The 135,291-nt window shown below is 41.4% G+C and overlaps 4 protein-coding genes across 17 annotated transcripts; 1 reads left to right on the forward strand and 3 right to left on the reverse strand.

The window, feature by feature from the left end:
- Nucleotides 1-22,232: 22,232 nt before the first annotated feature.
- On the forward strand, nucleotides 22,233-30,854 carry irf1a (interferon regulatory factor 1a). Of its 2 annotated transcripts, XM_079855466.1 has the most exons (10): nucleotides 22,233-22,265; nucleotides 22,345-22,466; nucleotides 22,562-22,729; nucleotides 23,625-23,724; nucleotides 25,253-25,432; nucleotides 26,964-27,047; nucleotides 27,131-27,244; nucleotides 27,323-27,375; nucleotides 29,263-29,356; nucleotides 29,488-30,854. In XM_079855466.1, the coding sequence occupies exons 3-10, from the start codon at nucleotides 22,643-22,645 to the stop codon at nucleotides 29,565-29,567; spliced, it is 792 nt and encodes a 263-aa protein (XP_079711592.1). In that variant the 5' UTR covers nucleotides 22,233-22,265; nucleotides 22,345-22,466; nucleotides 22,562-22,642; the 3' UTR covers nucleotides 29,568-30,854. The 2 variants fall into 2 exon arrangements, with proteins under 2 accessions (XP_079711592.1, XP_079711591.1); XM_079855465.1 differs by lacking the exons at nucleotides 22,233-22,265; nucleotides 22,345-22,466 and having other exon boundaries at nucleotides 22,482-22,729.
- On the reverse strand, nucleotides 30,752-57,986 carry ddx21 (DEAD (Asp-Glu-Ala-Asp) box helicase 21). 4 transcript variants are annotated; one of them, XM_079855456.1, is made up of 16 exons: nucleotides 57,805-57,986; nucleotides 53,892-54,032; nucleotides 52,582-52,722; nucleotides 51,026-51,098; nucleotides 50,536-50,714; nucleotides 48,145-48,262; nucleotides 47,836-48,021; nucleotides 46,345-46,490; nucleotides 44,867-45,016; nucleotides 43,437-43,598; nucleotides 42,785-42,904; nucleotides 39,501-39,574; nucleotides 38,153-38,312; nucleotides 37,512-37,646; nucleotides 33,396-33,440; nucleotides 30,752-31,184 (listed from the first exon to the last, which is right to left on the reverse strand). In XM_079855456.1, the coding sequence occupies exons 1-16, from the start codon at nucleotides 57,907-57,909 to the stop codon at nucleotides 30,918-30,920; spliced, it is 2,202 nt and encodes a 733-aa protein (XP_079711582.1). In that variant the 5' UTR covers nucleotides 57,910-57,986; the 3' UTR covers nucleotides 30,752-30,917. The 4 variants fall into 4 exon arrangements, with proteins under 4 accessions (XP_079711582.1, XP_079711585.1, XP_079711584.1 ...); XM_079855459.1 differs by having other exon boundaries at nucleotides 52,582-52,707; nucleotides 57,805-57,958; XM_079855458.1 differs by having other exon boundaries at nucleotides 52,582-52,710; nucleotides 57,805-57,958.
- Nucleotides 57,987-60,641: 2,655 nt separating this feature from the next.
- Nucleotides 60,642-80,232, reverse strand: LOC307149242 (uncharacterized protein). Its single transcript, XM_079855449.1, has 7 exons — nucleotides 80,170-80,232; nucleotides 71,878-71,987; nucleotides 70,011-70,124; nucleotides 69,266-69,322; nucleotides 68,947-69,105; nucleotides 63,851-63,964; nucleotides 60,642-62,102 (listed from the first exon to the last, which is right to left on the reverse strand). Exons 2-7 carry the CDS (start codon nucleotides 71,983-71,985, stop codon nucleotides 62,064-62,066), a joined length of 591 nt encoding a protein of 196 aa, XP_079711575.1. The 5' UTR covers nucleotides 71,986-71,987; nucleotides 80,170-80,232; the 3' UTR covers nucleotides 60,642-62,063.
- An 11,069-nt stretch (nucleotides 80,233-91,301) lies between these two features.
- Nucleotides 91,302-128,108, reverse strand: vit (vitrin). Of its 10 annotated transcripts, XM_079854517.1 has the most exons (23): nucleotides 128,033-128,105; nucleotides 117,006-117,096; nucleotides 114,908-114,967; nucleotides 114,511-114,667; nucleotides 112,876-113,009; nucleotides 112,626-112,703; nucleotides 112,201-112,380; nucleotides 111,932-111,964; nucleotides 110,585-110,623; nucleotides 110,447-110,500; nucleotides 109,038-109,100; nucleotides 108,860-108,919; nucleotides 105,451-105,525; nucleotides 105,196-105,261; nucleotides 104,652-104,711; nucleotides 103,612-103,662; nucleotides 102,764-102,796; nucleotides 101,786-101,860; nucleotides 101,549-101,696; nucleotides 99,686-99,789; nucleotides 98,243-98,469; nucleotides 96,390-96,903; nucleotides 91,302-92,408 (listed from the first exon to the last, which is right to left on the reverse strand). In XM_079854517.1, the coding sequence occupies exons 2-23, from the start codon at nucleotides 117,037-117,039 to the stop codon at nucleotides 92,230-92,232; spliced, it is 2,424 nt and encodes an 807-aa protein (XP_079710643.1). In that variant the 5' UTR covers nucleotides 117,040-117,096; nucleotides 128,033-128,105; the 3' UTR covers nucleotides 91,302-92,229. The 10 variants fall into 10 exon arrangements, with proteins under 10 accessions (XP_079710643.1, XP_079710645.1, XP_079710646.1 ...); XM_079854519.1 differs by lacking the exon at nucleotides 110,447-110,500; XM_079854520.1 differs by lacking the exon at nucleotides 104,652-104,711.
- Between the last annotated feature and the right edge of the window lie 7,183 nt (nucleotides 128,109-135,291).

Genomic DNA, 135,291 nt, shown 5'->3' on the forward strand with positions numbered 1-135,291 from the left:
AAGTGGGCATCGGAACTTGCCGCAAGCCTCCATCCTTCTTTGCCAGAAAGAAAAAGCTTGAAGCAGCAGGGGAAGTGGAAGGGCAGATGTAACCCTGTTGGAGAGCCTCTTCAACGCACTCCTCCATGGCCTTCTGTTCTGGAAGAGATAAGGGGTATATTTTACCGTGGGGCACTGGCTCATCCGGAAGACGGTCGATGGCGCAGTCCCATGGCCGGTGTGGACGAACAACGATGCCCGTTTGGGACAGAACACGTCACTGAAGGCTGGAATGTCGATAAACTGCTGTTCTACACGGCTCTCGATGGAGGTGGAGTTGATTGGAAGGGGAATCACAGGTTGAGGAAGATGTGGAAAGCAGCTATCGCCCCACTTCAGGACTTCTGCCATTATCCAGGAGAGAACGGGATCGTGTTGCACTAACCACAAGCGGCCTAAGATGATACCAGCGGTGGAATTCTCCAGAACCAGGAAAGAGAAGGATTCGGTGTGTAACTGTCCCACTTGCATTTGGATAGGTTCCACAGAGAATCACACATTCTTCTTGTTGAGAGGTTTGCCAATTATCGAGTGGACTTGATAATAGGTCTCGGTGGGCCTCTTCTTGAGTTGAGCTGGCGGCAGAGGAAATCGGAGATGACGTTGAGGAGGGCCTGTACTGACAGTGGAACAGTGGAGCCCAGTGGAGCCCTCTCCCCGTCAGCAGGGAGGCGATGTGACTGCATCTCCAGGGCCAGCGAACACTGAGGAAGAAACCCGTCGCAATCCTCCGCCGAACCAGAGCACGAGACTGGTGGCCACTGGCGGTGAAGTGATGATGACGGGTGATGCGGACGTGGATCCTGAAGGTGCTCGTGTGGGTCTGGTCTTCTGTTACGGAATAGAGACTCACAACAAGATTGACATTTTTTTTATATCAGGAGGTTGTGAGCACCAGCGGATGCAGGTAAATGAGAATGTCTTTGAGAAATGGTAAATGGAGATACTGACAGTTCTCTCCGCTGCAGATGGTTGAGGAGATTGCGGATGACCAGGAGGTGAATGGCGGAAGCACACACCGATGCTGGAAGAGAGGCGAGTAGAGGCTGGACGAGGGAGACCAGGAAGACAATGGAGACTTGGAGAAACTGGATAGGAGACGAATAGACGTTGCATACACTTCTTAGGAGGTAAGTGCAGACAGGTAGGTGAGTCTTTACTCATGAACGAGACCAGACAAAGTGCTAGAGTGAGGTGTGTGCTTATATGTGTTTGTGATGATGAGCAGATGAAGTGCAGGTAATTAATACTCAGGTGACAGCGATCTTTGTGATTGAGTGGTGATGGAGCCTGGCTGATCCCTGACAGCTACTAGTTATTCTTAGATTCTGGATGAGTGAGATTGGCCTGTGTTGTTATTGCCGGAGTTTCTGAAGCTCGCGTAAAGGCTCCGCCCTCTTCTGAACAAGGGGTGGAGCTGCAGCTCATTTGCATTTAAAGGGACAAACACAAAAATGCGTTTTTTTTGCTCAAACCTGAAAAATGTCCATTTTAACCTGCTGTAAAAAATGATCTGTGGAGTATTTTGAGCTGAAATTTCACAGACACATTCTGGAGACATCAGAGATTTATGTTACATCTTGTGAAAAGGGGCATCATTTGTCACCTTTAAAGGTTCTTCATGGAACCATCAATGCCAATAAAGAAGCTTTATTTTTGAGAGAGTTCCTCTAGAAAACCTCTACAGAATCTACAGTGGCCGAGAAGTTAAAAACACATTAATTCTTTCACAGCCAGCGTTGTTGATAATTTTCACAAAAGCTCCATGGCCCCCAGAATAAGTTGAATGAATATCTGAATATGCGATACATATCAAAAAAAGAACAGAGCCTCTGCTTTTAAACAAAAACACACGTTAGCTTCATGCATTCTTTTTTATCAACACTTGAATGTGGGGAAGTTTCATTGAACAAGCAACATTTTGAGTAAAAAGCTGATAAAATAACATTTTGGTCAAAGACTACATCCAGATCAGATTCAGAACGATGATCAAACTCAGATGGAGTGGATCAAGTCCATCAACACCTCAAAGCTTCACAGTCCTGCAGCTCGTCCTGGGGCGACATTTTATTCAGTAACATTAGACAGTTTTGATTTATATGCTGTTTAATGTTGTGTTATAATTTACATGTGCGTCAGCAATGCTTCAATTGCTTGTTTTTGCTTCTTCTTCTCCTGTGTTTTGATCAGGAGATTCAGTACTCTTCCAGTAGATGTGTAACAGTGAAAAGCCGGAAAATTCTGTCAATGGCAGGGAAAGGGGTAAATATGGGGAGAACGTGGTGTAATACACATCAGAATAGCTGCTATTATTATGATAAATCTACACAGCCCTATTAGAAATTTTCATGGAAAATGTAAAAGTCTATTAAGTTTGGTTACACTTTATTTCGATGCTCTACTTTAGACTAAAAACTGCATTAACTTTTGCAACAACATCTCCACTAACTCTCGTTAGATTATTAGTAGACTGCTGGGTTCGGGTTAGTAGAATAAGTTAACATGTCGTTGTAAAGTTACTTATAGTCAGTAAAATGTCTAAAGGGGACCATCAAAATAAAGTCTCACCAAAAGTATGTAGAATTAAGATTTTTGTTCGAGCTGCTTGATTGAAACATTCTTACAAAATGAAAACACTGTAAAAAGCCAAAGAGTAACAGTTTCAATTCTACTCCACATCAAGCCTCATATAACGGTGTTCAATCCAAATGTGTTGTATTAAAAAAATCCTTTTTTATAGAGTCCATGACCGCTCTCTATTGTAATTCTGATCACATTTCCAAGCAAATGTTTCCTGTTTCCTGAGTATAATAATAATTTTCAGGTGTAATTGTTGATGGGAAACACATACTCATATTGAGTAGGAAATCCACGGCCAAGTGTTGACATGAAATCTTCAGATCGCTAATGGACACAAAACACACGTTAGTCATTTTTCATTGCATCTCTTCAACTGTAAAAAGAATAATGAAAAACATAACTTCCTATAAGCAGTTATGCACACTGTGTAGTTTTATCTGTGTTTATGAACTTATAAAACCCGTGCATCGACACTCATACTTACACTGGATTATAAGGCCAATAAAACATTAAGTTATGTATCACTGATACTGTATATGCACTTCTTCTCAGAGTCCGTTTCCATGGAGACTCCATGGACTCCTCGCTGTTTGTTGTGTTATTTTGGGCTGTGTGTGTGTGTGTGTGTGTGTGTGTGTGAGAGAGAGAGAGAGAGAGAGAGAGAGAGAGAGAGAGAGAGAGAGAGAGAGAGAGAGAGAGAGAGAGAGAGAGAGTGAGTGAGTGAGTGAGTGTGTGTGTGTGTGTGTGTGTGTGTGTGAGAGAGAGAGAGAGAGAGAGAGAGTGTGAGTGAGTGAGTGAGTGCGTGTGTGTGAGTGCGCGTGTGTGTGTGTGTGTGTGTGTGTGTGAGAGAGAGAGAGAGAGAGAGAGAGAGAGAGAGAGAGAGAGAGAGAGAGAGAGAGAGTGAGTGAGTGAGTGAGTGAGTGAGTGCGTGCGTGCGTGCGTGTGTGTGTGAGAGAGAGAGAGAGAGAGAGAGAGAGAGAGAGAGTGAGTGAGTGAGTGAGTGAGTGAGTGAGAGAGTGAGTGCGTGCGTGCGTGCGTGCGTGCGTGCGTGTGTGTGTTTGCAACATCTAAACAAAATCCAGGGCCCGGTTTTTCAAAAGGTTTAATCCGGATAAAATTGATCCGGATTTAGTAATCCTTTTTTTTGCGATCCGTGATCACGTAATCCATCTTACTTTTGAGCCAGTTTTTCAAAGCAACATCGGATTGGATCAATCTGATCCGGATAGGAACTTTTCAGGATCACCAAATCCTGTTTACTAGAGCCTTTAATGGAACCAACAGTGTAGCCTACTGGCTTAGCAAAGAACAACAGTTGGCAAAATACTGTGGCCACAAATAACCATTGTTTATTTTTAATTTTAAGAAACAGAAACACTGTAATAAACAGAAACATTTTACTTTCCTTATTTTGTTATAATGTTAAATTGCAGATTTAGTTGTTTTACCATATCTCATTAGATGTGACATGCTTCTTATATGCTTCAAATATGAAGAAATGTATATATCATCAGTAAACATTGATTTTGTGATCATTCACTTAAAAAAAAAACCTCTCTGGTTTTATTTGGTTCGAAAAATCACAACTGAATCCACCCTTCTGATGGGATCAGGATAATCCTGTTTTTTTGGATCAAATAGATCCCAAACCGAATTCAAAGTTCTGAAAAACCCAAAGGGCAGGTTTGATCCAGATCAAATTTAAGATCGGATTACATGATCTGATCTTAGTTCAGAATCCCTCTTTTGCTTTTGAAAAACCCATTTCCAAGATTTGATCCAATCCGTGATCCGAAATCCCACTGGATTACTTTTGAAAAACTGGGCCCAGCAGTCAGTGCAACTGTTTATGTGAGAACTGAGAGTCATTCCAGAGGTTAGATGAGGTTAGATCCGTGTTGATCAGATGATCCACTGAATAAGACAGCAGTGACACTCGAGGATCCTGAACCGGACAGAACAAAGTCCAACACACAGGCAGAGGTCAGCAGAAGCAAACAAACAAACAAACAAACATTAACCACAAGATGATGAGGGGAAAGAAATGTTTAAAGGAACACGCCACCGTTTTTTGAAATAGGGGTTATTCACCGTCTCCTCTACAGTAGATCGGTGGGCAAACGCATTTTTGTCTCAGTGTATGCATTAGTCTGGCAGCGCCGCCGCTAGCTTAGCTTAGTTAATGGAATCCTCTGTTGCCAGATAGCATGTCGTGAGTAAAAGTGAAAAAAATTTAAATAGATTTTACTTCTTGTGGCCTGCGTATTCACAACGAGTACAAATAGCGATGCAGATTAAGACTGGGCGATTTCCCAGGCAGATATTGACTTGGGACTATATTGGGGTGAAGCAGAGACAGCGGATTTCAAATATATATATACAGCGGGGGAAATAAGTATTGAACACGTCACCATTTTTCTCAGTAAATATATTTCCAAAGGTGCTATTGACATGAAATCTTCACCAGATGTTGGTAACAACCCAAGGAATCAGTACATACAAAGAAACCAAAACAAATAAGCTCAGAAATTAAGTTATGTGTAATAATGTGAAATGACACAGGGAAAAAGTACTGAACACATGAAGAAAGGGAGGTGCAAAAAGGCATGAAAAGCCAAGACAACAGCTTAAAACTATTAGTAATTAAAAAGCAATCCAGCCCCCTGTCCGTGGAAATTAATAACAGCTGGTTCAGTCCCAACGGATGGCCTACAAAAAGGTCTCATTGCCAAGGTGTCACACAAGACACATCTCATGATGGGTAAAAGCAAAGAGCTGTCTCAAGACCTTCACAACACATAATGATGGCATTGGTTATAGGCGCCATTCTAAGCTTCTGAATGTTCCAGTGAGCACTGTTGGGGCCATAATACGGAAGTGGAAAGACAACCATTTCACCATAAATTTGCCTCGACCAGTGCTCCTCGCAAGATTTCTGACAGAGGAGTGAAAAGAATAATCAGAAGAGTTGTAAACGGCGACGCACGGTTAGGGTCTGGACGTACGGACAACCTTAAAGGGGACCTATTATGCCCCTTTTCACAAGATGTAAAATAATTCTCTGATGTCCCCAGAGTGTGTATGTGAAGTTTTAGCTCAAAATACCCAACAGAATTTTATTTACAGCACGTTTGAATCATCATTTTTTGGGTCTGTGAAAAACGCACTGTTTTAGTGCTTCTCCTTTAAATGCTAATGAGCTGCTGGTTCACGGCACAGGGGGCGGAGCCTAAGCAGCCGCGATCAGAGCCAGAACAGGGAAGATGATAATAATAAAACAGACAGTCACAGTAATGGTGTTCATTTCGACCATAAAAATGCCTACAGAGTCAGAGAATATATGCTGTATGGAGTTGGAAAAGGTATAGTTTAGTTTAATTACGATTATAACCTATTTGGCATTGCTTGTATACACTATTAATGCAAGCCTGCTGTAGGACTCCGTCTGACGATCTAATTGTCTGAATGATGACACAAAATATACTGATAAGTTTAATAAAGTTTACTGTATGTCACACAAAAGATGAAGCATCAGTTTTTCTTCAGAAAATCACTGTTAGAGCTGAGTAAACAGTATAAGAAGTGCATATGTAACTTACATAAATTTCTGTTGAGTTGAGGGAGGATTTTCTTTGAAAACAAAATGAATCCACCTCGTCTTCAGTGGCTAGCAGATTTCAAGAGTAAATAGAGAGAGCTATGTGAATGAATACATCCAGCTACAACACCTTCAACGCTTGGGAGATGCTTCGACGCTTCTCGTGAGTGCATTGCTGCAGCAATGGCTGATGTGTAAACTCGCAGTGAACTCGATCAGGGCGGGTCTAAGTTATAACGGCAGTGTCAGTCAACACTCGGGGGCGGGGCCTGTGGCTTTAGTGATGTCACTAAAGCCACATTCTGAAAACAGGTCGTTTGGAGAGACTGCTTATGATTTATGGGGATTAAAAAAAAAGGAGTGAGTGTATTTTTATCACTGTAGGGTGGTTGTGTACACACACTGCCAACACACATTTATGTCCAAAATAGGTCCCCTTTAAGACGCAATATGCGTCATTTCCGATTCTTCTTCCTGTATCCAAAGACAACAACAACAACAGCAGCAGCACGCGGATAATGAATAGTTCGGGGCAGATAGCGATCGCCTTTGTTTGCGCTTTCCTCCTCGCTCCAAAAGTGTGGTGCTGTGCTGCGTCTCGCCATGTTTACCTCTACTTCTTGTTTACTTCCGGTATACTGCACGCGGGTTTCTGTGTGCGCCGTCTCTACTCAAAAGACCAAGATTCCTTGCGAATAGAACATGCGCAGAACACAAATCAATGTTCCTTTTGATGGGGATATGCTGATACACATTTACATGACCAAATATTCGGGTTAGAAAAGGGGTACCCCAGGGATCATATCCGGGTTTTTAAAATGTCCTGGTTTTCATTATTTTTCATTGGGCCATTAAGCTTGTACTTTAAATACATGCTTGCCTTTGCTCTCAAAACATATGAAACCGGCTTCGGCTTCGCCCCGTCTTGTTATAATCAGCGCGTTCCTCAATCCGCAGCGGCAAGCAGAGCACGTCAGAATACAGAGGCCTGTGTGTGTGTGTGTGTGTGTGTGTGTGTGTGTGTGTCTTCATCTCAGCCTCATTGGTCTGTCACTACTCGTCAATCTCAGGTATTTTGAAATGACCAATCAAATCAAAGTAGGCGGACTTTATGTTCACAGAATTTTAGCAGCGTGACTCGACGGCGCTTCAGTTTCCCCTTCAGTTTACGGTCAAGTGCGAGATAAGATGTAAGTAGCTAACAGCGTAAAAAAACAATCAAATGTAGAAAAGAGTTAAACAGAGAGAGAGTTAAACAGAGAGAGTTAAACAGAGAGAGTTAAACAGAGAGAGAGTTAACAGAGAGAGTTAAACAGAGAGAGAGTTAACAGAGAGAGTTAAACTGAGAGAGTTAAACTGAGAGAGTTAAACTGAGAGAGTTAAACAGAGAGAGAGTTAAACAGAGAGAGTTAAACTGAGAGAGTTAAACAGAGAGAGAGTTAAACTGAGAGAGTTAAACAGAGAGAGAGAGTTAAACTGAGAGAGTTAAACAGAGAGAGAGTTAAACTGAGAGAGAGTTAAACAGAGAGAGTTAAACAGAGAGAGTTAAACAGAGAGAGTTAAACAGAGAGAGAGTTAACAGAGAGAGTTAAACAGAGAGAGAGTTAACAGAGAGAGTTAAACTGAGAGAGTTAAACTGAGAGAGTTAAACAGAGAGAGTTAAACAGAGAGAGTTAAACAGAGAGAGAGTTAACAGAGAGAGTTAAACAGAGAGAGAGTTAACAGAGAGAGTTAAACTGAGAGAGTTAAACTGAGAGAGTTAAACAGAGAGAGAGTTAAACAGAGAGAGAGTTAAACTGAGAGAGTTAAACAGAGAGAGAGAGTTAAACTGAGAGAGTTAAACAGAGAGAGAGTTAAACTGAGAGAGAGTTAAACAGAGAGAGTTAAACAGAGAGAGTTAAACAGAGAGAGTTAAACAGAGAGAGAGTTAACAGAGAGAGTTAAACAGAGAGAGAGTTAACAGAGAGAGTTAAACTGAGAGAGTTAAACTGAGAGAGTTAAACTGAGAGAGTTAAACAGAGAGAGAGTTAAACAGAGAGAGTTAAACTGAGAGAGTTAAACAGAGAGAGAGTTAAACTGAGAGAGTTAAACAGAGAGAGAGTTAAACAGAGAGAGTTAAACAGAGAGAGTTAAACAGAGAGAGAGTTAACAGAGAGAGTTAAACAGAGAGAGAGTTAACAGAGAGAGTTAAACTGAGAGAGTTAAACTGAGAGAGTTAAACAGAGAGAGTTAAACTGAGAGAGTTAAACTGAGAGAGTTAAACAGAGAGAGTTAAACTGAGAGAGTTAAACTGAGAGAGTTAAACTGAGAGAGAGTTAAACTGAGAGAGTTAAACAGAGAGAGAGTTAAACAGAGAGAGAGTTAAACAGAGAGAGAGTTAAACAGAGAGAGAGTTAACAGAGAGAGTTAAACTGAGAGAGTTAAACTGAGAGAGTTAAACTGAGAGAGTTAAACTGAGAGAGAGTTAAACTGAGAGAGTTAAACAGAGAGAGAGTTAAACAGAGAGAGAGTTAAACAGAGAGAGAGTTAAACAGAGAGAGAGTTAACAGAGAGAGTTAAACAGAGAGAGAGTTAACAGAGAGAGTTAAACTGAGAGAGTTAAACTGAGAGAGTTAAACAGAGAGAGTTAAACTGAGAGAGTTAAACTGAGAGAGTTAAACAGAGAGAGTTAAACTGAGAGAGTTAAACTGAGAGAGTTAAACAGAGAGAGAGTTAAACTGAGAGAGTTAAACAGAGAGAGAGTTAAACAGAGAGAGTTAAACTGAGAGAGTTAAACTGAGAGAGTTAAACAGAGAGAGTTAAACTGAGAGAGTTAAACTGAGAGAGTTAAACAGAGAGAGAGTTAAACTGAGAGAGTTAAACAGAGAGAGTTAAACTGAGAGAGTTAAACAGAGAGAGTTAAACTGAGAGAGTTAAACTGAGAGAGAGTTAAACAGAGAGAGAGTTAAACAGAGAGAGAGTTAACAGAGAGAGTTAAACAGAGAGAGTTAAACAGAGAGAGAGTTAAACAGAGAGAGAGTTAAACAGAGAGAGAGTTAAACTGAGAGAGTTAAACAGAGAGAGTTAAACTGAGAGAGTTAAACAGAGAGAGTTAAACAGAGAGAGTTAAACTGAGAGAGTTAAACTGAGAGAGAGTTAAACAGAGAGAGAGTTAAACAGAGAGAGAGTTAACAGAGAGAGTTAAACAGAGAGAGTTAAACAGAGAGAGAGTTAAACAGAGAGAGAGTTAAACAGAGAGTTAAACAGAGAGAGAGAGTTAAACAGAGAGTTAAACAGAGAGAGAGAGTTAAACAGAGAGAGTTAAACAGAGAGAGAGTTAAACAGAGAGAGAGTTAAACAGAGAGTTAAACAGAGAGAGAGAGTTAAACAGAGAGTTAAACAGAGAGAGAGAGTTAAACAGAGAGAGTTAAACAGAGAGAGAGTTAAACAGAGAGAGAGTTAAACAGAGAGTTAAACAGAGAGAGAGTTAAACAGAGAGTTAAACAGAGAGAGAGAGTTAAACAGAGAGAGTTAAACAGAGAGAGTTAAACAGAGAGAGAAATCTGTCAAATCAAAAACACAGAGATCCTGACAATGAAGAACTCCGCCATCAATACCATGAAGCTCTTAGACTATACAAACAAACTCTAAGAGTAAAAAAGGAAAAACACACAGATCAATTATTTCAAGAAATGGAGGAGTCAATAAATACCAGTAACTTCTGGAACAACTGGAACACTCTCTACAGACCACAGCAGGAAGAACTGGCCATTCAAAACGGGGACATATGGAGGACACACTTTGAAAATCTGTACAAAACAACTGAAACAAATCCGGCTCGAAATGAATTAAAAACCAAATTAGAAATCCTGAAAGAAAAAATTAGACAACCAGAACCCCCTAGATTTCCCAATCACTGTAGATGAGCTTACAGAGAGACTACATGCTTTAAAACCCAACAAGGCATGTGGCATTGATGGAATATTAAATGAAATGATCAAATACACCAACGACAAATTCAAAACGGCAATAATCAAATTATTCAACATTGTTTTGAGTGTAGGATATTTCCCCGACTCCTGGAACCAAGGCCTGATTACACCGATCTTTAAACAAGGAGACAAATATGAGCCAAACAATTACAGAGGCATATGTGTCAATAGCAACCTGGGGAAAATATTCTGTTCAATTATTAATGTAAGATTGCAGAACTTTCTCAAAACCCACAAAATTCTGGACAAAAGTCAGATTGGTTTTCTGCCCAAACACAGAACATCTGACCACATCTACACCCTCCACACCATCATTGATAAACATGTTTACCAGAATAAATCTAAAGTCTTTGCTTGCTTTATTGACTTTGAGAAGGCTTTCGACTCGATCTGGCACGAAGGACTCTTCCTAAAACTACTGGAAAATGGGATTGGAGGGAAAACATTTGATCTGATAAACACCATGTATAAAAACAACACATGTGCTGTAAAAATAGGGAACAGTCGAACAGAATTTTTCCCCCAACATCAAGGAGTCAGACAAGGTTGCCCATTGAGCCCCACTCTATTTAACATCTATATAAACGAATTAGCCAAAGCCTTAAATAACTCCACTGCCCCCGGCCCAACCCTGACGGACTCAGAGGTCAGATGTCTCCTCTTTGCTGATGATTTAGTCATTCTGTCAGAAACAAAAGAGGGACTACAACAGCTCCTCGACGTCGTAGAGACATTCAGTCTAACGTGGGCTCTCAAAATTAACTTAGCTAAAACAAAAATAATGATTTTTCAAAATAGATCCAGGTGTAGGGAAAATAAATATGTCTTCAGAGCAGGAAACCAAGTCCTCCAACACACCCACGAATACACATATCTGGGACTAAAGCTGAGTTCAACAGGGAACTTTAATCTGGCTGTGAATGAACTGAAAGCAAAAGCAATGAGAGTCTTCTACATGATTAAAAACACTATTCGACATGAAATTCCAATTCAAACCTGGCTAAAAATCCTAAAAGCAATAATTGAACCCATTGCTCTGTATGGCAGCGAGATATGGGGACCTCTCAAAACCCAAGATTTCTCAAAATGGGAAAAAGAGGAAATCGAAACTCTGCATACCCAAATTTGTAAAAGCATCCTAAAAGTAAACAGAGCAACACCAAACAACTCGTGCAGAGCTGAATTAGGACAATACCCCCTGCTGATCACTATCCAGAAAAGAGCTGTGAAGTTCTACCAGCACCTAAAGCGCAGTGACCCGAGCTCATACCAGGCTGAGGCCCTGCGGTGTCAGGAGCAGAACCGGCACCGGAGCGCAGTGACCCGAGCTCATACCAGGCTGAGGCCCTGCGGTGTCAGGAGCAGAACCGGCACCGGAGCGCAGTGACCCGAGCTCATACCAGCTGAAGCCCTGCGGTGTCAGGAGCAGAACCGGCACCGGAGCGCAGTGACCCGAGCTCATACCAGGCTGAGGCCCTGCGGTGTCAGGAGCAGAACCGGCACCGGAGCGCAGTGACCCGAGCTCATACCAGCTGAAGCCCTGCGGTGTCAGGAGCAGAACCGGCACCGGAGCGCAGTGACCCGAGCTCATACCAGCTGAAGCCCTGCGGTGTCAGGAGCAGAACCGGCACCGGAGCGCAGTGACCCGAGCTCATACCAGCTGAGGCCCTGCGGTGTCAGGAGCAGAACCGGCACCGGAGCGCAGTGACCCGAGCTCATACCAGGCTGAGGCCCTGCGGTGTCAGGAGCAGAACCGGCACCGGAGCGCAGTGACCCGAGCTCATACCAGCTGAAGCCCTGCGGTGTCAGGAGCAGAACCGGCACCGGAGCGCAGTGACCCGAGCTCATACCAGCTGAGGCCCTGCGGTGTCAGGAGCAGAACCGGCACCGGAGCGCAGTGACCCGAGCTCATACCAGGCTGAGGCCCTGCGGTGTCAGGAGCAGAACCGGCACCGGAGCGCAGTGACCCGAGCTCATACCAGGCTGAGGCCCTGCGGTGTCAGGAGCAGAACCGGCACCGGAGCGCAGTGACCCGAGCTCATACCAGGCTGAGGCCCTGCGGTGTCAGGAGCAGAACCGGCACCGGAGCGCAGTGACCCGAGCTCATACCAGCTGAGGCCCTGCGGTGTCAGGAGCAGAACCGGCACCGGAGCGCAGTGACCCGAGCTCATACCAGCTGAGGCCCTGCGGTGTCAGGAGCAGAACCGGCACCGGAGCGCAGTGACCCGAGCTCATACCAGGCTGAGGCCCTGCGGTGTCAGGAGCAGAACCGGCACCGGAGCGCACTCTCACAGCTGATGCTGAAACTACAGCCAGACCAGCACAGCACTATCTGGCCCAACCAAATTATTAAATTACAAAAACAAAATTACATTAACTATTGGAAAGATGCTACTAAAGCACAAAACAAGATGGAACTCTATTTACACCTGAAAAGAGACTATACACCAGCAGAATACCTGAGCTGTGTGAAAGAGCATAAAGTGAGAAAGACCCTGACCAAGTACAGGCTGAGTGACCACAGTCTGGCTGTAGAGAGAGGTGTGTGTGTGTGTGTGTGTGTGTGTGTGTGTGTGTGTGTGTGTGTGTGTGTGTGAGTGACCACAGTCTGGCTGTAGAGAGAGGCCGGCACAGGCAGAGATGGCAGCCGAGAGAGCAGAGACTGTGTTCACTGTGCTCTCAGAAAGAGGTGGAGACAGAGGAACACTTCCTGATACACTGTGATCACTATTACAGCATTAGATCAGACTATTTCACTAGATTCCAACAAATAGAACCAAATTTTATGGCACTACCAAATTCAGAAAAATTAAAGCATATTCTGGGAGAGAACTCCAGCTCAATCACAACAGCAGCAAAATATGTGACAGCCTGCCACAAACTACGAGAGTCAGCCAGTGGACAAAACTAAAGTCAGAATCATCCTCATCTTGTCTGAATGTTGGTACTAATGTACATAGGTGTTTTTTTTTTTGTTTTTTTTATATATATAAATGTATTCATGCATTTATTTACTGATTGATTTATTGAATTTATTGATTATTTGTGTATGTAATGTCCATTTATGTAATGGCCAATGCTTTGGCAATACTGTACAAGTCATGCCAATAAAGCTCATTTGAATTTGAATTTGAGAGAGTTAAACAGAGAGAGAGTTAACAGAGAGAGTTAAACAGAGAGAGTTAAACAGAGAGAGTTAAACAGAGAGAGAGTTAACAGAGAGAGTTAAACAGAGAGAGAGTTAAACAGAGAGAGTTAAACAGAGAGAGTTAAACAGAGAGAGAGTTAAACAGAGAGAGTTAAACAGAGAGAGTTAAACAGAGAGAGAGTTAAACAGAGAGAGAGTTAAACAGAGAGAGTTGAACAGAGAGAGTTAAACAGAGAGAGAGTTAAACAGAGAGAGTTAAACAGAGAGAGTTAAACAGAGAGAGAGTTAAACAGAGAGAGAGTTAAACAGAGAGTTGAACAGAGAGAGTTAAACAGAGAGAGAGTTAAACAGAGAGAGAGTTAAACTGAGAGAGTTAAACAGAGAGAGAGTTAACAGAGAGAGTTAAACAGAGAGAGAGTTAAACAGAGAGAGAGAGTTAAACAGAGAGAGTTAAACAGAGAGAGAGTTAAACAGAGAGAGAGTTAAACTGAGAGCGTTAAACAGAGAGAGAGTTAAACTGAGAGAGTTGAACAGAGAGAGTTAAACAGAGAGAGAGAGTTAAACAGAGAGAGTTAAACAGAGAGAGTTAAACAGAGAGAGAGTTAAACAGAGAGAGAGTTAAACAGAGAGAGAGTTAAACAGAGAGAGAGTTAAACAGAGAGAGTTAAACAGAGAGAGAGTTAAACAGAGAGAGTTAAACAGAGAGAGTTAAACAGAGAGAGAGTTAAACAGAGAGAGTTAAACAGAGAGAGAGTTAACAGAGAGAGTTAAACAGAGAGAGAGTTAAACAGAGAGAGTTAAACAGAGAGAGTTAAACAGAGAGAGAGAGTTAAACAGAGAGAGTTAAACAGAGAGAGTTAAACTGAGGGCCTCTGGTGGCCGACAGGGGAACTACACCAGCAGAGCGCGGACAGGGAAAGTGTTGTAGGCGGCGAGCTACATAGGCCTACCGTGCACCCCCCCCACCTCCCAACAAAACCATACTTTTTTGAAAGGTCTGGATGTGTAGAATATGAATCTGAATGTTAACATTGAAAATTTTGGGTTGCACTACCTGTTTTAGCCCTGTGAATAGGGAAACCCTAAAAAACGATTTTAAGCGATTTTAACACATCGAGATTGTCCTAGTCAATCAGAACAGCTTTTAGGTGACCCAATACACACTCAAACTTAACATATGATGACTTAGGTCAAATACCTACCATGCTGCTTATTGGTAGGTGTCTAAAATTAACATAGGTAAGGCTTTATGTCGATATAATGAGCCCATTTCAAGGCCACGACCTAGATTCGCCTATCATGCACCCCAACCCCCTCCCCTTAAAAAAAATCATGCTTTTCTGAAAGGTCTGTATGTGTAGAATATGAATCTGAATGTTAACATTGACATTGTTGGGATACACTAACTGTTTTAGCCCTGTGAATAGGGAAACCCTAATAAACGATTTTAACACGTCGAGATTGGCCTAGTCAATCAGAGCAGCTTTTAGGTGACCCAATACTCTTACTACACTAAATTGATAATTACTTTAAATAGTTGTTTTTAATTATTTTTAATTTAATATAGTTAAGGCCTTGTATGGATATAATCGATCAAGGACCATTTCCATAGCATCAGTTAATATGCTAACGTGCTAACATTCCAACATCCCAACATTCAAACTCCTCACCCTCCCCATCTTTATTTAATATAATTGACCCCTCTTACTACATTGATAGTTACTTTAAATAGTTGTTTTTAATTATTTTTAATTTAATATAGTTAAGGCCTTGTATGGATATAAAATAATATCCTTTATAAAATATATTATGGATATAATGCAAGATTAGCCAGAATGAAAGAAATACGTGACAAGAGATTAACTGAACCACTGGAATCTGCTCACAGAATGAATGTAACCTGTGAACTTATACCAGACACCATTACAGAAGGTGATGGATATCACAGAGAATGCTACCAAATATTTGATACAGAAAATAAATACAGTGGGGCAAAAAAGTAATTAGTCAGCCACCAATTGTGCAAGTTCTCCCACTTAAAAAGATGAGAGAGGCATGTAATTTTCATCATAGATACACTTCAACTATGAGAGACAAAATGAGAGAAAAAAAGTCCAGAAAATCACATTGTAGGATTTTTAAAGAATTTATTTGCAAATTATGGTGGAAAATAAGTATTTGGTCAATAACAAAAGTTAATCTCAATACTTTGTTATATACCCTTTGTTGGCAATGACAGAGGTCAAACGTTTTCTGTAAGTCTTCACAAGGTTTTCACACACTGTTGCTGGTATTTTGGCCCATTTCTCCATACAGATCTCCTCAGCAGTGATGTTTTGGGGCAGTCTCTGGGCAACACGGACTTTCAACTCCCTCCAAAGATTTTTTTATGGGGTTGAGATCTGGAGACTGGCTAGGCCACTCCAGGACCTTTAAATGCTTCTTACAAAACCACTCCTTTGTTGCCCGGGCGGTGTGTTTGGGATCATTGTCTTGCTGAAAGACCCAGCCACGTTTCATCTTCAATGCCCTTGATGATGGAAGGATGTTTTCACTCAAAATCTCACGATACATGGCCCCATTCATTCTTTCCTTTACATGGATCAGTCGTCCTGGTACCTTTGCAGAAAAACAGCCCCAAAGCATGATGTTTCCACCCCCATGCTTCACAGTAGGTATGGTGTTCTTTCTCCTCCAAACACGACTTGAGTTTTTACCAAAAAGTTCTATTTTGGTTTCATCTGACCATATGACATTCTCTCAATCCTCTTCTGGATCATCCAAATGCTCTCTAGCAAACTTCAGACTGGCCTGGACATGTACTGGCTTAAGCAGGGGGACACGTCTGGCACTGCAGGATTTGAGTCCCTGGCGGCGTAGTGTGTTACTGATGGTAGCCTTTGTTACTTTGGTCCCAGCTCTCTGCAGGTCATTCACTAGGTCCCCCCGTGTGGTTCTGGAATTTTTGCTCACCGTTCTTGTGATAATTTTGACCCCACGGGGTGAGATCTTGCGTGGAGCCCCAGATCGAGGGAGATTATCAGTGGTCTTGTATGTCTTCCATTTTCTAATATTTGCTCCCACAGTTGATTTCTTCACACCAAGCTGCTTACCTATTGCAGATTCCGTCTTCCCAGCCTGGTGCAGGTCTACAATTTTGTTTCTGGTGTCCTTTGACAGCTCTTTGGTCTTGGCCATAGTGGAGTTTGGAGTGTGACTGTTTGAGGTTGTGGACAGGTGTCTTTTATACTGATAACAAGTTCAAACAGGTGCCATTAATACAGGTAACGAGTGGAGGACAGAGGAGCCTCTTAAAGAAGAAGTTACAGGTCTGTGAGAACCAGAAATCTTGCTTGTTTGTAGGTGACCAAATACTTATTTTACAGAGGAATTTACCAATTAATTCATTAAAAATCCTACTATGTGATTTTCTGGATTTTTTTTCTCATTTTGTCTCTCATAGTTGAAGTGTACCTATGATGAAAATTACAGGCCTCTCTCATCTTTTTAAGTGGGAGAACTTGGACAATTGGTGGCTGACTAAATACTTTTTTGCCCCACTGTACCACAAATCCTGTAGAGTCCAATATACACAAAATTTAGAAAAATTGAGAAGTGCAAGCACAGAAAACAAGGCCAAACAAATCCAAATAGTAGAAGCTCACGGTGAGACATTTGGTGCTGTATCTCGAGTTATTGACAAGGAAATCATCGGCAGCAACAAAATGATGAAATTGACTGATCTGACCAAAATCTACATAGCTCATCTAGGATGCACAAACTTGCCTCAGCACCAAATGCCTCACCGTGAGCTTCTACTAGTTGGATTTGTTTGCTTGCACTTCTCCATTTTTCTAAATTTTGTGTATATTGGACTCTACAGGATTTGTGGTATTTAGCTTCTGTAGCAAATAGATCCTTTCCTCTAATTCTGCGAAGCAAATTTTCATCAAATTTTTGTTCTGCAACTTTGAGGACTGTTCTCCACCCATCACACTCAAACTCTCTTAACCCCTCATTCGTCCATATCCCTTTCTTTTGTACCTTCTTCCGTGTAATTGAGTTGCAGAATATACAGTCAGGTGTGAAGAGCACCTTGTCACCAGTTGAGGCCCTCTGACTTTGCCTTGAACTTGCTGCTAATAGTTCAGGCTTCTGGTCGAGTCTTTTGAGATTCATGGTGAATCTTTGGTAGCATTCTCTGTGATATCCATCACCTTCTGTAATAGTGTCTGGTATAAGTTCACAGGTTACAGTCATTCTGTGAGCAGATTCCAGTGGTTCAGCTAATCTCTTGTCACGTATTTCTTTCATTCTGGCTAATCTTGCATCAGAATCTACGTTTGCCCATAATTGCAAGAGTGGTCTATATACAAGACCAGGGACATGCACAATGCATCTGGACTTTGGTTTTGTCCCATGACATACCCTATGCCTTGAAGGACCTGCAGTCACTTGGCCCACTGACTCATGTCTTTACTCAGGCATAACTGAGCAGTTCAACTATGTTGAAGAAACCAACTACATAACCGACTAGATTATCTATGTGTGTGAGGTGTGTGTGTGTGTGTGTGTGTGTGTGTGTGTGTGTGTGTGTGTGTGTGTGTGTGTATAAGCTACTGGACGTCTAAAATTTCCCTTTGGGATGAATAAAGTATATATCTATCAATCTATCAAATGTAATCTAAAATAATTAAAAACAAATATTTAAAGTAAGCATCAATGTAGTGTAGTAAGAGGGGTCAATTATATTAAATTGTAAACTAAAATATTCAAACATCGAGCAATTCAGTGAAACAAATTTCTTGCTGTATAGGCAGAGGATGCAGACTTGGGGTATCTGTCTGTGTGAGTAAGAACAGTCTTTCAGGACAGTCTGCCTGACACAGAGGAAACTGTTAATGAAAATTAAAAAAATATCTTATTTTGTCATTGGATGAACAACCCAGACAGGTTTCTGATTTGTCAATGAAATTACTTCGATGGAAAGGGTAATGAGGGTTGGAATGTTAGCACGTTAGCATATTAACTGATGCTATGGAAATGGTCCTTGATTGATTATATCCATACAAGGCCTTAACCATATTAAATTAAAAATAATTAAAAACAACTATTTAAAGTAATTATCAATTTAGTGTAGTAAGAGTATTGGGTCACCTAAAAGCTGTTCTGATTGACTAGGCCAATCTCGACGTGTTAAAATCGTTTATTAGGGTTTCCCTATTCACAGGGCTAAAACAGTTAGTGTATCCCAACAATGTCAATGTTAACATTCAGATTCATATTCTACACATACAGACCTTTCAGAAAAGCATGATTTTTTTTCAGGGGAGGGGGTTGGGGTGCATGATAGGCGAATCTAGGTCGTGGCCTTGAAATGGGCTCATTATATCGACATAAAGCCTTACCTATGTTAATTTTAGACACCTACCAATAAGCAGCATGGTAGGTATTTGACCTAAGTCATCATATGTTAAGTTTGAGTGTGTATTGGGTCACCTAAAAGCTGTTCTGATTGACTAGGACAATCTCGATGTGTTAAAATTGCTTAAAATCGTTTTTTTAGGGTTTCCCTATTCACAGGGCTAAAACAGGTAGTGCAACCCAAAATTTTCAATGTTAACATTCAGATTCATATTCTACACATCCAGACCTTTTAAAAAAGTATGGTTTTGTTGGGAGGTGGGGGGGGTGCACGGTAGGCCTATGTAGCTCGCCGCCTATTGTATCTTACATTAGTACTAATAAAAGTAATGCATGCTGTAGCTCAACACTCCAGGATAATAGCGACCCCTAGTGGCAGAGCATTTCTTTCTTTCCTTTTTTATTAACAAGACATAGTTGCATACACAAAGAAATAGACAAATGACATATACACACAAGTACACATAGAGGGGAGAAAGGAGAATAAGAAGAAAAAAACAGCAATATATAGATGTATCTAGTATATACAGGTACAGTAATACTTTTAATGAATAGGTTATTCCAGTGTGATATAACAACATTTTTGATTTTTTTTTTTTTTTTGTGATTAATAAATATCTAGACAATTTGAAACAATAATAATAATAATAATAATAATATTTGTAGTAACAGTAGTAATAATAATAATGAAGTGTAGCATCAGTTCTGGCAGGTCATGTTACTCGAGCTCTCATCAGTGACTCTCAGCTGATCCTCTACATACAGGAATACGTTATGTGACGATAGTGGTTCTGACAGAAGTGGCAGTAGTAGTATAGCAGCAGTAATATTAACAATACTAATGGGCCGGATCTGGGCCGACACTATGTTGCTGTTTGGGATATATAAATTATTATTTTTTTTTTTTAAACTGGACGTTTCAAACATTTAAAGAACTTTCCATAATAACGTTTTGATAACTTAATATGAACATAAGTAAAACATTCTTGGAATTACTGTCACATTAGGCTATGTCTTCTGGGACTTTTAGTTTACTTTGTTCCTATTGATGTGTTTACTTTCTGTGTTTGTTTCCTTGGTTACCCATTAGTTTCACCTGTGTCTGGTTTCATTTGTTTTCATCTTGTGTGTATAAAATCTGTGATTTCTTTAGTTGTTTCTCAGTTATTGTCCTGGCATGTTCTGCAGCTGTTTCCCTATAGGATTACATGTTTATCACTCGTTTAGTAGGGATGAAGCCTTGTGTTTAATGATGCAGGTCTGAGTAAGCATAAGCTGACACGGATGAATGATGTCATTCCAAACCAGATTTACACTGAAGTAATGGCGAAGGCTGAAGGTTGAGATATTCTACCCGAGCTGCAGAAAACACTCAAACGTTTCTGTTTTTGAACACTGGAAATGTTCCAAAAGCTGATATTATAATGTTCAATGTTGGGAAATATGGTCAAATGTGTGTATGTGTTGGCATATAAACCCTTGGATCAGACTCGTATCTGTTTCTGTTATTATTAGGCCATTTCAGTGCAGATATACATTCAGGTGTTCGCTTGATACACACACTCACGGCCACGTTATTAGGTACACCTTGCTAGTTCCAGGTTGGACCCCCGTTTATACCAAATTCCAACCACTGTCGAGCACCCTAGCAACCACTGCCGAGCACCCTAACAACCCAAATCCAAAAGGGAATATCTTAAAATCTGAACGTCATAGAGGAGTTGCGGTTGATTTATATCATTCATACTGACAAGCAGACTTTGGAGTAACATCATCACTGTCAGTTACCAAGCCACTCCCTAGCAACTAAACCGAGAACCCTAGCAACCATCCAGGAAGACCTATATCTCTGCATCAGAACATCGTATAGAGATGGGGGCTGGCTCTTTTGACTCATTCTAGCAAACTGGACTTCCAACATGCTACACATGCTAGCAGTGATTAGCTAAGTGTTAAATCAGGCTAAGAACATGCTAAAAACTCTATAAAAACTCCAAAGTAACCATCTGTGACAACTACCAACTGCCTAGCAACACCATTGCAACCACGCAGAACACCCTAGCAACTGCTTAGCAATGCCCCAGCAACCACCTAGAATACCTTAGCAACGGTCAAACAACACCCTAGCAACCACCTAGAACATCTTAGCAACACCCTAGCAACCACCAGGTTACCATAGCAACCACCCAGGATATCCTAATAACCACTTAGCAACACCATAGAAACTGCCTAGCAAGGCCCCAGCAACCACCCAAAATACCTTAGTAGCCACCAAACAACCACCCAGAACACCTTTGAAACCACCAAGCAACACCCTAGGAACCACCCAGGATATCCTAGCAACCACTAACCAAGACCATAGCAACCACCTAGAACATCTTAGCAACTGCTTAACAACACCCTAGTAACCACCCATGTTACCATAGCAAACCACCTAGCAACACCCTAGGAACCACCCAGGATATCCTAGCAACCACTAACCAAGACCATAGCAACCACCCAGAACATATTAGCATCCACCTAGCAACACCCTAACAACCACCCAGAATACCATAGTAACTGCCTAGCAACCACGCCAAGTACTGTATCAACCGCATAGCAACACCTTAGCAACACCCTAACAACCAACTCGCAACACCTTAGCAACCATCCAGTATACCCTAGCAACAGCCTAGAAACACCCTAGCAACCGAGTTCTGAGTTTTGCAACTCCAAGCACAACTTACATTTTCTTCAGGCAATGAACGTTCTAGTTTGAGTTACTGTTGCCTTTCTATCAGCTGAGCCAGTCTGTTCATTCTCCTCTGCCCTCTGGCATCAACAAGGCATTTTCTCCCTCTAGATATTTCCTCTTTCTCTCAGACCATTCTCAACACTAGAGACGGTTGTGCCTGAAAGTCCCAGTAGATCTTTCTACTTGTTTCTGAAACACTTTAGAATGTGCCACGTTCCATATGCCACGTTCGGTCACTTATATCACATTTCTTCCTCATTCTGATGCTCAGTTGATCATGCCTACATACCTAAGTGCATTGAGTTGCTGCCCTGTGGCTGGCTGATTAGAGAGTTGCATTAACCAGCAGTTGAACAGGTGTACCTAATAAAGTGGCCGGTGAGAGAATATGTGAGCTAATCTCATCATTGACCTGTATTATCAAACGGCTAATCAGAGCTGGTCCAGATTCACAATGCCTTTAACCTTTAAAGATTTTTACCTTTAATCTGCTACAAAACTACAGCCTTCTGATTGGTTGAAGAAAAGCTGTTTGTTTGTTTTCTGGAAGTTTGGATGAACAAAAACCTTTGCACATGACAAGAGCGAGACCAATGATTGTTTCATTGGAAAATACCTGAGATGCATGAAGTTCACAGGAAATGAGGCAAAGCAAAGAATGACTCACCAACATTAATGAGACTGACTGATAAGCATCTAACGTGCGACTCTTATGCAAATTATGCCATTATATAAGAAATCTCAGAGTATTGAGCTGCACAAAGATGCTAGGTTAGTTCTTCTGCAGTGCTTTTGTTAAGTTGTTTGTCCCTGCAGTAATAACTCTGTGACTAATACTGGTGTATAGCAGGTTTCAGTGGAGTAACTGACATCAGGAGCGTCAGATCGACGAGGCGTGACTGTGTTTGGCCCCTCAATACCACAGAAATCATCCTGCGGTTGGAAGGAAACCCTCCAAACCGGTTTGTGCAGGTACGAGGACGCTGAGATTTCACTTGTGACTCCAGCAGAGCGAGTCAGGTGTGATGTTTCCTGTTGCTAGTGTGACTGTCAGTGATGTGTTTCAGTGAGCTGTGTGCTGCTCATGACTGCACTGAGTGGACATCTGGGAGACTCAGGAGTGAAGCACGTTGACGCCAGAACTGAAGATGCACCAGGGACGCCTGCGCTTGCGGCCATGGCTGGAGGAACAGATCGACTCGGGCAGATATCCTGGAGTCGTGTGGCTGGACGAGGTCAGATCTGATGCTTGACACTGATAGGGTTTGATTCATATCACTGTAAAACAATTATCGTGATTTTAACGGTAAAAGACTGTTAATTGGTTAACAAAAAGTTTTTGTACAATATACGGTGAATAACTGTGATAGATCTAAACGTACATTTAAAGTAATTTTACAGTAAAACACCGGGAAGTGGAAGTGAAAAAGAACAAGTCATTGATTTATTTACAGTGAAAAAAAGTAAATTGACATTCCTACAATTCCCTGCGTGACACTTCACATTTTTAATGTTTTTTTGTTGTTGAAATAACTAAATTTCTTCTAAGTTTTTTCTTATCAGTTATGTACATTAGGGTTTATGTTACATTTAATGTTGTCAAATGAATGTTTATTGCATTTTTTAAATGTCATTGTGTGTTACCGTGATGGTGTTTAGTGTGTGTGTGTGTGTGTGTGAATGACACTCTGCAGCTTCTGTATATCAGCATTAACTCTCTTGTGGAAAAGCTGTTTGATGAGCTTTGATTCATAACGTGACTCTCATCACCGCTGTGATTGGTGGTTGTGGCTGTCAGTGTATTACAATTGTTGTGTGTTGGTACAAAACAAATATTAATACTTCAATAGGTTGGTAAATTAACATTATATCAGATAATTAAATACGGTTTACTGCAAATTTAAGTTAACTCTGTAAAACCTAAAATGTTGCTACCGTATTTTTTACAGTAAATTCCTAGCGACCACAGCTGACGTTTATTTTACAGTAAATTTAACGGAAAGATTTGAACCAAATCACATACCCTTCTATACAGATCTGAAGAAAAGGCTTGATAAAGTTCTATAGGGCTCTATAATCTCTTTGTTTGTCTAAGAGTGTGGATATTTCTGTGCTCTCTTTACACCGCAGTCGGCCAGAGTTTTCCAGATTCCCTGGAAACATGCGGCCCGGCACGGCTGGAACATCGAGAAGGACGCGACTCTGTTCCGAAACTGGGCGATGCACACAGGTAAAGCGACGGATGTCTCCGATTACAGCACATGTTAGAATAATCAACAGTCTGACTCTGTAGCTTCATTAAAACAAATGTTTCATATCATGTTGATATCTGTGAAAAATTCAGCCTAATCTTTCATCAACAAGATTTTCTTCTTCAAATATCCTTTTTTTTTGTTTGTTTGTTTACATTTTAATTCAGTTGTGACACTCTTTTATTGGATATTTGGTGGTTCCATTGAGATAATTTATTATCAATAGAGCTTTTCTTTACACTTTTAAGGTTCCAGAAGATGGTTTTCATTTGCCAAGAACCATTTTTGGTTCCCCAAAAATCATTTCAGTGATCAGTTCCTAAAATAACTTGAGAAGTTTATTGTATGAAGAAAGTTTAATAATCTAAAGAACCTTTTGTGGAATGGAAAGATTACATGGATGTTAAAGGTTCTTCATGGAACCATCAATGCCAGGAAAGAATCTTTAATTTTAAAAGTGTACAGTGGACACAGTTTTTTTTCGATGGTCCACTTAAGTATGGTTAATTAGTATAATGTCTAAAGTGGACCATCAAAATAAAGTGTAATATATATATATATAAAAAAGATTCTATTGCGTTGCTACAAAAACCCTCTTTTGGAAACTTTATTTTTAGTGTACTTGCAAATTGCCGAAAATGTATCAGAATAATAGTTACACATTTTGAAGAATAATAATGCTTTCTGTTAACAATCTGCTATTTACATGCATATTAGCATATTCATTGAACATTAGTAACCAAATGACACCAGCTGTGTTAAATTTGTCCAGGTTTTAACCGAGTGACTGCAGATTTGCTGTAGGGTCATTTCTCACTTGATGTTTCGAGTCTACTAGAAACTCATCCACAATATCTGATTCCAGACACAGCTGCCCCCAAAAGCATTTGGACACTAAAGTGGCACTAAAAAGTGTCTTTTCATTAGATACAAAATATCCAACCAAGTGGCACCAGAGCTTTTCTCAGAATTAACTTCACTTTTCCGAGTCACTTTTAACCAGCTGATCTCGATGTGAAGAGAATCATAATAACTATTATCATGTTCAACATGTTATCAAAGACTTTTTGTCCTCTTTTTATTGACCAATATATCTATTGCTTGATGTTTTAATAAGCTAACACACTTTATGTTGTGAAATGCTTGACTAAAAAGGTGCTGTATTTAAAATTAATGCTATACATTTTTAATTGCTATACATGTCTGAATACTTTCTGTGGTCACCTCTCATCAGCTTCTCAGACTGTTAACATTGAGATGAGAACAGGTGAACCTTCAAGATCAGCTCATTTAATGCCAACGTATGCAACAATGTAAACTGCATGCATTTTCACCAAACACTCTGCAAATATTGGTTCTTTTCTCAAAATATTCTTAGAGAAGTTAAATAATGCAAGCAATAATCAACTTGGCCAGGAATACAACTAAATTGTTCAGAAACTAGTACTGTAGATCCTGACAGCCTGATGCCAATCATGCAAACAGCTCTCCTTTCGTGGATTTTAGGGAGATACAAACCTGGCATAGACAAACCCGATCCCAAGACATGGAAAGCAAACTTCCGATGCGCTCTCAATTCCCTGACGGACGTCAAAGAGCTTCAAGACAAAAGCATCAAGAAAGGCCACAATGCTTTCAGAGTTTATATTCTCCTTCCACACAGCAAAACAATAAAGAGACGCAAAGGTATTTGCTCATATAAACTTTCTGGATAACTATTTAATATTTCTAGTTTAAACAAACATATAGTGACAGAAAAAATGCAACTGTATACGTATTTACATTTATTGATTTATCCAAATATTATAGAAGCTTGTTTCCGTCACGGAATAAAAAGGAGGAAAAAGTCAGAATTGCGAGTTATAAACTTGCAATTGTAAGAAAGTCAGAACTGCGAGATAAACTTGCAATTGCGAGGAAAAAGTCAGAAAGTCGCAATTCTGACTTTATAACGCAATTCTGAGATCAAAAAGTCACAACTGCGAGATATAAGCTTACAATTGTGAGGAAAAAGTCTGAATTCCGTTGCGATAAAAAAGTCAGAATTGCGAGATATAAAAAGTCAGAATTGTGAGATATGAACTTGCAATTGTTAAAGTCAGAATTGCGAGATAAATTTGCAATTGCGAGGAAAAAGTGAGCATTGCGAGATATAAGCTTGCAATTGCGAGGAAATAGTCAGAATTGCGAGGTATAAACTTGCAAATGCGATAAAGTCTGAATTCAATTGCGATAAAAAGGTCAGAATTGCGAGATATAAACTTGCAATTGTTAAAGTCAGAATTACGAGATAAATTTGCAATTGCGAGGAAAAAGTGAGCATTGCGAGATATAAACTTGAAATTCTAAGAAAGTCAGAATTGCAAGATAGAAAAAGTCAGAATTGCGAGATATAAACTTGCAAATGCGATAAAAAAGTCTGAATTCAATTGCGATAAAAAAGTCAGAATTGCGAGATATAAAAAGTCACAATTGTGAGATATAAACTTGCAAATGCGATAAAAAAGTCTGAATTCAATTGCGATAAAAAGGTCAGAATTGCGAGATATAAGCTTGCAATTGTGAGAAAGTCAGAATTGCGATATAAACTTGCAATTGCAAGGAAAAAGTCAGAATTGCAAGATATAAACTTGCAATTGCGAGGAAATATTTAGAATTGCGAGATATAAACTTAAAATTCTGAGAAAGTCAGAATTGCGAGATATAAACTTGCAATTGCGAGGAAAAAGTCAGAATTGCGAGATATAAACTTGCAATTGCGAGGAAATATTTAGAATTGCGAGATATAAACTTGCAATTGCGAGGAAAAAGTCAGAATTGCGAGATATAAAAAGTCAGAATTGCGAGATATAAAAAGTCAGAATTGCGAGATATAAACTTGCAAATGCGATAAAACAGTCTGAATTCAATTGCGATAAAAAAGTCAGAATTGCGAGATATGAACCTGCAGTTGCGAGTAAAAGTCAGAATTGCGAGATATAAACTTGCAATTGCCAGAAAAAACTCACAATTTCGAGAAAAAAGTCGAAAATAATTTTTTATTCCGTGTTGGAAACAAGCTTCTCTACAAAGTGACTTTCAAAAGCAATTTGTCAAATATAGCCAACAATGCATTTACTACCAATATTGATTTGCATGAAATGTTCCTAAATGTGATTTGGATCAGTTTTACTAATGCATAAATAAGACTCATGTGATGTAACGTGTTTCTCTTCAGCATTACGGTGTTTGGAAACCGATAGTAAAGCAGCGTCGCCTCCACCACCGACACAAAGGAGCTTACCGCTGGAGAGATTTACAGGTACTTACCAATGACAGCTGGCAAACTCAAACACCAACCTCCGTCCACAGTAATCTGAACACATCTTTCCCGTGTGTCTTCAGAGGCCTTCTGGAAGTTCTCCGACGATCGAGGCGGTTCCACAGCAGAAGCGCTGAGAAAAGAGGATCTTCCCAAGGGATTTGAAGAGGAGAGACCGGCCATCTACTGCTCACAGGGTACAGTACTGATCTAAACTCTTGTCCACAGTCGAGGACGGGACAGTAAAGGGTTAAAATGACTGACTGCCTCCGCAGGACTGCAGATGAACAGAACAGAGGAGCACGAGCAGACAGAAGCAGTGCTGAAGGTAAGATGGACTATAATAAACACTAACAAACAAAAGTATAAATTAATGTCTTCATGGGCCATTTTCACAGGCAGTGATGAGATGTTTCCACTGTAAAAACATTTGCACTTTCATAAAAAAAAAAATAAAAAAAAATCTTATGCACATTTAATATACTTTGTGTTTTATTAGCCTGGCATTAAATTTGTCATCTTTCTCTCTTCTGACCAACGTAATCAATCTCTCAATACTTTTTCCTCTTTTGGAAAGTCATGAAACTAGGAAAGCTTGTTTCCGCCACAGAATAAAACATTTGAAAAGATTTTGCTAATTTTTATCTCAGAAATTGCAAGATATAAAGTCAATTGCCTTTTTTAAAAATGTTTATACTGTGGCAGAAACAAGCTTCCATATTTAATGGCTCGGTTTTTTATTTTGCTATTGGAACAAATGGAAAAGCAAAAATAATGGGCCTCATTTATAAAACTATTTGAAGTGGAAAGAAGGAGAACTGCAGGTTTTTGGAAATCTCGCCACTCTCAAGTAAAGGATTTGGATGTTGATTGCTGCTCTTTTATATGTTAATGACATTAATTACAAGAGGAAAATCTAAAACCATTCAGCTGTCAGTCTCAGGATCATTTCTAGGACGGTTTCTACAGAGCATTTTATAAACGAGGTCCTGTATTCGTCGTAGTTTCGGTTCATCACTATTGAAGTTTATGACAACTTTTCAGTGCCTGTATTCTATGCAAGCTTAATTGTTTCCGCCACAGAATAAAACAATTTTAAAAGATAATTGCGACTTTTTATCTCTATATAGAAATATAGGGGAGACCATGGACAGTTGTAACACTTTTTGTCATTTTAGCAATACATCAAAAACCATTTATACTGGAATAACCAATTTGTTATATTATAAACTTCAATCTGTCAACTTCTGAAACAATGTATTTAAGTTGTTTTATGAAATATGTACAGGTTGCAAAATTGATTTTAATACAGTCTCTCCACTGTTACAACCGTCCCAGTGTACAGGGACGGTTGTAACGTCTAAAATATACATAATTAATCAATCATATACTCAAAATGGAAAATATTATTTATCAGTCATGTTATTGTGACTATTCATTTAATGTTTTTAAGGAATGATTACCTTTTTTTCATACTACATGACAAAAAAGAGGTGAAACTGTCAAATTATAATACAAGAAATTTATTTAATGGGTAGAACACCTCAAAAAAGTTTAAACATGAACTCAAACATTTTAATTTGCACATTAAAGCTAAACTATGCAGGTTTTTTTAGCTTGATTAGTTTTTACAATATAAATGAAACTTGGTTGGTGATACTGGGACGGTTGTAACGCCTAAGTATCACCAACCATGTTTTGATCTCATGTGAGCTAGCTTGACTGCTAGTTTGACACTTGTTAGCCATTTCTATTTGTAGTTTACAAAACAGTGATTCTAATAATACTTGTTTGAATTCATAGACATTTGATCCTATAACAGCATCCAAAAAAGTACATCAGAAAAAAAAGTATTTTTTTTTTTACCTCAAATCAACCTTTTTTTATATAACTCCGTCAAGAAGTTTCAGATGTGGCTCCCTTTTAGCAAGAATGGAGGGAAACTAACGGAGCATGAGCACAGTGAGTGACATCACTGTAGGTTATTTCTGATTGTTGGAATTCAAAGTGTTACAACTGTCCCTGGTCTCCCAGCAAACAACCATCTTTTTACCAAGCCAGTACATCTCTCATAATGCTGTATCATCATATTAGACAATCTTTTTGTCAGCTCGTTTTCTGTCAACATGCACAGGTTGTGTATTTCTTCTTGGGTCTGGATAGTAGACCTCATTAGCTCAGTGTTTGAGTGAGACCGTGTGCTTTTCTCCTGCAGATTGTGGATCACCTGAAGAACTTGGATCACTGGAGTCCGTCGTACGAGAGCGACCGAGGCTGGAGACCCAACTCCATGTGGATGGGGTGCCTGTGTAAGAGAACATCTGCACATCCTAAACTTGTGCACTGGAGAACTCAATGATCACACCAAACAAACCATGTGCTCATTCTCATTAGGTAATGTAGATGTGCCACTGAAATCTGTGAACGCCTCTGCTTTCAGGTGAGACGATGGAGTTTTCCGGCTACTCCTTCCAGACAGACTGCAACATTCACAACACCTCATCCGGCCAGTACGACTGATCAACACAAGCTTCACACTTCACCACTTGCTCTATCAACGGAAGGAAACGCACATTCATTAATGGACACGAGATGCTTCCTGAATGATACTGAGTTTACAGTTGGGTCACTGATCATAGTGACACGAGGTTCCCAGAGAAGATATTAGCCATTTTATTTTCCAAGTCATTAAATAAAGTTCATTTTGTGGATTCATTTGCGTGTCGCCCTCATTCCCAAATGAACACGAAGGACAAAAATGTGATGAAAGGTTGAGAACCGCAGGAACGCTCGATCCTGCCCTGCAGCGTCTGGTGGCCAATCCTGAAGACCTTGATTAGCTGGTTAAGCGAAACTGAATGAAAGCTCGTTTCCATTATGAACTTTAAATGTGGTGTTTTTAATGTGCTTTAAGACAAAGCATGTGTAAGTTCATAAGTCGACAGCATTGCTGAGTATTTCCTCCTTAAAACTGCAGTGAACCAAAGACAGTCTCAAAAACACGCTTTGAAATCGCTGGTGTTTCTGACGTCACAAACTACCTTGTAACCAATCAGATCAACGTGTGATCGTCAACCAGTGGATCTCTGAGCTGAGTGAGTGAGTGGAGGCGGGGCTCATTTGCATATTCATAGAACCGCGCATACTAAATGAGGCGAGGGTGTCGAGTTACACTCAAGATATTATAAGGCAAGACGACATTATTTTCAAGGAAAAAACATTTAAATATGTAATTTTGGTGATTAAAGATGAGTTTAAAGGGATACAAATTTACTAAAAGGGGACTTTAACAAAAACTGACCTTTAATCTCAAAATGCTGACTTTACATTCCTCAGGATTGAGACAATTCTGACTTTTTCCTCTGTTTTTTTAGTTTGTGACAAACTCGTAATTGCGAGTAAAAAGGTTAGAATTAGAAGTTATGAAACTCGGAATTGCGAGAAGAAATAAGGATTTTTAATTTCATTCCCATGGTGGAAACAAGCTTGCATAGGATTAACTGTAAAATAAGGCTTTTCTCTTTTTCTGTTATGATTCAGTCTCTGCAGTTTTGAATCATGTTAGAGTATAATTTGATTATTTTCTAGTAAAATGAAAGAAAAAAAATGGTTTGCAATGTCACACTTCATTCAAGCCCATGTAAGAATACGAGGCAGAGAATCTGACCACCTTGAGCAAAACAAAGAAAAAGCAACAGTCGCGGTGTAGTTTCAACCACTTTAATATCAGTGGAGTTCATCATATAAATAGCACAACTGCAAGTAAAAGCAATCAGCCTATTTAATGGGTCGTAACACTCCAGTAAAGAGTGAATATGAATGAAAGGGTAGTAAAAACACGACAGTCCGTCAGACCATCACAGTCGTCCATCAGTAATCAAACGCCCGACTGAAGCTTCGCTTCTGAGCGCCTCCTCTTCCCCGTTTCCCACCGGAGCCGTTGTTGCCCTTGAAGCCGAAGGATCGTCCTCTTCCTCCTCCTCCTCTTCCTCCTCCTCGTCCTCGTCCTCCTCCTCGTCCACCGAATCCCCCGAAGCCTCCAGGTGTGCGTTCGCCGGTGAGACGTGTGTTCTGCTCCATCTCGGGGAGCTCTGTGGCGACGACGAGCTGCCAGCGCCGGCCGTCCTGCCATTTATCCTGCAGACACACACAAAACAGCGTTCACTTCCTTGACCAATCATTTTTGCCATTTTTTCACAGATGAAAACAAAACAAAAACTAAATAAAAAACAGTTTTGAATGACAATAACTATGACGAAAATCTGTTGACATTTTCGTCAACGAATAAAAACTAGGAGAAAATGTTCGGCAGGGAGGATTTGGGAATAGATTCAGTCAGAACTGATGTTAAAGGTGCAGTGTGTAAGTTCTAGCAGCATCTAGTGGTGAGGTTGTGAACTGTGGCCGACAGGAAGTGATGTCGTCGTCTGAGACAGCAGAGAGTAGCCAGTTAAACAATGAGGTTTCTTTACAAAGATAAATTAAGAAATGATGTTTAATTAATTATTCAGTGAAACGATATGTTATTGTGAATATTATTGTCACTTGTTCATCATTGTGTCAGTGTTTTCTTCGCTGACGTTAGCTCGCTTCTTTACACGAAGAACAACATAGTGACGAAACGCGTTTGTCCGTTCAGGGCCACCGTAGAAACATGTAAGCGGACCCGCGGTGTGTGTAGAGAGAAACGACTCATTCTTAGGTAATAAAACCATAACGGTTCATTATGTGAGGTCTTTATACACCACTGAAAACATCGTTATGTTTATATTGCATTTCTGTCAACAGATCCTCCTAAATATTACACACTGCACCTTTAATTTCATTATTTTCATCAACGAAATTTCAGACGAAAACGAGACAGGAGTGAGCATGCGCTGGATACACGTCTCGTTCCAAACGTTCAAACATGTAAACGTCTGGGAGAAAGAGAAGAGCAGACGTATCGCTAGATCTGAAGAAGCGTGACGCAAACAAACTCTATTCGGTACGGTTTTCACACACACACACACACACACACACACACACACACACACACACACACACACACACACACACACACACACAGAGCGTGCAGCCATGCACAGAGAAAACTACACAGCGCGCGCGAGTCCTGAATGAGCTCTTTCGCGTCTGAATGGACAAAAACACAGTTACGTCTAAATGTCCGTCTTGGAGAGTCTTCACGTTAACAGTCGGTTATGTCTTTACAGAACGTAAACCGTTGCGAGAATAATATCGGATGTGCATTTGGTGCAACTGGATCCGCACATTTGGTCAAAATGATTTCATCGACTAAAACAATTCAGATGACTAAAATATGACAAACTCTTATAAGTACATTTATAACAATATACTCTGTTTTATTAGCTTGGTATTAAATGTGTCATCTTTCTCTCTTCTGACCAACGTAATCAATCTCTCTGTATTTTATTCCTCTTTTGGAAAGTCATGAAAGTAGGGAAGCTTGTTTACGCCACAGAATAAAACATTTTAAAAGATTTTGCGAATTTTTATGTCAGAAATTGCGAGATATAAAAGTCAATTGCCTTTTTAAATTTTTTTATTCTGTGGCGTAAACAAGCTTCCATATGAAACTCTGTTTTTAATTTTGCTATTGGAACAAATGGAAAAGCAAAAATAATGGACCTCATTTATAAAACGTCCATATTTATAAAAACTGTATTTGAAGTGGAAAGCAGGAGAACTGCAGCTTTTCTAAAGGATTTGGATGTTGATTGCTGCTCTTTTATATGTTAATGACATTAATTACAAGGGGAAACTCTAAAACCATTCAGCTGTCAGTCTCAGGATCATTTCTAGGACGGTTTCTACAGAGCCTTTTATAAACGAGGTCCTGTATTCGTCATAGTTTCGGTTCATCACTATTGAAGTTTATGACAACTCTTCAATGCCTGTATTCTATGGAAGCTTAATTGTTTCCGCCACAGAATATTTTACATTTGAAAAGATAATTGTGACTTTTTATCTCACAATTGTGAGTTTATATCTCAATTCTGACTTTATAACACGCAATTCTGACTTTATAACACGCAATTCTTAAATAAAAAGTCAGAATTGTTAGAAAATGGCATTTTAGTCAAAAGACTATGGCTAAAACTAACTCAAAGTTTGCTGTCAAATGAACACTGACAGAAACAAGCCGAGTCAGCAAGCAAACACAAACACACACACACACACACACACACACACACACACACACGTGTCTGTTGACAAGCCTGTGCTGGTGAAACCAGAGCGAGTGGCTTGGGGAACGGGAATCAGCTGGACGTTTGTACAGACACGTCCCCCGAGTCTCGCTTTACAAACGACTCCAAACACACATACCTGGATCTCTTTCAGTTTAGCGGCTGGGACGTCGAAACACACACCCTGAGAGAAACACAAACACAGGACACGTTACAAACGGCATCTTTCCCATACAGAAAATCAAGACCATTTCCACGCAAACTCTTCAGAACAGAAGCAGAACGTTGAGTCTCACTGCTAATTTAGTTAGTTTACATTCTAGCGTGATGTAGAAGTATTTCACAGTGATCATCAGTATATCGTGGGTGTTAAATTACATTTTTTATACTTTATATTTTAAAATAATGTAATATATCAACAACAACATAGGTCTGCAGCAAGTCCTTGATAAACCGATCATAGATGATTGATTAGTCAGGTCTGTGCAAGGAGAAAAAAGGTGCACAAGAAAGCTTTGCATTCAAAAGCTTTAACATACTTTTATTTGAACGCTTGTAAGATTTTCACCAAATTCGAGCCGGATCATCTTCAGCCCATGCCAGCAAAAAGTTTTTGATTTCGCATTGATAGACAAAATCATTTTTGTATACCGCATAAAAAATGTAATAGCATGATGCCAATCAGCATCTGAGGCTGTATCACAGAGATTCGACACTGTAGGAGCTTTCACACCGGATATAGGAACTCAGTTACAGGAATGAGCCACCAGGGTGTTTCCCCGAGAGCTAATGTTCCCTTAGGAACGTTTTCCCGTTGCGTTCGCACCGCCAGCAGGAACTCTGAAGTGACGTGAGACGCGCTTCTTGTTGTGACTTATTCTGACAGCGCGGCGGACCTTTATTTTGAGAACGCCAGAGTCTGAGCAAACAAACAGCGCTCGCATTCTCCGTGTTCATTAGTTTACGGTAATGGGATTATAATTAATTTCCTACATTTATAAATGACAATAACAGGTTTCTGTGTTCAGAGGAATGTGTGTGTGTTCCTACAGACTAGAGATGTGACGGTGATAATATTCTCCCACCGGTTAATCGACTTGTGACAACACCGGTATTACCGGTTTCATCGTGGGGGTGGGGGGTATAGAGTGATGTTTTTTTATTTTTTTACATGGCGTCAATTCATCATTCGTATTGAGTTTGATTGACATGCGATCTGACCAATCAAATTCCACCATTTTTGTGCGATAAAGCAGTCAGAAGAGTTATTGATAAACTTCGGTGTATTTGAACTTGGCTTTAACTGAGGCAATCTGTCACGACACATTAAAGAGCCAAAAAACGGTAGGCCTATTTTATTTTTGTTTGACTGACCAAATTCGAAAGTTGAGACTTTGTTTCATATTAAATATTACCTGCTCGGTCCTGTCTTTCAGCGCGTTGTCCGTGTCCTCTATTTTTCACTGCTTGAGATTATGTTGAGAACAATAACGCCCTATTTGAGTGTATAGGGCGCGATTTCGGATTCAACCACAGTGTTTGAATGGTGGGTTCGTTATTATTCATGAAAAACGCATGTTATTATTTCAGCACTTCGCGAATGGACAGCGACTCTTAAGTATCACGAATGCGTTCTCGCGCATTCATGTTAAGTGCATTTTTTGGAAACGCGCGTGGAATTGCGGCGTGTGACGAGCGTAACCTTGCACATAGAGAACGCTCTTAAGATCCAAGATGCATCGTTATCGGGAAACCCGGCCCTGGTCTCCGCACTAGCCTAACTGAAAACTATGAAAGCCGTGTGGCCAACCGGTAAAAAAAAAACTAAAAGAAAAAAATACATTAAAGAAACTATTCCCTCTGATTTTGTTTCATTAATAAAGTTTGACTAATCGCAGCAGTCTCACATTCGTTTAGAGCTCGTGTGAATTGCACGTATAAAATGAAGTTAACGAACAACCTCGTTCCATCAGGAAACGCCACATGAATTTCACTGCGCTTTATGAAGAGTTTTTATTTTGCGTAAAGAAGCCGTTCGCCGGAGATGTGTTAAAAGATTCATTCATGCACACAAGAGAGTGTATTCATGATTATTAGGCTACCGGTATACTAATTCTCCTGGCGCCGGGTCTGAGTGAGTAATTTACTCTCTTACATTTGTTCTTTGATTAACATTAATGACACTCCATCTGACACGCGTCCCATTTTCTCACAAATCTCTACATTCATTTATGATATTATTTAAATCATTTGCTCTTATGAGAACACTCGACAAAACGGACATTTTGGCATAATTTGTGTGTGTTATGTTTTGTTCAAGGCCGAAAAGAGAACTCGATACTGACGCGCGTCTTTTCCGTGTGTGCGTGTGTGCGTGTGTGTGTAATAGGCAGGACTTACAGCGCGGTCTCTTGTTTTGTCGCGCTGGAATGGTTGAGCGTGATCATACAACGCTAGTCAACTGGTGACAGAAAATACGGATACTGCGTAATTGCTTTAATTTTTTTTTTTTTTTTTTTTTTTTTGCGGTGCTGCGGTGGTTAAGTGATGCAACCGGTGTTGCGACTGAACACCGTGTAACACCGGTAACACCGACTATCGCGCCAAGCCTACTACAGACCAGTTTGTACTTGTTTCATTTTATTTTTTATAATAAGGTTCATTAGTTGACATTAGTTTACTACCTTAGTTAACATGAACTAAGAGTGAACAACACTTCATAATTTATTAATCTTAGCTAATAATCATTTAAACATTTACTAATACATTATTGAAATCAAAGTTTGTATTTGTTAACATTAGTTAATGCACTGTGACCTAACACAAACATTGAACAGCTGGATTTGTATTAACTAACATTAACAAAATATGATAAATACTGTAACAAATGCATTGCTCATTATATGTTCATGTTAGTTAATATATTAATAACTAATGTTAACTAATGAACCTTTACTGTAAAGTGTTACCATTTTTATGCAGATTCGGTGAGAAGCAATATTCATAATGTGTAGTTTAACTTACATTGGTAAATTATCAAGCATGAAATTAAGTGTGTGTAAAGCATGAGAAGAGTGTGTGAAGAGTGTGTAAAGAGTGTGAAGAGTGTGTGAAGAGTGTGAAGAGTGTGTAAAGAGTGTGAAGAGTGTGAAGAGTGTGTGTAAGCATGAGAAGAGTGTGAGAAGAGAGTGTAAAGAGTGTGTGAAGAGTGTAAAGAGTGTGTGAAGAGTGTGTAAAGAGTGTGTAAAGAGTGAGAAGAGTGTGTGAACAGTGTAGAGTGTGTGAAGAGTGTGTAAAGAGTGAGAAGAGTGTGTGAAGAGTGTGTAAAGAGTGAGAAGAGTGTGTGAATAGTAAGCATGAGAAGAGTGTGTAAAGAGAGTGTAAAGAGTGTGTGTAAGCATGAGAAGAGTGTGTGAAGAGTGTGTGAATGAGAAGAATGTGTGAAGAGTGTGAGAAGAGAGTGTGAAGAGTGTGTGAAGTGTGAGAAGAGTATGTGAAGCATGAGAAGAGTGTGTGAAGAGTGTGTGAAGAGTGTGTGAAGAGTGTGTGAAGAGTGTGTGAAGAGTGTGTGAAGAGTGTGTGAAGAGTGTGTGAAGAGTGTGTGAAGAGAGTGTGAAGAGTGTGAAGAGTGTGTGAAGAGTGTGTAAAGAGTGTGTGAAGAGAGTGTGAAGAGTGTGTGAAGTGTGAGAAGAGTATGTGAAGCATGAGAAGAGTGTGTGAAGAGTGTGTGAAGAGTGTGTGAAGAGTGTGTGAAGAGTGTGTGAAGAGTGTGTAAAGAGTGTGTAAAGAGTGTGTGAAGAGTGTGTGAAGAGTGTGTGAAGAGTGTGTGAAGAGTGTGTGAATGAGAAGAGTGTGTGAAGAGTGTGTGAAGAGTGTGTGAAGAGTGTGTGAATGAGAAGAGTGTGTGAAGAGTGTGAGAAGAGAGTGTGAAGAGTGTGTGAAGTGTGAGAAGAGTGTGTGAAGCATGAGAAGAGTGTGTGAAGAGTGTGTGAAGAGTGTGTGATGAGTGTGTAAAGAGTGTGTAAAGAGTGTGTGAAGAGTGTGTAAAGAGTGTGTGAAGAGTGTGTAAAGAGTGTGTAAAGAGTGTGTGAAGAGTGTGTGAAGAGTGTGTGAAGAGTGTGTGAAGAGTGTGTGTAAGCGTGTGAAGAGTGTGTGAAGAGTGTGTGAAGAGTGTGTGATGAGTGTGTGAAGAGTGTGTTAAGCATGAGAAGAGTGTGTGAAGAGTGTGTGAAGAGTGTGTGAAGAGCGCGAGCACCTTCTTGCCCTTGAGGAAGGTCATCCGCCGGATGTGTTCGTCGATCTCCTCTCCGAGCTGCTCCTTCAGCCCTCGCCAGGCGAAGCCGATGTTGTGCATCTCCTGAGAGCAGTTCAGTGTCATGGTGACGAATCCCTGAGAGAACAGCAGACCGGTCACAACCATTCAGAGATCAGATTCCCATCACTGGGAGAACTCTCACACTCACTCTCACTCAACTCACTCACTCACACACTCACTATCACTCTCTCACACACACACACTCTCTCACACTCTCTCAACTCACTCTCTCACTCTCTCACTCTCTCACACTCTCACACACTCTCACACACTCTCACACACTCTCACACACTCTCACACACTCTCACACACTCTCACACACTCTCACACACTCTCACACACTCTCACACACTCTCACACACTCTCACACACTCTCACACACTCTCACACACTCTCACACACTCTCTCTCTCTCTCTCACACTCTCTCACACTCTCTCACACTCTCTCACACACTCTCTCCCCCGTGACACTGAAGACTGGAGTAATGATACTAAAAATTCAGCTTTGATCACAGGAATAATAGTGTGTGGCGTTATTATATGGTGTGTGATATAGTGTTGGGATAGTGTGTGTGACGTACAGCGTCGGAGCTGATGAGAGATCTCTGCTCGAGACTCGTGGCTCCTGAGATGTGAGCTAGCGCTGCTGCTAGCGCCTCCACCGCCCCGCGCGCCTCGATTAGCTCATGAGCCGCAGCGCGGAAATGCTCCACCGCAGACGCTGGAACCGAGTCCAGGAACCTGAGCGATAAACACACACACACACGTACATGAGGCGGCTCATCCGAGCGATAAACACACACACACCAGCGTACATGAGGCGGCTCATCCGAGCGATAAACACACACACACAAGCGTACATGAGGCGGCTCATCCATGCGATAAACACACACCAGCGTACATGAGGCGGCTCATCCGAGTGATAAACACACACACACACACCAGCGTACATGAGGCGGCTCATCCGAGTGATAAACACACACACACACACCAGCGTACATGAGGCGGCTCATCCGAGCGATAAACACACACACACCAGCGTACATGAGGCGGCTCATCCGAGCGATAAACACACACACACCAGCGTACATGAGGCGGCTCATCCGAGCGATAAACACACACACACCAGCGTACATGAGGCGGCTCATCCGAGCGATAAACACACACACACAAGCGTACATGAGGCGGCTCATCCGAGTGATAAACACACACACACACACACGTACATGAGGCGGCTCATCCGAGCGATAAACACACACACACCAGCGTACATGAGGCGGCTCATCCGAGCGATAAACACACACACACAAGCGTACATGAGGCGGCTCATCCGAGTGATAAACACACACACACACACACGTACATGAGGCGGCTCATCCGAGCGATAAACACACACACACCAGCGTACATGAGGCGGCTCATCCATGCGATAAACACACAGACACACACCATTTATACAAAACTGATTGGGACACTTTGAGCTGATCATGTTCTGCTGAAGTGTGTTTTCTTTAATTGCTAATGCTCTTTTTACACACAGACTGAACACAATGAAGCATTGCTTGGTGATTGGTTGAGCTAAACTGGTATTATCTAATTGTGTAGTTAAATTTAACAGCTGACAGATATTCAACATAATTCATGTGTGAGACAGTCTAACAGAAGGACGGACAAAACCAGTCAAATATCAACTGAGTTCTGCTCATATTATATTACCATTTTCTAAACTATAGCGAATAAACTGATAATGTGAGAAATGTTGAAGGAGTCTGAATACATTTTGGTTTGACCATTTCATAGCATTTAACATGATATATTTTGAATTAGCATCAGCATTGCCCTGTTCAAAGCAAGTGTCAGAACATCGAAGACTAATGAGCATCATATTAATGTGAGACTAATGTGCATCTCATTAGTTTGGTCTCTGACCTGACGGCGTCTTTACTGGAGGACTGGACGATCTCGGTGGCTGTCGGGACCCCGACCCGTTTAAAGGTGATTCCCTGAAGGAGGTGAACAAGATTTAACGATTAAAAGAACATAATTTGTTAGACTGACACCATATTAAGAGTCTTTGACTACTATGTACTAACATTTAAATTAATAATTTGATCCAGTGCACATTGTGTACATTCATGTTTTTACATCGTACTTACATTAAAAAAAAATACTTGCAGCTGTGATTAATTTCTCTAATGACATCTAAAATTAAACTGCTAACCCCTTACACACACATAACCAGCAAACCAGTCCTAGCCTGACCCGTATCCACCTCGAAATCAGCATACGCGTTTTACAACACAACATCAACACAATAAGAACATTGTGCATAACTAACTCTGATGCAAGTACATAGTAGTTAAAGGTTATATCAGCGATTTCAGGCCCAAACATAAATGATCACATTCATCTAATCTTTCCTAACGATCCGCTGGCTGCCCGCCCATAAGCAGGCCGTCAAAAAACGCGTCAGCGGAGCGTTAGGAAAGATTAGATGAATGTGATCATTTATGTTTGGGCCTTTTTTGGCCCTGAAATCACTGATACAACCTTTAAAGACATCTAATATAAAGTGAGACCATTTATTTACACCTCACAACTTTAGGAAGGCTTGTCATAAACACTGTTATATTAAAACAAACAAAATAATTCGATTTAAAACTTGCGGAGGGTCTGTGGGAAATTAAGCATTTAGAATTATTTCTTCACTGTTTTTAAAATTCAGAAAGTTAAAGCTGCAGTCCGTAGTTTTTCCTCTTTGTCGCCATCTCTGTTCGCAATCTGCAATTGCAGTTATTCGCGGAATGATCAGCTTGACGTGGGTTGTGCCTCGGCACAGCGCGGATGAATCCGATGTTTTGAGGAGAGTGTGCGGCTGTCAGTCGCCGCCGGTGTGGATCCTGGCATTCACAATCACAGATTCTACTTTATGGAAGTATGACCAGCATAAGAATTTTCACCGGAAAATCTGAAAATCTGAACAAGTAACATCCAGTTTTGTTCTGACCAACTAAGGGGAAAAAGCATTGCAGTAAATCGCACTGATTAAATCTAACGATCGCTTATATCATGTCAAACCGTGCAAATTATACTTTGATCTCAAATTGTTAATGTTAACAACATCAGCATTGTGTGACTACATTTAATGCCTCCCGATATTATCCTTGTTTTCACATGAGCCGGTTGCAGTCTCTTTATTTCTGTAGCCACTCCGAAGTCTGATGTCACTGGAGATTGTCGTTTGAACCTTTCTGGATCCGCCTTCAAATTTATAAGTTTAATTATATCAAGTGCTGTGAGAAAAGGCTACAAATCTCCAACATCCTCACACTCATCGCCTACTAGCCGAGACTCTTCTTTATGAGTACAGATGTGACTTTATGTGGACAGATGTGACTGTATGTGGACAGATGTGACTGTATGTGGACAGATGTGACTGTATGTGGACAGATGTGACTGTATGTGGACAGATGTGACTGTATGTGGACAGATGTGACTGTATGTGGACAGATGTGACTTTATGTGGACAGATGTGACTGTATGTGGACAGATGTGACTGTATGTGGACAGATGTGACTGTATGTGGACAGATGTGACTGTATGTGGACAGATGTGACTGTATGTGGACAGATGTGACTGTATGTGGACAGATGTGACTGTATGTGGACAGATGTGACTGTATGTGACTGTATGTGGACAGATGTGACTGTATGTGGACAGATGTGACTGTATGTGGACAGATGTGACTGTATGTGGACAGATGTGACTATGTGGACAGATGTGACTATGTGGACAGATGTGACTATGTGGACAGATGTGACTGTATGTGGACAGATGTGACTGTATGTGGACAGATGTGACTGTATGTGGACAGATGTGACTGTATGTGGACAGATGTGACTGTATGTGGACAGATGTGACTGTATGTGGACAGATGTGACTGTATGTGGACAGATGTGACTGTATGTGGACAGATGTGACTGTATGTGGACAGATGTGACTGTATGTGGACAGATGTGACTGTATGTGGACAGATGTGACTGTATGTGGACAGATGTGACTGTATGTGGACAGATGTGACTGTATGTGGACAGATGTGACTGTATGTGGACAGATGTGACTGTATGTGGACAGATGTGACTTTATGTGGACAGATGTGACTGTATGTGGACAGATGTGACTGTATGTGGACAGATGTGACTGTATGTGGACAGATGTGACTTTATGTGGACAGATGTGACTTTATGTGGACAGATGTGACTGTATGTGGACAGATGTGACGTTATGTGGACAGATGTGACTGTATGTGGACAGATGTGACTGTATGTGGACAGATGTGACTTTATGTGGACAGATGTGACTGTATGTGGACAGATGTGACTGTATGTGGACAGATGTGACTGTATGTGGACAGATGTGACTTTATGTGGACAGATGTGACTTTATGTGGACAGATGTGACTGTATGTGGACAGATGTGACTATGTGGACAGATGTGACTATGTGGACAGATGTGACTGTATGTGGACAGATGTGACTGTATGTGGACAGATGTGACTGTATGTGGACAGATGTGACTGTATGTGGACAGATGTGACTTTATGTGGACAGATGTGACTGTATGTGGACAGATGTGACTGTATGTGGACAGATGTGACTATGTGGACAGATGTGACTTTATGTGGACAGATGTGACTATGTGGACAGATGTGACTATGTGGACAGATGTGACTATGTGGACAGATGTGACTGTATGTGGACAGATGTGACTATGTGGACAGATGTGACTATGTGGACAGATGTGACTATGTGGACAGATGTGACTATGTGGACAGATGTGACTATGTGGACAGATGTGACTGTATGTGGACAGATGTGACGTAAAGACATTTCTCGCAAAGACTCGAATTTCCAGCGGAAATACAGCAGTACAACTGGAGTTAAAAACATTATTACAAGCTTACCGTTTTGAATCGAGCTACGGTAAGCAGAGAGTTTTGAACACTGGCTGGTTATGTACTTGCTCTAAAATTTATTTTGAATAATTTTCAACCGAAAAAAGTTACGGACTGCAGCTTTAAAAAAAAGAAAGAAAAAAAAAAGTTAAATTTTCATGCCTGTCTGATCACAAATTACATTAACTGGTTAATGTGGGTTAACCAACAAACAAATTCATGTAGAGGATTAGCGCCTCTAATAGTGTTGTGGTCTCACCGCTTTCTGCTCCACGTACAGGAGCTGGTTCTCCTCCTTGCGCTGGTAGAAGCAGATGCACACGCCCGTTCTCCCGGCTCTGCCAGTGCGGCCCGACCGGTGGATATACGACTCCACGTCCTGCGTGTGCAGATCACGCTCGTTACAACAGGAGAATTAAATACTAAACACATCATTACAAACTACAGAGCAAAGAATCCATCAACAGGGTCTACTGATGGCAGCGGGTAACGAAACAAGTAAACGTGCGCTGAAATACGAAAGAAAAAAACAAACATCCAAAAGCATTAAAAGATCCAACGCAGCTTACAGGCCCGTTCTAGACAACAACAACAACAACTATAAAGACAATTAAAACTATAAACAATAGTGCTGTTTATTATAAGTTTTGTTTTCAGTTTTGTCATGTGTCTCATTAAAGCAGGATGGATTATGATTCTATTATTCACCAGCTAAAAAAAAAACTAAAATCATGCTTAAGATTCCGAGGACATCATTCCTCTGTGCCGTTATCATTGTGGTGTGGGCTGATTAAAAAAACTATAACTATTATTTTTAGAATGATCATTTATAGTATGATCGGGCCTTAAAGATATGAAGTATATTTCTGCACTATAAACTGAAGTGATGTTGAACAGAACGGCTGGCGTACGTTTGGCGGCGAGCACTGGATGACCAGGTCCACCTCGGGGATGTCCAGGCCGCGCGCCGCCACATTGGTGGCCACCAGCACCTCGAACGTGCCGCTCCTGAAGCCCTTCAGCGTGATCTCCCTCTGCTTCTGGGCGATGTCTCCGTGCAGCGTCTGCGCACTCTGAAACACACAACCCAGAGTCACACACCAGCAGATGCAGGCGCACAGGTGTGTGTCAGGTGTGCTGTTACAGGTGTGTGTCAGGTCAGGGGTGCTGTTACAGGTGTGTCGTTACAAGTGTGTGTCAGGTCAGGGGTGCTGTTACAGGTGTGTCGTTACAAGTGTGTGTCAGGTGTGTCGTTACAGGTGTGCTGTTACGTGTGTGCTGTTACGTGTGCGTCAGGTGTGTCGTTACAGGTGTGCTGTTACGTGTGTGCTGTTACGTGTGCGTCAGGTGTGTCGTTACAGGTGTGCTGTTACGTGTGTGCTGTTACGTGTGCGTCAGGTGTGTCGTTACAGGTGTGTGTCAGGGGTGCTGTTACAGGTGTGGCGTTACAAGTGTGTGTCAGGTGTGTCGTTACAGGTGTGCTGTTACGTGTGTGCTGTTACGTGTGCGTCAGGTGTGTCGTTACAGGTGTGTGTCAGGGGTGCTGTTACAGGTGTGTCGTTACAAGTGTGTGTCAGGTGTGCTGTTACGTGTGCGTCAGGTGTGTCATTATGAGTGTGTGTCGGGTGTGTCGTTACAGGTGTGTGTCAGGTGTGTTGTTATGAGTGTGTGTCGGGTGTGCTGTTACAGGTGTGTCGTTACAAGTGTGTGTCTGGTGTGCTGTTACGTGTGCGTCAGAGGTGTCGTTACAAGTGTGTGTCGGGTGTGTCGTTACAGGTGTGTCAGGTGTCGTTACAGGTGTGTGTCAGGTGTGTCATTATGAGTGTGTGTCGTTACAGGTGTGTGTCAGGTGTGCTGTTACGTGTGCGTCAGAGGTGTCGTTACAAGTGTGTCAGGTGTCGTTACAAGTGTGTCGTTACAGGTGTGTTATAGGTGTGTTGTTACAAGTGTGTGTCAGGTGTGCTGTTACGTGTGCGTCAGAGGTGTCGTTACAGGTGTGTCAGGTGTCCTTACAGGTGTGTGTCAGGTGTGTCATTATGAGTGTGTGTCGTTACAGGTGTGTGTCAGGTGTGCTGTTACGTGTGCGTCAGAGGTGTCGTTACAAGTGTGTCAGGTGTCGTTACAAGTGTGTCGTTACAGGTGTGTTATAGGTGTGTTGTTACAAGTGTGTGTCAGGTGTTTCACTGGTGTTTTACATGCGTCTCACAGGTGTGTTATAAGTGTTACAGGTTTGTCAGATGTGTTATAGGCGTGTTACAGATTTGTCATTAGTGTGTTACAGATTTGTCAGTGTGTTACCGGCGTGTCACAGTTGTGTTAGCGTTCTGTGCTGCGGGCGCACCTGTTTGATGGACGTGCTCATGGAGAGCTCGGTGGCCTCTCTCTTGGTCTCACAGAAGACGATGGTTCGGCCGTGGCTGCCGCTGTACACCTGGATGACATCACCGATGACCGACGCCCGCTGAGACCAGTGACACGCGATCGCCAGGTGCTGCGCGACAGACAACAAGTGCTTTAAACAGCAGATATGGGGGACTTGACTTTTAAAAACAATTATGCTTTTTCAGATATTTCCTTCTGTCTAGTGTGTAATAAAGCTGTTTGTGAATGTAAAAAGTATGGTCTCAAAGTTTCAGAGATCAAAGTGCAGATAAATGGAGTGAAAGAATCGATTCTGAACTGAAACGAGTAGTCAGTAATGCAGTCTAACTTCCTGCTGAACCAGTGTATGTTTGTAGCTAATTTGCATAATGCCAGCCTCTGGTATTGATTGGCTGATAGAGGTTACGACAGAGAGGTTACTTCGTCTCAAAATTACAAATTGAAACTTTTGTTATTTTCCAAACATTACTTTAAAACCTACGGAGCCCCTAAAGGGACCTTTGCAAAAATACAAACATACAGACTTTCACGTGCTCATGCGGTAGTTTCTCTTAAGCACGTGAAAGTCTGTATATTTGTATTTTTGCAAAGGTCCCTTTAGGGGCTCCGTAAAAACCAATGACCTTCGCACACCTAAAAATATACAAGTAGGTGCATAAGACAAAGGTTGATATATACATTTATTTATATATACACATTATATATTTATGTATATACAGTATAATAAAATAAATTTCACTTTCACTTATTCTCCTCCTAAAAACACTGGTGCATCTTTTAAAATCCGGTCAAGGAAAATATTGAATTTAAATGTGCAGAAAATAAAAGATCACAATGTTCTTCATGCTCAGTCTCACAGTGAGAAAGACATTATTGCAACACCAAGTGTTAATTATCATTCTGGCAACAGCTTCATTCGTCCTGTGAGCACTGCACCCTTTTCTGCTGGAAAAACATCAGACGAGAGAGAAAGAGTGACTGTTGCAGTTTCACACCGTCCCATCAGAGTGTGTGTGTGTGTGTGTGTGTGTGTGTGTGTGTGTGTGTGTGTGTGTGTGTGTGTGTGTGTGTGTGTTTAACGCCACCTAGAGGAGGAAACCTGCACTGACTTTACAGAGCGCAAGTCTTCAGGGTTTACACTCTTCAAATCTCATTACAAATGTTGCGACAGATTTAAAGCATCAGTGTTTTTAGGCATTAATAAAATTAAGTGTTTTTTATAGCAGCTCCATGTTTTCTCTCTATATAGGTTTTGATTTCAGAATTATCTTTGTATCTGACGTTGTTTACCTAATAAATACTGACATTTGGTCACATCATTGTCAAAAGCTGTTTTGACAAAATATGTCCCAGATTTTCCTTTAAAATCCTCCCGAGAAACTCCCACATTCTGACCAAAGAGCTCACGATGAGCGGAGATCATGTGTTCACGGTTACCTCGACTGTGGTGGCGGCTTTCTGGGTCTTCTTCCCGATGAGATCCACATGGATGAACTGGGAGCGCATGTATTTCTTGGCCACGTCGTAAACCCACGAGGGACACGTGGCTGAGAACAGCAGCGTCTGCGGTTTCTCCTCCGCATCTGAGAGGAAAAGTCCAGAAATACTGTTTACAAATGCAAAGCCACTTTCTGAAACGTTCAGTCATAAGAGGCTTTGGCACCGGATAGCTCTAGGAACTCAGTTACAGGAACGAGCCACCAGGGTGTTCAAAACCGATTATGTTTATCAGTGGCTGTGTATCAAGCAGGGACAGATTTGAGTGAATTTTTGTTTTGTGATTTCACCGGAACGAATAGAGTCTCCTCAATGGATTGAAGCGCGTGTCCGAGTGAAGACTGTGTGCGAGCCACAAAAGAACAGTATCCGCTGATCGCAGCGGCAACGAGCACTTTGATCACTTGATTAAAACAACACATTTCAGCGCTAGATCGCCTCTTATTTAACAAACGAACGAAACAAATACTTTGCTAGTTAACTGGAGATGTTTTATTTAATTGTATTGGTACATTCATGCCGCGAGATGTTTCAAAAGTGGTGGGGACATCATGTCCCACCCGCAGATTACGCCTGTGATGACGAGACACGAGGAGAACTGGACGAAGAACTGTCCGACACGCGCAGCTCTCACTGCAGATGATGGACCCCAGGGCCACTGAAAGCTCCTCACGGGGACCGCTCTCTCACTGTATTACTGCGGAACGGGAAATGAGAAGCTGCGTTTTGCAAACACGCCCCATTTATGAAATAAATAAAATTGATAATGAGATAATTAAGCTATATATCATATGCTGGAGTATTTTTGGAGTTTAAGATTAAAAGAAAAAATAACAAGAACCGTGCAGAACCGAAAACCCTGATACGAACCGAACCGTGGGTTTCGTGAACCATGCCACCCCTAATTTTGACACACTGATACGTTATTATACAGAACTATTATGCATAAAAGTAGACAGTAATGAAGAGTTATTAGCGTATGCCGTGTGTTTGATGTCCAGTGTTGCTGAGCAGAAACACAATCATGTTTCTCTTGGTCTCCTCAAAGATGTGTTGGATTTTCTCCTCAGCGTAAAGATTAAGAGCTTCATCTATCACGGTTTCACATGTTCATAGAGTTAGTTTCTGGAGTAAATATAGGCTATAATCTGTGTTTAGCTTTTTTAAAATGGCGGTGCTGGTGTTTCACGTGCGTTCGGCCAATCAGCGAACACTAACGTCACGGATAGTTCCTATAGCGCTGGTTTAGACCGACTCTGGAGGAGGAGTCAATTAGTTCCTCCTAAAGAGCTCCTAGAACTAAAATCGTTCCTAGATCCTGCGGTGCGAACACGCCGACATCCGGGAACTTCCGGCAATAGTTCTAGGAAGGATGAAGAGGTTCCTCCGGTGCGAGAGCTCCTATAAATCAGTCTGAGGTCTAACCCTTACCTTTGTTATAGGAGGCAGACAGGATCTCCTCGACCTGCTCAGCGAAGCCCATGTCCAGCATCTGGTCCACCTCGTCCAGAACCACGTGTCTGAGCTGAGACAGGTCCAGCTTGTTGTTCTGCAGATGGTCTTTGATCCGGCCCGGCGTTCCCACCAGTATGTCGATGCCGTTGCGGATCGCTTCCACTGAGGCACCACAATTCAGTTATTAAATGAGCCAACTGAGCCATGTACACCTCAACTATACATGTCTCCTTCATTGGTCATGCAGTTGCAGTCACTAGTGTGTTATGATGATCAGACTCCTACCTTGCGGGTTGTAAGAGCTTCCTCCGTAGAAACACGTAACAGACAGTTTCCTCGTGACGTCCTTGAAGTCTTTGGTCACTTGAATGGCGAGCTCTCGAGTCGGTGCGAGAACCAGAACCTGCCGAGACACATTCATCCGGTCACAACTCTCTCTCAGCAGAACCAAACCTCCCGATCCGAAGGCTTTGGCTTAAACACGCGAGCAATCGTTTTGTAGAAAAACAAACCGTACCAAAATACGGAAGCTTGTCTCCGCCACACAGCGAAAAATAAAAAACGTAATTGCAACTTTTTCTCACAATTGCGAGTTAAGTCAGAATTGTGAGATATAAACTTTTTCTCAGAATTGCATGTTTATATCAAGCAATTCTGACTTTATAACACGCAATTGTGATATAAAAAGTTGCAATTATCTTTTAAAATGTTTTATTCTGCGGCGGAAACAAGCCTCCATACCTAACAAACATCTGAATGAACATTAAACAGGCAGGAAAGATAAGTGCAAACAGCATTTGAAAATCCCACAATGCACCACATGAGGTCAGAATGCGACCAAGGTTTAAACTGGTAATGTAAAAATCAGGATTTTAAAGATGGAATGAACACAAATCTAAACGTGTCAATAAATCAGAGTTTGACTTGAGCAATGATACTGAGAAACCTGTGACTCTGCACTCTCTTTATGTGACTAATCAAAAGTAAACAAGCGTGATCATGTGATCATCTCAGATCCTGCCGGAAAACATCATTAGTTCATGTAGCTCCAATAATTTTATTTTTTTGTTACAGAATATTTTATATGAAAGAAAAGTTGGCCTAATTCGACGATTTAAGGAATCTTTAACTGGTTCCAAGTAGAGGCTACATTTAGTAAACGATTTTGAGAAAAGTGCTATCCTTGTTTTCTGCAGTTAAAGTAAAAATAAAGCAGTTGTCCACAGTAGGGCTGCACGATATTGGAAAACAAATTACATTGTGATATTTTTTCCCCAACGATATATATTGCGATATTGCGTGCCATCAATCCAGGCTAAAGTCAATAATTAGCCTACCATTCCATGATATTAATAATTTCACTAAGCAAGCTTCATTACAAGTGACAAAAAGGCCACTTAATATTTTATTCCAAAATTAGAACATATTTCTGTCAGAATTCGAAAAAAATATTTCTGTCAAAAAATCGTATTCTCTCTCTCTCTGTGTCTCTATGTTTTCGGTGCTGATGCAGTGACGCGTTCATGTAAACGGCACTTAAAAGCTGTCACAAAGAAACAGCAAAAGTAATGATTATGAATATGTAAAATATTACAATGAGACATTTTAATTGTTTATTAATAAAAAAGTGTTTTCTGTAAAGATTGAAGTTGACGATCTTCATCTTCGGAGAGAAATGCACTTTTCATACGGATTACATTATTTTGTTTTGAATGGTTCTGTTTAAAAGTAGAGATTTCTCTAGATAATAGATATATTTATATATTTTTTTAGGTGTGTGAGGCGAGTAGGCTACCTTATACGCTGAGTTTCGGTTCACGGATTCTGGCGCTGGCGCCTCCGTGTCGTGATTATGTCTGCTATATTTACTTTTTATTTATTAAATCCAGGAAACTGGATGATGAAACACTGATCAAAAATAAGATACAATTAATACAAAACGAAATTCGCTTTAAAGAAAGGCTTTGTGCTTTCTGTTTGAGGTCTCTGTGAAAGTTTTAAAGCAGTCTTTTAGTGCCACTTTCATAACGGTCGTGTCCGTAATGGAGAACTGTCACGTAACATTGTTTTTTCCTCATAAATGCGAACACGAAAAATAAAATACTTTTTAAAAAAGACTTTATAACACTCCAGCAAAGTACCTCTTTTTGGTCAACATCCTCCTTTTTGTAGACGAAATAAGTCCCAAATAGCTGATTTTGACTTTCTTTTTGGTGCGAAATAATTGTATTTTTTTTGTGGCGGATCCTCTTCGTCGCCCATTTTTAGCTATAGGATGCCAGTGAGTGTTGGCTGTGAGCGGTGAGCAGCGGCACAGCGAACCAATCACTGTGCAAGCACGCGAAACGTGCAAGTCACCCCAGCAAAAAGCCATACAACAAACTCATGTTTACTGTGTGCTACCCTGGTGCTACCGTTCTCTTAATACACCATGAGTGCTACTACCCTTCACATTGCATGTTCCGGCAATGTGACTATTGCTCATTCGCACATCGCGATGTCGATGTTAAAACAGAATATCGTTCAGCCCTAGTCCACAGTGTTTGTATTTGTAATCAGACAGAGATAATCAGCCAATATGTGTCCGGCACAGTGTATTTCATGGCATGTACAGCCCTCGTTTGCAGCAGGACCCATAATGCACTGCTGTGCTGCTGTGTGTGGTGTGAGCGAGACCTTGGGCGCTCGGCCTCTCCGGCGGTCCTCCATGTCAGACTGCAGCTTCTCCACCAGAGGAACCGCGAACGAGAAGGTCTTCCCGGTGCCGGTCCTGGCCTGGCCGATCAGATCCTTCCCATCATACACGGAGTTGAAGGTCTTCACCTGGATGTCGAACAGGTATGAGACTCCGCGCGCTGAAGGAAACACACACACACACATATACATCACCACATCTTCAGTGTATTCAGTGTTACATCGCTGATGCTGGAAGATAAGCTGATTATAATGCAGTCAAGCTCGTTTCAGACACTCACTCAGCATTAATGCTAACATCACACGCGTGTCTCTCAGAAGCTGCTGGAGCTGGAAGTGGACATCCATTTACTTTACACAGAAACATCCTCACTTTAATAGGGGGAAATTAAATATACGCTGGTGTGCGCTGTGAGTGTGTGAGTGTGTGATTAGCGTTACGCTGTGAGTGTGTGATTAGCATTAGCGTTACCCTGCAGCAGTTTGATGGTGTTGGGAGAGATCCTGAAGTTGGAAAAAGCTCCTTCTTTCTGCTCTGGGGTTTCCTGAGGAAACAAGCACATCCGTCAGCAAACACACACACACTCAGCATCACCACACACACACACTGAGCATCAGCAGACACACACACACTCAGCATCAGCAGACACACACACTGAGCATCAGCAGACACACACACTGAGCATCACCACACACACACACACTGAGCATCAGCAGACACACACACACTGAGCATCACCACACACACACACACACACACACACACACACTGAGCATCAGCAGACACACACACACACTGAGCATCACCACACACATACACACACACTGAGCATCAGCAGACACACACACACTGAGCATCACCACACACACACACACACACACACACACACACAGAGCATCACCACACACACACACACACTGAGTATCACCTCACACACACACAGCACATCAGCAGAGACACACACACACACACTGAGCATCAGCAAACAGACGCGCGCACACACAGACACTCAGCATCACCACACACACACACACCAGGGATGGAAATTAGCACCCGCCACCAGCCAAATGCGGGTGATTGTGTTGTGGCGGGTAAACTCGCTTCACCTACCGGCCACCGTGGCGGGTAAATAAAGATAGCATACTGTTTCACACGGACACTTTTAGAGGAGGCACGCCTTCATAAAAAAATGTGGCGTTACATCACAGGCGTTAAGAGCTGGTTAAGAGGTCTGCAGAGAAAACATCTTTGCATTGACTTAACATTGAAATCTCTCGTGCCTGACGCGCTATTCGCCTCCGGTGTGAACGCACCATTAGACGGTGGAGGGTTTTTAAGATTTCCACTCTGGAGGGTGGTTTCACTTTTTTGCGTTTTTAAGCCCCAAAAACGCCGTCGCCGTCTAAACGAAAGGCACATCTGATAAAATATTTGTACGTTTTCACCCGCGAGCGTTCTCGTGTAAACACTAAACAGGGCCTAAAACTGGAAGCCATAAAAGACCACGAATCATCCAAATGCCACATCCAGGTAAAAAAGAGAAATATATATATATAAGAGAGGAAGAGAAAATGTCATTATTTCATTGAGACTTGAGATTAAATAAACTGCTTAAGTATTATAGATCTTGTAGTATTAATTTTCACATGCAGTTACACATTGTCGGTTAAACAAAATCACTCCAAACATTGAGTGGCTGGTAGATTTTGAAATCCACCAGCCACTGAAAAAAAGTTAATTTCCATCCCTGACACACACACACACACTGAGCATCAGCAGACACACACACACACACTGAGCATCAGCAGACACACACACACACACACTGAGCATCAGCAGACACACACACACACACCAAGCATCACCACACACACACTGAGCATCAGCAGACACACACACACACACACACACACACACCAAGCATCACCACACACACACTGAGCATCACCACACACACACACAGCACATCAGCAGAGACACACACACACACACACAGAGCATCAGCGGAGTAGTAGCCGTGAACGCACTGTGTCGCGGTCGCTGTCCGAGTCCTCGCTGGACGGTGTGTGTATGTGTGCTGGATCTGCCGGTGTCTCGGGCGTGTGTGTGTTCGTCAGGGTCTCGGTCGCTGCGCTGCCGTTCTCTGCTTTCGCCTTCTTCTTCTTCTTCTGTGGAGATTAACACACGTCAGCCAGAGACATTTATTACACAGTATAAACACACAAAGAAGGACATCGCCACTCTCTCACAATCCACACCTTATAACTCACAACAGAGTTTATATCTGACAGATCTGAGATAAACAAAAGTCTGAATTGTGAGATATAAACTCATAAATTGCAAGAATTCAGAATTGCAAAAATTGAGAAAAGACAGAATTACGAGAAAAATGGTCAGAATTGTGAGAAACAACTGCAAGAAAAGTCAAAATTGCGAGAAAAGGTGAGAATTGCGAGAAAAGTGAGAATTGCGAGAAAAGTGAGAATTGCGAGAAAAAGTGAGAATTGCGAAAAAAAGTCAGAATTGTGGAAAAATTGAGAATTGCGAGAAAAAGTGAGAATTGCGAGAAATTGAGAATTGCGAGAAAAAGTGAGAATTGCGAAAAAAAGTGAGAATTGCGAGAAATTGAGAATTGCGAGAAAAAGTGAGAATTGCGGAAAAAAGTGAGAATTGCGAAAAAAAGTGAGAATTGCGAGAAAAAGTGAGAATTTCGAAAAAGTGAGAATTGCGAGAAAAAGTGAGAATTGCGAGAAAAAGTGAGAATTGCGGAAAAAAGTGAGAATTGCGAGAAAAAGTGAGAATTGCGGAAAAAAGTGAGAATTGCGAGAAAAAGTGAGAATTGCGAGAAAGTGAGAATTGCGAGAAAGTGAGAATTGCGAGAAAAAGTGAGAATTGCGAAAAAATTGAGAATTGCGAGAAAAAGTGAGAATTGCGAGAAAAAGTGAGAATTGCGGAAAAAAGTGAGAATTGCGAGAAAAAGTGAGAATTGCGAGAAAGTGAGAATTGCGAGAAAAAGTGAGAATTGCGAAAAAAATTGAGAATTGCGAGAAAAAGTGAGAATTGCGAGAAAAAGTGAGAATTTCGAAAAAGTGAGAATTGCGAGAAAAAGTGAGAATTGCGAGAAATTGAGAATTGCGAGAAAAAGTGAGAATTGCGGAAAAAAGTGAGAATTGCGAGAAAGTGAGAATTGCGAGAAAAAGTGAGAATTGCGAGAAAAAGTCAGAATTGCGAGAAAAAGTCAGAATTACTAGAGAACCTCAAAATTGTAAGCAACTCAACGGCGAGAAAAAGTGCGAATTGCGATGAAAAGTGAGAATATGGATGAACTGAACGCTACCTTGATGTGGAGTGTGTCCGCGTTCCCGTTCTCATCCGGAGTCTCCGTGACACTCTTCTCAGACTTCCTCTTTTTAGGAGCCGGTGACTCGCACTCTTCTGCCTCTGCCAACACCTTCTCTTTCATCTTCTTCTTCTTCTTCTGGAGAGAGATAAAGAAAGTGACTGAGGCTCCTCTCGTCTTTATGATAAAGCTCATCTAAACACCTTTTTATTAGCTTTCTTTCCTTTTATACATTACGCTTGCAAACTGTACAGAGATGACATTAATGATAAACAACTGTATACAGGGCTCGACATTAACGCTTGTCCGGGACAAGTGGATTTTTTGAAGGGACAAGTAAAAGAGAATTGTACTTGACCGGACAAGTAGCCTGATTAAACGTCAATAACAAAAAAAATAACTAGGGAATCACTAAAATGAGAGAATGATTCTGATTGTATTATATTTATTGTAAGTTGCGATGGATAGTGGATAATAAATGTATTACTGACGGTAACAAGGTTGCGCTGTTGAGGCTCGCGCAGCCCCTCGAGGAGAAACCCAAACAAATGTAAACTCAGTTTAAACTCAGTTAACAACACACTGCCAGTGCCAACATTCAGAATGTGTTTTAATATTTTTAACATGATACAGTTTAGCAACCTCACACGACGAGTGCTGTTTTCTTGAGTACCATCACGACTGAAAATGTGGCACTGCTTTTGATACAACAGTTCAATAAACAGTTCAAATTAAGTCACTTACATTTTAGACACAATATTGACTGATTTTGTTCTGTTTCAGCCGCGAAAATAGTTCCAAACAAAGATCACAGCAGAACCGTAACGCATCTCACAGCAACACTTACTGTGTTTTCATTACTGAATGATTCAGCGTTTTAAACAAATTGGCCGAGTCAAAGATTCAATGACCCATTCATAAACATCTGTCTCATTCTTGAATGAATCAGCCTTTTGAACGAATCATTTGAATGAATGACTCAATGACTCGCTCATTAAGACGGTCGCCTGGCGCCTCCTACTGGCGGTTTACTTTCATGTTTAAAAGTATCATTCTTTCCAGCGTTACTTATTTGTATATTCAAAAATATTTAAAACAATCTCATAACATTTAACACTAGAACTCCCAAGGCGGTCATTTTGACCGTTTTTAAATTTTACAATGTAATAACTTTGTTAAAATAAAATAAATGTGGCTGTAGGACTCTGACTTTTCCTAAACATGTGTATATTTTATTCTGACACTGTTATTTTATTAAAATCATAAAACACACAACAGTTCTGACTATTTCTACCTAGAACAACCATAACGGTCATTTTGACCGCACGCGTTATAGATATCATAAGTCCGCTACATTGCAAGTTTCGCGGAGGGACTTCATCATACGACTGGCGAGTGAACTTCACTCCGACCACATGGAATCAAAAGCCATACAACTGGAGGAACTGCAGACAAAATAAAACCAAGGAGATGTATCAAATGTCACAACGTGTGTGGGAGCTGCACGAGAAAGGCGGTGTTTACCTGTGTGGTATGTGCGTAAGCGTCAGGTATGTTTGCGCCGTTCAAATGGGCAGTTAACCTGATTTTGTTCGTTAATATTTTTTGTTCACTGAAACTAATCGTTCTGAAGCAGTTTGTTTTCTTGTTTAGCTAATGTTCATGTTTTTTTCTTAGCCTGTTTGTGTGTGTAGGCTACATTTTCACATTCAATTAAAATTGTGTGTCCTGTTTATCATTACCTATCATTGTAGATCCATTTATTTTTAGATTTTGTATTGATTATTGAACTTATTTACAAACAGAGCTGTACTAACTTTATGAAGCTTTGACGTTTCCTAACTTTACGTGTCTATTCACGTGGTGAGTGCGGTGAAAAAAAATATTATTTTGATGCAAAATGTTCCTCAAATAGAGGCAGCACCTGTCGGGGCAATCTTTCTTTTGTGCTTGTTTTAAGGGCTATGACGACAGGAATTAAAAGCTTCATTGGAAAAGAGAAGGTTAACATGTACAATAGATATTACATGACGAAAATGACGTTCAGTACGGCCATATGAACGTCAAAGTATGAACGGTCAGAATGACCGCTATGGTCGTTCTAGTAGTTATGGAATTCCGGTAGTTCTAGTGTTAATGCAGTTGTACATTTTCAGGGTAAATGATTTAATTTAACAACAGCCCTATATTATCTTATTAGGAATTCTAATTTAATTTATTTATCAAATTAAAAAATAAAATTTATAATAAAATTAAAAAAAAATTAATTAAAACGAAAGATGAAGCATACATTTAATAAGATTAGGGGGGGAAATGCTCTTTAAAGGTGCAGATATGACAATATGCAGATTTAAATATATCAGAGCTGATAGAACACAGATGAGGATATTTCTTCAGAATAAATTATATTTACAACACACACACGCACACACACACACACAAAAATTCCGGACAAGCAACTTTTTTACTTGGACAAGTGAATGACAGATTTACTTGTCCAAAGGACAAGCACATGAAAAGGCTTAATGTCGAGCCCTGGTATACAATACACACAATATATATGAACAATATGTTCAATGTCATACAGGAGAAGAAAAGAAAAAGTTAACAATGATTTGTTAAAAAAAAAAAAACGAAGGAAAAATAGGAGAAGACAGAAAAAAAAGTGCAAGATATTATTTTGTTCATCAGTTAGTGTACAAATTAAAGAAATTACAAATTGAGGTTGTTTTACTTGCTGTCTTATTTACTGAAGATGAAATATTGTTACGGTACATTTTAAATTCTTTTTAAAAAAACAAGAAAAACTGGTTTGATGTTGATGAAGTCACATTTATGAATATACAATCTGCCAATAAAATAAATTACATTTATCACAAAGCAAGCTTTTGTTTTTAGTGGGTCAAAATCAAAGTATCCAAAAAATAATGTCTTTAAAAGTTCATTATTAAAAAAAAGTTAATTATAAAAGTTCAAAAAATGTCTTTAAAAAATAATGTCTTTAAAAAATGATTTTATATTTAATCATAAAATATTTAACAGGGTAAAATGTATTTATTATTATGAAAGACACTTCCTTTACTTTCTTAGTGAGAAAACGTTTTTGTACTTTTTTTTTTAATTATTCCAGTAAAATATTGCAGGAGATACAGAAATAATATCTTCAAGACAAAGCTGTCTAACTTTATTATTTCCACCTGTGTTTTCTGAAGAGTTCCTCTTGGTTCAGGAAGAGTAGTGGTTGCAGTAGAAGGGTGAATGCACTTTTAAAAGCATACAGATTTCTGTTTTTATCGCTCCCATAACTCTGACAAACTCTTTTATGGAAACTGGCATACTGTATCCTGTGTGCACGTCACATGATGCGCGAGGACGAACCTGATTGGCTCTCGTGTCTGATGCTCTCACATCTTCACCGCACTGTGTCTGATGTGCTTCATGTACATTCACTGATCAATGTTTACATGCGAATAAAAGCCTAAATTAAGACTTGGGTTAAACCTCTCCATTCACGTGGATTTATTTAACCATCTCCTTATGAAAGATATTTGAACGTAGATCTAATTCATATCTGATTCTGTCGGAATCGCCAGATGTGTCGTTAGCATGTCGGCTCACTAGCAAAACACACACACGTGTTACTCATGTTCCTGATGCTCACACGTGATCAGTGCCGCACGTCACAGCACTTTAACACACGTGAGCCCACATGTACACTGTCTGGATCGGAATAAGACACTTTAACACTACAGTAGCAGTAACAGGACTGCTGTGATCTAACGAGAGGTTGTCAGTCCGGTGATGAAGTGATGTGAACGCGCGTTTGTTTGCGTCATCAGCATCCGCGCGAGTCTCTCAGTTAAAGCGCGCGAGTGTGAGATTATCTGGAGATTACACGTGTCTAACTGACCTTCAGCAGCAGCAGGCCGTTCTCCACCTCCTCCATCTGTGTGCAGGGCTCGGCTTCAGGCAGGGTCTGCGACGGCATCTCCGGTGTTGAGGCGCAGATGGACATGTGCGACCGGACTCAATCACACACGCGAAAGGGAAGGAACCGGAAGCGACACGCGCGCATGCGCAGAGAGGACGTGCGCATCGACATGCGGAACTCGAGTGGGCGGGGCTGGGTTTACAGGGAACAGCATGTGATGCCTAGTAATGAGAGGAACTTATTAAATGTGCGTATGGAAGTAAAATAGAATAGCCGCTGATGAAAATGATTAAAAGTAAAACCGCAAACGACTGAGGCGATCGGTAGAAAAAAGGCGATGACCAATCAGAAGACACTTCCGCGGTGTATTTGACCTATCAGAAGGAGGCTTAGTGACAGGCCCCGCCCTCGGCAGATTAAGCTTGTTCATTTCTTGTCTAGAGTTTTAATGCGAGGCTTTAACAGTGCCACGCTGTACGGAGCGCCAGACGCGTCAAAACTCAAACGTTGCATTTTAAATTAAATTGTTAAGAGCACAACCCGCCGTAGCACACTTCTAAAATACACTTCTACAATAAAATCTAATATAGAAATATTTATAAATCTTATATACAATCTCTTCAAAATCTTATGTGTGTATCTGTGTGTGTATATACATTAAAAAACTGGTTATTTTTTACCCCAACAATTGGGTTACACATAGCTATTGGGTCACTATGTTGGGTTATTTTTAACCCAACATTATTAAGCAAGTAGATAGAGATAGATAGATAGATAGATAGATAGATAGATAGATAGATAGATAGATATACACACACACACAAATATTATATAAACACAAACTTTTATGTTAGATGTGCTTAATCAATTTGACAGCACTATTTAAATTACACAAAATATTGGTTTGCTTTCCACCAAACCCTATTATAACATGTGGACTATACGGGACGTGTCGCATCGGATCATTCTGTGACACTTTTGCATCTTTTTAAAGCTTGATGCCAGTCGCTATTCACTGCCATTATACGGTTTAGGGTTAAAAATCGTTAAGGTGAAAAAGAAAGATGTGCATTAGAACCAGGGTGAGTAAACGATGACCCGAACGCCACGTCGAGCTCGAAGCGGTTAAAGACGTCCGTCCAGCGAGTGTTTACATTGGAAAAAAAATGGAAAAGTAGTGCAATGGAAAAACACGTTCTGTGTGAACCGCTTAAACTGCAAGGGGAAAAGAAAGATTAATGTGATTGTGACAGATGTGAATTTATATGTGCGTCAGGTTTTTCCCCAAGAAACACTTCCGTACAGTATTGTCCTGTGCGTCCAAAGGTTACGAACACATATATATATAACATCTCACTCCAACCCATAATGCTCCGTGTCAACGGTGGCTTCGGCCAGGTGGTGTTTATAGCAGAGGGGGCGGAGCTTCAGATTCTAGAGCATCTGATTGGACAGAAGATGTGATGAGAAGCTGAAGTCACGGTGATGTCATAAAAATTCCTGATCCTTTTAGCGGAAGTGAGAGACTGTAAGTTTTGAATGCTTGTATCTCATTAATGCGGATTTCGTCATTGTTTTGGAGCACACCAGTTCATTAATAACCTTAAAGCGCAACTCTCGCCAAAATGCAACCTGGGCTCTTTTTGTTAATCTACCCGAGGCAAACTTTCGTTTAAAAGCATAATTAGAATGGAAACGCCACTTTTAAGTTTGACCATATTTTTGTTTTAGGTTAAATGCCTTGTGAATGGGAGTGAATGGGGCACGACTATGATAGCATCAAAAATGGCTATTTTAAAACACTAATGCGGCTCGACACAACATGAACCTGTGCTGAAGTGTCACCAGCGGCTCTACACATGAACTCCAGCACTGAGAACAGTGTGTGTGTACACAGAGTTTACTAAAGAGAAAGATTTTGATCAGCTCACTGTGTTTCCGTCCGCCGGCATTTCATCAGTCAAAACTAGTCGATCTCCGTAACGGAGGAGAGTAAAGATGGAAAGCTCCTAAAGCTTAGTTCAATATAAATTCACGGATAATTTGTTGTTTTCTCGTTAGTGAAAATTAATATTGACCTTGTATTTGAAAAAGGATCCTCATATAAGAAACAATACTAAAATTCAGAGTCAGTTCATTCGCATTCAGAAATCGACTATTTTTGACTGACAAAATGCCGGCGGACGGAAACACAGTGAGTTCTCTTTAGTAAACTCTGTGCACACACACACTGTTCTCAGTGCTGGAGTTCATGTGTAGAGCCGCTGGTGACACTTCAGCACAGTTTCATGTTGTGTCGAGCCGCATTAGTGTTTAAAAATAGCGATTTTTGATGCTATCATAGTCGTGCCCCATTCACTCCCATTCACAAGGCATTAACCTAAAACAAAAATATGGTCAAACTTAAAAGTGGCGTTTCCATTCTAATTATGCTTTTACACGACAGTTTGCCTCGGGTAGATTAACAAAAAGAGCCTAGGTTGCATTTGGCGAGAGTTGCCATTTAAGGCTATAACAGATTCATACTAAAAAACTTACATTTTGATTTCAGGAGGCCTTAAAGCAGGTCTTTCCTACATCTAGGATCATTGTTGGGGAAACAGTCTTTGTGGGAACTACGTTTTCCACGTTGTGATATTGTAGTGTTTGTGTCAGTTGAATCCAGAAGTAGAGAATATATTTTTAAGTGTCTGTGTATTTGTTTTAGTTTTTTATTTGTTTTTATTTATTTTCTATTTGTTTGATCCTTGTAGCACTTTGAGATTTGATGTCAAATGTATAGTGCACTATAAATAAAATTCATCATCATCATCATATATTGCCATGCCTGATTATTTAATCAAGTGCACAAACTAAATACAAAATGACAAATGTGAAAATAAAAATCACCTTAAATACACATAAAAAACAAGTATATTAAAGTCAAAGATTTCTGGGACAGAATATAGTGCTTTGATCAAGTGTGAAGATATATATGATGATAATGTGGAGATTCAGATGTTTCTGCGGATTATATATATATAATATATCTATATATATCTTGTAATCATTACAAGCACAAGTTGTAATTGCAACATATTCGCTGTGTCTGTTTAACTGAATACATGACATTAACAAACCACATAACGTGTGTTATATCATATCTGCACATCACTGCACACGCTCATCTCTGACTGATAACACAACACTCGATTATAACATTGAAACAAGCATTTTCTGTAAAGCTGCTTTAAACTATATGTATTGTGAAAAGTGTTATACTTAAACTGAATTAATATGGACTGGATCACAAAACTTTTTTATCTGTATTTAGCACTTATGATCAGATCACAGAGACCGATGTTACGTTTAAATATGCATTATCACTGTAAGATTGGTGTTTTCATTTGGAATATGTATTTGCAGTGTGTGTCAGACGTTTAGGAAATGTTTATGATGTGAGTCGTGTATATCTGCCAATATAAAGATGTATATGAGACCGTATATGAGCGGTTGACCTTAATAAGTGGCATAATAAGTATAATAAGTTCAACGAGTGATAAATGTCTTCACAGTAAATAGCCAAGATTCAGTGTGTGTTTCTGAGTTAATGTGAATTGAAAAATAGTAAATTGCTTTGCTTTTTTTACACTGCAAACAAATAGGTTTACATTATTTTAAATCAAGATAAGCAAAATTACTTCAGATATTAAAGGGAATCGGAGTAGAATTAGCCTAGGGTCCTTTGCACCATGACCTCGAGCCGAACACCCCCCAGAAGCCTTTTCCCCTTGGCTGAACATTATTAAAGTTAGAGCTTATCTAGAGAGATCAGCCGATGGTTTAGTGCAGGCGCTAAGGTCATGGTGCAAAGGACCCTAGGCTGATTTTACTCCGAACCATCCCTTTAAATCTTGTTTTATGAAAAATGTATCAAAATTTAGTTTAAACTTAAAACAAGAACAAATATCTGCCAATGAATTTAATTCAAAGGGAAACCATTTTGTTTCTTGAATAAATGTATCCTGATTTAAAAATGTTTAGATATTTGTACTGGAAAACAAGAACACTGATGGCTGTTTTATATTGTAAGTCTCAGAACAAAACAATGGCATTAGTAACACTAAAAAGAGACACTACATTCTAATGCCCGTTACCATATACTCTATGCAATTCTGAAGATCACAGTGGATTATCAGTGAAATACGCCGGCTCCTTCTTCACGGACATGAGGTGATGTTCAGATGATCTGCGTTTGCTCACTCCGCTGACGGAAGGTTCCTCATGACCACAACGGCCTGCAGAGACCAGGAAATCATCCATAAACATTATCAAATGATGAATAGTGTCAGGAAAAAGTTCAGCCAGCCGGTCATTATGGCAAAATAAATCCTGACAGTGTGATTATGATGCACAGGGCCCTATCTCGCACCCAGCGCAACTGACTTTGTACAGCGACGCATGTTTCATTCCTATTTTGCACCCGCGCACAGCGGACTTTTCCCTCCACAGACGCACGTCGGTAAATTAGGGAATGAACTTGCGCTCCCGGGGGCGGTTCAGCGAAAAGAGGAGGCGTGTTCCGGCGCAAACGTTCCCTGGTGCTATTTTGCAGTTTCAGAAAACAATTCCGCCACTGACCAGGAGAAACCTCGTCTAAAGTCAGCGGCTATTTTAAGGGCGCATGCTTGGCCATAATGTAGCGTGTGCACAACACACACACACTTTGCTTTTCTCATCTACACAGACACAGCAGTTCTCATTTTTAGAAAACCATACATTATTACAAGGAAAAATATTAACACACGAGGGAAATCATTGTTGTGTCCATGAAGATGTGAAAAATAGGCATAAATCTAGCTTACACATTTACCCAAATTATCATACGCCTGTTTAACCGAAGCTAATCTGGGTGTGTTTCTCCATCCCCAATGTCACTTCTCTGTGTTTTACGGCCCTGACGAGAACGTCGGTCTCCTCGGCTGTGAACCGCTCCTGGCAAATCCACCGTTATAATAGCAATCCACCATGGAACAAGCGCGCCTGCTCTTAAAGGGAATGTGAGATGACGCTCTGATTGGTTTATTTCACGTTACGCCCAAACCACACCTATGAGTAATGAAGCGTCTTCAGACCATTTGCGTCGGGCGCAAGAGTCGTTTCAGATCGTTAAAATAGGGCCCATTATCTTATGCTTAGCAAAAAAAATAAATAAATTGGATATGAAATATTGATTCGAGTTTAAATGATTTTACTAGTTTTAGTTTACTTGAAGAGACTATGTTGGAAACAAAGGTTTCCCAGCTGAGCTATTGTTGAATTATTGATGAATACTGTGATTCAAATATTCCAGAGTTGTGTATTGTATTATAAAGTACACATTGCATTAATGTAAAGAAAAGGAATGTTGATTTACACTCTGGTTCACCTCTTAATGCAGTCTTTGTAAATTAACTAAATTAACTTATGGTAACACTTTACAATAAGATTTGATATAATAACATTAGTTATCAAATGCTGCAAAAAAAAAATATTGCTCATTATTAGTCCATTGTTAGTTAATGCATTAACTAATGTTAGGAAATTAAACCATCATTAAAGTCTTACCCTTTTCATGATTATTAAATGCACAACATTGGTAATTGTACTTTTGTCATTTTCTTTCTTTCTTTCTTTCTTTCTTTCTTTCTTTCTTTCTTTCTTTCTTTCTTTCTCCAGCTTTCCACGACCCAATCAGAAAAGAGCACTCAGTTTTAAAGAACACTTTATGCCAAAAAGATTCTATATACAGAGAAATGTCTTAAATTATTGCATAATTCTTTTTATGTTTAACAGGTTATTTAAATTTTTCCAGAAATAAAGTATGTTTACGAGCTGTTTAATTCATAAAATGTAATTAAAAAATAAAATTGAATTAAAACAAAATTAATGAATTAAAACTAAATCCATAAAGGAATCCCTAAAAGATGATATATATGAAGCGCCTGACAGAACCGTCGATATAGAAGCGTTTCTTCTGAGAGTTTGACAGAGGAACTGAGGTTACCTGAGTCCTGCTGGATCGCAGCGCTGCCCGGGCGAAGAACGTCATGGTAATGAGCAGACTCCCTCCTATCAAGCTGTGACAGAAGAACACTCGCTCTATCTTTTCGACGGCCATCTGTGAAAAAGAAACGAGAGTTTCTGTTCATATAGTGGAATGGAATGGAATTTGTTTTATTTGAAACAGGGACAATGCACAAATAAACATTAAACTTGTTAAACAAGAGAATATGTCTTGGGCCAGGTTATAGCAACAATTGCTAATTTCCACCTGTAGTCCCTGGGCAGGAAATAAAATAAAATAAAATAAAACGATTTTAAAATAGAACTTTCACAGGATTATGGATAAAGTGATGTCCATTGTAATTACAAACAAACAGGTTTGCAAAAAACAGAAACAGGGAGGCCATCAGCCCATTTACCTCCCTCTCCAGCAAACACACTTACACAGTTCAGTAGCATCTTAGGCACATTAGAGTACAATCCAACTCTAGACACTCATTCACGTACGCGCTACACTCCCGCCTTGTGACACTTCTAGTTGTTCGCACTGTTTTTTCGGAGCAGAGTGTAGTAACTTTTTTAAATTTATTAAAACTGCACATGCATAAAAATAAAGGTTGCAAAAGGGAGTTTTCACAGCAATGCAATAGAAGTATAAAACCTCGGCGGACTTAATTAATAACATCTGCCTCATTCTGTATACTCACTCAATGCACTCTTAAAAATAAAGGGGGTTTTCACGGCAATGCAATAAAATAACCACTTCTGGTTCCACAAAGAATGTTTCAGTGATCAGTTCTTAAAAGAAACAGCTTTTTCTTAGTGTGACCATCAATGCCATTAAAGCACCTTTATTTGTAAGAGTGTGGTTGAACATACACACCTCTATCACTGGGTTTGCGTAGGCAGACGACAGTCCGTGACGTCACATGTGGAGAGCCCGCGAGTACAAAAGGCTGGCTTAGTTACACGTAATCAACTCTTTTGTCTAAAGAAGACTTGCAGACAAGCCCAAGGGAGACGTTCCCTTTCGAAGTGTAACTTCGATGCTGTGTCATAGAGTTGATGCTATGGGGAACCAATTCCCACTACGCCGTGCTGAAGAAGTGCTGCTTCACTAAGCTGTGATGCACATACCTTGTGGCCATAGCATAAATTGACTCTACGGATACTCATCCAGAGTCAGAAGCACTTCAACCCCATGGGCGCATCCCATGAATCTCGTATAGTGGCACTACTTCCTAAGCCAATATCCCAAGATACTAGGAGAAAATCCCCAAGCTTCTATTCTCTATAGTCAGGGAATTCCCAGCTGTTATACCTCCCTCCCGCCCTTGTGGGACAGACCTCAGCCTTATGAGACCCCAGGAGCAGAGCTCTAAGGGAAAAATACCCAACATAGCCTCAGCTATGCTCTGTATATCTCACCAGTACTTCGACAGGGCTCTTAGGGAGCATTCCCAACTACATATATCTTCAGTATTACCACTCATTCAAGGGGGAGCATACAACCGTTCGCTTTTGAGGAAGGAGGCAAACAAGAGAAGGCATATAATAATTTGCCCAAAACTCTTGTCACCCAAACTTAAAACCGCAAGGAAACCACGGGGAAGATTCTGCTCTAGTTGAAGACCCTAGTATAAATAGGGGAGAGCAGCTCATACCCTGACTTGAGTAAAGGATCTTCTCCAGGACCCACTATTGTTAATGGCTAAACTCTAGAATGCAACAATAACAACGAGGGACACCCTGGGTAATCTATCTCTACTCGATTTTTGAACACTGATCATACTGAGGAGACCTATAGAAGCACCCAACCAAAGGTGAGCTTGCATCCCTCCTTCAAGACCCAAAAGCAGTTGGGGAGGGAGGTCAACAAGAAAGAGGGACCCTTGTGAACTACCGTTCCGTCCGCCCTGCTCTCTCTCTTGAGCGGCCTACCGAAGGGAGCATGCGAGGTGATAAAAACCTCAGTATAGACAAAAAGTGGGTAACCACTTATATTCCTGCCCAAGCTAAAATCTTCGGTATTGCCACTCATCCAAGGGGGAACATACATCCTTACCCTTATTCAGGAAAGTGAGGCAAACAAGAACACAACATAATGCCGTTTACCCGATACCTCTCCTCACCCAGGCTCTAAACCACAGGGTTGGATGTGTATGAGCTGCTCTCCCCCAGTTACATCACAAATGAGTCGCAGAAGAGCTTCGGCCCTACTTAAATAGCCCAATGTAACTGGGGGAGAGCAGCTCATACACATCCAAAGGTAGCATGTCTCCCTACTTGAATGAATGAATGAATGAATGAGGCATTTATATAGTGCTTTCATATGTACTACTGTACACCCAATGCACTTTACAATCATATCAGGGAATCTCTCCTCAACCACCACCAGTGTTACCCCTTTTCCACCAAAAAAGAACTGGTTCGGAACTGGTGCTGGTTCAAAGTTGGTTCAACTTGCGAACCTTTTAAAGAACCTGTTTGTTTTTCCACTGACTAGAGAGCCCAGCGAACGACGTCGTTACGTCACTGTGTACGTTGCCATACGTCTTAGCTTTCGCCAACTTCAAGCATAACAATTACAATGGCGGACTACATCGTCTTTCTTCAAATGTTTCTCTTGGCTTTGCGATCCTATATCGGGGTCAGAAGAAGACGTGTAGAACACATTTGTGCTGCTCGTCTGGATTACTATAGACGGAGGTTACGTTCGAGAGGAAGTTCGACAGTACCCCCGCCCCCCGCCCCCGACGTCAGCATGACGTGGTAAAAGAGCGGCTCTAGTCCAGCAAAGAGTTGGTGCCGCTTTTCCTGGCCGAGAACCGGTTCTCTGTCGAAACACAAAGAACTGGTTCGCGAGTAGGCACCGGCTACGAACCGGCACCAGCACTGCCTTGGTGGAAAAGTTCAATTCAATGGAAGGATTATTAGGAGTCCATGATTAGAAAGGGCCATTGGAGGGAATGTGGCCAGGACACCGGGGTTACACCCCTACTCTTTACGAGAAGTGCCATGGGATTTTTAATGACCACAGAGAGTCAGGACCTCGGTTTAACATCTCATCTGAAGGACGGTGCTCTTTGACAGTATAGTGTCCCCGTCACTATGGGGCGTTAGGACCCACACAGACCACAGGGTGTGCAGCTTTCTTTCCCACTAATTTCATTTACCCAGCATCAACCCTTAGGGCCACCCAAAGGGGGAATATGTCTTTAGTACTATTCAGAAAGGGAGACAAACAAAAGAAAGGTAGGCTGCAGTTTGCCAATAACTCAATCACCATTCTCCAAACCCAAGGAGGCCGCAGGGGAGCTTATGCTCTACTTACAAACCCAAATACACTGTGGGAGGGCAGCTCAACCCTGATTTAAACATAGGCACTTCTCCATGACCAACTATAGCTAGTGGTTTACTCCAGCGCTAACTAAGAGATAACAAGGAGGGATACACACTCAGGTCATGCTATAGAGGCCTATAGAGCACCCATCCAAAGGGGAGCATACATCCCTACTTCAAGACAGAACAGTAGTTGGGGAGGGAAACTAAGAAGAGGGAATCTATACAATACCTACAATTCTACTTCAAATCCTAACATAGGGGAGAATATAGCTCAACCTTGGAAAAAGATAATTTCAGGATATCCGATCAGAGAAAGAGAGACGGTAAACCTCCGTTCACAGCCACTGACCAACGCCACTCACCTTGGGGGCCAGGAGAAGGGGGTCCTCAGACATATGCCGATCCTACAACCTAATCTGAAGGAATCTTTACTGGAAACGCGCCGGCATGCCTGTTTGTCTCGACAGAGCACCACCCTCCGGCAGCACTGCTGAGCAGAGACTTCAGGGGTTTTAGAGCTGTCACTTTACGTTCGAACATCGATTGCACAATCAATCAGACCAACCAACACAAGTTTCGAAAACGAAAATAGGGAATCGATTTTAACGGCCTTCTCTCGGAGCACGTCCAGCTCGTCACGATACGCCCGCAGCGAACGCGCGTCACACAGCAACTGCAGGCTCTGACACACACACACATAACAGCAGATTATACTTCTGTGTCTCTTTTTACCACAAAAAATGTGAATTCTGCCAGTATTCAGACAGTCTCAGATTCAGATTCAGGCTATGATCTACAATTGCCTACGTAGGCGAAATTTGTTTGACATTTCAGCCATGTTGAAGACTGCAGTAATGTTTCTCATTTATATTATGGCTTATTGTTTTTCGAGAATGCTGCACTCCTGTTTGTCATTGTGCACGAAACTTCACGCCAAAAATCATCAGAAATATTGCTTGTGTGCGTCTCCAGCGCCCTCTTTACGTTCGTCCTAATGCCTGTTAGTTGTCCGTGGATTTGCCTAAATTTGGCGTTTAAAATGGAAACATCTTTAGACATGGAAAATCGATTTTACAATCTATTCAATGAACACTTATGTCTCAAAAATCGAACAGATTTTTTCACAAAAGTGACAGCCCTAATGGGTTTCGTGGTGTGCCGGGACACACAGGCCTGTCTTGCCTTCACATATGCCTTGCCAAGAGCCGTAAGGTGCTAAACAGAGACGGCGGGCGTAATTGTAAATAATAGATGTCTTCCTCTACTCTGCGCACCGGCAACCCACAATCAAAGCTGCCGTCCTGCTTCAGCAGACTCTGGCCTGAACTTTCATCACACTAGATAAAAAGTCAAGTGGTTTTTGTACAGTTTTGGATAGTAATGGCTCCTGACAGATTTGGTAATACTTGGGTCATTACTAGTGGGTTACCATGATCTTCACTTTAGAATAGTGTTCCAAATAATTAGTAATTCCTTCCGAAGGATTTGGTTATCCTTGACTAATTACTCTTAGGTTAGCATGACTTTACTTTAGAATTAATTATACATTGTGCATTACTCTCATTAATTATGAACCTGTACATAGTACTTCTTTGTAATCTTAGAGGTATGAATTATTATTATTATTTTTTAACTGAGTGCTATTACTTACAAGTTCTTTAATCAGAGTGTTGTCAATATGGTGTTAATCATTTGTTCCTGTGTAGTTATTCATTAATGACAGAGCAGTATTAAATCAATGAAGACCCTCACATAATGTTGTTCGAGATGTTGTCGCTCCTCCTCTGTTTGATTTTCACTCAAATGATGCCAATATGTGTGATGGATCCCAGCGATGGATTTGATGAAGTCCACGCAAGCCCAGAACACTCCAATGGTTGAGATGATACTCAGAGCAAGGATGGCTGTGATCTGAGAGCAATCAGTTCAGAATACAAACAAAACATCAAACACATTTAAGAATATTAATATTACACTTTAAATAGAGAAAATTGTGTAGTTTGGACACAAGCATTCTCAAAATTATTCATGAGTACAAACAGTGAAACACAAAGGTTAAACAGACACTTACAATCTTTTTGGAGGGGTTGCGTTCACCCAGTATATACAAAACGCCACAGATAAAGAGCTGCAAAAAAAAAAGGTAAGACATTTAGTATTCAACTATTGCTAAATACTATTATAATACACACAGATTCAAACAGTTCATCTCTTAATTTGAACGAATTACTTAAAGTGCATGAAGCATGAATTCAAAACAGTAACATATAAAATGTAGTTAACATTATTATATTCAGGTTTACACATTTTGTATTTGAATTTGATAAATTGTTTAGATGTTTGATGTACGATGCATACCCATTTTAATTAATGTTTAGAATTTTCTTTTAAATTGGTTAACGTTTGTGTTAAATGACTGACATCTTTTTGCATTTACACATTGTTGTGAGTGAAATGTTTTTTTACTAAAGTGAAATGATATACCATTTCAGTTAAATTGTAAAATGAACTAAAATGAAATGCAAGCAATGCAAGTTGTACCTGATGTAGCAGATTTGCATTTGGTCAGTTGTAAAAGTAACATTACGATTAGAACATTTTTGACTTTTATGAGTGGAATAATCTCATGTTTAATCTGTAGACCAGTGATTTTCAAATGTGGGGATCCAATCCAATGATTTTGTTTTGCAACATAAGGCTAGTTTTGTAGAGGTGTAGTTCATTAGTGTAGTTGGTTGTGGCCTTAGAAGTTTTCTTAGAAGTAATGAAAGATCTTTCAAGGCAAAGCATGCTAATATAGTCAGAAGAGAACATACCAGGATCCCGAGCCAGAAGGGGGTGTACATGTCTGCCGAGGTCATCGCATCGGACTGCACATTCATGGTGATTGCAAACATGATCATGGATACGGCCATCATCACCAGCACAGTCTTACACCGGACACATGGAAAAGGACAATCACATGTGAAACGTCTCTTAGAATTCTGCTTCTCAGTAATATTGCTCATCTTCATCAGTAATATTGCTCATCTTCATCAGTAATATTGCTCATCAGTAATATTGCTCATCTTCATCAGTAATATTGCTCATCTTCATCAGTAATATTGCTCATCTTTATCAGTAATATTGCTCATCTTCATCAGTAATATTGCTCATCTTCATCAGTAATGGAAGGGAAACAGCAGTGGACAAATAGTTGAAAAAAAAAAATGGTCTTGCATGCAGATGTTATCACAAGGTCATGCTACCTTGTTCCATGTTTGCTATTTCATTGTTTTGCGTTTAATAAATGTTATGAATCTGTGTTACTTTTGCACATTTGTGTAATGCAATCAGATAATATTCATTTTAAAAAGAGATACATTGTGGAAGAAGATATCCTTATAAGTGCCAATAATCAGGTTTCCATTGTGAAGACTCGCACATCCTGCTGCTATTATAATAGCACTGTGAGTTCAATTAATATGTTTGATTACACTTTATATTAGGTGTCTTTAACTACTATGTACTTACATAAAAAAAAAAAAATTATTAGTGAATCAGTGAAATTGGTAACACTTTATTTAGATGGTCCACTTTGAACATTCTGTTGATTATAAGTAACTTTGCAACTTCATGTGAACTAACTCTCATAGAGTATTAGTAGACTGCCTGCTTAAAGAAGTAGTTCACTTCAGAATTAATATTTCCTGATAATTTACATCTTGGTCATCCAAGATGTTCATATCTTTCTTTCTTTAGACGAAAAGAAATGAAGGTTTTTGAGGAAAACACTCCAGGATGTTCCTCCATATAGTGTCTTCAATGGGGTCCAACGGGTCGAAGGTCCAGATGTGAGTTTCAGTGCAGCTTCAAAGTCTCGACACGATCCAGCCGAGGAATAAGAGTCTCATCTAGACAAACCAGCGGACATTTTATAACAAAATAAACATTATATACTTTTAACCACAAATGCTGGTCTTGCACTAGCTGTGATGCGACACATTAAAAGTATTTAATGTTTATTTTTGTTATAAAATGTCCGATGGTTTGTCTAGATAAGACTCTTATTCCTTGGCTGGATCGTGTCGAGACTTTGAAGCAGCACTGAAACTCACATCTGGACCTTCAAACCCGTTGGAACCCATTGAAGTCACTATATGGAGAACAATCCTGGAATGTTTTCCTTAAAATTGTAATAATTTTTTTAAATAATTTTTATTTATTTAATTTCCTTAATTTGGTTTCGACTGAAGTTAGAAAAACATGGACATCTTGGATGACGAGGGGGAGAGTAAATCATCAGGAAATTTTAATTCTGAAGTGAACTAATCCTTTAATATCTGCTAACTCTTTATTATGATGTTCCTCCTACAGACATTCTACTGACTATAAGCAACTTTGCAACTACATGTCAACTTATTCTACTAACCCCCAGTCTACTAACACTCTAATGAGAGTCAGTAGACATGTAGGCGCAACTTTACTTATAGTCAACAGAATGTGTTAAAGGGACCATCAAAATAAAGTGAAACCGTGAAATTTAGTGAGTATTTGCTTAAAACAAGGAAACATATCTGCGAGTGGAGTCATAAAAATAATCTTGTTTCCCCTTTGAATTAGGTTTATTTATTTGGATGATTCCTGATTGATCTGTGCTTGAATAGTTTTCTTCATCTGAAAGGATGGTGTTGTGTGTCTCACTCCAATACACTTGGGTTGTCCTTTGAGGAAGCGGTGCACAGGTTTACTGCCGCCCGTCACCATGCTGATCGGCTCCGGCGCTCCTGTGGCTGCTGGACCCTCCACCATCACTGCAGCACAGTTACAACAACAGCTTTACTCAAGCCTTTCCACAACTGGACCCTCCACCATCACTGCAGCACAGTTACAACAACAGCTTTACTCAAGCCTTTCCACAACTGGACCCTCCACCATCACTGCAGCACAGTTACAACAACAGCTTTACTCAAGCCTTTCCACAACTGGACCCTCCACCATCACTGCAGCACAGTTATAACAACAGCTTTACTCAAGCCTTTCCACAAGCTCTAATTGGGGAAAATATTAGGCATTATCTCAACACATCTCATACTAACTCTAACACTCTAAAGCAAGCTGTTTGAAGCCAGTCTTAGTGTGCTATTCCTCTTGTCCACATGCCCTAGTAACCACCTAGAACGTCTACGGTTACGTATGTAACCCTCGTTCTCTGAGTAGGGAACGGAGACGTTACGTCGGATGACGACAAATGGGGTTTCGCTTAGAAAGCCTATCACCTTCGAGTATATAAAACGAGCCAATGGCAATGAAATGCCATGGGTCTGCGGAATTTGCATAGCGTAACTCCGCCCCACCCTGGGGGTATATAAGGAAGTGCGCTGGCAACATGCAGATATGTCTTCGCTGAGGAGCCGAGACTGAACTCAAGCGTTCCAGCGGTACAGCGGAAGTGGCAGGGAGACGTAACGTCTCCGTTCCCTACTCAGGGAACCAGGGTTACATACGTAACCGTAGACGTTCCCTTTCGTAGTCACTCCGAGTTACGTCGGATGATGACGAATGGGGTTCCCAGTCTAATCACGCCACCTCTCGACTGTCTTCCAGTGCCCTGCGTAAGTCTGAACTCCCTGTCGTGAGACTGGCACGGATGAAGGACTCCTACTTAACACAGGAATACCAAGGTACACTGGGAAGCATATCTCAGTGGAAATATGCAATTATGCCCAGCCCGAAGGGGGGGACTTGGAATACACATATGACCCCGGGGGGCTGCATATGGAGAATCACTGGGGTGTCCAGCCGCAGGTGGAATATTTCAACCCCAGGGGTGGCAAGGTGGCTTGCCAAGGGAAAGACACATGCTCAGAGAGGCTTACAGTGGAATACACATGTGGGGGTCACCCAGAGGGGGGACCATGCACATGGAGGCACCTAGTCAAGCGCGAAAGCTGCCGGTGGCATAACTCTGGCATTGACGTCGTCAGCGCTGGAGGAGACTCAGGGCTTATTAGGCTCACCTGAGGAGAATATCGCACGTATCCAGTCCGTGGAGAGGAATGGCGAGCAAGCGAAGACACCTGAGCAGAATCTAGTACCGGCTAGTTGAAGCGAGTATATGAGAAGAAACTGGCTCCACTCGGAGATTGTAGAATCTCGCGAATGTGTTAGGTGTCGCCCAGCCTGCAGCTCTGCAGATGTCTGTTAGCGAGGCGCCATGCGCTAGAGCCCAAGAGGATGCCACACTCCGTGTGGAGTGGGCCGTCACACCAAGGGGGCATGGTCGACCTTGCTGCTGGTATGCCAAAGCAATGGCGTCCACTATCCAGTGAGACAACCTTTGCTTGGAGAGAGCCTTTCCCTTCAGCTTCCCACCATGACAGACTAAGAGCTGGTCTGAGGTCCTGAAACACTGCGTTCTGTCGAAGTAGGCACGGAGTGCGCGTACTGGACAGAGCAGTGCCAAGGCTGGGTCTGCCTCCTCCGAGGGCAGCGCTTGCAGGTTCACCACCTGGTCTCGAAAGGGTGTGGTGGGAACCTTGGGCACATATCCAGCCCGGTGTCTCAGGATCACGTGAGAGTTAGCCGGCCCGAATTCCAGGCACGCTTCGTCAACCGAAAATGCCTGCAGGTCCCCTACCCTCTTGATGGAGGCCAAAGCAACCAGGAGCGCTGTCTTCATTGACAGGAACTTAAGCTCCACTGATTGCAGAGGCTCAAAGGGAGCACTCTGCAGGGCAGTTAAAACCACTGAGAGGTCCCAAGAGGGTACGAGGGGAGGACGAGGAGGATTCAGTCTCCTCGCTCCCCTCAGGAACCTGACGACCAGGTCGTGCTTTCCCAAGGACTTACCATCAACTGCATCGTGATGTGCGGCAATGGCGACAACATACACTTTCAGGGTGGAGGGAGACAGCCTTCACTCCAACCCTTCTTGCAGGAAGGAAAGCACGACACTGATCGGGCATTTCGTGGGTTCTAGATGTTTAGAAGAACACCAGTTGACGAAGAGGTTCCACTTCAACGCATAGGCATGTCTCGTGGACGATGCTCTAGCGGAAGTGATGGTAGCCACCACCGCTGGTACTCAAACCTACCTCGTCCCGTCCAGGAGCCACACGTGGAGGTTCCAAAGATCGGGACGAGGGTGCCATAAGGTGCCCCGTCCCTGAGAAAGCAGGTCCTTCCTCAGAGGAATTGGCCAGGGAGGTGCTGTCGCGAGGAGTACTAGTTCTGGGAACCAGGTGCGGTTGTGCCAATACGGGGCAACCAAAATGACCTGCTCCTCGTCCTCCCTGATCTTGCGCAAAGTCTGCGCAAGAAGGCTCACTGGGGGAAACGCATACTTGCGGAGGCCCCGCGGCCAGCTGTGTGCCAGTGCATCCGTGCCGAGCGTGCCCTTGGTCAGGGAATAAAACAGGTCGCAGTGGGACGAGTCGTGGGAGGCAAACAGGTCTACCTGTGCGTCCCCGAACTGATCCCAAATCAGCTGAACCATCTGGGGATGGAGTCTCCATTCTCCAGCGAGAGGCCGAAGCCGAGACAGCTCGTCGGCCGCCTGGTTCAGGTCTCCCGGGATATAAATGGCTCGAAGCGACCTCAGATGCTTCTGACTCCATATGAGGAGGTGGCGAGCGAGTTGTGACATACGGCGGGAGCGCAGACCACCTTGACGGTTGATGTACGCTACAGTCGCGGTATTGTCTGATCGGACTAATACGTGTTGACCCCTGAGCAACGCATGGAAGCGGTGCAGGGCAAGGCGTACAGCCAACAACTCGAGGCAATTGACATGCCAAAGGCGCTGGGGTCCTGTCCAGGAGCCCGCGGCAGCATGTCCATTGCTCATGGCACCCCAGCCCATGGTGGAGGCATCGGTTGATACAACAACATGCCGGGAAACTCGTTCTAAGGGCACTCCGGCCCGTAGAAAACTGAGGTTCGTCCACGGGGTGAAGGTCTGACGGCAGGCTGGAGTCATTGGGACTTGGAGCGTGCCGTGTTGCCATGCCCACCTCGGGACTCGATCGTGAAGCCAAAGCTGAAGCGGTCTCATATGAAGTAACCTGAGCGGCGTTACTGCGGCTGCGGATGCCATATGCCCCAGGAGCCTCTGAAATAATTTCAGTGGAACCGCACTCTTGTCGTCGAATTGACGAAGACAAGTTAGCAGTGACTGCGCGCGCTCGCTCGTAAGCTGCGCGCACATGGCGACCAAGTCGATTTCCATACCGAGAAAAGAGATCCTCTGCACGGGGCAGAGTTTGCTCTTCTCCCAGTTGACCCGAAGGCCCAGACGAGCTAGGTGCCGGAGCACTAAGTCCCTGTGTTCGCAAACCTGGTCTCGAGAGTGAGCTAGTTACAGCCAGTCGAGATAATTCAGGATGCGAACCCCGTGTTCCCGTAGGGGAACAAGGGCTGCCTCGACGACCTTCGTGAAGATGCGAGGAGACAGGGCTAGCCCGAAAGGGAGAACCGCGTACTGGTATGCCTGCCCCTCGAAAGCAAACCGAAGAAAAGGTCTGTGTCGAGGAAGAATGGAGACATGGAAGTAGGCGTCCTTCAGGTCGATCGCTGCAAACCAATCCTGCGGCCGCACGCATTCGAAAAGGCGTTTGGCCGTGAGCATCTTGAACGGCAGCCTGTGAAGGGAGCGGTTCAGGACCCGCAGGTCCAGGATAGGTCGTAATCCACCGGATTTCTTCGGTACAATGAAGTAGGGGCTGTAGAAGCCGGACTTCATTTCGGCTGGAGGGACAGTCTCGATCGCACCCTTCACCAGTAGGGTGGCGACCTCCGCTCTCATGACAGGGGCATTACCACTGACCATAGTGAAGCGGACTCCCCTGAAGCAGGGAGGAGGCCGCGCGAACTGAATCGCGTAGCCGAGCCTGATGGTCCTCTCGACCCAGCGGGACAGTCTGGGAAGCTCTAACCAGGCTCCCAAAAACTGTACCAACGGGGTCATACGGACCACAGACGTACCCTCGGTGGTGCAGCGAGGCGGAATGACCGGCCCAGGCGTGGGTGGCATAGCGGCCCGGTGCGGGGGCATGGTCATTAGCCGCGTCCTGCCAGAGGAGGCCAGGGGAGGACCAGCGTCCCACGGGGGCGTGCTCTGGCAGGGGTCTGGCGACAGAGGGGGACGAGAGTGGCGAGGCTCGTGGGCGGCGCGCACTGTCATCCGAGAACTCTGTGTGCTCAGAGATGGGAGAGTGAGTTCTTCTTTAACCACAATAGGGTGCTGCCCGTCGGGGGACGAGCAGCGGGAGTGGGACAACCAAGGATTCTCCCCCGGCCCTCCGGAAGGAGCGGCCCTGCTACCGTCTCCTGAAAAGAACTCAAAGCCATCTCTGAGCAGCCCGTCTCAGGAGCGCCGTTTTGCCTGGCGTTTAGCGGGGCGCGGGGCGGGAGAGGGCTGTGGCGCCTTCCTGCGGCTTCCTCCACGACGTGGCCCGGAAGCAGCTTGCTGCTGGGGCCGATCGGGAGGGGTGGGAGCCGCCGAAGGGCGCCCTCGGCGGCGAGCAGACTGAGGCACCTGTGCCGACGGCTGCGCTGCCGGAGCAGCGGGCCGCCGGGGCAGGACGTGTTTTAAAGCCTCAGTCTGCTTCTGGGCAGTCGAGAACTGCTGGGCGAAGTCCTCGACTGCACCGCCGAAGAGGCCAGCCTGGGATATGGGGGTGTCGAGGAACCGGGTCCGCTCGGCCTCCCGTATATCGGCCAGGTTGAGCCACAGGTGTCGTTCCTGGACCACACAAGTGGACATCACCTAACCCAGCGAGCGTGCGGTCACCTTTGTCGCCCGGAGAGCGAGGTCGGTGGCGGCACGCAACTCATCAAAGAGCCCTGGGTCAGTCCTCCCCTCGTGCATGTCACGCAACAGCTGGGCCTGGTAGACCTGCAGCGTCGCCATGGCATGCAGTGAGGAGGCTGCCTGCCCCGCAGCTCTGTAGGCCTTCGCCACGAGGGTGGAGGAGAACCTACAGGCTTTGGAGGAGTGCTTTGGGTCGCCACGGGAAGAAGCACTCTGAGGACACTGTTGCATCGCAACAGAGCATTCAACCTGGGGAACCCCAGTGTGCCCTTTGGCGGCCGCCTGATCGAGAGGAGGCAAGGCGGAGGAGGTCGCCGAGCGATCACGGGAAGACAAGGGTGCCTTCCAGGAGCTCGTGACCTCCTCATGCACATCCAGGAATAAAGGCATTGGGGTCGGGTGCCGACGAGGATTGTACCGCGGGCTCATTCGGAACACTCACGGGTTGCACGGTGGTAGAGGGAGGTGTGGAGCGTGGAATAGTCGGCGCTCTGTTCCACACCGTAACCCTCAGGTCACCCTGGCCGCCAGCCGAAGTACCAGAAGTACTCGTAGATCGGGGTGCGGATGAGGGTCATTCATACCATATGAATACCATCATACCATATCATACCATAAAGGTCATTGAGTCTCGACCGCAACCGTGCGATAGGCATGTTCCCGCAATGGGAACATGACTCATACACAAATGCTGCCTTAGCGTGCTCAACACCCAGACACACAAGACAGCGATTGTGCCCATCAGAGTCAGAAATGAGAAGACCGCAACCAGAAGTGCACGGGCGAGGCATCTTTAAAAAGACGTGCCGCGTGCAAGCTCTTTTAGAATTTCTCCGCAAATGCTGAAGCGACCAGGGAGAGAACACACAAACACTGGCAAATCACTGCACAGATAAGCAGGGAATGTGCACTCGCTGGAACTCGCTGTCACACCAACACTTGGAGAGAGGCTCGTCTCGAAGAGAAAGAGAGATGAATCTCAGGATTGGCTGTGGAGTGAAGTACATCAACTTGTCTCCGAAGCGAAAACATATCTGCATGTTGCCAGCGCACTTCCTTATATACCCCCAGGGTGGGGCGGAGTTACGCTATGCAAATTCCGCAGACCCATGGCATTTCATTGCCATTGGCTCGTTTTATATACTCGAAGATGATAGGCTTTCTAAGCGAAACCCCATTCGTCGTCATCCGACGTAACTCGGAGTGACTACGAAAGGGAACACCATAGTCAGTGTTGGGGTAACGTGTTACAAGTAACTTTGTAACGTAATCAGATTACTTTTTCTTATCAAGTAATTAGTAAAGTAACACATTACTTTTAGATTTACTACTAAATATCTGAGTTCCTTTTTCAAATAAGTAATGCAAGTTACTTTGTTTTCCCATGTATTGACCGCAGGGCCAGTGCGAGTTAGTGAAGCTAGATCTACTTCTAGACTAACGGCCCTATTTTAACGATCTAAGCGCATGGTCTAAAACGCACGGTGCAAATTCATTTAGGGCGTGTCTGAATCTACTTTTGCTAGTTTAACGACGGCAAGGCCAGGCGCATGGTCTAAAAGGGTTGTCCCTATTCTCTTAATGAGTAATGGGTGTGTTTTGGGATTTACGTGCGTTAAATCAGAGTCTCTTCTCCCATTCCCTTTAAATGCCAGTTGCGTTCGCGCCATGGCGGATTTGCTATTTACATGATTGAATTTGATAGTGGAAAGACCGAAGCCGTCTCCAGAGCACAAAAGGATCTGCTCGTGCGCAAGGTTAAAGTGCGTAAGGAGAACATCTACGGGACAAGCCGGATTCACCATATCTTTATGTACACAATAATAATCTTTTACATTGTAATCCTTTTATTTTAAATATTTGGCATGTTTGTGTGAAGCTGTGCGTCCCTGTGTGTTTAATAAGCGGAGTGTACCTGCGTTGTGGACCCGCCTATGGGCACACATTACTAACGCGCTCTTTAAATAACAAAAAAAAATATTGCACCATTGACTTTAGACCAGGTTTCAGTTGGTCAAAGGCTCAGTCTATTTCTGTTCCTCAAACTAGCAACGCTCCAACAATGCGCCAGAACACACACTCGTTCTCAGACCAGCGGCCCATGGGCGCACAAATGGGCGCAAATGCATTTGCTATTTAAACAACGTGGCGCAGGACGTGAAAATGATAATTGCGTCGGGCTGAAACTAACAAAAAACACTTGCATCGTGCTTGGCGCTGCATTGTGCCGGGTGTAAGATAGGGCCCTAAATGTGTGTAGGCATTTACTCATCTCACTTGCACAAAAACAGATTCAGTATTCCTCAAAATTAATAAAAACAGTGAAATACAAACAGAATATTACGGAAACCTGCAATGATTAAATATGCTAAATAACACAAATGTACTTTATGCATTTAATCTCGCTTTATAAACCAATGTTTCTGCTACTGACCTTTGATGATCCAATTCAACCATACAAATGAGCAAAAATTACTATTAAACGTCACATTTTTGTGTTTATTGCTGAAGTAAGAGTGTTGAACTTCTCCTGCGTCCTGTTCTTCTGTGGTCCAGAACGGCAGAGCCGCTGAAAGGTTTGTTTGTGTGGCGCCCTTTACTGTACAAGAGTGACTTTGCATTTGACCTTATTCAGTTCACTTCTGGTGTGAAAGGGACTTTACATTTGCCAAACAATTTTTTTTATTAAAAAACATACAAGCCAGTCCTGCCCAGATGAGAAAAAGCAATGCAAAAGTAACAAAACACATTACTTTCAATAAAAATTAACTATTAGTTACTTTCTTTAGGGAGAAATATAATGTTATAACTCATTACTTTTAAAAGTAACTTACCACAGTATTGTCTGCATAGTGTTTTAACAACCTCCCTGAACACACTAGCAACCGATTATGAAGCAACTTTAACCACTTGTCATTGATGCTGCACAAACACTGAAGTATTCTAATGCTTCAAACCTTCAAACTTCAAGACTTTACACTGGACTGCCCTGTGGACTGTATACCAACCTTAAAGCCTTTTCTTTTTCTGTCTGCCAGTCAATTTGTATCAAGTCTCCTATTTTTGACATTCATTCACAAAGAAATGTACATTTCAGCAAACTGTAACTGAAGTTCATGAGCATGTTGTGAGTATCAAATACAAGCAACTAATCAAACAGTGAAAGAGAGCTTGTCAATTACCTGCATGAGTCTGTAATGAACCACCAAGATGAAAACAAGGAAGTTGTGCAAGAGCTGAAGAGAAAGAAAAAAGAGAAGAAAACAGAGGGAGGGAAGGATGGGGCGTCACTACGGGATGTTTGGGAAAAGAGGTCAAATCTGTGCTCAGAACACAGAAACAATGGCCAACTTCATGAAGAGTAGAGAAAAACACATTTCAGTGCTGTAAGGCATTCCTCAACTACACATAAAACTATACGGTCTGGCAAAGAAGAAGCATGAGGAGAGAGTATGAGAGATTGTAAGTCATTGTGAGAAAGAAGGGAATGGAGTGTCGAAAGCAGCTCCCAAAAGATAACAGCTGCTTCCTGACAAACTAACCGGATCCAGATGTATCATACTCAGCTCTACTCAGTCCAGCTCGTGGCTTCCCATTTAAATGTATATAAATCCAGCTTTTTAAGTAGCCTACTTTTAAACATATGAGTCTTTTTTTCTCTTCTTATTGTCATCCAAACATGTAGGAACTATCAAATAAAATAAAAACTCTATAAAAGTGATTTATATTCCCCAATATTTTTTTATTTGAATAAAAATCTCTTACAATATCAAATAAATAAAATATCTATGAATAAAAAAAAATACGGAGTGAAACTGCTGGAGGAAAATCCTCTACACGGTAAATGCAGTAAATTTACTGCTATTAAATTCTGTCATCGTTTACTCTCCCTCATGTCGTTCCAAACCTGCATGACTTACTTCTGTGAAACACAAAAGATTATATGTTAAAGAATGTTGTAACCAAACCATTTGGGTTAACCTTGACTTCTAATGTATGGACAAAAAGCAACAACAACACAGATATTTCTCAATTTATATTCTTTTATGTTCCACAAGAGAAAGAAATGCAGGTTTGCAATGACATGATGATGAGTAAATGATGACAATTTTATTTTTGGGTGAACTATCCCTTTAAGAACTATAATATTTCTAAATACTTAACACCTAATTTATACAAGACACTGATATTTATCTTTAGATCTCTTATTGAATTAATATTTTACTTAAATTAAAATTAATTACAATTAAACATATTTAAAGAGAAGAAAGCTCCGTCCTTAATTCGTGGGATCCAGGCTTTAAAGCTGTTTAGTGAAATTATCATTTGTAGTTGTTGTCACGTGACGTGAGTGCACGGCGAAAGAGAAACGCGGCTCCGCCCTGGGCCCTTGAACCGCCGGCTCCGCCCTGGGCCCCTGAACTGCCAGCTCCGCCCTGGGCCCTAAAACCGCCGGCTCCGCCCTGGGTCCTCTGAACTGCCAGCTCCGCCCTGGGCCCTTAAACCGCCGGCACCGCCCTGGGTCCTCTGAACTGCCGGCTCCGCCCTGGGCCCCTGAACTGCCGGCTCCGCCCTGGGCCCCTGAACTGCCGGCTCCGCCCTGGGCCCCTGAACTGCCAGCTCCGCCCTGGGCCCTTAAACCGCCGGCACCGCCCTGGGTCCTCTGAACTGCCGGCTCCGCCCTGGGCCACTGAACTGCCGGCTCCGCCCTGGGCCCCTGAACTGCCGGCTCCGCCCTGGGCCCCTGAACTGCCGGCTCCGCCCTGGGCCCCTGAACTGCCGGCTCCGCCCTGGGCCCCTGAACTGCCGGCTCCGCCCTGGGCCCCTGAACTGCCGGCTCCGCCCTGGGTCCCCTGAACTGCCGGCTTTAGGTTAGGTTTTGTATTAAATTTTTAATTAGGTTTTGTATTAAAAGTCTCCTATATTATCTCCTTGGTCGTGCGCTTGATTGCAGCCACCTCACCCGTAACAATGAGACAATAAACTTTTTGTGTTTCAGCATATTAGACAACAATAAATATGTATATATCTGCAAATAGCTTAATCACGAGTGTAGCTTGTGGGAAAGTTGCAACTAGTTTTACAAATAAATCATATTTTCAGCTCGAAAGTAAAATTTTGTGATTTTAATACATTTTGAATTGGTTTGGTCGCCTCAACGTTCAAGACATGGATACGGTTCTTCTAAAACCTTTGATGCATTCTTTTAAGATCTTAGAAGTATGATAATGTCAAGAATGTTTTATTACATGACATTAATTCTCTCATTCTCATTCTCTGTCCTTCCCTGCTGTCTTTCTTATTGCTGTACAAATGATTTCAGCTACATTGGTGTAAATATTTGGTCCAAACACACGTCTGATTCTCCTGAATTTGCCACATATAATACACATGAGAATGATGGTGATTATTTTACTTTTTAATAAAAGTATATTTAAAATGAGTAATAATTGTTCATAAATAAAAAGCTGTGAAAACACTGGCAACGAAGTCTAGAAAATAATATTAACCTGTGTTTTTTGTTATTGTTTGTTTCTGACGTTTAGAGAAATACAATGATAGACAAATATGACATATTTACATGTAACTACTTAGTTAAAAAGTCAGAAAAAGAAAGAGAGCCACAGCATTAGAACAACAATGAATTACAATGACTATCCCTTTCAAGAACATCAGGATTGTAACACAACTTCTGTCCACCAGGGGGCGCTATACACCGTGTAAACGAGATTAGGGATGATGGGAGATTCTTTAATTCCATACGAAAAACATCACATGAACTCCATTGTTTGTCTAATTTCATCAGGATTTGCTGCTTCAGTCAGCTTCTAATGCACTAGCCTTAACCTTTCCAGGAGACAGACTCAATCTTTGTGTGATCATGTTTGTGTATTATGTGAAACTCATTTAGTGCCTTTTCCCAGTGTTTGAATCCACTACTCACAAATACATCATGCTTCACATAATACCAAAGATATGCAAAGCAGTATGCAGAATCTTTCTTCTGTGAGTATTTGAGCCATTATCCTGGGGATGATGATGATGGTGATGATGATGATGATGATGATGATGTAATTTTGGTTATTTTTGGATCTTTTCACCCAAATCAAACTGTTGCCTGTACTTAATCTGTGTCTGTCTTTTTCTAAGGCTGCAAATCTATTCTGTCTTCATGACAATCAGCAAACACAACGGTTTTCCCAGGACAATAAACTTCTCAGTATACAGTAATGTGAGAATTCCTTTCATATACTGCATTTCCAAACATCTTGCACAAGTGACATTTGGTAACTATATTTGTTGGTCCATTGGTAACTATATCTTGAGATATTATAGATGTCCCTGATATTTCAGGTATCTTAACTCATTGACGGAATTTGGCTCTTTCTTTATTTTGATATATTGAATGTTCAGACATTCATACAACAAAATATTCTGGGGGCCATGGAAGTTTTGTGAAAATGATCAAAAATGCTGGTGGTGGCTCGAAACATTTATTTTAAAATGCTGGCAGGGGAAGAGTTAACTACATTTATATATATATATATTCATTGACAGACACTTTGTCTAAACCGACTCTCTATTCACTTTCTCACCTGGATCATGATCTTGCCCTTCTTCATTCTACTCTGCCTCAACTTCACTATCTTTCTGCACAGACTTTTCTGAGAAACCAAAAAAATCAATTCCATTTATTATGACCATGAAAGAGTTAATCGTTTGTTTTTGAGTGTGAGTAATGTCAGGACATTAATCTCTTTACCCTTTGACAATACCATGGCTTTTTATTGTAAAATGTAGGTGGAAACTAGCAGGCAATTAATGTGAAAAAGGGAATAATCATAGGATCTCATCAGAGGTCCATGTTCTGTACTCTCACCAATGACATGACAAGCATTTCTCACAAATATCCTTTATACCTGAGACAAGAACATATACAAACCCTTCATTGTCGTATTCACTGGATTCATCTTTCATCAACGGTACTACATGGATTATACAGGGCTCCTGCGGACGTACAAGCATAAGCATGTGCTGAATATATGTGCAAATGTCGTCCCTAAGGGTCAGAGCAGTTCAGCTTCCAGGCCACCAGAGGACTGTCATGTCCTGAGATTACGTGTCTTTAGCAGAGCCTGATCTCTTACATGCTTTTTATGTTGCCCAACTATTCTATTCTATTCTATTCTATTCTATTCTATTCTATTCTATTCTATTTTATTGTCAATTGCACATCTTATTGAAGAAATGTGAATTGTGAAGAGGTAAATAATATAGGTAAATATAGGTAAATTGATGTTGCCTAATTATTCTATTATATTCTCAATAGCACAGCTTATTTGCAGCAATATGAATTGTAAATAAACTGACTTAATAAAAACTAACTTAAGCAGTATATAAGTTGTTACCCAACCATTCTATTCTATTCTATTCTATTCTATTCTATTCTATTCTCAATAGCATGGCAAAATTAACCAATGTGAATTCTGAAAGCACTAAATAAAATTGACTTTACCTTTCATTAAAAAAACATGAATGGCATTTTAAAATGATGCAGCAATACATTATTTATCTTATATTAAAATTGCAATAAAATGAAGCAAATTTTTGATGGAATAAAGTAAGCCTAGGCCACATTTTGTGCTTTTACATTGTTTCTAAGACTTTTACTAATTGTTCTGTAAGTATAATCAGTATAGAATTTTGTTGCCCAACTATTCTATTCTATTCTATTCTATTCTATTCTATTCTATTCTATTCTATTCTATTCTATTCTATTCTCAATAGCACAGCTTATTGAGGCAATGTGAATTGTGAAAGCACAAATTAAAATTGACTTAAACTTTCTTTAAAAAATGAATGGCATTAAAAACTCTACAGCAAGACAACAAGACATCTTCTTATTTATCTTATATTAAAGGGGTCATGAACTGGATTGTTTTATTATTTTATAATGTTGCCTGGGGTGCCCTTATAATGTTAGTATGATTTTTAGATCAAAAATTGTCATAATTTATAAATAAAAGCCATTTTTCCAAGCCTGATTTCAGCCTCAGATTTGAACGCTCCGTTTTAAGGGGCGTGTCTGCTGTGAGACTGCAGTGCAAACGCCCACTGCTGTGATTGGCTGACATGCTTGCATATAAAATAGCTAGTATTACATGAACTCTCTCAAAAACTTTTACTACGTTTTTACTATTACAGCTATCAAGATTAACAAATCGTGAAAAGTATCGTTTAAAGCATTATATTTAAATCTATTCCATCACATGAAAGGTTGCAGCATGATGAGTACTGACTGAGCAGATGACAGACAGTCTGTTGATCGCGTGAATAAAGATCTTATCATTGCAACGCAATTTTTGCACTATCACAATGCAAACACGATGTGAGTACACAGTAAGAGCTTCGTTGTGTAGTGTAACAGTGTCATTATTTCATCACGAGTTTGGTAAGTGTCCAGATAAGCTCTCGCGGCTCGCGCTGTGCTGTTTGATTGACAGCTTGGGCGAAAGGGATCGTTCTTTGATCGCTTTCTGTATATAATTTAATAACAGTTTTAAAAAGATTATTTTCATAATACTACGAGAAATTATGTGAAGTTGATCGTTTAGTCACTGATGCATAAACAGTATTGAACGATTTTAAGAGAAAGATATCTGAACTTGAATAATTACACATCAGAAATCACTGATCGCAGATCAGGCATTAGAGTACACATGGTTACTTACATGTTGCTGGCAGATCCGTCGGGAAATTGTGATTGACTGATTTAATAAAGTTTAACCATGCTGGAATCCGAAGGAAGCTTATGCAGACTGTCTTCTTCCACAAACAGGCACGCACAATATTTAGTAAACAGCATGTTTATTGCTTGGAAGTAGCTCGATCCGGTTTAGCATCATGTCGTCCTATGTTATTTAGCATGTTTGGGCGAATCGGTGGGCGGAGCTAAACAGGCCGTGTTGAAGTAGGCGTTGATCTTCTTTTGTGGAGGCGGTGTTTTATCCTCTTTGACGTCATAGTTCCCCACTTTGAAAAACGAGTCGTTTGCTGAGCCTGATGTCTATAAAAGCTTTTATTGGACTAACAAGGTAGTTTTCAGTTCTGAAACTTACAGGATATTATTATAGTATGATGATCTCTTATATGTCAAAAGCTCAAGGAAAATTTGATTTCTCAGTTCATCACCCCTTTAAAATATAAAGCAAATGTAATAAAGTAAAACTATGATGAAATAAAGTAAGACTAGGTTACGACAAACAACAACAGTGCAAGACAAGGGAGAGACTGAAAGTGAGGCCTTAAGTGCATAGGCAAACAAGGGAGCTAACCAGATAATTAACAAGAATCTCCATAGAAACAAACGGGCAGGGGACAGAGGATGACATAACTAAATAACAACTAATGAGCTAACTTAGAAACACAGAAAAGAACTGAACAGATTAAAAACAAACTTGAAATATGACAGTACAGCCCCCTCCCAGAAGGTGTCCACAGAGGTGAGAGGGTGGGCGCTCTGGAGGTTCATGGGGGTTGGCTTAGGCAGGACAGGAAACCTCCAGCATGGTACCAGTGTTACAGGGCACAAGGGAAGCTCAGGGAGCCTAGGAGGCTCCAGCAGTTTAGGGACAGCCACCGTGGCCTTGTCTGGGAGAGCAGGCATCTCTGGGAAGGCTTCAGTGGCCTTGTCTGGGAGAGAAGGCAGCTCTGGGAAGGCTTCAGAGGCCTTGTCTGGGAGAGCAGGCAGCTCTGGGACGGCTTCAGTGACCTTGTCTGGGAGAGCAGGCAGCTCTGAGAAGGCTTCAGTGGCCTTGTCTGGGAGAGCAGGCAGCTCTGGGACGGCTTCAGTGACCTTGTCTCGGAGAGCAGGCAGCTCTGAGAAGGCTTCAGTGGCCTTGTCTGGGAGAGCAGGCAGCTCTGGGACGGCTTCAGTGACCTTGTCTGAGAGAGCAGGCAGCTCTGAGAAGGCTTCAGTGGCCTTGTCTGGGAGAGCAGGCAGCTCTGGGACGGCTTCAGTGACCTTGTCTGGGAGAGCAGGCAGCTCTGAGAAGGCTTCAGTGGCCTTGTCTGGGAGAGCAGGCAGCTCTGAGAAGGCTTCAGTGACCTTGTCTGGGAGAGCAGGCAGCTCTGGGACGGCTTCAGTGACCTTGTCTGGGAGAGCAGGCAGCTCTGAGAAGGCTTCAGTGACCTTGTCTGGGAGAGCAGGCAGCTCTGGGACGGCTTCAGTGACCTTGTCTCGGAGAGCAGGCAGCTCTGAGAAGGCTTCAGTGGCCTTGTCTGGGAGAGCAGGCAGCTCTGGGACGGCTTCAGTGACCTTGTCTGGGAGAGCAGGCAGCTCTGAGAAGGCTTCAGTGACCTTGTCTGGGAGAGCAGGCAGCTCTGGGACGGCTTCAGTGACCTTGTCTGGGAGAGCAGGCAGCTCTGGGACGGCTTCAGTGACCTTGTCTCGGAGAGCAGGCAGCTCTGAGAAGGCTTCAGTGGCCTTGTCTGGGAGAGCAGGCAGCTCTGAGAAGGCTTCAGTGGCCTTGTCTGGGAGAGCAGGCAGCTCTGAGAAGGCTTCAGTGACCTTGTCTGGGAGAGCAGGCAGCTCTGAGAAGGCTTCAGTGACCTTGTCTGGGAGAGCAGGCAGCTCTGGGACGGCTTCAGTGACCTTGTCTGGGAGAGCAGGCAGCTCTGGGACGGCTTCAGTGACCTTGTCTCGGAGAGCAGGCAGCTCTGAGAAGGCTTCAGTGGCCTTGTCTGGGAGAGCAGGCAGCTCTGGGACGGCTTCAGTGACCTTGTCTCGGAGAGCAGGCAGCTCTGAGAAGGCTTCAGTGGCCTTGTCTGGGAGAGCAGGCAGCTCTGGGACGGCTTCAGTGACCTTGTCTGGGAGAGCAGGCAGCTCTGGGACGGCTTCAGTGGCCTTGTCTGGGAGAGCAGGCAGCTCTGGGACGGCTTCAGTGACCTTGTCTCGGAGAGCAGGCAGCTCTGGGACGGCTTCAGTGGCCTTGTCTGGGAGAGCAGGCAGCTCTGGGAAGGCTTCAGTGGCCTTGTCTGGGAGAGCAGGCAGCTCTGAGAAGGCTTCAGTGGCCTTGTCTGGGAGAGCAGGCAGCTCTGGGACGGCTTCAGTGACCTTGTCTGGGAGAGCAGGCAGCTCTGAGAAGGCTTCAGTGGCCTTGTCTGGGAGAGCAGGCAGCTCTGGGACGGCTTCAGTGACCTTGTCTTGGAGAGCAGGCAGCTCTGAGAAGGCTTCAGTGGCCTTGTCTGGGAGAGCAGGCAGCTCTGAGAAGGCTTCAGTGACCTTGTCTGGGAGAGCAGGCAGCTCTGAGAAGGCTTCAGTGACCTTGTCTGGGAGAGCAGGCAGCTCTGGGACGGCTTCAGTGACCTTGTCTGGGAGAGCAGGCAGCTCTGGGACGGCTTCAGTGACCTTGTCTCGGAGAGCAGGCAGCTCTGAGAAGGCTTCAGTGGCCTTGTCTGGGAGAGCAGGCAGCTCTGGGACGGCTTCAGTGACCTTGTCTCGGAGAGCAGGCAGCTCTGAGAAGGCTTCAGTGGCCTTGTCTGGGAGAGCAGGCAGCTCTGGGACGGCTTCAGTGACCTTGTCTGGGAGAGCAGGCAGCTCTGGGACGGCTTCAGTGGCCTTGTCTGGGAGAGCAGGCAGCTCTGGGACGGCTTCAGTGACCTTGTCTCGGAGAGCAGGCAGCTCTGGGACGGCTTCAGTGGCCTTGTCTGGGAGAGCAGGCAGCTCTGGGAAGGCTTCAGTGACCTTGTCTGGGAGAGCAGGCAGCTCTGGGACGGCTTCAGTGACCTTGTCTGGGAGAGCAGGCAGCTCTGGGACGGCTTCAGTGACCTTGTCTGGGAGAGCAGGCAGCTCTGGGACGGCTTCAGTGACCTTGTCTGGGAGAGCAGGCAGCTCTGGGACGGCTTCAGTGACCTTGTCTGGGAGAGCAGGCAGCTCTGGGACGGCTTCAGTGGCCTTGTCTGGGAGAGCAGGCAGCTCTGGGACGGCTTCAGTGACCTTGTCTGGGAGAGCAGGCAGCTCTGAGAAGGCTTCAGTGACCTTGTCTGGGAGAGCAGGCAGCTCTGGGACGGCTTCAGTGACCTTGTCTGGGAGAGCAGGCAGCTCTGGGACGGCTTCAGTGACCTTGTCTGGGAGAGCAGGCAGCTCTGGGACGGCTTCAGTGGCCTTGTCTGGGAGAGCAGGCAGCTCTGGGACGGCTTCAGTGACCTTGTCTGGGAGAGCAGGCAGCTCTGAGAAGGCTTCAGTGGCCTTGTCTGGGAGAGCAGGCAGCTCTGAGAAGGCTTCAGTGACCTTGTCTGGGAGAGCAGGCAGCTCTGGGACGGCTTCAGTGACCTTGTCTGGGAGAGCAGGCAGCTCTGAGAAGGCTTCAGTGGCCTTGTCTGGGAGAGCAGGCAGCTCTGAGAAGGCTTCAGTGACCTTGTCTGGGAGAGCAGGCAGCTCTGGGACGGCTTCAGTGACCTTGTCTCGGAGAGCAGGCAGCTCTGAGAAGGCTTCAGTGGCCTTGTCTGGGAGAGCAGGCAGCTCTGGGACGGCTTCAGTGACCTTGTCTCGGAGAGCAGGCAGCTCTGGGACGGCTTCAGTGACCTTGTCTGGGAGAGCAGGCAGCTCTGGGACGGCTTCAGTGGCCTTGTCTGGGAGAGCAGGCAGCTCTGGGACGGCTTCAGTGACCTTGTCTGGGAGAGCAGGCAGCTCTGGGATGGCTTCAGTGGCCTTGTCTGGGAGAGCAGGGAGCTCTGGGAAGGCTTCAGTGGCCTTGTCTCGGAGAGCAGGCAGCTCTGAGAAGGCTTTAGTGATCTTGCCTGGGAGAGCAGGCAGCTCTGGGACGGCTTCAGTGACCTTGTCTGGGAGAGCAGGCAGCTCTGGGACGGCTTCAGTGGCCTTGTCTCGGAGAGCAGGCAGCTCTGGGACGGCTTCAGTGACCTTGTCTGGGAGAGCAGGCAGCTCTGAGAAGGCTTCAGTGATCTTGCCTGGGAGAGCAGGCAGCTCTGGGAAGGCTTCAGTGGCCTTGTCTGGGAGAGCAGGCAGCTCTGGGACGGCTTCAGTGACCTAGTCTGAGAGAGCAGGGAGCTCTGAGAAGGCTTCAGTGATCTTGTCTGGGAGAGCAGGCAGCTCTGAGAAGGCTTCTGTGGCCTTGTCTGGGAGAGCAGGCAGCTCTGGGACGGCTTCAGTGACCTTGTCTGGGAGAGCAGGCAGCTCTGAGAAGGCTTCTGTGGCCTTGTCTGGGAGAGCAGGCAGCTCTGGGAAGGCTTCAGTGGCCTTGTCTGGGAGAGTAGGCAGCTCTGGGATGGCTTCAGTGACCTTGTCTGGGAGAGCAGGCAGCTCTGGGACGGCTTCAGTGGCCTTGTCTGGGAGAGCAGGCAGCTCTGGGATGGCTTCAGTGACCTTGTCTGGGAGAGCAGGCAGCTCTGGGATGGCTTCTGTGGCCTTGTCTGGGAGAGCAGGCAGCTCTGGGACGGCTTCAGTGACCTTGTCTGGGAGAGCAGGCAGTGACCCTTGGAATTGGCAATGCTGTAATCCTTGGAGCCGGAATTTCTCACTCTAGAACGCACTCGAGGGTTTCAATCTCAGGAGCGGATTCGAGGGTTTCACCCTCTGGAATGGACTTGGGAGCGGACTCTGGATCTGGGGACCTGAGAGCGGAAGATTTCTTCAGGGCCTTCCAGATAGAAATAACCGACAAGAACTGAAAAGATAAAAAAAATAGAAATGTGACAATTCTATTATTTTCTCAATAGCAATGTAAACTGTGAAAAGCGCTAAATAATATTGACATAAGCAGTATAGAATTTATGTTGCCCAATTATTCTATTCTATTCTATTCTATTCTATTCTATTCTATTCTATTCTATTCTATTCTCAATAGCACAGCTTATTGAAGCAATGTGAATTGTGAAAAGTGTTAAATAAAATGGACTTGAGTAGTACAGAATTTGTTACCCACCCATTCTATTCAATTACCAATAGCACAGATTATTTAAGGTACTTAACTTGACATTCACTAGTTCGCCTGCCCGTTCAGCCGGAGGAGAAGGGGAGAGGAGGGCTGCTGTAAGAATTTGTCAATGAAATGACGTTGTGTCTGCTGATTAAATAGTATGCTCGTAATGATGATTGACAGGACTGAATGTTTAGGCTCCTCCCGAACGTACGTTTTGAATTTCAACTAACTTACCATATTGGCCATGATTTACATTAATGTTTTGACTTTATTCTTTGGAATAAATCTCAGCATATAAATCTACTCGTCATGTGTGCGATTGTGTGTGCCTGCAATGTAAAGAACAACAACAACAGAAACAAACAAACACATTTGCTTGCATACTATGGCTTGACAGATTTATTACCCAAAATAATTATCAAGATTTTGGCAGAGTTTAAAGATATTCTCTCCCAGACACTTCACAGACAGTCCAAATCAATGAATTTGCTGGTTTTCAATAATCATTTTATTAAAAATTACATTAAAATATAGGACAAATTGTGTCATCTTAAAAAAAAATACAAGCATTTTTATATACAAATACAAAAATTTCAATATATGAATTTAAAATGACAAGTAAAACACTTTTTAGGTCTATGATCAACATCTGTTCGAATGGATATGAGTCATCAAACCACACAACCGGAGCTTTCTGAATGTTGCCTTTCTTCTTGTATTTTCTGTAACTCCTCTTAGAAACAGTCATAATACTCCAATACTGGTCACCTTTGTGCCTTGACAAATATCTTGTATATTACAGTAACATCAGTCAGTTCATGCATGCATTAACAATCCTGTCTTCTGAACATATGCAAAATCTCATTCGTTTAGCACATTATTTAAAAAGATTTTTCATTTACAATTAACACATTTTCTTTGCTTGGCACTTCTATCTTATGCAGACGGTTAACTTTCCATATGAAAAAAAGATATTATTATTATTATGTAATTTTTCATATTATTGTGTTTAGAATGTAAAATATAAATAATCTTTAACTGAAACAATCTATGCAAAAACTGTAAGCTTGTGTTTTCTCTCATACCAATACAAGTCCGTCACACTGTAATCCAAAGTCACTGAACACACATTCACTGCCATTGTTAAATTACCATTTCCACACTGTATTTTGTTTAAATAGCAAAATATCAAAGCTGGAAACATCTTGCCCGCTTCTAACGGCACTAAACCTGTAACACTGTAATTGTAACTGTGTGGAAATGCACTTGCTCCTTGGATTTTTGGTGATATTCCACAATGGTTCAGTTACGTGGTTGGGAGTTGAATTCGTTGCAGATGTTGTTAATAATTTTTGATACATACTTGTAGAGGTTGTCAAACTCATCCACAAAGAAAGAGTGCTCTCTGTCCGGGTCAGTGGCGATGTATTCCAGCTCGTCCTGCGCTGCCCAGGCGATCCCGATGGAGTACGCGATCACACCTGGAGTGTGAGAGACAGCAGAGGAAAACACTTCAACTTCCATCACATCACACCGCAAATACATGAAAAAAACTCGAAAATGGGCACTTTTATTATTCAGGGCCAAAAAGTTCTAGCAACAGCCTGTGAATTATGACGTTTAATGTGATTCTAGATCTACATCCTTGGCTGGTCCTGGTACAACATTCTCAAAAATCAGTCAGATGTTAGACTCAGGGCTTGACTAACTCTTTTGCTCACCAGCCACTGTGGCTAGTGGTTTTCCAAAGTTACTAACCACTTAGCATTTTCACTCGCCACAATTTTGACATCGATACCATGGGGAAAAACTGCCATATAGATATTTTTATTATTATCTCATAATTTGGCAGCAGGTATATTAGGCTGCTCTCACTTTAAGACATGATGCACAAATCCATCATACTGTTACACATGCGTTTCCTTTCTCAACTGTTTACGTTCACTTAAAACAGAACGATCCAGGTTACTTGACTGTAACCCTGTTCCCTGAAAAAGCGGAACGAGATGCTGTGCTGCTTAGTGCATTGGGAACATCTTTAATCGTGACCAGCTGTGAATATTGTGTGTAACACGTCAATAGAATTGACCCAGAGGTATTATAGCCTTGGTCGGTGACGTCACCAGCGCGCACCCGCGACACAAGGCTATAAATAGATGAGCTGCATCGTCAGGATATTTTGTCTGAAGAGCAGTCCTGGGACATCTTCAGCACGGCAATGCAGCGCAGCATCTCGTTCCGCTTTTTCAGGGAACAGGGTTACAGTCAAGTAACCCGGGTCGTTCCCTTTCAAAAGGTACAATCGATGCTGCGCTGCTTAGCGCATTGGGAACTGGAATACCCACTCCGCCGTGCTTGGAGGTGTCTGGACCCCTTACGGTTGTGTAGGTGTGCTCACAAGAACGCGAGAAGGCCTCAGACATTAGCTTGTGATGTGATGTGTGACTCAAGGACATGAGAGCCCGGAATAGCATGAACATCCAAACTATAAAATCTTATGAATGTGTGCAGAGAGGACCAGCCTGCCGCATCACAAACAAGTTGTAAGGGGGCATCCCATGCCAGAGCATTTGAAAAGGGTGACACCCCTGGTGGAGTGGGCCCTTAGACCCGTTGGCGAAGCTTGACCGTGCGCCTCATAGGCAAAAGCAAAAGCATCCCTGGCCCAATGTGACATGGTCTGCTTGGTGGCGGCCGCCCCCCTGTTACGGCCCCCATAACAGACGAACAATTGCTCTGACTTACGCCACTGGCCAGTGCGGTGGATGTAAGCCTGAAGAGCACGGACTGGACACAGTCTGTGAGATCTCTCCTGCTCCGGCGTTGTGAACGGCTGGGGGGCAGAAGGCCTCAAGGGTGACCCGATGTTCGGTCGAGAAAGGAACCTTAGGCAGGTAGTCAGGATGAGGATGAAAAATCACTTTCACCATTCCTGGGGCAAAGTCTAAGGATGATGAAATCGACAGAGCCTGCATATTCCCGATTCTTTTTAAAGAAGTTATTGCCATAAGAAAAACATCTTTAGGGTCAGAAGTTTTCAGACGCTGACTCTAGAGGTTCAAAGGGGGTCTCAATCAGAGTTCTTGGATCTTGGTTCTTTCAGGCGGCCTGAGTCGTCTGGCCCCACGAATGAAGCAAGCGAGCAGAGGATGTTTCCTGTGTGACCAAGGCGTGGCAAGCCAAAAGAGAGGCCACATAAACCCTCAGAGTAGAGGGGCATATGCCTGTCGACAACTTTTCCTGCATGAAGTCCAGAACTGAAGGAATCTGGCAGTTGAGTGGATCTGTGGATTTATTATTGTGAGAGGAATGCTCAGAGGTAGGCTGCTCATGGTCCGCAGACCCAAGAGATTCGTCATCGTCCCCCGCGTGAACCGAAGAAGCACCGGAGCACGCTTCGAGATCATGCGAGGGGACGTGTGGATCTGGTGATCAAGCAAGCGATAGGGACGGACCCGTCTCTTGCTTGTCAGCCAGATCCATGCGGGGGCCCCACGATGGTAATGTGGGTGCGGTCTGGAAGTAGCTAAGGCGAGCACGCAGCATTTTAACTGTGAACAGCTTACAATGCTAGCACTCGCCCTGCTCCAACGCAAGAGCCCCCCCCCCAAACAAACAAAACAGTGTGTATCCAGTTCTGACACATGCAGGACGAGAACATGGAGGGACACAGCGACTCTGTTGTTAACTCATTTCTTTTTCTTTGATTTAACTCTTTTCACTTTTTATTTTATTTTTTTATCAGAGATGAGAAAGAGAAAAAATCTGCAGTTGGAATCTAACTCCTAACAAAAAATCTGTAGTAGATATAGAGAGAGATGTTTGCACACATGCACAGAAAGGCCTCTGAAGACAAAAGACCCGACGATGCAGCTGTGGCTCATCTATTTATAGCCTTGTGTCGCGGGTGCGCGCTGATGATGTCACCGACCGAGGCTATAATACTGCCGGGTCAATTCTATTGACGTGTAACACACAATATTCACAGCTGGTCACGACGTTCGTTAAAGACGTTCCCAGTGCGCTAAGCAGCGCAGCATCGATTGTAGCTTTTGAAAGGGAACTGACTATGTTTACGTGAATACTTGCCATGGCCGGCATTTTGACATTATTTTGTGTGTATTTGACTGTTTAAGCGCAATAAGCTGAGAAAAAGAACTCAATTTAGTACTGAGAGGTGGCTTTATGCGCACAAACTTTGGGTGCGAGCATCTGTGGGAATGAGTAAAATGTGCAATCCACTGCGAAATTCAAGCCCTGTGACAATATTCATCCAGAGCAAATGAAAGGAGTGAGTGAGGAGAGGTGGGTTTGTGTGTCACTCGCTGTCGGAGAGATGAGAGAGAGAGAAAGAGACACTGGTGTAGTGTGTCTATTCTGTGGAAAATGAGTATTGAAACGTTTCAGATCTTTCAGTATCAAAATGTATCGAAAAATCAATATTTTTGACAACACTACATTGCACTTATTATTTGAGATGCCTTTTTTAAAAGACTACAATTGAAAAATATGAAATTCAACCCGCCGAAGTGTCTAGTAGTAGTGACTGCGTTACACACCACTGCTGAAATACTCAAGCATCTGGCGGGTGTGCGGGTGTTAATGTCAAGCCCTGGTTAGGCTTAAGCCTGGTTTGCACCACACCGCAACCGTTCATTTTTGTGATAAATTGTTTCTGTTTTCCTGGAGTCCTTTAGACCAGCTCCGCAAAGAGAGAGAGGGCATCTGACCGAGGATGGTTTGAATGTAGGCCTGTCCTATGATCAGCCAATCATTCATTAAAGTGCTTTTAAAACATTCAAGCGCAATCAGACGCAAAATGTGAATAGACAGCGCAACAGTTCTTTTGCATCTTTTGATTTCCAGTGCTGCAGAGACCTTAAGGAGCTGGAAGGCCTGGAAACATTGGTAACGTTGGTTTTGCAGTGTTTTACAGAACTAAGATATGCTTTCTTTTGCTTGAAAATATACTCGTGTGTCATCTACGCTAGTTTGTTCATTTGCATTATTATTATTATTATTATTATTATTATAAGACTGGAACTAGCCTCTAAACCTCCTCCACCTCCCGTTTCAAGCAATGTAAAATAAAACAGTGTTTGTTTTTTGGGATGGAAGGGATGACTTTGCAATCAAAGACAACAACAATTAGACATTTGACCTGTATTATCATAGAAACACAAATTGCTTTCCCTTATTGATGACATCATACCATCGGGCAGCGGGCACAGCAGATTCCGCCAGAGTCGTTTCCTGTGTATCATAGCGAATTGCTGAATGTGGAGGCGGAGCTATGACAGATAGGGGTGTGGTCCTGTTGGGTCGGGGTTGTTTGTTTTGATGATTTCAAATATCAACAGCGTTTATCAGAAATCGCTTTCTGCACCTTTTTGGTCTATAAACTCGATAATGATGTCAACCTACTGCGTCCTACCTCACGTTAGGTGTTTCGCCGCACTCACCTTTCCGATGTACCGCCAGCGCCGGGGCCCTCACGTCATCGTAGGAGCGTCCGTCCGTGATGACAATCATGATCTTACGCTTGTTGGGTTTGGATTTGCTGAAGAGCTGGTCCGCGGCGTACGTGATGGCGGCTCCCGTACTGGTTCCTCCGCTCCAGTAGTTTATGCGCTTGATAGCGTTCAGCAAGTCGGCTTTGTTGTTGTGCTGTCCGAAAGCGAACTCCAGCCTCTGCTCATACGTGTACTGTACGATTCCTACACGCGTGTCCGTGTCCGAGATCTCGAACTCCCGCGTGACGTTGGCGACGAACTGGAGCACGGTGCGGAAGTTCCCGGTTCCCACGCTGCTGGAGCCGTCGATGACGAAGGCGATGTCGTTGGCGTTCAGGCAGGTCTTGCTGCACATCAGGCGGTCGGTGTCACACACACGCTTCACCAGAGGCTGAACGGCTTTACGCAGAGCGAACCAGCTCGTGATCGGGAGCGAGTAGAAGCCGTTGGTTCTGCACACAGCCTGCAACACAAAACAAGAAATAAAGTGTTCCTTAACCCTCTGGTTTTGGTCAGTAATTTCAGAACAAAAATTCTGGAATGGTACGAAACTTGATGACTTTTGTGGCACTTCTTATGTAAACACAAAAACAAATCATGGACATGATTCATAAAGGCTAAAAGGTTGTAAAAAATAGTACCACTTGTATTGTACACTTGCCCTGTATGTATTTATAGGCATCCAGTGGCGACATCATGGCATTAAGGCCTATTCGCATTCAAGGACGATAACATAATGATAAAGTTTAAAAATCATTCTAAATACAATAGCAGAGTCCACATCACAACTATAACAATAAATACAAGCTCAAGTATTTAAAGCGGCAGCGTAAACAGGCTTTTACAGAATATTTTCTTTATTTCTATCCACCAGATGGCCCTAATCTATGGAAGCTTGTTTCCGCCACAGAATAAAAAATAAAAGGTTATTTTTATCTCACAATTCTGACTTTTTTTTTTTTTTTTCAGAAGTGCAAATTTATATCTTGGACTTTATGATTTGTAATTGTGAGTTTACATCTCACAATTTGGACTTTATAACTTGCAATTGTGATTTCATGTCATGTCTTTTTTCTCAGAATTGGGAAATATAAATTCTCAATTGTGAGTTATAAAGTATAAAGTCGCAATTACCTTTTTTTAAATTTATTTTTATTCTGTGGCTTCCATACCAATCTGCCTCCATTCAATGGATTTTAAATACTTTTGCTCCATTTCTAACTTAAAGTCCCCCTGTGGTGAAAATCCAGCTTTTAATGTTGTTTATGTGTCTATGTGGTGTGTCTTTTAATATGCTTTAAGACAAACCATGTGCAAATTCATAAGTCAACACCATTGCTGAGTATAAGTATCAAATGTGTTTTTTCTCATAATTTAACATTTTTAAATAGAAATAAATGGTCCATAATTTATACCTTTTTATTTTATCACTTAGTAACATGAAATACAAAATGAAGAGTTCAGATGCAAAAGCCTCTAAGTGCCATCTGAAATTTTCTTATAGAATGATCATTTTTATCAAGCTCGTATATTTAAGTGAAATTACTGAATTTAAATATACGAGCTTGATAAAAATGATCATTCTATAAGAAAATTTCAGATGGCACTTAGAGGCTTTTGCATCTGAACTCTTCAAATATTAAAGAAAGAATGTTGAAATATAGTACATTCATTTAATGAAAATAAAATTATGTTCTCTGGTCTGTTTTGACCGTGAACAATACAATACTAGCCCAATAATTGTGTTCATTTCTCACGGCACACACTGAAATCGGACACCCCACCTCTCTCGATATTAATACCTTGTCAACAAAGTTGGGCTCCACCACGTTCTGTTTCTCATTCTCGTCGGGGCCCTCGATGGTGACGAAGAAGATGTTGATGCCGGACTCTCGAGCGAGCCTCGAGGCCTCCTCCACCCGGTCAGTGGGCCAGCCGTCCACCAGCACCACCGCCACGTTGGGCGCCCCGCCTCGGTTCCCATTAGCATCGCTGAAGAAGTGCTTGTTGATGTAGGAGAGGGCCTTCCCTTAAAGAACACAGAGCCAGAGTCAGCACAAAACATCTACAGTTCTGTGTTTCAATCGCAGCTCTGTTTCGCCTCCAGTCTCGGCCCTCAAACGCTTTCCTTAAATGCTTCCAGGACTCAGGGAAAGGCAGGGTGTTGCACGCCACTGCTGAAACTATCAATGCAGCTGTTAGTAAAACCTTGCTCCGCTAAGTTTAATTGAATATTCAAACTTTAAGCTCATGGATTTAAGAAGAAATATTTTTAGAAATGCTGCCCTCAGTGGACCTTAAAAGTATCGAGGCACGTCAAGCACACCTAAACATGTTGCTGCATCAAAGTCACCATGAAATCCAAATGGACAATTCTTGTGTTTTACGGAACATTGCAGTGTTTATTCTAAATGATTTATCCGCGTTCAATTTATCCTTGAATCAGAATAATTCCCTCATGTATCATCTCTTCTCTTCTCTGATGATGTGGGCGGGGCAACCTGTCACTCACATGAGATCAGCCAATAGCAAACCACAACCATCCAAACAATTCCCCACAGACACAATCAAGCCCCGCCCACATTTGTTCTTGTTCCAGAAGCGTTTCGCTCGGATATACGACACAATAGAGAAGAAAAGACCAGCGAATCTTTTAGGGGTGAGTCCAGGATTTCAATATTAGGGGAGCTCATTAGAAAACAAAAACAACAACAACAAACATTTAATATGTGTTGAATATTGATGCCATATTTCTTACCAACACATGACACTTGCTTTGACATTTTGTCATTTAAAATTCATGCATTGTGTGTGCTTTAAGTGTCCAGAGAGTTTTCATGGTCACTGCAGTCCTCAGGGGTTTCAGAGTCCAAACAAGTGTGTTTGTGTAAATCATATAGAGAAGATGAAGGGCTACGGCTCTGATTAAACATCATCCAACCAGATTCTTCAAAGCAGATAATGCTGTGTCCTCAGGCTATCTTTGACTTTACAGGCAGCTGCTGTTTTACAGGATTCATCTGTTTTATGAAAGTGAGACACTATCTATAACACAAACCATACAACCAAATCTCTAGGTTGGATAAACCTCAGGCATTTGGTCAGCTTACACAGAAACACCACAGAGTGGCACCAGCCCTGTAATTTCACCACTGTTCCCAGCTCAGATTTAGATCTTATTTGGAACAGAGATGTGAAACCACGTGATAACTCCAGCTCAGAGCGGTTCAGTGTTATTCACTCACCTACATGTGACAGACCTCCCTTCTGGACGATTTTACTGATGGCTGGCTTCACGTCATTGGAGCTGGAGAACTGTTTCAGACTGAATTCTGTGACCGCATCATCCCTGGATCAGAAATTAAATGCTTATGATTTGTCATGCCAGTTATATTTTGGTACATTTGTGTATGACAGCATGTAAGTTCATTTAGAGATGTACAAATCTGCAAATCTCCTGATTACTGATCAGAACTGAAACTCAAAGAACCGCTGACTTCAATAAATGATACATTATACTCAAAACAAATCAAGCTAGTTTGGGATCAGTAAGGTTTTTTTTAAAAAAAAAAAAGAGATTAATATTAAAGGGTTCAAAAGTTACAGTAAAGACATTTATAATGTTGCAAAAAATTCTACTGTAAAAATGCGGTTTGTTTGATTTTTCTATTCATCAAAGAATCCTAAAAAATAAAATGTTTGACGGTTTCCACCGAAATCTGAAGCAGCACAACTGTTTTCAACACTGATAATAATCATAAATGTTTCTTGAGCATCACATCCTCATATTAGAGTGATTTCTGAAGGATCATGTGACACTGAAGACTGGAATAAATTACACTTTACTATATATTCACATAGAAAACAGCTGATTTACATTGGAATAATATTTCACTGCTTTTACTGTATTTTAGTATTCTGTATTTTATCAAATAAATACATCCTTGGTGATTATACTGTAAGAGAATAAACAAACAAAAAAATCTTACAGAATCTAACAGTAGTGTATATAAATATATATTAAATTCCTTAAAGGGACACTTCACCGATTGGCATTAAGCTTTGTATCAGTAGAAACCCGGTAGTATTTTCGAATGATGTGCTTCCCTCCCTCATGTCCCCCTGAGACCAGAGATTTCTGTATTGTGTCTGGAAAAAAAACCTCTGATGATGCAAAAATCATCATTTATCGTCATCAGAGGCTCTTGTGTCCAGAGGCGAGAGACTCCAGCCAGTATGAGGAGCAGTCCCGCATGTGTTCAGCCCGCCCATAGGGGGAGCTCACGATACAGAATGTACAAATAGTGTCAGCCATCTAACTCGTCACGGAGACTCACGATAAAACGGCGTCTTTTCAGTTTCGAGTCACTAGTAGCCTAGTTGTATAATATCTCCCGACACTACCCTCTGTTACCGGTAGGCGTGGCTTGGGAGTGTCCTCGTAGAGCAGCGAAGCAAGTGCATTCTGGGAGTTGTTGTCTTTCATCCACATGAGCCAAAACTACATTTTCTGGCTTTTCTCAGTCTAGAAGTCACCAACTTCTAAAATAATTTCACATTTCTACTACATAAATGACCCAATTTTACACATTCATCTTTCCAGCGGTGAAATATCCCTTTAACTCAATATTCTACAATCACCTTTAAGATTCATTCACATCTCTGATGTTCTTGTAATGTAAAAATATTTTCACTTTAGTCAGTGAAAGTATAATGATATTGTACCTTTCAGTGGATCTTTCATCTAAACAAGTGTGTAATATGTTAATAATCTGTATATATGTCTATTCTGACTTAACCTAAACGTGTCTTAAGACGGTCATATTTTTATTCTTTAATCTTATTTTTTGTTTTGTTGATGTATTTATCTGTGTGGACTGGAAGCTTCATTACCAAGAAAAATGCCTTGTGTACGCGAGCAGAATTGGTAATAAAGCTCTTTCTTATTCTGAGGGGAAATTAATGTATGCTAAAACCACATTTTATTCGTAATTTTGCGAATACTAACGGGATCATGTTAGTTGTAGGTTGAGTGACAGTCCCTCAATTGTTCTTATTAATAATCCTCCAGCATCTGTCTGTTTTCTGGCACAGGGACACATTATTACCCGTATTGAATGATGCCCATCATGGCTCCTTCTACGCCCACATTGAGAGCCTGGGAAACCTCCACAAGGAAGTCTTTCTGAATCTTGAATCGTCGTTTCCCGATACTCCAGCTGCCATCCATGAGGAACGCAATATCAACTTTACAAGCTACAGAGACGGATGAGAATCCAATGAAAGCCATGAAAGCAAGCGAGTATTAGTCTATTATTATCAGTGTCAGTTTTGAAGGAATGTACTTGGATCTCCGTGTGTCCGATCGCTGATTTCAGGAGCTCTGGCTGTTGAATCGTGTCCTCGAGTGTTGGGAAATCCTGGGAAATCAGAGGATGTTGCTATTACACATCAACCCTGTACCTTATCTATAGTACTGTGAAGAACTAAGTGTATGAACATATTATCAAGTCCCAATTTAAAAATCAAATAGTTTGCCTACATAAGAAGAAAGGCCACTAGAACCTGGTACTGGATTTTGCTGATCAAGTTACTTAACTTTTTAATGCAAAACATGTAATAAAGCAACACAGGCTCATTGCAAAAACATTTCTGCAAAATTATTTTTTTAAAGTGAAATGTCCAGTGAGTGGCACCAAAAGCGTGTTTAATTTTCACGGAAACAGATGAATGTGAATTTTGTAACTTATTATTATGATGATCGTTCAAAAATGAAATGTCCAGTGAGCGTCGTTACAAGATTAATGCGCTTGAAAATAACATCGCACCTACACTAAACCCTAACCTATAGTGTGTACAAAAACAAACATGTGATAAAAACACATTTGCTGAAGCAACCGTGCCATTTTAAAGCTTCTTTGAGCTCTTTCATCGTGACTCGTACCCGAGCGATTCTGCACTGCTGTATCAGGTGAGCTACTGAGCAAGTTTACTTTGTTAAAAAAGCCACACAAATTGAGCTATTTATGTGATGCAAACATCAAAATGCATTAGTTTACAAATCATGCACTATGATAAAAGTGTTTCAGCTCATAACATAGTATTGTGTAAGGAACAGCGTGCAAATAAGTTTATATTAATCAATAATATTTCCCTGTACAAAAGGAATACAATTTGTTGGTGTTTTACTGTGTTTAGTGTTCATTTCAGCTGGAAACGGCAGTGAATTGTGTGTATAGGAAAGTTTTTCCAATGAGCTTGTGTTGCATTGAAGGCTTTTATCTGCCTCCATCAATACTTCAGTCAGTCGTTAGTTTCCTCACCTGACTCGAATGGGTTTGACTCCGCAGGCGCCTCTGTGACAGTAATCACACACTAATTAATGATTAATCACACAATCATTAAAAAAACATCCAATATCCAATCACAGTTTCTTAAAGTGCCCCATTATGCTTTTTCTGATATTCCCTTTCATGTAGTGTGTAATAGAGATGTTTGTGAGTGTAAAAGATCTGCAAAGTTTCATAGATCAAAGAAAAGAAAGTCTTCCAAAAGAAAGAAGTGATTCTGAACCGAAAAGAGTCGTCAGTAATTCAGTCTCACTTCCTGCTGAATCTATTTAGGTTTGTAACTAATTTGCATAATGCACTGGTCTTGATTGGCTGAGCAGCGTCTCTTAGCTCCGCCCTCAAACACTGTAGTGTATCTGAGACTGAAGAGTTTGGTTCGTGACGTTCGTGTCGAGAAGACGCTGTTTCTGCTGACAAAGCAAATCCACTTTGATGAGATTGATACGGTAAAACCCACGCCATCATTACTGTTCGTATCACTGTGAATCAAGAGCTGTGTCACATATGATAATGAGCGTTTGCTTTCTGACCAATCAGAGCAGAGCAGCTCACAGAGAGGCGGGGTTTAGAGAGACTGAATCTTTGATGGAAGCGTTTCAGACACTGAGAGGAAAGAGCTGATGTGCAGTGGAGATTATGAGGACATTACAGTGTTTTTTGATCTTGGATGCATGTAAACGTATCGTAAGAGATTCCAAAACAACATTAGGAACTTCTAAAATAGCATAATAGGTGCACTTTAAGCAGACACTGGACTATATTGTGCATTGTGAAAGAACTGTGGGCTTTTGTATATAAATGTGCTTGTGTTTGTGACACACCTCTGCTGGGGCTCGTCTCAGGCGGAGGCTTGCGGTCTTCTGGCTCACGAGCTGGAAACAGAGATCATGTACACATGAGTCTGGCCTCCAGTTTCACAAACACACAGTGACTCACAGTGATGGTGACCCTCCTCACTACAGTAACACCAGTAACAGATTTCAGATCAGCCACGAGCCCTGTGGTTTTAAACATATACAGTAAAGCCGAGGGCCATACACTTCTTCCCATGAAACCGACCCTGTGGTACAAACCCAGAATCCAGCAGAAGAAGACTGAAGTTCCCAGCAAAGACTCCTCTGGATCCAGACACGGGGACAGACATTATCGTGATATGAGTGTGCGGTCCATCACTCGGCCATCAGAGACTCGCTGCAAGCCTCCTACCATTCCTATACTCACTTGTTTTCTCGAAGATGCATTTATTTGTTCTGTTCTCTATATACTATTTTATTTTGCTTCATGAGTATAATTTATTATTATTAACCTTTATTTAACCAGGCAAGTCACTTATAAGAACAAGATCTTATTTTCAACATCAGGAGAGTTAAAATCTCCTGAAAGTCGTGCAAAAAATACATTACCATACACACACATACACATTCATTTAAAACATTTAAGGCTGTGTTAAAACACTCCCTAGTAGTTTTTTAAATGCAGAAATTAAATTTCATGTCTCAGTTGTCACGCTTATTTCTATAGCACTTTATATAATACGGATTGTTTCAAAGCAGCTTCACCAGTAATAAAGAGGAAAATAAAAGAATCAATGATGCAATTTTTTGCTTCATTAAATATGAGACAACCTCTGGGAGACGTACTAAACCAGATCATCTCGGCCATGTTGGAAAACCGGCTTAAACCAACTAAACGAAACAGCTTGGGATAGTTTATGATTTTATTTCAATAGGAAACCCTTGTTTTAACACATATGGAACATTGCATATGTGTTATAGCACATGTAAACAGTAACTTATACTCTTCACATAGACTTTTACGCTTTATTTAGCATTACTCCAAAATAAAATAAGAGAATACTTACAAAACTGTCCAAAGTTATAGGGGTGCTCGTACTCTGTGTTATCAGGCCGTGGGTCGAGAACTGCAGAAGAGAGGCAGCATGTGCAGGAACTGTTAGTTCAGCGAAGTGCATTATGGAAAACATACCATAATACCTGTGTGAATGTGTTAGCAAAAAAGCCAGACAATCAAAAGCTGTAAAGAAAATCGTAGCGTACCACCTGTTCTCTGACATGGATGATAAAGCCAAAGTCATATAGCAGAAACACATGCTCTGAATGTTTTGATATCATATGGGCCGCACATTGGCATGGATTTATTAAACGGCCTTGAAAGCTTGTGTCATCATGGTCTATTTAAACCACATGAAGGAAGTAAGTGCAGTGTACAAATCACTAGCAGACTTTGTAGGAACATCATACATTGATATGATGCTATGGTGATCAAAACAGACATGTGCTATGCACACTATGAAGCCATAATGCAGATTTATGTGTTTCTTTTTTATTCTCCTCTGGTACTGTAGTGGATTTACAGTATAACAACACTTCTACATTTATCCTTACCTGCGGGGTCAGCAATGCTCGTCCTGCTCCATTTATAGCCTGTGTTTGGCACTGAGTGGCTACTATCTGAACACAGAAAGTGATGGTTGGGCCTCGTGTCAGATTTAGACATGAAGGAGTAAGGATTAGCATGAATTATTATGAGTTTATGGATATTCACTCGGCGTTTAAAAGCATGTTTAGCCTTCGTTTATGTCTCCTTTAATGTTGGCTTATGGAGGGTTACGTTATTGGACTGGATGGGCCTGCAGATACCTGTTGGCCTTCTGGTGCCAGAGAACCAATCAGGTCGTGCGTACGCAGGGTGCGTCCAATCTCGTCGTGCCAATGCTAGACAGGGAGATTTAGAAACTGCTTACAATACATTACCAACATACAAGACATAACATGGACTTGAGCTGATTCTCTCCAGACAAGAGACAAAACAAGCTGAAGTTTATGAAGCATGGAAATATTAATTAAATTACAAGTGAAATATAAAAGGAGGCACTGAGCAAGAAAAGCTTTATATTTTGTATTACTTTTACAAATGTTCTTAGAAATTGTTGACCAAAACAAAAACAAAAAAAACCTAGAGACACAAAAAGTATGAAGTTATGGTCTGAGCACAGGTGGTTTTAAAATAATGAACTGGTACTTTTGGGTTAACATTTTAGTATTCATCTTTGATAACAGAACAGTTAGTTCCGGTCCTCAAATTAGACTGGCTGAACACAATTTCAAGATCTCTGATATTTAGACTTTTCGCTGTTTGTATGACTCTGTCAGGGTTCTGGTTCTGCCCTGGCAGCCTTGTCTGTGTTGTCTTTGTTTGTCTTGTGTTTGAGTACATGGCTCTGTGTGTTTGTGTTGGTCATGTGCTCCTGTTGTCCCGCCCCCTTGTTTCCTGTTACCACGCCCCCTTGTTTCCTGTTACCACGCCCCCTTGTTTCCTGTCACCACGCCCCCTTGTTTCCTGTCACCACGCCCCCTTTTGTCCTGTTACCACGCCCCCTTGTGTCCTGTTACCACGCCCCCTTGTTTCCTGTTACCACGCCCCCTTGTTTCCTGTCACCACGCCCCCTTGTGTCCTGTCACCACGCCACCTTGTGTCTTGTCACCACGCCCCCTTGTTTCCTGTTACCACGCCCCCTTGTTTCCTGTCACCACACCCCCTTGTTTCCTGTCACCACGCCCCCTTGTGTCCTGTCACCATGTCCCCTTGTGTCTTGTCACCACGCCCCCTTGTTTCCTGTTACCACGCCCCCTTGTTTCCTGTCACCACGCCCCCTTGTTTTCTGTCACCACGCCCCCTTGTTTCCTCTCACCACGCCCCCTTGTGTCCTGTCACCACGCCCCTCATCATGCCCCCTTGTGTCCTGTCACCACGCCCCCTTGTGTCCTGTCACCACGCCCCCTTGTGTCCTGTCACCACGCCCCCTTGTTTAGTCCACGTCTTGTCCTCTTTCACTAATCGTGCTCACCTGATCCTCATGTGCTCTGGTCCCTTTATATTGTGCCTCTTTCCCTCATGTCTCTGCTGGTTTGTTTTGAGCATTGTCTGCGTTCAGCGTGTGTAGTGTAACAGTCAGTGCTACTGTAGATTTAGTTTTCCTTGTTTGATTATTTCTGTTTTGTTAAATTCTAGTTTCTTTGTCCCTGTGTGTTTAGTCTAGTTCTCGTCTTTATTTACTTCTAGTTCTCTCAAGCCTTGTTTTTACTGCTCTTTATTTTTTGTTAAGCAATCTTTTATTTCTTTTTCTCCAGTTCTCTGCAAGGTTGCAGTCTTGTTTAATTTCTTTTTGTTTGTAAGTACTAGTTACTAGTTACTTATTTAGAGAAATGATTTATTTACCTTATTTTCTCCTTTGCTGCCTCCAGTTATTAGTCTATTTTGTTTTTCTAGTCATAGTTGTCAGTTTTTAGTTTCTGTCATCTCTTGTTGTGTGCTCGTCTTGTGTGGTTCCTATCATCCCTGACCAGCCTGTTCTCCAGTGTGTTCCCTGCTCTATTGTTTGGACTGTTCCTGCCTGTGTTTTGTCTTTGTCAATAAATATCACTCCCTGTTCATTCTGCACCTGGGTCCTCCCTTCTCTGGATCCTGACACACTCCACGTATCTGTGTTTGTTCCAGATAGACAGTCAGTGGGGGGGGGGGGCGGGTTACTGTGACTCTTTCAACAGGAGAGTGAGTCATAGAATTATTCACTCAACCGATTTGCTCAAAAACACATTATTTATTATTTAATGTCAAAGTCCCCCTGTGGTGAAAATCCAGCTTTTAATGTTGTTTGTGTCTATGTGGTGTTTTTAATGTGCTTTAAGACAAACCATGTGTAAGTTCATAAGTCGACAGCATTGCTGAGTATTTCCTCCTTAAAACTGCAGTGAACCAAAGACAGTCTCAAAAACACGCTTTGAAATCGCTGGTGTTTCTGACGTCACAAACTACCTTGTAACCAATCAGATCAACGTGTGATCGCCAACCAGTGGATCTCTGAGCTGAGTGAGTGAGTGGAATGAAATATCTAAGGTCTGAGCCTGGTTGTGCGCGGGCCATCCGTCCACTGACCACTTTAGGTCAGCCCGAGCCAGACCACGTCCTCCAGTACGCACTCCCTCTCATCTTGAATCTCATTTTGAATTTTCATGTTAGTATAACCTCTTAGGTTTCCTGAGCAAGGTGTAAACGTTAGTATGTTCAAACCACACCCAACGATCTCAAATTGATTTTAATAACATAAAAAAAATTTCTTTTATGAAAATGTACTTTTAAAGGAGGGCTGGAGTAGCTCGAGGTGCCCAATATTAGCCCGGGGAGAACAACTGAGGGTTCAGGGCCCTAAATTTATATAAAATTTATGGAAAAATGTATAAAATTTAGAAAAATAGCTATAAGGACCTGGGCTGTTACCTAGAGGGTTGTGCAACCCAGGGTAAATCAGCCTAGAGTTCGAATGGGTAGGTTAGGGTTAGTGAGGGGAGGCGGGGCTCATTTGCATATTCATAGAACCGCGCATACTAAATGAGGCAAGGGTGTCGAGTTACATTCAAGAAATTATAAGGCATAAAGTTTTTTGCTTTTTTCATTTACATTTTTTCATTTTCATTTTAAACATTTAAATATGTCATTTTGGTGTTCAAACAAACTCATAACAAACTCATTAACAAACATTACAACTGTGTTGCTCAGAGACACAAGTGTCGAGTCAGGTTTGACTTTGTTTCTGAAATATTGTCTTATTTGACAGGAGAGCAATGTTAGTGGCAAAATTGCGTGTAAAAATCAAGTTAAATATTAACATCCTGTTTATTGATCTGTAGTTTAAAATCATCAGATATTTTGTGCCAGAGATAAGTCTCAGGAATCAGTGACAAATCAACCGAAAGATGCTTGTTCATGCCTTAGGAACAAATGACAGGGCTAGTACATTAGCATCTAGTTTATTACTGGTCTTTAACTTAATTGACATCAGTGACACTGGTGAAGTAGAAAGCTCAATATTTGTTTACTGGCATGTATGATTTGTTCATTGGAGAGGCTTACTAATGTATAAAGGTGCTTTACCTGATCCCTCTAGATGCAAAAAAGAGCATTGGACTTCTTTAATTGCGTTGTTTGATGTGTATCAGCACACATTCAAAGACACGCACATGCTAATAGAGGGCATCTGCAGATACTTACTGGGATTAGACTGCGGCGTGTGTTGCTTTCTCTCAGACTGCGGCTGCACCCGACTCAAAGCTGCTTATCAATGTGAAACAGATGGAGCGATATCCAAGAGAGAAGAAAGCAAGAGTTCATGCCTGCACCACAGCTGCTACTGAGTGATGTCTGAACCGAGTGAACGAGTCATGCAAACCTGAAGCTGAGGGAACATGCGGCTGTCTTCGGATGGTGGAGCTCATGTCTGGCCGGTGCACACCTGCCGTAAAAACACAAACATGTTCAAGACCAGCCACATCTAAAGCTGCACTCACTGAAAGAATACAGTACATTTACATTAACAATGGAAACCTGTCAAAGCCAACTAGACCTATAAAATTCATGCTTACAGGTTAATTACTAAACCAGCCGGAATAGTGTCTGGAATTAAAATGTATTGGCTCGTTCACTATGCTGGTTCATGCCCTGGTTTAATTACACTGGTGGTGTTAGGTTTACCTAGAGTCACCAAACTCTGTACATACAGTCAAACCAAAAATTATTCAGACACCTGATATCATTTTTAATATTTTTTTACTAGTGGGTGCAGAACACTATAGTCCATTTATGCAAAATAAAGTAAACTGTGACATATTATACCCAAACATTCTTCATACAGTGACTACCAGTAACATTTATAAACATTTGGTACCAAAAATGATTCCGACACTTTGACCTGATCATGTTTTGCTGAAGTGTTTTTTGGTGACCTTTTTTACACCACAGACTGAACAAAATTAAGTATTGCTTGGTGATTGGTTGAGCTAAACTGATATTATCTAATTGTGTAGTTAAATTTAACAGCTGACAGATATTCCACATAATTCATTTGTGGACAAAACCAGTGAAACTCTGAGTTCTTCTCACATTGTATTACCATTTTCTAAACTATAACGAATAAATTGTGATAATGTGAGAAATGTTGAAGGTGTCTGAATAAATTTTGGTTTGACATTTTTCATTAGCTCCAACCAACAGGAAGTCGGCCATCATGGATTTAAATGAGGATCCTTTGAAAATTGCAGAATTTGATTTTTTCTCCCTCAATTTGAACTCCTCCAAGGAGATTAATACAATTCTCACCAAACTTGGTAAATATGATGCCAAGACATTAAAGATGCTCAATTGCGAGTGGATGTTTGATATCTTTAATGATGTTGCCATGGCAAGGGAATTGATGCCAAAAAAGAGAAACAGGAAGAGTCTCATATACTAGTGCATTTTCTGATTTAGATTAAATTGTATGTTTGCTCATGAGGGCTGATCACATGAATGTTGCTATTGTTGTTCACAGTCATAGCGCCACCAGCTGGCAGCAGGAAGTGACACTTACAGCAGATTTTGGAACACATTCACATTTGGATTAAAGAGACATAGACGTACAATAGAAAAAACATCAAGATCAACACAACTCATCCAGCTCAGGACACAAACAATCACCAGTAAAACTCAATAAAGCTATTTACTTTGAGAAAGTATAGAGTACAAAGTACTTAAAAACAAAGCACAACAGTCAAACATCACAATAAAAGGAAACACAGACAGAGTAATAGGAGAGTGGTTTACCTGTGTTTGTGCGTGGTAAAAACCTATTGGCATAGACTGAGCTGCCTCTAAATGCTTAAGACAAATGTTACGGTTAGAGTTTAGGGCTTGTGTTACTGACAGGAAGTGAAGACTACACAGTGTTAAAGCAGGACTTACCTTGCGTAGGACCCTTTCCTTGGGCACTCTGTGACTGTCCTACATGCCGCATTTAGAGAGAACATAGATATTGAAGCAGTAGATATATTCTGTTTCTTTTTCAGCTGTAACAGTAACCTTAAAGTCAACATGAACTGTACAGGATTCATCAGTGCATTTAATTCTAAAGAAAAAAATATCTTTAACCTTTATCAAAATGTTGCCTTTGACACAACTGGTGCTCAAACCAGTGTTGGAGTAAAGCATTACAAGTTACGTGTATTATGTAATCAGATTACTTTTTGATATAACAAGTAAAGTAACACATTAGAAGTAGTGTGTATTATGTAATCAGATTACTTTTATATATAATGAATAATTTATTAGAAGTAATGTGTATTATGTAATCAGATTACTTTTTGATATATCGAGTAACGAATTACAATATGCATTATATAATCAGATGACTTTTGGATGTTACTAGTAAAATAACTTGTAAAAAAAGTAATTTGTATTACTTAATCAGAATTTTTTATATAATTAGTAAAGTAACCTGTATTACGTAATCAGATTACCTTTTGATATAACAAGTAACGCATTAGAAGTAATGTGTATTATGTAATCAGATTACTTTTTGATATAACAAGTAACACATTAGAAGTAATGTGTATTATGTAATCAGATTACTTTTTGATATAACAAGTAACACATTAGAAGTAATGTGTATTATGTAATCAGATTACTTTTTGATGCAACTAGTAAAGTAACTTTTTACAAGTAGTGTGTATTACGTAATCACATTTTTTTATATAATGTGTAAAGTAACAGCAGGTGAGAAAAAGGAAAGCAAAAGTAACGTAACGTAACGCATTCTTCTGCATAAAATGTACATTTCCTTTAAATTACTTTACATAAAAAGTTATGTAATTAGTTCATTTTTAGGGAGTAATGCAATATTGTAACATTACTTTTAAAAGTAACTTTCCCCAACACTGGCTTCAACTACAATTGTCACTGGTATGGTAATCAGTGGATAAAAATAAAACTCCACCTTACAATTTTCTTATTATTGAATTTATTTGTCACTCGTCATGTTGTGGAAAGTAAATACTGTTTCATGTGTACTTTAAAGTGGATTAGATTAAAAAAAAAGGGATTTCACAGGCCAACACCATCTACACCCCAAAAGTCACAGACGGTTACTACAATAACAAGAATCAAAGGAAAACTGCAAGAGACCATTAGCTCTGTAAACCACCACAAAAATCTAAAAACACCCACAGATCTCTGAGTAAAATAATACGACAGCAGAAAGCAGAGAACACAAGTCCCACATGAGGTAGGCTTCGACATGCCCGCTCGACTTACGTGCAACAGAGCTGAAATACGGGTGACTGCTGCCTAGATAAGAAAGAAAGATTTTGCTTTAGAAACAGAGAGAGGAAAAAGGACAGATTGAGAGGGAACCTGATCCATATTGTCCAGTCAGGATGTTCATTTTAAGAGGGTACTGAAAAACTGACCCAAGAACAAGTGGATAAAAGCATAGGATTGATTTTACTATGATTTTAAGGGACTATGATTCATTCAAGGCATTAAATGAAAGATATAAACAGGCATTGAACAGATTGGCTCACCTGCCTCGCGGACTTTATGAACGGTGACCCGTGGCTTGGCTGATGTGGTTGTGGGTGGAGCTGTGGATGTGGGCGTGGTCACAGGAGTGGTTGTGGGCGGAGCTGTGGTGGTGCTCGGCTCCGCCTCTGGAGCCTCTGTCACTGGTGACACTGTGGAGTACGACAGGTCTTTGGTTTCACCTTAGGAAACATGAATGGATGATGAGCTGCTACTGGACACTGACATTCATCATCAAAGAGCGACTGTGAACAAGATTCTGACCATGGATCCACACTCTATCAGGTTCTGCCAAAGGGGAGATTGCTGGGAGTTTAGCAATCCCATGATCTTGGCATTGTTAGCGCCATGCATTATTGTTTGAGCTAAAGACTTAAAGACATAGAAATATGACAAACTAGCATTACTATCTGGCTCAAACACTTACCTGTTTTCACTATGGTGGGTCTTGAGTGTACAAAGACCAGAGTGGATGGATATATCACTCCCTTCTTTGGTTTACCCACTGACACATAAAACCAAAGGTTATAAATCCAACATTCAAAACATAAGTTAAAAAATGTGAGAAAGTAAGTTTCTTATGAAATTAGTGTGTCTTTCCATGTTTCTCATTTCATTTTGATCGCTATAGCGAGCCTACATGTAGGAGTGTTTGCTCAGAGTAAAGTTCACCCTACCTGAGACAGAAAATGATTCTCTCCAGTTGGGTAAGGACAGGGATCGGACGCCGTTGGCAAAGCTGCCCTTGTAGATCGCCTGTCCTGCCATCTTCATGACAATTACCTTTCCTCCAGAGTTAGTGATGACTCCACTGAAAACAACAAACACCAAAACACTAAGCATGTGAGATCTAGTAAATTCGGTAGCTTTAAGCAAATATCTAGACAAAACATTAAATTTAATTTAGAGCTAATTATAGAATGCTATGCAAATGCATTTACTTAATTAGATATGCAATTCAATTGAGATCTTGCAACTTAAATTTGACTGAGATCCAGTGGCAAAGAGGGTTTGATCACTTCTGGAGATAATCCAAACTCAATGCATGCAGTCTGCCTTATACTGCTGTGTACAAAATGTGTACCAAAGTATAAGAGGGAAAGGAGATCCAGGAGAGAGCAGGGAATGAGTCCTAGACATGATGCAGACCAGCAGCCCACATGTGCACTGACCGATACATCACAGCAAGCAATAAGAAACAGTATTTGTTGAAGAGGCATTTTGTGCAACCTGATCCCCCTGTGTAATTCTGCTCATTTATCAAGTTTCATAGTGTCAGAACTTGACCACTGAGGCCATAATATAAATTCATGTACTCGCCAAACCTCTCAGGAGCCTTTCTAAACAGACGCCTGAGGATCAGATGCTACCAGATGCTCTTAAAGCAGGGAAGGCCTTAAGCGATCTCTAAAGACATCTTCTCCCTGCTTGAGGTACATCCACAGCCTCATATACAGGGTTCGGACAGGTAAGGAATGCTATAAAAAGCTTAATTTCCCCCACACCACAACAACTACTAAGGACAACAAGAACTACAGCAAGTGCTGAGCTGCTATCATGTGGGGTAAAACATGAATGAGGTCATATTATGCCCTTGTACAAAGTCTTGATGTTGTTTTTGGGATCTACTAGGTTTCCATGCTCAAATGTTGATTATTTTCCTCATATTCTCCATTGTTGCGGCTCCTTTCTTCCCAGTCTGTCAGTAACGCTCTGTTTAGTTCCTGTCTCTATGAAGCCCCTCCTTCTGAAAAGCACACTGTGCTCTGATTGGTCGGCTGGATCAGTGTGTTGTGATTGGTCGAGCGCTTCGAGTGTGTTTGGGAAATGTCCCGCCCCTTACCATAACCGCCAGTTAAACACATTACTAACTAACTCAACCAGGCCCCGCCCCTTTATTCTGCGCATTAATTATTTAAATGAGGAATATTGAAACACTGACTCTGATATAGAGAATAACCAGAGCTTTTTCATGCTCAAACAGCAACACACTAAAGAAAGACGAACATGGAAAACAGCACCATAGGACTCCTTCAAAGAACTTTTATTAATAAAATAGCATTGAAAACTTCTTACTCAACAAAGAACAGACTGATAGTATGTATTTTTTTAATGTGTTAGTTAAAAAAAATAAACTTGTGTTAGTTTCTTTTCGATTAGATTAGCAACTTGTAATTTGGTCAAGGCAGTCCAAGCTTTTGCATAGTATTGTGTTTTACCCTAATACTGATCAAACTTTAACATCTCATTAAACTAGTACAGGCTAGTCTCATAACATCGGGTCTCATTAAACACAAGCTGTTTGAGCTCACCTGTGAATAGCAGCATTGCAGATACTGGAGATTGAGGCAAACACACCCGTCCCATAGACCTTCTCCTTGGTCTCCTTGCAGTTCCCTGGACACTTCACGATAAACTCTGGAAGATTGATCTTTCCAGCCCGCATTTCACATTCTATTGCTGGAACGACTAGAGAAGCAGAATCAATGTCAGAAGAATGTGGCAAACATGCAAATTACTATTAGCATAGACTCTCAAACAAAAAACAAAAAAAAAACATCAAAAGTTGTCACTGTCACTCTTTCAGTAGCTAATAATATATACCATTTAGGTAGTAAGGTGTACATTTGAGATATTAATATGCACCATTTATGTGTAAATAAGGTAAAAAGGAGTACATTTTGAAAGGGTCCCACCCGTTGAAGCTACCTTGTTTTTGCTTTTTGTTCTTTCCATTTGGCTTTGCTCCACTGGAAGTCAGCAGAAATGCTAGGAACATACAGAGCATAATGCAAAAGCAAATTACGAGACAACATTATCCAAGTTATTACATTCTCTGAAATCAAATAAGACCAATGTAAGACTATTCCTGGCATATTTTCAGAACTCAGAGTAGCAGTAAAACTGTAATCCGAAATAAAGCGTAAGGGCTTTATCTCCCTAATACTCGTTCCTTCCACCTCTCTGATGTTGAACGGGCTGTAAATTCAGCGAGTGTTTTGTCTTGTGGACGTAATGTACACATGTGAAACCACTTATAGCAGCGTAGAACTAAAAAAAAGACATCACAGAGACTCTAAAATGAATACTTCTCTTTATATTTACTGTTTATGAAAGTATATAAATACATATAAAGCCTGTGTCATATTTATATTTAACAGTGAAATCAATAACAATAGGAAACCACAGAATTGATGCTGAAAATTCAGCTTTGATCACAGGAATAAATGACACTTTACTATATTTCTGTCAAGACTACTATCGTCAAATACGATTGGCCATTAGCATATAGTTTGGATTGGCGGTATGGTTCTGTTCTGGGCAAGAACTCCCTGCGCATCCATGCAGTCTAGCATGAACAAGAGCATCAATAACCCCCCTTAGGGTGAACAGAACAGAACCAACATGAATATATTGCAGATATCATTAATTCAAGATTTTAAGTACAACATAATTTGAGAATTTATTTTGATTCAAAGGGTAATCAGAAGGCCAAATCCTGACTGAGAGAGGTGGAGCTGGGGAGGGAGGAGGGTAATTCGCTCCTGAGAAACGCCATAGCTGCTGATAATACTGAAGGAGCTTATATATGAATACGGTGATAGGCGTCGTATTCCTATAGGTAGACGTGGATCAGCTGAGAGTCACTGATGCGAGCTTGACTAACGTGACCTGCCAGAACTAACGCTACGCTTAATGTTCACATAGAAATCATTCATTTAGGAATGATAGGCTTTTGGGTAGACTTGGCCACGCCTGTTTTTAAATGACCCTGCTATAGCTATCCAGCTATCCATAACTGTTGACCTAGAGAGTCCTGAGAATTGTGCCGCAGAGGTTTTAATCGAGGTTGAGCCAAAAACCTAGGACTAGCTCACGAAAGTTGTTTTTTGAAATAATCTCCAATATTTGAAGAACGATTCGATGGATGGCGGCAGTCTTTGAGGCAAAGTTGCTCAGAAAGAGGAGTTCTACCATGCGGTATGAATGTCGTGGGTGTGTGTGAAAAATGACACGATACACAATCCTTTACACACATGAAAAACCGTTAACCTTGTCTGAAAGCTGCTCAAATTTCAAAGACACTGGATGCCAATTTTCAAGTCAATCGGACTAACGGTGAAGTAGTTATAGCCATTTTATGTTTTTTCCTGTTTTTTCCTGTTATAGCGCCACCAAGTGGCCAGTCGCCACGTCCTTTTCAATGCGACCACAAAATGAGCTCTTACATAGGTGCGCTGAGTTTGGTGAAAATTTCTCATTCCATTCACGAGTTATAGCCCTTTTTAGAAAAAGTGGCTCCTCCCACTTCGAACGTTTTGGCGGCCCTTAGGGGGTTGTTTTATTGAGAACTATTGACAATCAGACTTCAGAGAATCTTGCTGCACTGGTTTGATTCCGATCGGGCCAAAAACCTAGAACTCGCAAACGTAGGTTTTTCAAAAAAATCCAAAATACCTGAAAATTTCGCCTAACGGTTTAGGAGTTATGAGCCATTTTGTACTTTTGACCGCTGTAGCGCCCCCGTCAGGCCGTTTGGGGCGAACATTGGTGACGTTGTAGGCGGTGTGAGTACTACCATCCCTCAAAGTTTCAAGTCTCTACGACTTACGGTTTGGTCTGCCCGCTCACTTTTAGGGGAGAATGCTGATCCTTCGAAAATGTAACAATTACAATAGGGTTACAGGGCAAGCGCTTGAACCCCTAATAAAAGGTCATGTCATTACACCTTTAAGTAAATATACCTGTTTTCAGAAGTACAATTTTATATATATAAAAAAAGAAAATCGTAAAAAAAAACACCTACCGATAAAGACAGCAGTGAGAGTCGATTTACTCATCTTGAGCTCCACAGTGTAAATCTGCTCAAATGTTTTCTTCAGCCTCCGTATTTCTTCCTGTAATCCAACAAAGGAAAGGCTTTGGAAACTTTAAAGGCAAATACAAAAATGAAATGTGTGAATGAATGCAAAAGTCAGGTTGAAGCAAAGCGTGGTGGCAAACAGGAACACGATAACGAATATGAAGTTAAAACAATACTTATGTAAAGTACCCCTGTGGTGGAACCCAGTGAGTGGAGGCGGGGCTCATTTGAATATTCATAGACCCTAATGAGGCAAGGGTGTTGAGTTACATTCAAGATATTTTAAGGCATGAAGAAATTTAAAAAAAAGTTTAAATATGTCATTTTGGTGATCAAAGATGAGTTTTAAGGGATATAAGGATTGACTACAGGGGGACTTTAATAGAACGAAAGCATTACCAAACTCAACAACAACCGACAAAGAGAACGGAAAACATAGGCAGATAAACACACAGGCAAACTAGGAATATTAACGACACACAGCAGAATAACAAAATCATATACCATGACAACTAAAGACCGGCGGGGACTAGAACAAAGGAGACTGAGTAGAACAGCAGTAGAATAACAGACTTTACAGTAATCATTGGTGTCAAAAAATATGATCTACTATTTTTAAGAGTTTAAAGCCTAGTATTGGCAATGAAGCTAGCCGAATGTTAAGATGGCTTTCTCTAAACCAGTAAATCAGTCTGGTTACAGGAAATGTGAATGATAACTCATCAGAGCATGTTATATTTTAAGTTCCCCATCTCAGGAATCCAGATTTCGTGCTGCATTCATGGTGTATTTTTGTGCACTAGACTTGGACACAACTGTTTTTTTAATGGCAGCCCTTTCAAAAACCCTAGCTTTATGAAGCCCTGTGGATATTCTGCGGCTCAACACACACGCTGCCAACCTCATCAGGGTAACAAAGACTGCGAAATGAAAAGCCAGATCAGTCATTTCTCATCTCAATGACGGCATTATCTCTGAACTCAACCCCACTGCCCGAGACACACCCTCACGGAGAAGAGCTTTATTCAAGTGTGCTATTAGTATACTTCTTTTAAACTGAAAATAAGAAAGTATACTTTCAGTCTACATTTTATATACTTCTCAGAAATATACTTTATGTACTTCTCAAATTACACTTAAGTGTACTTGACTTATACTGAGAGAAAAGTCCAAGTATATTCTACTTTACTCTTTCCCCATTATTGATGGAATTTTCCAGCTATCCATGTTTTCACTGAACTCACTCAGGCCCACTTGTAACACGTTTCCCACACGTTGAGCGGCTCAGGGGTGCGTTTCCCGAAAGCATCGTTGGCCAACTATGGTCGCAAGTTCCGTCGTTACCAATAGAGTTCAATGGACATTACGATGAACTTGCGACCATAGTTGGCCAACAATGCTTTCGGGAAACGAAATAACCCCTGATTGGTTCTTATGATAATGAGCTTCCGTTGATCAGATATGCAGTGCGTGCTTCATCTCTGCTTATGTTACTTGAATGTGATTAGATTTAGAAGTATACATTTAAACTGTTACATTATATAGAGCGATCGTGTCGAGCGATTAAAATATCTGTTTTTCTTTCGAAGATGAACGAAAGTCTTAAATGTTTGGAACTACTGAAGGGCAAATGATGACAGGATTTAGAGTTTTTTGGGGGAACTAATTAATAGAAAATGTAGTGTTTGTTTGCTTTACCCAGCTTCTTCAAGTTTGCATGGCGTGTGACATTTGGAATGTCATTATTTTGTGATTCTAGGTAAGATTTGTATTAAATCAACGTCTGTGCCAGTCGTATTTTTGACACAAAAATGTAACAGCATGTCTTTTTCAGTTCAGCTACATTCAGTTTGACCAATCAGAGCCAAGCTTTTCAAGTCGAAGTCGAAGCAGACTCGAAGAGTTGAAGATCTGCCCTCAGAAGTTACTGGTGAGTTTGCATAAATAAATCGCTCACTGTTTAGTTTTTCCTACTTGGACAGGTCTAAAGACTTTGATAAATCTGTTTAAATATGTGGAGACATTTGTCTGTCTTAACACAACTATAAAACATTGTCCAATGCATCTAAAACACAATTAGTTATTATAACATGCACAACATTACATAAACATTTGTTTTATTTGCAAAATGAAGCTGTGTATTTATTTATGATTTCCTGAACAATTTGGCTTCATTGTTTTGATGTAAATTAAAGTTTGAAAATAACATGTTATATATATATATATATATATACAGACCCTTTCCAAAAAATTAGAATATCATGGAAAAGTTTATTTATTTCCATAATTCCATTCAAAACGTTAAACTTCCATAGATTATAGATTCAGGGCCACAACTTAAACGATTTCAAGTATTTAGTTGTTTATTTGTACATAATTTGGGCTTCCAGCTCATAAAACCCACGAAAACAGGATTTCAGAAAATTAGAATATTACATGAAATCACACAGTAATTACACAGTGATACCATGGTCATTGAAGGAGATTTTGGTTATTTTGGCAGTGTGGGCCGGTTCAAATCCTGCTGGAAAATGAAGGAAGCATGAAGTGCTCTGGAAATGTCCTGGTAGACGGCTGCGTTAACTCTGGATTTAATAAAGCACAGTGGATCAAAGTCCTCTTTTCTGATGAGAGCAAATGTTGCATCTCCTTTGGAAACCAAGGTCCCAGAGTCTGGAGGAAGAATGGAGAGGCACACAATCCAAGATGCTTGAAGTCCAGTGTGAAGTTTCCACAGTCTGTGTTGGTTTGGGGAGCCATGTCATCGGCTGGTGTTGGTCCACTGTGCTGTCCACTCAACGCAGCCGTCTACCAGGACATTTCCAGAGCACTTCATGCTTCCTTCAGCAGACAAGCTTTATGGAGATGCTGACTTCATTTTCCAGCAGGATTTGCACCGGCCCACACTGCCAAAATAACCAAAACCTGCTTCAATGAGCATGGTATTACTGTGTAATTACTGTGTGATTTCATGTAATATTCTAATTTTTTGAAATCCTGTTTTCGTGGGTTTTATGAGCTGGAAGCCCAAATTATGTACAAATAAACAACTAAATACTTGAAATCGTTTAAGTTGTGGGCCCTGAATCTATAATCTATGGAAGTTTAACGTTTTGAATGGAATTATGGAAATAAATAAACTTTTCCATGATATTCTAATTTTTTGGAAAGGGTCGGTCTGTATATATATATATATATATATATATATATATATATATATATATATATATATATATATATATATATATATATATAGAAGGAAAAACTGAAATCTGAGTGCAGAGACGAGTGAAGAAGAGAGTAGTAAGTATGGTTTAATCTCATGTCACCTCTGTTATAGAGATCTTTGAATCAGGCCTAATGAAAGGTGATTCAGTCAGTCTTGGTAGGAAAATGTTAGCAACGTGTCCATTTCAGGTGTCTAATTGTGCTTCCTTTGAGTCATTCATGTAAAAATCTGCTTATTTAATTGTATTTTTTTAGTAAAGCTGCAAGTCACTTGTCCTAGTTGTCCTGGCAAACAATATTTTGCACAACTTCTAATTTCCCTAAATCTCTGCAACAGAGGTGAAGAGAGAGCATGTTAGCATGAGCACAATAGACACGTTCATGGGGAATACCCTAGGTTTAAATAAACTATCTAATATAAATATTCATAAATTATCAATATACAACATACCCTCTAATACTCACAGGTTGCTTTATTGCTGCAAATATCTGTGAGTTTTTGATTGAACTCTGCTCACTGTAAGTTGTGTTGGGCTTCTTCTAATCTCATGTTCAGTGTAACTCATAGATTTCAGTATGACGACAGACACACTCATGTCCAGCTTGATGAGGATATAGCCAAAGCTTTTAAAGGTAAACTGAGAAGACAACACAATTCTAATGCAATTCTATGCAAATTATAATACACATATTCAAACATGGATACAAAAATGTTAATCATGGGTTAATTCTATATAAACTCTTCTTCCCTTTCGCAGACCCTGTGATAAAGCAGTCTTCACACACTACAGTGTCTGAACCACAAGCCCTCAGTTGTGGAAAATGAGTCGAACTCAGAGAAGTGATCGTCCACTTGAAGATGAAGATGTGACCTTCGAACTCTTCTGTTTCTTTGGTTCAGCCGTTTGTAGGCCTGAGTTTGTACATAATGCATAATTCACTTCTGCACATTGTTTTTCTGTAACTTTGTGATGCTTATTTACTTTTCAGTAATACAGGTATAACAGAAATGTTCTACCAAAATTTTGTTTTCAGAGATTATATATGCTGCTGTACTTTTTTAATGTACTCTAGGTACTTACTTTGCAATGTACACAACAAGATAGTATATTAAAGTGTTCTTGATTTCAAAGTGTGTGTCTTAACATTTATTTTAAATTATTTTTGCACTTTTAATGTACCATTTTGAATGCTGGAAAAAAAAAACTGCTTTATAATTGTAACAAATTCACTGGAGGCGAGTTGAGATGAGGACCCAAACGCAAATTTAATTATCAAACATAAAACAAACACAAAACAAAAGCATGACCAGGCATGAAAAACTCTAAACTGAAACAGGAACACAAAACCAAGACTAGAAAACAAGAAACCGGATCCGGGACAATCAATACTCGACCGGGACACAGGGCAAACATGACGGCTTAAAATACAAGACAAGGAACACCTGTGAACAATGATCAGATTAACCAATGACAAGACACATGGCAGGAGCACATGACAAACAGGGAATCACATGACAAGACACAGAAACATGACCTAACCTAACCCAAACCGTGACAATAATAAGCTAGTAGTGTGATGCTAATACATTTCTAATGAGCTCAAATGCTATTGAAATGTTCTTGAAGCACATTAAAATTAAGCTTCAAATATATTCTAACTGTAGATTAAGATATATGAAAGTATATTTTAAATGAACTGTACAGAAATACATTTAAATTGCACTAAATCTACTTGAAGTGGTTCCACTTTAGCACAATATTAAAATATATTGTGAATAGCTTAAAATTGATCCGAAGCATAACTTGAAATACACTTAATATACTTAAAGTTGTTTCAAAATAATAAATTTAATATGCGCTTAGTATAGTATCATTTAAATAGATTAAGAGTGTTCAAAAAAGCACAATTTAAATATCTTTCCTTTTCACCGGGGTAGCCTGTATGCTTGTCCAGTACGTTTGTGAATAAAAATGAAAATGTGAACAAAAACAGAGGCTATTAAATGGCTTATTATCATTCAAATGTGAAAATTAAAATGTCAGGTAATAATAGATAATGACGAAATATTTACGACCCTGTCCGTTGACGAACGATGCGAAAGTCGACCTCTGGTTGACCCTGCGGATCTGAGCTGAGTTTCCCGTACGCCGTAAATCACATGACTACCGTAGTATGACGCATCATTGAAGACGTGAACCAGTTCATCACATTCAATCATAGGTTCGTTCTTACACACATGCGCACTCTTCAAAAACAGTGCTTTAAATCTCCTGACAAACTAAAAGACGTGACATTTGTATGTATTTGAAATGAAAGATATAGATTGTACTGAATGTCTTGATTATTTTGCTCAAGATAAGTATTTATTAAGTCAAACAAGAAACTCTTCTTCTGACCACAGCTCGAGATCTGTCGTTCTGAATGTTCGTTTGAACTATGTTTTCGGGAAACACCGACTGGTTGAACTGCTAATGATGGTTTTGGGAAACACTCCTTAGTAAAGGTGTCCTCGAAAGGGATCCCTGGTTATATATGGAAAATACTTTAAAAGGCTAAGCATTTGGCTTTACACCTAGGCTAGTATTTGTGTCAGAAAAGTCTACTTTTAACCATAGGACCTGCACACGTCACAGTAACTGGTTTGCTGGGCATCGGTGCAGACCCTGACCACTACTACTGTTCACATATGGGGTTCTTTCTTAAAATCTGCATGAAAGTGAAGTTGCGCTCGTCTTTTCTCCTCTATTGTGTCGTATATCCGAGTGAAACGCTTCTGGAGCAAGAACAAATGTGGGCGGGGCTTGATCGTGTCTGTGGGAATTGATTGGATGGTTGTGGTTAGCTATTGGCTGATCTCATGTGAGTGACAGGTTGCCCCGCCCACATCATCAGAGAAGAGAAGAGATGCTGCAAGAGGAAGTTATTCTGATTCAAGAAGATTATTAACACAATAGTGATGTGCACCCATAAATCATTTATATAATAAACACTGCAATATTGTATTAAAAATAAGAATTGTCAATTTTGATTTCATGGTGACTGGTGAGCGGAGCTAATGTAAATAGCCTTTACCAACATCATGAGCTATTTGCACTTAAACTACGTTCACACTGCAAGTCTTGTTGCTCAATTCAGATTTATTGCTCAGATCCAATTTTTTTTGTATATCTGTTCACATTGTTGTTTTAAATGTGTCCAATATCAGATTCCAGTGCGGACATGTCCCGGTCCTGAACTTACACACATGCACACGCAGCACACTGTCAACACAGAGTAAACACAGAGAACATTAAGGTAAGCAACCACGTGGGAATGTAAAATCTTTGAAGTGAAATGTAAGTGCAGAAATGTGACGAATGTTGATCTAGAGATACTTGCATAGCAAAACATCTGACCTGTGATTTAGGACCACACACATTTGGCACAAATCGAAATTGAAAAGTTCAGGTTCAGTGTGGTTTGTGCCGTTCACACTGTCACGAGATCTGGGCCACATTTACCTGCAGTCTAAGTGTCCCGCAGAGACTCTGATAACACACACTCATGTGATATTCAATTATTTATTGTGATCTTTAGTCTTTTGTCCTGTTCAAACGAATACTCAACTCATCGCATGTGTGCTAGATAAGACAGACCTCGGTTTATTTTCAGATCTGCTTTTCTCAGCTCCTGTGGTTCTGGTCTCCTTCAGCGAGTGCCTCATGATCTGTGAGAGATGTCAACACAATTACCACAGCCTGTTTGGAGAGTACGTCTGGCCTAATTATGTGTAATTAGTGAAATTCACAGCGTAATTTCGGGAGGAGTGAACCCATCTAATCTTTCAATGAACTGGCGGAGCCGATAAGCAGCCGCTCACCTCGCTCCGGCATCAGTTCTGGCGTCCCTCCTCCTCCCCAGCTCCACCTGCGTCATCTAGACATCTCACTACCATACTCCTCATCCCAGCATTAGTGTGAACCTTATTAGCTTAAAGATTATATGGGCAAAGGATCTCGTGTAAATTCTTAGTAAATCACCTTCAATACACTCATGAAGTGTACCTGCCATTTGAAAGACTATACAAGCAAATCAGTCCAACCTTAACAACCTGAAGCCCTATTCGGACGGTCACTGTTTCTCAGGGGGTCGTGAGGTATCTTCCCCTTTTACAGGGTTAGTCTGTGATTTTATAACACAGCCGGTGCAAATCCTGCTGGAGAATGAAGTCAGCATCTCCATAAAGCTTGTCTGCTGAAGGAAGCATGAAGTGCTCTGGAAATGTCCTGGTAGACGGCTGCGTTGAGTGGACCAACACCAGCCGATGACATGGCTCCCCAAACCAACACAGACTGTGGAAACTTCACACTGGACTTCAAGCATCTTGGATTGTGTGCCTCTCCATTCTTCCTCCAGACTCTGGGACCTTGGTTTCCAAATGAGATGCAACATTTGCTCTCATCAGAAAAGAGGACTTTGGTCCACTGTGCTTTATTAAATCCAGAGTCAACGCAGCCGTCTACCAGGACATTTCCAGAGCACTTCATGCTGACTTCATTTTCCAGCAGGATTTGCACCGGCCCACACTGCCAAAATAACCAAAACCTGCTTCAATGACCATGGTATCACTGTGTAATTACTGTGTGATTTCATGTAATATTCTAATTTTTTGAAATCCTGTTTTCGTGGGTTTTATGAGCTGGAAGCCCAAATTATGTACAAATAAACAACTAAATACTTGAAATCGTTTAAGTTGTGGGCCCTGAATCTATAATCTATGGAAGTTTAACGTTTTGAATGGAATTATGGAAATAAATAAACTTTTCCATGATATTCTAATTTTTTGGAAAGGGTCTGTATGATACAATTTTTAAATATGTAGGCTATTATGCACAACATTAAAAATACAAACCAAGCAGCTTTATTTTCACCTCATGTTAATAATTCTGCATTCATTTGTTTCTGCTAATTTCCAAATTTTTTAAATAACATCATTTTGAAATAAAATGTAAGGATATAAGAACCATTTCGAATATAGCGTACACACGACTAGATTCCTATTTTTAAAAATGAGAATTAAATAATTAAATAATAAATAGAACATTATTTTCCTATTATTAAATTAAATACAAATTTATTCGTATTATTCCAAGCATTTGACATGTTATTTACAGCAGACGATCATGTGACTGATTACGTGATCAGCGGGTTCGTGGGATTACAAAACTCGCTCCTTCACCGTCAATAAATCCCAATGCATGAGTTTTATCACTGAGGTGCCATGCTAATTTACTTTTACAGACGTCCACATGAGAAACAGTTATCATGTGAATAGGGCTATAGGCGTATTTGTGGATCAGACGGGTGAGAAGTGTTATCCCTAATCCACCGTTCTTCATCATTTAATTCATGCATGTCAAAGCCATGGACATGAATAATGACATGTACAGTTAAACTGGTGCCGCACGCAGTAGATTACTGTACACTGCACATCATCTTCACCGTAGTGAGTGTTAAATACCGTAGTATTTAAAGAGCAGTACCTGCTTACCCTGTTAAATCCCTGCGTAACCAAACATGCAAAGGCCTTTCTGCCCCAGACTGAGCCTGTCTCCATTAACCACCTCAATGCATCTCGCTGTGATTTAGCGAACTCAAGCTGAACTCGTGTGAACTCACGTTGTGTTTCGGGCGCTTCACCACATTCAGCTTTATTTTCTCAGTATCTGTAATCATTGAGTGCAATCATAACACACAGATTAGGGAGGAATTCTGAGATCAATGAGCTTCAGCTCTTCTTAAAGCCCAGAATGAGCAGACCGAACCAATGACCACACATGAAAGAAAACCTGTGACACACTCAAACATCATAAAAGGAAACTATACACATTATTCATCCATCCATCCATTCTCAGAAGCGCTTGTCCTCTGTAGAGGCACTATGGATTTCAATTTACACCACATAAAAATAGCAAAATGGTAAACAGTCACAAGACTAGTGTTCAGATCAGTGGCAGCTGGTGCCTTGAGCTGAGAAATCTCCTGAACAATCACGTCTAGGAAACAGACTTATATCCCATAATCCCCATCTAACTGAAAGCATTACTGCAGGAAAAGCAGAACAGCTCAAAGAATAAAAATACACTGAACCCACTTTATATTAAGTGTCTTTAACATTTAAATTGATAATTTGATACAGTTAGCCAACTATCGTCACAAGTTCCGTCATTGCCAAGATAGTTCAACAATTCTATGTTTCCCGAAAAAAAAATGTTCCAAGAGACATGTGGTTCAAACAACAGAGGTGTGAACATGTTAATATGGTTTTGCAAAAGTCGTCACTCGTTGGTTAGTTTCTCCAACGATGCGACGTACTATGGTAGTTAATCAGCGAGTCACATGGTTACACAGTAAACGCATGCTTGACAAAACTCACCTTTACAATGTTCTGAGTGTTTCCGTGTGTTGTTATGAGGTTTTTCAGCATATTTTGAAGTTTAAGTTGTTGTTTACTCGTGTATGAGTGTTCAAATTAAATTAGGGGGAGGGTCATTCTCATTACAGACAGCATTTGATTGGACAAACATTTCTAAGCGCATGTTGAGTTATAGTCATCTTTCTTTCCAGATGAGGAAGACACATTTTAAATGTGTACTCAAGCAAAAAACATATTTTCTCAACTTTTTTGGAGTTTACTAGCATAGATAGATAGATAGATATAGGCCCTATCATACTTCAACATTGATGGAATGTAAATAAATGTTGTGATGTTATTTCCACCAAAAGGTGCATCAATGTTTGGTCCAGATCTCGATTTGTCAATGCAAGAGTCCAGCACTCTGTGAAGTCTCCTCCAGCACATCCCAAACACTCTCACTGAAACTAAGATCTGGACTCTGAGGTGAACATGATTCTTCATTCTCTCACAGTCTGAGCCTTATGAATCTTCACATTATCATGCTGGAATATGACCATGATGGTTGTTTAAGAGATGAAAAGCTACACACTCCATCAATTAGAGTTAGAAGAACTGTTGCCAAACATATAAGAAACATAATAATCACTGCAATACTGATCCAATCATAGACTCTTAGGCATTTGCCTATTTAAATCCAAACAGTGACCTTTTTGGCCGGGCAGTGTATATATATACAGTATATATATATATATATATATATATATATATATATATATATATATATATATATATAGTAATAATAAAAGTTGACACATATCATGCAGACTGTTGGGACAGCTGAACAAACAGCAGCAGGAGAAACACAGCAGTCCTCAAACTGCAGACATGTCTCTACAGAGCTTCCCTTCACATCTTCACACACACACGCACGCACACACACTCAATACAAGCCTGATCAAGCTCACAGCGATTCCTCACATACTGCTGCTGTAAACACACACACACACACACACACGCGCGCGCGGATGAGAGAGATTGTTCTTCTCTTCTGCATGATGGCTTTAGGCTGCAGGTTCAGCATGTCACACATCTACCTGAGAGAGAACTTATCCTTATCCGAGCCCAAATAAACACGACAATTCCCAACAGAGCACAAACACTGACTGTGTGATGCGACACTGTCTCTATATTTACTTGAAAAAAAGTATCGGATGAAAACATGTGGAGAAAAGACTGAACCGCAAACCTGCAGGTAATTCAAACAAATATAAAAGTGTTTGCCTTTTTCCTCTCAGACAAACCGAGTCCACATGAAAGTGTGTGAAATGAGCGTCGATCTTACCTTTACAGCTACTCGGCTCACGCGCACAGAAACTCCAGTCGCGCGCGCTGCTGTCAGTGTGTGTGAGTGTGTGTGTGTGAGTGATGCTGGAGGGGGGAAAGTCACTGCCTCCTTCAGTCCCACCCTAAACACACGCACAGCTGTGAACAGTCATCAAGGTCACGATCAAAACTCTCCATAATATACAGTATGTGACTCATTCTTGCTGTACAGAGCATCAGCATGTTTTACTCTCCAGCCTATTCGCTGGCCAATCAGAAATTCAGAAAAATATATTTTTGGGGGAAATTAAACCAAATTAAGATTTAGATTTAAATCTATTTATTATAAATAGCTGATTATGATTTATTTAAATCAGTTTCAGTTTTATTACAGTCAATTAAGAGTAGTGACACAAACTAACAAAATATGTTCCAAAAAGGTTTTTCTAACATTTCCATAAAGTTATGAAAACGTTATCTTCGAATGTTCAGTGAAAAGTTCTTAATTTTATAAAAAAAACAAAAAAACAAAAACAAACATTTTTATTGGTTATCGAACGTCGAATCAAACATCAAAGAAATATCGTTCTTCAAACATTATGTGAACGTTACTTTTGAATAGAACGATCTGAAACAAATAGTAATATTAAAAAATTATTAGGCGAACATCCAACTAAAACATTTCATGAATGATGTATAAATAATGTTTTTGTGTGTTAACGTTTTGAGAACATTATTAAAGATCAGATAATTTTGAACAAACGTCCTATTAGCATTGTCAGTCATTCAAAAAAGCCAAACCCAGCCAAAGTGGTCTGTAGTTTCCTCACCAGTCTGATCAAAACCCAACAAAGTGGTGATAGATGCTATTTACACTAAGTTTAAATAGCAATAGATTTTATTTACACAATGTAAAAATAGGATTTTCTTTGCAATAAATGTAAATGGCAGTTATACTATTTACACCTCATTGTTGTTGTTGTACATTAAATGGTTTGCAATAACAACAGTTATTGTGCAAATGATTATATTTATTAAAATAACTAACCCTAACCCTAAATGGATGCCGCCTTATTGGAACAATAAAGCCAGTACCCTACACCTAACCCTAACCAATAAAACACTTTATTTTTTACGATACTTTATTTTCACTGTTCGAATATTTTCTTCATTTTTATTGAAAATAAATGCTTTTCCAGTCTGATATTTGATGGGAAAAGGGAATAGAGCGAGTTCGGCAGATTAAAATCTCGGGATGATTGAGTCAAAACTTTCTGCAATACGCCTTACTTCTATTACACTATTGCTACTGTTGACATTTCAGCGTCTTCCGTAATTTTGTCTGGCCCAATCAGACGTCAGTGGGCGGAGTTAGTGTAAATAGCCTCTGCCAACAAGGTACATCAGTTAAATTTTTACCCTTAAATGGGTTTGGGAATTTGTATTTTCTGGTTTGGATAACAGACACAGGGCCCTATCTTGCACCCAGTACAATTGACGCATGCTATTTTGCACCCGCACGCAGCAGACTTTTCCCTCCACAGACGCACGTCGGTAAATTAGGGAATGAACTTGCGCTCCCGGGGGCGGTTCAGCGAAAAGAGGAGGCGTGTTCTGGCGCAAACGTTCCCTGGTGCGATTTTGCAGTTTCAGAAAACAATTCCGCCACAGACCAGGAGAAACCTCGTCTAAAGTCAGTGGCGCGTTGCGCATGTTATTCCGATGCTATTTTAAGGGCGCATGCTTGGCCATAATGTAGCGTGAGCACAACGCGCATACACTTTGCTTCTCTCATCTACACAGAAGCAGCAGGTCTCATTTTTAGAAAACCATACATTATTACAAGGAAAAATATTAACACACGAGGGAAATCATTGTTGTGTCCATGAAGATGTGAAAAAATAGGTATAAATCTAGCTTACACATTTACCCAAATTATCATACGCCTGTTTAACCGAAGCTAATCTGGGTGTGTTTCTCCATCCCCAATGTCACTTCTCTGTGTTTTACGACCCTGACGAGAATGTCGGTCTCCTCGGCTGTGAACCGCTCCTGGCAAATCCGCCGTTATAATAGCGATCCGCCATGGAACAAGCGCGCCTGCTCTTAAAGGGAATGTGAGATGTCGCTCTGATTGGTTTATTTCACGTTACGCCCCAAACCACACCTATGAGTAATGAAGCTACTTCAGACCAACACATTTTAGATTTGCGTCGGGCAAAGATCCGCCCACAAAGTTACTTGCGTTTCGCGCTTGATACTTGCGTTTCAGATTGTTAAAATAGGACTCACAGTCTCTATATGATGATATCTAGGTGAAAGAGTCTCTATGGCCTTGTTTACACTATCATTGAAATGTGACCAAATTCAGATTTTTTGCTCATATGTGACACAGATCGGATGTGTTCTATGACCGTGTAAACAGGAAAAAAACACATGCATTCAGATATTTCGAGATCGGTTTCAGGCCTCATTCATATGTGGAAATAAATCAGATATAAATCAGATATGTGCCAATGCGACTGTCATCTAAACAGGCAGATCAGATTTTCTGAGGCATTAGGCAACGTCTCCATGGTTTAATGACGAGAGCATCTGCAAAGGGATGGATGGCCTGACGAAACGTTGTGTCATCGTAGGAGAGGAATGTGGACAAACGTTGACACAACATATCAAAGGTTGGCTTGCTCATCATAAGATTTCGGACCCACTGCTCCTCGATAAAGCCCGCCACAATATGCTCCCGCCAGTCCTGAGATCTCTCTCACACACAATAACTGAAGCGCATGCGCAGCTGCAATGATGGCCCTTTTCCTCCTACGCCTCAAAATCATGGTGATGTTTGGCAAACTTTGCATATATTGCAGAGTTAGCATCAAGGATATTTCGCATTCGTCCATCTGTGCTAGAGAATTGAACCCTTTAAGCATACGCGATGTTTTAGATAGTATGTCGAGTGTAAATACATTAATTGGATATGGGTCACAATTGAAAGAACATGTAAACGGACGGTCAAAAAAATCAGATATAGGCAACAAATCAAAATTGGTCATTAAGACCTGTAGTGTAAACGAGGCCTATGTGATGGGATTTATCTGACCTGGGTGACGCTCAGACGGTCGGTTTAGCCAGTCTGTCTGCTTCCTGACCTGAGCCCCAGATTGTCATGTTTGAGCTCTAAGACTATCTGCCATATTGCTAGAGAGAAGAGCAGCACCATCCCAGGCGGGATGAATACCATCTCTTTTCAACAGATCAGGTTTGCCCCAAAAACTTTTCCAATTGTCTATGAATTCTATATTATTTTGCGGGCACCACTTAGACAACCAGCCAATGAGTGAGGACAATCTACTAACTATCTCATCTTTGTTTTGTGTTCTGCCCAGCAACTACAGCGCCTCACCGTCACCCAGTTGCAGAATGCATTAGACAGCACGAATCTGACCAAATCAGAAGCACACTAGGTCCATTGTTTAATAAGGTCCATTAGTTAAGTAAGAGATAATGTACATCCGGCTGGTTGTTCTCTCAAAATAAGCCCTGACAGGGTGTTCAGGATCAGGTCTTCATCAGCCTGAGGGGTTTATTCTAAGATAACAACCAGCTGGATGTACATTATCTCGCTTATTACACTGATACTTGACACATAAGTAAAAAATTAGACACAAAATATTGCTCTGAGTTGACATATTTTATTAAATGTTTAAACGCAAAGCTTCCGCCGGCGAGTTCAAACTAGACAGACATTTAAGAGATACGGTATACAGTCATAACACTTATTACACAGCATTTCAACACATAAATAATTATGGAGATAAGAGAGATTGATTTCAGATTAAACTGTTTTAAAATCGTACTTTTTTGTATCTTCTAATCCAACAGTGAACAAAACAATAGTCTCAAAATGGCAGCAGCGTTTGTATGAAACAAGGGAGAGCGAGTCCACGATACTGGATGGCATCATTAAATAACTGTACACAAAATTTTGATTCGACTGAGTTTTAATAATTTATTAGCTCACCAAATGCAAAACTTCCACGAAGAAAAAACATTCCTAGCAAGCGTATAGCACTGCTGTCACGATTAGATCCAAGGAAGACGAAGAGGATTGAAAGGTAACAAGTTTAATAAATAACTCAGAAACATAGCGAGCAGACGAGACAGCGTGTTCAATACCGGACACTAGACAGAACACAGGCAGGAACTAAAATACACAGTGGCAATTAACTAAATGATTAGCAGCTGAGATGAGTGTGATTAGTGTTCATGGTCACTGATAGGTGGTGGGAAACACAGTCAAGGAAACACATGTAAGGAATGAAACAAACTAATAGTCCATGAACTGAATATAACTGAACATAATGGTGACAGCTGCTGACTTCAGTGACCCGGATCAGCCTGTGCTTCTGTTTTCTGTGGTTATCTGGGAATAATATATCGCTGGATGGAGCGATTGACCAATCAGAATCAAGTATTCCACAGAGCCATGTAATAACTTTAGCTAATGCATTACCTAACATTAACTCACAATGAGAAATGTATTTGTTACAGTATTATTTAATCTTTCTTGATGTTAGATGATAAAATTATAACTTTTCATTGTTAGCTCATGTCAGCTCAGGTCTATTAAATAAGATTAAGATTTCAATTTTTTGATTTCAATAATGTATAAATAGATGTTGAAATATGTTTTATTGTTAGTTCATGTTAACTAATGTATTTAACAAATGGATTCTCATTGTAAAGTGTTACCATGATTTATTATGCCTCACCTGTCTCATCAGGAGGAGTTTTCCATGGCACACAGTTCATTATATAGTGCATATCCACTGCATGTCCTCAGGAAACCCCATCAAACAGGAGCTGCTGCTTCACTGATGTAATGACTATTATTGCATTGCTGTTGTACAAAATTAAAACTTCAAGCAGTTGCCAATGTTCAGGAAACTGCACAGGGGAAATAATAGAGGACATGATCACGGGTGTTTTGGGTCGTAGAGACAGAGCTTTACAGCGCTTTCACACAAAGCCAACTGTTGCTGTCTTTCCATCCACCTATTCTTATGCTAATTCTGGGATATTGTATAAAAAACGTTGTGGAAGCACCAAGATGAGCATAAATTCTAAAAATGTAAATAAAATATTATCTGCTCAGTTGAGGCGAATAATTTGTAAACGCACTGACTAACCAGCGGACCAATGGCATCGCAGCATCTCAAATGTTGGTTTGGTGGTTCTGAAACGCCGGCGTTGTGCCGAATTTCAACTCCCTGCCAAATTATTACCGCCCTCGTTGAAGTCAGTACCTGATTGCCTAATCCTAACCCCACCCCTAATCCTAACCCCTCCCCTAATCCTAACCCCTCCCACAATCCTAACCCCTCCCCCACAATCCTATCCCCTCCCCCAATCCTAACCCCTCCCACAATCCTAACCCCTCCCCCCAATCCTAACCCCTCCCCCAATTCTAACCCCTCCCACACAACTAATCCTAAACCTACCAATTCTAGGGGGTGATTACCAATAATTTGGCGGCGGTCAGAATTCGGCCCAACACCGGAGTCAAAGTCTGTCATCAGAATGATTTAAAAGCGTCTCTCACACAAGAGTGTTCCCGAACACCAGCATCCGAACGCAAGAGAACATGACAGCGTTTACTGTGTTTCGTCTGACACTCTGAGACACACTCGTTTATGATGGAGGGAGAAAGAGAAAGATTGCAGAAACGTACAGTTTTATTACTGATAGTCTGCACCAATTTCCCAGCAAGTGATGATTTTGTTCTCTTGAACACATGGGATGGGAACACTTTATTCGCAAATGTTTTATGCGATATTTCATTTTTGTGCATGAGTTAAATTCACAACTTTGGATGGAAGCACAGCTTGTGTTGCGTTAGTGACCATGCATTTGGTCAACATCTGGGCATGAGCTGGTAGCAGGAGATGTGTATGATCTTTGTCAGCTAATGCTTAATCAATGATGTAATGCACATAAATCTACACAAGAAGGGGGAATATATATCACACACACACACACACACACACACACACACACACACAGTTAGAGGTGTTTGAAACACTGAAAGCAGATGCCAGTTCTTTACACAATATGAATCTCATGCTAAAGGATATAAGGGAAATGTATGAGCTCGCTGCCCTGGCCGAGTGCCGAGTGGAAAGCTCATGGTTGGGATATGGAAACCGCAGGTGGACCGCATGGAAACCGCAGCATATGGACGCCAGTGCAGAATATGGGCTCTGTAGACGACTATAAAAACCTGGAGTGAAATATACAAGTTGTGTTGAAGAAAAGGCTGAATGTACAGGGATGCTTCATCATTATATAAGCACTATGAAAGAACAAAATCTCAGGCATGAATGTTCTTTTATTCATCTATTTTATGGTATATACATTATATTGGTAATCTGCAGTTGTTACCTTAAAGAGCTGTTTTTTTTTTTACTTGATTTAAACAATAAAAATTACAAACAGTGTCTAAGTGCAAATAGCGCACCTTGTTGACAGAGGCTATACACTGACTCTGCCCACCAGTGTGACTCCGCCCACCAGTGTGACTCCGCCCACCAGTGTCCGGTGGATGACTACATAAGAAACCTGTCTGAAACAGGGTCAGCAGCGTCTCGCTTTATCCCGAGCTCATTCTTCTTCCTTTTCCCATCGCATTTGTGTTGCTAATGTTACACAAACCATGCTCCCGTTCGCCATCTCAGATTCGAACAATCATCAGAAACGCTTTGAACAACTCAGAACATCGTAAAATATATCATTCACCTGCTGATTTAGTTTGTGATGTCAGAAACACCAGCGATTTCAAAGCGTGTTTTTGAGACTGTCTTTGGTTCACTGCAGTTTTAAGGAGGAAATACTCAGCAATGCTGTCGACTTATGAATTTACACATGGTTTGTCTTAAAGCAGATTAAAAACACCACATAGACACATAAACAACATTAAAAGCTTGATCTTTAAGACTTTAAGAGGTTCTCTTGCGCTCACCATCAAAAACTGCATTTTTATATTTGGTGTGGATTTGAAAGATTCATCTTTTGGTTAGTGTTCATACTATGCAAGCTAAATTTATGACTGCCAGATTTACAGTGAGGTTTGTAAATAACCGGGTCAGAGTTTGTCTCTGGTAAATAACAGCTTCTGCTAAATTCAGATGTGTCTCTAATTAACGCAATGACAGAAGCTAATCTCTGTATTTACACAAATGAATATACAGTTAGGAAAGAACACTAAATATATAGTTCTAT

The sequence above is a fragment of the Squalius cephalus genome (assembly GCF_949319135.1).
Source record: "Squalius cephalus genome assembly, chromosome: 21".
Lineage (NCBI taxonomy): Eukaryota > Metazoa > Chordata > Actinopteri > Cypriniformes > Leuciscidae > Squalius > Squalius cephalus.

Bases quoted from the DNA above. Each gene is read 5' to 3' on its own strand.
- LOC307149242 (XM_079855449.1), bottom strand. From the start codon at position 71,985: ATGGTGGAGGGTCCAGCAGCCACAGGAGCGCCGGAGCCGATCAGCATG. The intron at 69,106-69,265 runs GTAAGTGTCTGT...GATTGCTCTCAG, and splicing joins GCAACCCCTCCAAAAAGATT to ATCACAGCCATCCTTGCTCT. The intron at 62,103-63,850 runs GTAACCTCAGTT...TGGTCTCTGCAG, and splicing joins TGCGATCCAGCAGGACTCAG to GCCGTTGTGGTCATGAGGAA.
- vit (XM_079854517.1), bottom strand. From the start codon at position 117,039: ATGAGTAAATCGACTCTCACTGCTGTCTTTATCG. The intron at 112,381-112,625 runs GTAAGTGTTTGA...ATGTTTCCTAAG, and splicing joins ACCCACCATAGTGAAAACAG to GTGAAACCAAAGACCTGTCG. The intron at 99,790-101,548 runs GTAATAATGTGT...TTTCTGATCCAG, and splicing joins ATGGGCATCATTCAATACGG to GGATGATGCGGTCACAGAAT.
- ddx21 (XM_079855456.1), bottom strand. From the start codon at position 57,909: ATGTCCATCTGCGCCTCAACACCGGAGATGCCGTCGCAGACCCTGCCT. The intron at 48,263-50,535 runs GTCTCGCTCACA...GTGTCTCGGCAG, and splicing joins GGAGAGGCCGAGCGCCCAAG to GTTCTGGTTCTCGCACCGAC. The intron at 37,647-38,152 runs GTACGTCACACA...CTGTTCTCTCAG, and splicing joins CTCTCATCAGCTCCGACGCT to GGATTCGTCACCATGACACT.
- irf1a (XM_079855466.1), top strand. From the start codon at position 22,643: ATGCACCAGGGACGCCTGCGCTTGCGGCCATGGCTGGAGGAACAGATC. The intron at 22,730-23,624 runs GTCAGATCTGAT...TTTACACCGCAG, and splicing joins GAGTCGTGTGGCTGGACGAG to TCGGCCAGAGTTTTCCAGAT. The intron at 23,725-25,252 runs GTAAAGCGACGG...CGTGGATTTTAG, and splicing joins AAACTGGGCGATGCACACAG to GGAGATACAAACCTGGCATA.